The 144,179-nt window shown below is 37.8% G+C and overlaps 1 protein-coding gene across 1 annotated transcript; it reads left to right on the top strand.

Moving 5' to 3' along the window:
• The first annotated feature begins 38,900 nt into the window (after positions 1-38,900).
• Positions 38,901-99,133, top strand: UBE2V2 (ubiquitin conjugating enzyme E2 V2). The gene is made up of 4 exons (XM_080801047.1): positions 38,901-38,983; positions 82,684-82,832; positions 87,471-87,596; positions 95,615-99,133. Exons 1-4 carry the CDS (start codon positions 38,968-38,970, stop codon positions 95,759-95,761), a joined length of 438 nt encoding a protein of 145 aa, XP_080657173.1. The 5' UTR covers positions 38,901-38,967; the 3' UTR covers positions 95,762-99,133.
• Positions 99,134-144,179: the final 45,046 nt, after the last annotated feature.

Below are 144,179 nucleotides of genomic sequence, written 5' to 3'. Positions count from 1 at the left end.
GCATAAGGAATATAAATAAATCTATTGTTAAAAGGTGATTTATTTTTATTTTTATTTTTTTATTACCATATAATATATTATTAGCCCCAGGGGTACAGGTCTGTGAATCGCCAGGTTTACACACTTCACAGCACATACCTTCCCCAATGTCCATAATCCCACCACCCTCTCCCGACCCCCCTCTCCCTGGCAACCCTCAGTTTGTTTTGTGAGATTAAGAGTCTCTTATGGTTTGTCTCCCTCCCAATCCCATCTTCTTTCATTTATTCTTTTCCTACCCCTCAAACCCCCCATGTTGCCTTTCAACTACCTCATATCAGGGAGATCATATGATAATTGTCTTTCTCTGATTGACTTATTTGGCTAAGCATAATATCCTCTAGTTCCATCCACATCATCGCAAATGGCAAGATTTCATTTCTTTTGATGGCTCCATAGTATTCCATTGTATATATATACCACCTCTTCTTTATCCATTCATCTGTTGATGGACATCTAGGTTCATTCCATAGTTTGGCTATTGTGGACATTGCTGCTATAAACATTCAGGTGCATGTGCCCCTTCAGATCAATACATTTGTATCTTTAGGGTAAATACCCAGTAGTGCAATTGCTGGGCTGTAGGGTAGCTCTATTTTCAACTTTTTGAGGAATCTCCATGCTGTTTTCCAGAGTTGTTGCACCAGCTTGCCTTCCCACCAACACTGTAGGAGGGTTCCCCTTTATCCACATCCTCACCAGCATCTGTCATTTCCTGACTTGTTAATTTTAGCTGTTCTGACTGGTGTGAGGTGGTATCTCATTGTGCTTTTGATTTGTATTTCCCAGATGCCAAGTGATGTGCAGCACTTTTTCATGTGTCTGTTGGCCATCTGGATGTCTTCTTTGCATAAATGTCTTTTCATGTCTTCTGCCCATTTCTTGATTGGATTATTTGTTCTTTGGGTGTTGAGTTTGATAAGTTCTTTATAGATTTTGGATACTAGCCCTTTATCTGATATGTCATTTGCAAATATCTTCTCCCATTCTGTCATTTGTAAAAGGTGATTTTTAAAAAAAGAATATGATTGACGGGGCGCCTGGGTGGCTCAGTGGGTTAAAGCCTCTGCTTCGGCTCAGGTCATGATCCCAAGGTCCTGGGATCGAGCCCCGCATCAGGCTCTCTGCTCGGCGGGGAGCCTGCTTCCTCCTCTCTCTTTCTCTCTGCCTGCCTCTCTGCCTACTTGTGATCTCTATCTGTCAAATAAATAAAAATTTAAAAATTAAAAATAAATAAATAAATAAAATATTTAAAAAAAGAATATGATTGAGAAATTGAGACAGATAAAAAAGAACACATGTTAAGGATTTTAATTCATAAATTAATTAGGGAATCAGAAAGAAATTAGAACTGGTTCAAATGAAAAATTATAGAAGTACTGGCATTAATTTACAAATTGAAGTTAAATGAGACTACACACAGGGAATAATCAATTACAATGCACTGGACACAATTTGTATTTCTATGGACAAGAATCATTGGTACTCCTATCAGCTTTCTACACTTATAGAGTTGTAAAATAGCTCAAAGACAACAAAAGAAGGAGAGAACCTACAGGATCAGGTAACTCAGACAACACCTAATTTTCCATTATACATGTCCAGTATGATTCTTAGTCCATTTCAAAGTCCTTTACATTTTTTCCTGTACTGTTTCAAGCTTGAAACCAACAGCATTAAAAATTTTTGAGTTTATTATAAATGGTAACAGCAGGGAGAATCAATTGGAACACCTATTTTAACCATCAAAGGACACATTTACTTCCATAAATAGTGTGTAAAACAAATATTCTGCGGCATCTGGGCGCTCAGTCAGTTAAACATCTGACTCTTGATTTAGGCTCAGGTCATGATCTTGGGATTGTGAGATGGAACCCTATGCTAGGCTCCAGAGTTAGTGGGAAGTCTGCTTGAGATTCTCTTCCTCTGCTCCTCCCCTTGCTCACTCTCTCTCTCAAATAAATAAATATGTAAAAATAAACAAATATTCTACTTTAGATCAAGGTGAAAAAAAAAACAGAAACTGAACTCATTGTATGTACAAACATATATAAAATAATTAGATTGGGGTGCCTGGGTGGCTCAGTCGTTGAACGGCTGACTTCAGCTCAGGTCATGACCCCAGGGTCCTGGGATGGAGCACCACACTGGGCTCCCTGCTTGGCAAGAAGCCTGCTTCTCACTCTCCCACTCCCCCTGCTTGTGTTCCTGTTCCTGCTGTCTTTCTCTCTGTCAAATAAAATCTTTTTAAAAAATAAAATAAGTAGATTGATATGCATATAAACTGGTACTATCAAAATCACTTATGAGTTTGGAAATAATTTAGAATATATGAGAAACAGACTGAGGATTTTGGAGGGGAGGTGAGTGGGGAGTGGTGTGAGTCTATTGATGGGTATTAAGGAGGGCACATATTGCATGGGCGTGGTGCAAAAACAACGAATTTTGGGACACTGAAAAAATAAAAAAAAATTAGAGTATACTTCATAAATCCTGATGACATTGCTTCAAGCATAACATTATGTTTGAATGGGAACAAAGGAGTTCTGTGTAAACCATTTAGTGAGTTTCCATATCTGTATACATTGAATTTCTTAAGTACACAACAGATAGAATATGAAATTTATGTTAAGAGTTAGAACATAATCTTACTTGAAGCATTCACAATCTCCTGATTTGTCAACAAAATAGATTCTTTATTCCTTCTTGAGTTATAAATATTCTGTATCTGTGGTAGTTTTGTTAAACTTGGTTAAGCTGGAACTATGTTTTGTGGAATTCCTTTCCCTGCATAGTCATGGTTGGGATGACAACAGGAGAGATTTGTAAGAGATAAGAAATGTGCAGGAAAAAAACCCAACCATTCTGTCTGCATTTTGTGTTCCTTCCCAGGTCAGCAAGAGGAAAACCCCTCCTTCAGGAGCAGGTGTCAGCACAGCCCTATGATAAAGAGCATCAGCTTCTCTTCAGTCCTCAAGAAGACAACACAGCTTCCTGTCTGTCCTGACTTCCCCTTGCCTCACAAGCAACTCTCCTGCCTGCTGACCTGCAGCAATTTCAGTAGTACATTCATCTTAACAATGAACATGGGGTGTCTTTCTACTTTTTGGACATCTTTAATTTCTTTCAGCAATGTTTTACGTTTTTCAGTATACAAGACTTTTTCCCAAGTGGTTTTATATGGTATGGTAAATAAAATAGTTTTCTTAATTTCCTTTACAGATTATTCACTGTTAGTGTATAGAAATGCAACTGACTTTCATGTATTGACTTTGTATCCTGCTACCTTGCTGAATTAGTTTCCTAGTTCCAAAAGTTTATTTTTTGGAATCTTTAGGGTTTTCTACATCATGTCATCTGTGAACATAGATAATTTTACTTCCTCCTTTCCAACTTGGATGACCTTTATTCCTTTTTTCTTGCTTAATTGTTCTGTCTAAAATGTCCAGTACTGTATTGAATAGAAATGGCAAAATGAACATCCTTATTTTGTTGCTGATCTTACAGCAAAAGCTTCCAGGCTTTCACCACTGAGAATGATGTCAGCTGGGCATTTTTCATGTAGAGACTTGATCATCATTAGGAAGTTTCATTCAATTCCCAGTTTGTTGAGTGTTTTTATCATGTAAGGACATCATTTTGTCGAATGCTTTTTCTGCATGAATTGAGATAACCATTTGCGTTTTTCCCCCCTCATTCTATTAATGTGGTATATTATATTGACTGATTTTTCTATGTTGAACAAACTTTGAATTTCTGGAGTAAATGTCACTTAATCATAGTGTATAATGCTTCTAATATGCTGCTGGTTTTAGTTTGCTATTTTGTTCAGACTTTTTACATTAATATTCATAAGGATTATTGGTCTATAGTTTTCCCTTCATGTAATACCTTTGTGTGGATTTGGTATCAGGGTAATGTCGACTTCATAGAAAGAATTAGTAGGTGTTCCTTTCCCTTCAATTTTTGGGAAAATTTTGAAAATGATTGGTACTAATTCTTCTTTAAATGTTTGGTAGGGACACTTGGGTGGCTCAGCTGGTTAAGCGTCTGCCTTCAGCCCAGGTCATGATCCCAGGGTCCTGGAATTGAGTCCCACATTGGGCTTCTTGCTCAGCTGGGAGTTTGCTTCTCCCTCTGTCTGCTGCTCCCCCTGCTTGTGTTTTCTCTCTCTCTCTGACAAATAAGTAAAATCTTTAAAAAGTAAAAAATAAAAATAAATAAATGTTTGATGGAATTTACCAGTGAAGCAATCTGGCCCATGGTCTTTCTCAGGAGATTTTTTGTTACTGAATAATTGTTAGTGATATGAGTATTCACATTTTTATTTCTTCGTGGTTCAGTTTCAGTAGATTGTGTGTTTTTAGGAATTTGTCCATTTCATCAGTTAGTACACCATTGTTCATAGCATTCTCTTATATCCTTTTTATTTCTGTGAGATCATTAGTAATATCCCCATTTTCACTTCTGATCTTAGTAATTTGAGTCTTCTTCTTTTTTCATAGTCAATTTAGCTAAATGTTTGGCAATTTTGTTCCTTCTTCAAGAACCAACTTTTGATTTCATTGATTTTCTTTACTGTTTTTCTATTCTCAGTTTTATTCTTTTTCCATTCTAATCTTTATTTTTTTTTTGTTTTGCTTCTACACACTCTAAGTTTAGTTTGTTTTTTATCCTCATTCATTAAGCTGTAAAGTTAGGTTATTAATTTGGGTTCTTTCTCCTTTTAATGCATGTGTATACAGCTATAAATTTCCCTCTTTACACTACTTTCACTGCATCCCATAGGTTTTTATGTTTTTTTTTCATTTTTCTTACAGTAGAAGTTTTCTTTTTTCTTTTTAAAGATTTTATTTATTTATTTGACAGACAAGAGATCACAAGTAGGCAGAGAAGCAGGCAGAGAGAGAGAGGGAGAAGCAGGCCTCCTGCTGAGCAGAGAGCCCAATGCAGGGCTTGATCCTGGGACCCCGGGATCAGACCTGAGCTGAAGGCAGAGGCTTTAACCCACTGACCCACCCAAGCGCCCCTACAGTGGAAGTTTTCTAATTTTTCTTGTGATTTCTCTTTTGACAGATTGGTCATTTAGGAGTGTGTTGTTTAATTTCTACACATTTATGAATTTTCCAGTTTTTCCTTCTGTTAATAATTTCACATTTCATTTCATTGTGATCAGAAAAAATGCTTTGTATGATTCTAGTCTTTTAAAATTACCTTAAGAATTATTTTGGGGTCTAACAAATGGTCTATTCTGGAGATTGTTCCATCTGAACTTACAAAAAATGTGCATCATATTGTTGCTGAGTGGAGTGTTCTATGTTTGTTAAGTCTGATTCATATACAGTATTGTTCAAGCTATCTATTTCATTACTGATCTGCCTTATTGATCACTTTCAAAAGTGGAAGATTGAAGGCTTCAATCATTACTGTAGAACCATCTATAGGTATACCTTGCTTCAATGTGCTTTGCCTTGCAGATATTGTGTTTTTTATGAATTGAAGTTTTGCATCAGCCTGTGTTGAACAAGTCTATCAGCATCATTTTTACAATGGCATTTGCTCACTTCGATGTGACTCTGTGTCACATTCTAGTAATTCTTGCAATATTTCAAACTTTTTTATTATTACTGTACTTTCAGAGTAATTTGTGATCAGTGATTTTTTAACGATTTTATTTATTTGAGAGAGAGAGTACAAGCTGGGGAGAGAGGCAGAGGGAGAGGGAGAAGCAGACTCCCCACTGAGCAGAGAGGCTAATGCAGGGCTCAGTCCCAGGACTCTGGGATCATGATCTGAGCCAAAGGCAGATGCTCAGCTGACTGAGAAACCCAGGCACCCCAGTGATCATTTTTTTAAATTTGATTTTTATAGTAACCTATATGTTCAACATAGAGCTCAAAATCATGACCCCCAGATCAAGAATCACATGCTCTTCTGACTGAGCCAGCCAAGTACCCCATAATCAGTGATCTCTTGATGTAACTATTATAATTGTTTTGGGCACCATGAACTGCTCCCATATAAGATGGTGAACTTAATCAATAAAAGTGTATATTCTGACTGCTCTACCAAGCAGAGCTGTTCCTCTACTCTTTCCTTCTTCTCAGGCCTCCCTATTCCCAGAGGCACAAAAATATTAAAATTAGGCCAATTAATAACCCTATAGTGACTTCTAAGTGTCCCAGTGAAAGAAAGAATCATACATCTCTCACTTTAAATTAAAAGTAGAAATGACTGGGGTGCCTGGGTGGCTCAGTTGGTTAAGCCTTCAATTAGATTTTGGCTCAGGTCGATCTCAGGGTCATGAGATCAAGCCCTGCATTGGGCTCCTCACTCAGCAGGGAGTCTGGCGGAACTTCTTTCTCTCCCTTTCCCACTGCCCCTCCCCTCCAATTTCTCTCTTTCTCTCTCTTAAATCAATCAATCCATCCATCAATCAATCTTTTAAAAAATCAGTTTTGTCTGATATTAGTATAACTATCCCAGTTCTTTAGTTACTATTTGCATAGAATTTCTATCGTTTTGCTTTACATGTCTCTTTTTCTTTCTTTCTTTCTTCCTAAGATTTTATTTTTAAGTAATCTCTACACTAAATACGGGGGTTGAAACTCATAACCTGAGACCAAATTCACATGCTCTACTGACTGAGAGCCAACCAGACACCCCTAAAATAATCCTTCATGAGGAAAAACGTACTTCTGCCATTTGCTGTGTTTTTTTAAATGTCTTTTCATTTTCACCTCTCATTTCCTCTATTACTTCCTTCTTTTGAATTTAGTTTATTTTGTTGTTGTTGTTCTCATTTTCTTTTGTATATATTGTATAGATGCTTTTTTCTGGTTATAATGGGACCACATATACCATCCTAAAATTATAACAATCTACCTTAAATCAATCCCAACTTAACTTTGTTCACATCCAGAAGCTCTACTCCTACACATCTCTATTCCCTTCACTCTGTTATCAATGTCACAAATTCTATTTTTGTACACTGTGTGCCCAATAACATAGGTTTATAATTATTTGTATGCATTTCTCTTTAAAATCCTGTAGAAAATAAAAAGTGGAGCTACAAGCCAAAATTTCAATATTACTGGCTTTTATACTTGCCTATGAAAGTACCTTTACCAGAGGTCTTTATGTCTTCATTCAACTTCTAATTTCTATTTAGCAGCTGCTCATTTCAACCTAAAAGATTTCCTCTAGCACTTTTCTTTCATTCTTTCTTCCTTCCTTCCTTTCTTTAGAAAGAGAAAGAGAGAGAGGAAATGAACATGTGGGCAGGGGGAGGGGCATAGAGAGAGGAAGAGAGAATCTTAAGCAGGTTCCACATCAGCTTGGAACTTGATGCTGGACTTGATCTCATGACCCTGAGATCATGACCTGAGCTGAAATCCAAAGTCAGATACTTAACTGACTGCACCAACCAGACAGTGTCTGCCTTTAGCATTTCTTATATGGCAGGTCTAGTAGTAATAATCTCTCAGCTCTTGTGTATTTGAAAGTGTCTTGGGATGCCTTGGTGGCTCGGTCAGTTAAGTGTCTGCCTTCAGCTCAGGTCATGATCCCAGGACCCTAGGATTGAGTCCCACATGGGGCTCCTTGCTCAGAAGGGAGGCTGCTTCTCCCTCTGCCTGCTGCTCTCTCTGTTTGTGCTCTCTCTCATATTCTTTCTCTCTCTGGCAAATAAATAAAATCTTAAAAAAATAAATAAAATGTCTCAACTTCTCCCTCATTTTTCAAGGATAGCTCACCACCAATACACACAGGCACTACTGTTCATATGTTGAAGCCCTAACCCAGAAGGTGGCTGTATTTGGTATCAGAAATAATTAAGGTTAAATGAAATCATAAGGGTGCAGTGATGATCTGATAGGATTAATGGTCTTATGAGGAGGGGTGCCTGGGTGGCTCAGTGGGCTGAGGCCTCTGCCTTCGGCTTGGGTCATGATCTCAGGGTCGTGATCTCAGAGAGCCCCGCATCGGGCTCTCTGCTCAGTGGGGAGCCTGCTTCTCCCTCTCTCTCTGCCTGCCTCTCTGCCTACTTGTGATCTCTGTCTGTCAAATAAATAAATAAAATCTTTAAAAAAATGGTTTAAAACAAATGATCTTATGAGGAGAGACAACAGAGAGCTTGCCCTGTCCTGTGTCCATGCTCATGTACCAAGGAAAGGCAATACAAGGGCTTAGCAAGAAGGTGCCATTCTGTAAGCGAGGAAGAGAGCTCTCACCAAAAACTGACTCTGCTGAACCTTGATCTGGGACTTCTAGCCTCCAAAACGTTAAGAAGATATATTTCTCTTGTTTAAGCTACCCAGTCTATGGTATTTTTCTATAACAGCTAAAGTTGACTAAAACAAACACCATCAAACATATACATTATGGGACTCCTAGAAGCAGAAGAGAGTGAAAAGGGGGAGCAAAAACTATTTTAAAATATAACAGGCAAAAAACTTTCCAAATTTGATGAAAAGTGTGAATATACAAATCCAAAAAGTTTAATGAACTCCAAATAGGATGAACTCCAGGAAAACAACATCAACACATAAACAGTTTTTGACAGTTTTGATAAACTGTCAGAAGACAGAGAAATAATCTTGAAAGCAACCTGTCATATAAAAGGATGCTCAGTTAGGGGCACCTGGGTGGCTCAGTGGGTTAAGCCTCTGCCTTCAGCTCAGGTCATGATCTCGGGGTCCTGGGATCAAGCTCTGCATTGGGCTCTCTGCTTGGCAGGGAGCCTGCTTCTCCCTCTCTCTCTGCCTGCCTCTCTGCCTACTTGTGATCTCTGTCAAATAAGTAAAATCTTAAAAAAATCATTTAAAAAATGGATGCTCAATTAGAATATCAGCTAATTTCTCCTCAGAAACCTTGGAAATCAGAAGATGTGAGACAATATATTTGAAGGGCTGAAAGAAAAAAAAAATAGAGCTCTATCCATCACGATTTCTATATCCAGTAAAGTTATCCTTCATTTGTTTTGTGTCTTAAATTCCACAGTGAGTAAAATCATATGGTATTTGTCTTTCCCTGACTGACTTATTTCATTTAACATTATACTGTCTGAATCCATCCATGCTGTTGGAAATGACAAGATTTCATTCTTTTTTATGGCTGAGTAACATTCATATATAATCATATAATGAGATACACACACACACACACACACACATATCTTTACCCATCCATCTATCAATGGACACCTGGGCTGCTTCCATAATTTGGCTATTGTAAATAGTGCTACAATAAACATAGGGGTGCATATAGCTTTTCATATTCTTTGGGTAAACATCCAGTAATGAAATTATTGGTTCATATGATAATTCTATCTTTAATTTTTTGAGGAACCTCCATACTGTTTTCCATAATGACTTCACCAGTTTGCATTCCTACCAACAGTGCATGAGTATTCATTTTTCTCCATATCCTTGTCAATACTTGTTTATTGTTTTTTATTTTAGCCATTCTGACGGGCGAAGATATCTCATTGTAGTTTTAATTTGTGTTTCCTTGATAATTAGTGATGTTAGACATCTTTACATGTGACTGTCGATCATCTGTTTGTCTTCTTTGGAGAAATGTCTGTTCATGTCTTCTGCCCATTTTTTTTTTTTTAAAGATTTTATTTATTTGACAGAGAGAGATTACAAGTAGGCAGAGAGGCAGGCGGAGAGAGAGGAGGAAGCAGGCTTCCTGCTGAGCAGAGAGCCCGACGTGGGGCTCGATCCCAGGACCCTGGGATCATGACCTGAGCCGAAGGCAGAGGCTTTAACCCACTGAGCCACCCAGGAGCCCCTTCTGCCCATTTTTTAATTGGATTATTTGTTTTTTGGCTGTTGAGTTGTATCAGTTCTTTATATATTTTGGATACTAAGTGTCATTGGATATATTTGCAAATATCTTCTCGCATTTATAGGTTATCTTTTTGTTTTGTTGATTGTTTCCTTTGCTGTGCAGAGCTTTTAATTTTGGTGTAGTTCTAATAGTTTATTTTTGCTTTTTTTTTTATTCTTAGGAGACATATCTAGAGAAATGTTGCTATGGCTGATGTCAAAGAAGTGACTGCCTGTGTGCTCTTCTAGGATTTTGATGGTTTCTGGTGTCACACTTGGGCCTTTTTTCCATTCTGAATTTATTTTATTTTATTTTATTTTTTATCTTATTTTATTTGAATTCAATTAATTAACATATAATGTATTATTAATTTCAGACGTAGAGTTTGGTTATTTATCAGTTGCATATAACACCCAGTGCTCATTATATCTCATGCCTTCCTTAATACCCCATCCCCCCGTCTCGTCCCCTCCAGCATCCCTCAGTTTGTTTCCCATAGTTAAGAATCTTGTATGGTTTGTCTCCTTCTCTGATTTCATCTTATTTTATTTTTCCCTCCCTATTCCTACAGCCCCGTTTTGTTTCTTAAATTCCACATGAGTGAGATCATATGCTAATTTTTTTCTGATTGACTTATTTCACTTAGCGTAATACCTTCTGGTCCATCTGGGCTCTTTCCATAGTTTGGATATTGTGGATATTGCTTCTATAAACATTGGGGTGCATGTGCCCCTTCAAATCACTATGTTTGTGTTCTTTGGGTAAATACCTAGTAGTGAAACTACTGGGTTGTAGGTAGCCCTATTTTCAACTCTTTCAGGAACGGCTATACTGTTTTCCAGTGGCTGCACCAGCTTACATTCCTACCAACAGTATGAGAGAGTTCCCTTTTCTCCACATCCTCACCAACATTTGCAGTTTGCTGATTTGTTAATTTTAGGCATTCTGACTGGTGTGAGGTGATATCTCATTGTGGTTTTGATTTGTATTTCCCTGATGCTGAGCATTTTTTCATGTGTCTGTTGGCCATTTGGATGTCTGCCTTGGAGAAATGTCTGTTCCTCTTCTCTGCCCATTTCTTCACTGGAGTTTTTGTTTTTTGTGGTGTTGAGTTTGATAAGTTCTTTATAGATTTTGGATTTAGCGATTTATCTGCTAAGACATTTACAAATATCTTCTCCCATTCTGTCAGTTGTCTTTTGGTTTTGTTGACTGTTTCCTTTACTATGCAAAAGCTTTTTATCTTGATGAAATCCAAATAGTTCATATTTGCCTTTGTTTCCCTTGCCTTTGTAGATATGTCTAGCAATAATCAGTTGCTGTGGCCAGGGTCACAGGGGTTGCTGCCTGTGTTCTCCTCTAGATTTTGGTGGATTCCTGTCTCATATTTAGGTCTTTCATCCATTTTGAATCTATTTTTGTGGTATGGAGCAAGTAAGTGGTCAAGTTTCATTCTTCTGCATGTGGCTGTCCAGTTTTCCCAACAGCATTTGTTGAAGGTATTGTCTTTTTTTCCATTAGATATTCTTTCCTGCTTTGTTGAAGATTAGTTGACCATAGAGTTATGGGTCCATTCCTGGGTTCTCTATTCTGTTCCATTGATCTATGTGTCTGTTTTTGTGCCAGTACCATACTATCTTAATTATTGCAGCTTTGTAATATAGTTTGAAGTCCAGAAATCTAGTGTCATCGAGTTTGGTTTTCTTTTTGAACATTCTTCTGGCAATTCAGGGTCTTTTCTGGTTCCATACAAATTTTAGGATTATATGTTCAAGCTCTGTGAAGAATGTCAATGGTATTGAATGTGTAGATTGCTCTGGGTAGCATAGATATTTTAACATATTTGTTCTTCCAATTTTTGATCATTGAACATTTTTCCATTTCTTTGTGTCTTCCTCAATTTCTTTAATAAGTGTTCTATAGTTTTCAGAGTACAGATCTTTCACAACCTTGGTTAAGTTTATTTCTAGATATTTTATTATTTTTGGTGCAATTGAATTTTTCTTTTCTTAAGACATAAATAGTAGCTATGTTAGGGTTCTCTCTCTCTCTCTCTCACCATATATGCATATATAATAAGGAATTTGCCATATGATGATAGAGGTTGGGTAATTCAAAATCTTCATTGTGGTCTGGCAACCTGGAAACACAGGAAATCTATGCTGCAGATGAAGTCTAAAGCCTACCTTCTGGAGAATTTCCTTCTGGTTAGTGAGGCCAATTATATTTCTATTTGGACCTTCAGCTAATTGGATGAGCCCCACCCACAATATAGGAACAATCTGCTTTATCCAGATCTGTTTTATCCTACCTTCCAAGTTGGCATATAAAATTAACTGTCACAATAGCATACTATATACTCTACTGTGCTTTGCTTTTTGAAAAGTTGGGGTAAGGGGCACCTGGGCAGCTCAGTCATTAAGTGGTTGCCTTCAGCTTAGGTCATGACCCTGGGGTTCTGATATCAAGCCCTGCATTGGGCTCCTTGCTCGGCCGGGAGCCTGCTTCTCCTTCTCCCTCTGCCTGCCTGCCTACTGCTTCCCCTGCTTGTGCTCTCTCTCTCTCACTATCTCTCTGTGTGTCAAATAAATAAATAACATCATTTCAAAAAAAAGTAAATACACATTTTAGCCATTTTTAAGTATGCATTTCAATGGCATTAAGTGCATTCATATTGCTGTGCAACCATCACCACCATTCATCTCTGAAAGTCTTTTCATCTTACATAACTGAAACTCTGTACCCTTTAATCAATAACTCCCCTCTTCTTATATGTCAATTCCTATAATCACCATTCTACTTTCTGTCTCTATGAATTTGATATTCTAGGTATCTCATGTAAGTGGAGTTATAAATATTTGTCCATTTGAGATGGGCTTATTTCATTTAAAATAATGCCCTTATTTTAAGGTTCCTAGACCCAATTCCAACATGTAGGTGATGGTTTCACCACACATAAAACATGAAGCAATTCTTAGACACCAGTAGGATGTTCAAGAATTCAACTCGGTTCTGACATTATCGACCCAGAGATAGTATTAGATTCCACAGATTAAGGGCTCAGTCCTTAAGACTGCCCCCATTCTCAACTTCAGATGTCAGTTTGAAATCCTAGGTGTTACCTGTGCTTTTGACCAACTGGCTACAGATCGAAGGTTCTAATGACCTCCTCCTTAGTTTTTTTTAAATTTGCTAGAATAGCTCACAGAATTTAGGGAAGTAATTATGTTTACCAGATTATTAAAGGGTATGATAAAGGATATAAATCAACAGCCAGATGAAAAGATACATAAGGTGAGGTATGGGGAAAGGGCACAGAGCTTGCATGCCTTCACCAGGTACCACTGTTCCCAATCTCCACATGCATATATTCACATTGTTGTGAATTTTTATGGAAGGTTGAATTGTTATGGAGGTTTCATTGCAAAGTCATGATTGACCAAACCATTAGTCATTTACTTGTTTAATTAGGTCTGTTTTTTTCCCCCCTCTGTATTTATTCCCCTCTGTATTTTGTCCATTTAATCAATTGCAGGGCCACAAATTAACCCAAGAGGAGAGAGGAAAGTTTTTCCTTTCCTGTAATTTTGTACTGATACAAGCAATGCCAAAGTAACACCACAGATTTACTCCACCTCTTTCTCTTCTATTCATTCTTTCCTTTTAATGAGGCAATCTTTTAAAAAAAAGATTTATTTATTTATTTGAGAAAGAGAGACACAGCATGCATGTGCATGTGTGGGGGAAGAGGGCAGGGGGAGAAAATCTTCAAGCAGACTCTCTGCTGAGTGCACAGCCTAGCATGGGGCTTGATCTCATGACCATGAGATCATGACCTGAGCTGAAACCAAGAGTCAGACACCTAGCCAACTAAACCACCTAGGTGTCCCTTAATGAGGCACTTTTATTTTTTATTTTATTTTTTATTTTTTAAAGATTTTATTTATTAGAGAGAGAGAGAGAGAGCACAGGCAGACAGAGTGGCAGGCAGAGGCAGAGGGCGAAGCAGGCTCCCTGCCGAGCAAGGGGCCCGATGTGGGACTCAATCCCAGGACGCTGGGATCATGACCTGAGCCGAAGGCAGCCGTTTAACCAACTGATCCACCCAGGCGTCCCTAATGAGGCACTTTTAACTAGAAAAATTAAAACAGGAAAATGGAAGTTAGGACTTAATTGTTTCTTCAGTGAACCAAAAAGCAGATGTTAAAGAAGCAGTTGGTTACAATCTCTCCAGCCTTCTTACAAATTATATGCAGAGAAAGTAAAGGAAAAAATAGTTCTATGCAGTTTTTAAATTCTTCCTCCACCTAAACCAAACCACTATTTGTAGACATCATATGCAGAGGTTTAAAACTTAAGCCTTAGAATCAGATAACCTATGTTTATTCTCTGGTTGCCACTACTATGTGACCTTGGGCAAATTATTTAACTTCTCTGAGTTTTATATTTAGAAAAGTGGTAATAATTATGTCAATGTATATAGTTGTTGTAAGGACTAAATGAAAAAAACACATGTACATAATTAAGTAAATATGCCTGACACAGACGAAGTGCTTGATTTGGGGGTAGCAATTATCATTTATATTAAAAATGTATACCGTTTCCTTCTCAGCCTTTAAGCCTCATAAAAGCAATGGGTTAGAGGTCAGAGGGCTTGGATTCATGTTCCAGCTGGAATACTTAATTTCACCAAACTTCAGTGGTCTCCTCATTTGTCAAACTGGGAGAAGGATACTTGTTCCAACTACATAACAAGGTGGTTAGAAGGTGCACATATATATTGAAAGGATTTTGTAACTTAGTGTATTGTGGGTATGGTAGAGTAAAATAGGGGGAAAAAGTCCCATTTTTTCACTCTTCCCACACGCAATTAGTGGAGACATTTGGCATGAACAGAATCATCTTAGCTGTTAAACTGAAACATTTATAGCTAGGGTAGCTTTTGTGATTTAAATCAGACCCAGGAAAAGAAGAAAATGCTCTTTCACAAAGTGCCTTAAGAATTTCTGTTTGGAAAATTGCCTGGTCAATGACATGTCAACAGAATGAATGTCCTTTTTTAATAAGAGATTAGATTATGTTGTGCCAGAAAAACCCATAGTTTGCTTTGATAAGGGGTGTTTTCTTTCTGAGTGCCCAAACACATCTTTCTCTGAAGGATCTCAAACAGTTTTCTCCAAAGGAAAGACAGAGTTGGAATCAAGCACCCCTGATCCTCATCATTCTTGGGTAGACTAGTTCAGAGTGGCTCCACTGGTACTTGGCAGGACCAAGCAAGGGCTCAAAGACTGGAGCCCCAGAGGAAGAGATGCAGTTTCCAGAGCAGTGGGAAGTGTAGGGGTTTATGTAAAGAGAAGCAGAAATAATGTCAGAAAGACCTGTTCTTGGAGGGGACCAGTGAGTAATTGTTAGTTTCAACCACTGCTCCCCCTTTCTTTAATTCATTGAGGTGAAATTCCCAAAAGATAAAATTAACTATTTTAAAGTAAGCAATTTAGTACCATTTAGTACATTCACAATGTTGTGCAATCACTACCTTTGTCCAGTTTCAAAACATTTTTATTGCCCCCAAAAGAAGTCTCATGCCCATTAAGCAGCCACATCCTATTCCCCCACCTCTAACACCTGGAAACCACTAATCTGCTTTCTGTCCCTATAAATTCCTGTCTCTATGTATATTTTATATAAATGGAGTCATCTAATATATGACCTTTTGTGTCAGTCTTCTTTCATTTAGCATAATGTTTTCAAGGTTTTTCCACTTGTACGTATCAGTACTTTATCCCTTTTTATGGACAAATAATATGTCCTTCCTCTTTTTCTTGCTTTTTTGAGACTTACCTGGTTACTTTTTCCTTTTTTATTATTATTTTTATTAACATATAATATATTATTTGTTTCAGGGGTACAGGTATATGATTCATCAGTCTTACACAACTCACAGTACTCACCACAATACACATACTCCCCAATGTCCATCACCCAGCCACCCCATTCCTCCCATCCAGCAACCCTCAGTTTGTTTCCTGAGATTAAGAGTCTCTTATAGAGGTTTATCTCCCTCTCTAGTTTCATCTTGTTTTATTTTTCCCTCCCTTCCCCTGTGATCCTTTCTTTTGTTTCTCAAATTCCTTGTATCAGCGAGATCATACGATAATTCTTTCTCTGATTGACTTACTTCACTTAGCATAGTAGCCTGTAGTTCCATCAGCATCATTGCAAATGGCAAGATTTCAATTTTTGATGGCTGTGTAATATTCCATTATCTCTCTCTATATATATATATATCTTTATCCATTCATCTGTTGATGGACATCTAGGCTTTTTCCATTGTTTGATTATTGTGAACATTGCTGCTATAAACATTGGGGTGCTCATGCCCCTTTACATCACTACATTTGTATCTTTGGGGTTAATACCCAGTAGTGCAATTGTTGAGTTGTAGGGTAGCTCTTTACCTGGTAATTTAAAAAGTTATCGCATTGACTTCCATTGTGTCCTTGTCTGCATTTGATTACAGAAGGATTAGTGAGACAATAGGTAATTGGTCCAAAGAAGACAAATAACAGGAAAGAACTCTCCCAGTGTGAACAAGGATCAGAAAGGATTCTCTAATAAAACCCTGTCAGGGAGGAAAAACTTTTCCTCTACCTCTTAAGTTTTTGAGCAGGGGACTATGAATTCAACTAACAAAAGACAGATAAACAAGAGCAATGGCACATATGTTTAACATTTATGCCCCTAGAAGGCATAGGAAAAAAAAAACAAAACCTCAAATAAGTGGTTAGACACAGGACTTATATACCATTTTTAATTAAGGAAAGAGGGTTTTGGCTTACAAAAGATGGTAAATTGTGGGGTGGCTAGGAAATATGTGGGGGAGACTAATGGAAAATGGGGGTTATTTTAATAATGTTTGTTTATATAAACTTATGTCAGGGTTGACTCTCTCCAGTGACAAGCATTCTTTTTCAAGTTCAGAGGAGGGAAACACCTACACAAAGTGAAATTTCTACCCTGCTTTCAGGCAGGTCAGGAGAGGGCGGAGAACTCTTCCTGTGTATGTTCATTCCCAAATGCCTTCAACTCAAAATAATTCTTCTGCCCAAATATCATGCTTTGGGATGACATAGTCTGATGCCCTTCATCCCTTCCCCCATCACATCTAGTTTTCATATGCACATGAAATTATTTTTATAAGAAGTGTTGACTTCTGCTGCTCCTTTCAGTCATCTAGTTGTAAGTTTTCTTGGAAGCCCCTGTATTTTGTCAGAGGAGTATGGTGAATAGCTCCATGATAAACTGAGTAATGATTGAGAGTGACTTCCAGTTACCTCAAGGAAAGGGTTCATCCACTCACTATTGCTCTTTCTTCACTGGGCTTCAAGACAATCCACTTCAATTTCATTATTAAGTAGAGTTCCATTCTTCCCTCCTTTGGTGCTGGTAAAACCTAGAAAACACTCTCTATATTATAAAACTTCTGTTTAATTTAATGAAGTATGTAGTGTTCTAGTTTTGATCATTTATCTAGAAAGTGTTCTTGTACTACTGCATTTTTAGTGGGAAGAAGTATTCTCATCGATTGATTTGCTCTGGGACAATGTGTCTAAATAGGTCACCTGTACAGAACAAGTGAGAAAATCTGCTCATTTATACCCATTTAAATTGCCTTTTTAGAGAGCAATAAGACTTATTTGTATTTTATGAACAGAGACACTGGTAGGTATGCTTTTTTGTAATATAGTCTACTGCTTTAAACATTGGCCTTCAGGCAGACAGGCCCAGGTTCAAGTCTGGCTTTATTACCTTAAAGCTTTGTGACATTGGGCACATTACTTTACCCCTCCATGCCCCAGTTGCTTCATGTGTTGAATAGAGGTAATGCTACTATATTAGTTAGTTGGAAAAGGAAAAAAACCTAGCATAAATTGGCTTAAGAAAAAAAGAAAATATATAATTTGCTTAACTAGAATGTTTATGGGCATATGGATTTCAGTCTTGGCCAGGTGTAGAGGCCTACCGATGTGGCTGACTTCTGTCTCCATTGCTCAGCCCTCCTTTCTGTGGTCCCTTCTGCTCAGGTAGATTCTCTGGGGGTGGGGCTGGGTGGCTACTGCAGAGCTCACCAACCTAAAAGACAGACTTCCTTCTGCAGTAAGAACCTTCTGCATCCATGCATTGTTGGTGGATGGAATATGTAGCTGCCCCAGTTTCAGTCCCTTGTCCACCTAGGTCTTGATGGAGTGGGCACTGTTCTTGCCTATAAATCAGACTGAGTGGGGCAGAGGGTTTTCTCCAAAGGAAAAGCAGGGTGCTGTGACCAGAAGGGAGATGGATGCTTGAAGGAGAAAAAATATCCACTGCCATTACCCACCTAGCCCATGGGCAGATCAGAAAATTTATCTGAGATGATGTATAAAAGTATTGGTACAGAGTAAGAGCATAATAAGTAATCACTCTTCACTACCATCACTTCAAGAAGAGGATCACCCAAATACACTTATTTTCACATAATAAAAATTATACATCTTAAAATTAAAAACTAAAATGTACAGTATGATTTCCTATTTGTAGAAACTGCACATACACGCAGAGAAAAATACAGAAAGGATAAACCTAAAAATGATAAAATGGTGGTCTTTGGATGGCAGAATTATAGGTAATTTTACTTTTCCTCTTTATTCAGATCACCTTTTAAAAATATTTAAACATTATTTTTGAAGAGGGAAATGTGTGTACATAGTGCAACGCACTAAGGATATAAAATGATGCCAATGGAAACTGTTTCTCCTACTCTTGTCCTTCCAGCTCCCTCCCTAGTTGCTGAGCAATGTTACCATATTTTTATGCATCCTTCCTGATATATTTTTTATATGATTTTACTTGTTTTTATTCTTTGTAAAATTAACTTCTTACTTTTGTGTTAAGAAAAAGGTCTGAAAGGATGATTGGGTGGCTCATTCAGTTAAGCGTTCAACTCAGCTCAGGTCACCATCTCAGGGCCCTGAGATGGATCAAGCCCTGTGTTGGGCTCCACACCCAGTGGGGAGTCTGCTTGAGATTATCTCTCTCCCTTTGCCCCTTCCCCTGCTCATGCTCTCTCTCTCTCTCCAAAATAAATAAAATAAACCTTTTTTTAAAAGAAAGATACAAAAATGTTATAAAATAATGAATACATGCCACTGTGGGTTGATTTGTGTCCCTTAAAAGGGTATGTCCAAGTTCTAACCTCTGGTATTGGTGCATGTGACCTTATTTGGGATAGTTTTTGGAGAGGTAATCTAATATGCAGTTATATTGGGCTAGAATGGGTCCTTAATCAAGCATTAGTGCTCTTATAAGAAGAAAGAAAGTTGGACACAGAGATACAAAGAGAGAATACCATTAGATGACAGAGGCAGAAATTGAAGTGATGTGTCTGTATGCCAAGAACTTCTAGTGACCATAAGGTAAGAGAGAGGTATAGGACAGATTCTCTCTCAGAACCTTAAAAAGGAATCCACCTTGCAGGCACCTTGATTTTGGACTTCTAGAATCCAGAACAGGAATGGAGGTGGGGGAATAAATTTCTGTTGTTAAGCCACCAAGTTTGTGGTGATTTGTTATGGCAGCTCTAGGAAATTAATATATATCTATACTATATAAAATTTGTATGATATGGTAAAGAAAAAAGAGATAAAAAATTACTCAAGTTATACTAATAAAAAATAACCCCCTTGAAAAAACATTTGAGGATGCTTGGCTGGCTCAGTCAGTAGAGCATGCCACTCTTGATCTCAGGGTCATGATTCAAGCCCTACATTGGGAGTGGAGCCTACTCAAAAACAAACAAGCAAACAAACAAACAAAAACCCCAAAATAAAAAACAAAAACAAAACCACTTTTAAATGTATTTCTGCATTTCCTTAAGGTATGTTTGAATGTTTTAAAATATTTATGTTCACACTATGTACTGAAATTCTGTAATTTGCTTTTTAAAAAAATTTTTATTGTGTTATGTAATTTGCCTTTTAAGTTAACATCAAAACTTTTCCCTTTTACATAGCTACTTTTGAAATAAAAAAAACTTGGGGGCCAAAAGGGAGGATTCAGAAAGGATTTTTTATACATAACTGAATAACAAATAAGCATCATGTATATACATGATAAATAGTGGAAAGAAGTTTGGAAGAGACCATGGGTGATTTAAAAAAAAGGTTTTTAAAGCAATTTTATTTGCCAATTAAAATTATTTTGGGGGATGCCTGGGTGGCTCAGTTGGTTAAGTGTCTGCCTTTGGTCAGGTCATGATCCCAGGGCCCTGGGATTGAGCCCTACATTAGACTCCTTGCTCAAAGAGAGGCTGCTTCTCCCTCTGCCTGTCTCTCCACCTGCTTGGATGGTGTTTCTCTTTTCTTTCTCTCTCTCTGATAAATAAATAAAATCTTTAAAAACATTATTTTTTTTTAAAAGAACAAGCTAATGTCTGGCTTAAAATTTCAAACAATACCAAAGAATATATAGCCAAACACATTACTTTTCCACACTTGCTCCCGATTGTTCTTCCTACAAGCAAACAGTTTAACAGAATGTTTGAAAATAGAGAAGAAATAAAATTTTGTGGAAAAGAGCATTTGAAAAGAATAGAATGGAGAAGGGGCAAGATGACAGAGAAGTAGGAGACCCTGTTTCAACCCTTAAAGTGAGCTAATTATCTACCAGAACACTCTGAACAGCCATGAAATCAGCCTGAGATGTAAGATTATACACTTCTGGATCTCTATGGGGGCAGAAGACATCAGTGGAGAGGTAAAGCATACTGGGAACAATTGGACTGATATCAGAGGATAAACAGAAGGGGGAGGGAGCCACCAGAAATGACCCATTGGAAAATAATACCCCAATATGAAAGTGTCCTGTGATTGGGGACCAGCATTAACTTGGAGTCTGGTTAAAAGCATTCAAAAAGAGCAAAAGATCTTAAGAAACAACTGGTGGAATCGGGTGGTCACAGTCATGGGCCCAAGCCATGGACCCAGGATGGCCATGGCCAGCGACCACCTGTGCCAGAGAGAGTGTGGGAGAACACCCTGGGGTTGTGCAGCTTGCATCACGGCTTGGTTGGGCATATCCCCGCCCCCACATGAGGGAGTCTGGTGACAGCACCAGTCTGTGGTCCCTAGAGCTTTTGCGCACTGGGTGATTGGGGTCTGACCCAGTCCCCACAAACTCCATGAGGGTGCTATTCGGTGGTCTCTAGGATCAGTCGAGGGTCTGGACTCTCCCAGCTGCTGCCCAAAGGAACTCAGTTGATCTCTTGTGGTGGCAACCAGAGATCTGGACCCCAGATAGCATTCTCCGCAAGGGCAGCCACCAGAAGCAAGCTCCCTGGACCAGTATCACTCACAGTTTTAGTAGCACAGGGGTGTAAAGACAAGCGGGCACTTTGGCCAACCCCTGAGACAGTGGATTGGGATGTGCTTGGCCTGTGGGAGGTCACACGGCTCAGCAGAGTTTGCAGAAGGGGAGTCTGTGTATTCTGGACCACCCAGAGGGAAGCAGACTGAGGCTTCTCTCTGAGGCAGAGGTCTGGGGGCAGCTTGCTTTCCACTAAACCTCCAAAAAGCCACAAAAAGCTGCCAAAGGAAAAAAAAACCTCCAGGTAACAAAAGCCTGAAAAACCGGTTTCCACAGAGTCCAGCCCCTTGATAGGGAGCAGGAGGACTCAACCCAAGCAAGACTGACTGAAAAACAACAAGGCAGGCCCCTACCCCAGAAAGCCAGCCAAAAGAATGAGAGGACAACCACCACAGTGTCCCCATAAAACTGTAAAACCCCAATATCAGGGGAAAACAATATATTAAGCTCCCAGTATTGCCCTAAAACCTGTATATTTTATAGATACAACTTTTACTTTTAATTCATTCTCACTATTCTTGTTCTTTTTAATTTTTTAAACCTACTTACCATTACAACTAGAGGTTTAAACAACATATTCCATAATAACCTTTTAACTTGAACTTTTTTCATACATACACCTGTGTTTTTCTTCTTCTTTTCTATTTTTTTGTATACATATAGATATAAGTTTCAAAGTAATCCTCTTTCCCTAATCAATACTACCCCTATATATATAAACCAGTTTTACTCTCCCTTTATCTCTGGAAATTTGAGTCCTTTAACAAAGATATCAAGGTAAACCCAGGAAGAATCAAAATAACCTTCTTCACCGACATCGAGGATTTATAACCACCCTCCCATCTTTTTCTTCTGTCAGTGTTTCTGTGTATTTGTTTTTGTTCTGGTATTATATAAATCTTATGCTTGGGGTTCATTTTGGCTGGGTTCTTTTTTTTTTTTTCTTGCCATTTACTTTTGTTGGCCTTTTTGTTTGTCCTTTTTTGGTTGTATACATTATAAATCTGACCTTTGGGGCCCATTCTGGCTGGGTCTTCTCTTTTTTCTCTTTCTCTTTCTTTCTCTCCTTTTTTCTTTTCTCCTTCTTTTTGGTGGTGACTTCTGATTGCTCAGGAGTGTTCCAGGGTGCACCTTGCCTGGATTGTTGTTGATATATTCAGCTACACATCCCCTCACAAAATGACTAGGAGGAGAAACACCCAACAGAGGAAAAATTCAGAGACTCTGCCCTCTTCATCAGAACTATTAGATATGGACATAAACAGTATGTCAGGAAGGCAATTCTGGATAACAATTATCCAGACAATGGCTAGGTTGGAGAAAACCATTAGTGACAACATGTAATCAATTAGGGCAGAAATGAAAATTGCCCAGGAAGAAGTTTAAAATGCTATCAATGAGATCCAATCTAACCTAAATACTCTAACAGCAAAGGCAACCATAGCAGAAGATAGAACTAGTGATCTAGAGGACAAACTGATAGAGAAAAAGGATCAGGAGGAGGCCTGGAAGAAACAGCTTAGAAGCCATGAAAACAGGATTAGGGAAATAAATGACGCATGAAATGTTCCAACATCAGAATTATTGGGATCCTTGAGGGGGAGGAGAAAGAAAGAAGACTAGAGGATATAGTTGAACAAATTCTCCATGAAAATTTTCCCAGTCTGGGGAATGGAACCAGCGTTCATGTCCTAGAGGTAGAAGGAACACCCCCCAAGATCAAGGAATCTAGAAAGACCCTGAGGCACTTTGTAAGACTGATGAATCATAATTTTAGACAAGAGCTTTTGAGAGCAGCTAGGGGGAAGAGATTCCTTATGTACAAAGGAAGGTCCATCAAAATAATGTCAGACCTGTCCACAGAAACCTGGCAAGCCAGAAAGGGCTGGCAAGACATATTCAGGGCACTAAATGAGAAGAACATGCAGCCAAGAATACTTTATCCAGCAAAGTCGACATTCAAAATGCATGGAGAGATAAAGAGCTTCCAAGACTCACAAGGTTTAAAAGAGTATGTGACCACCAAGCCGGCAGTATAAGAAATATTAAGGGGTGTTCTATAAGAGAAGAAAGAACCCAAGAGTGTCATAGAACAGAAATTTATAGAGACAATCTATAGAAACAAGGACCTAACAGGCAACATGATATCAATAAAAACATATCTTTCAATAATCACTCTCAACGTGAATGGCCTAAATGCTCCCATAAAATGGCACAGGGTTGCAGATTGAATTAAATGACAGGACCCATCCATATGTGGTCTACAAGAGACCCTTTCAAACCTAAAGATACATCCAGACTGAAAGTGAAAGGATGGAGAACAATCTTTTTAAAAAATTATTTATTTATTTATTTGTCAGAGAGAGAGAGAGAGTGAGAACACAAGCAGGTGGAGTGGCAGAGGGGGAGCCTGATGCAGGACTGGATACGGGGTGAAGGCAGATGCTTAACCGACTGAGCCACCCAGGTGTCCCAATGGAGAACAAGCTTTCATGGAGCCACCCAGGTGTCCCAATGGAGAACAAGCTTTCAAGCCTCAAAAGAAAGCTGGGGTAACAATTCTCATATCAGATAAGTTAGATTTTTAAGCTAAAGACTGTAGTCAGAGATACAGAAGGACACTACATCATTCTTAAAGGGCCTATCCACCAAGAAGATCTAACAATTGTAAATATTGTAAATATTTATGCTCCTGCTACAGGAGCAGCCAACTTCATAAGGCAACTATTAGTCAAGATAAAGAGTCATATTGATATGAATAAATAGTAGGGGATCTTAACACTTCACTCTCAGTAATGGACAGATCATCCAAGCAAAAAAATCAATAAAGAAACAAGAGCGTTGAATGACATATTGGACCAGATAGACCTCATGGATAGATACAGAACATTCCACCCTAAAACAATAGAATACTCATTCTTCTTGAGCACACATGGAACTTTCCCCATAATGGACCACATACTGGGTCACAAATCAGGGCTCAACCAATACCAAAAGATTAAGATTATTCCCTGCATATTCTCAGACCACAATGCTTTGAAACTGGAACTCAACCAGAAGGAAAAGTTTAGATGGAATTCAAACACTTGGAAGCTAATGACCACCCTGCTTAAGAATGTTTGGATCAACCAGAAAATCAAAGAAGAACTTAAAAAATTCATGGAAACCAATGAGAATGAAGACGCTTCTATCCAAAACCTGTCAGATGGCAAAGGCGATCCTAAGGGGGGAATCCTTAGCCATTCAAGCCTCCCTCAAAAAAATTGAAAAATCAAGAATATACCAGCTCTCTTTACACCTTAAAGAATGGGAGAATCAACAACAAATTAAGCCAACCCCACACACAAGAAGGGAAATAATCAAGATTAGAGCAGAGATCAATGAGATAGAAACTAGAGATACAGTAGAACACATAAATGAAACTAGAAGCTAGTTTCTTGAAAGAATCAATAAGATTGATAAACCATTGGCCAAACTAATCCAAAAGAAAAGAGAGAGGACCCAAATTAATAAAATTATGAATGAAAGGGGAGCGATTACAACTAACACCAAAGAAATAGAAAGAACCATCAGAAATTATTATCAACAGTTATATGCCAATAAGTTAAGCAACCTAGACAAAATGGATGCATTCCTGGAAATCTATAAACTTCCAAAACTGAATCAGGAAGAAATTGACAACCTGAATAGACCAATGTCTACTAACGAGATTGAAGCAGTGATAAAAAAAAACAAGAGCCCAGGAACTGACATATTCCTTGGAGAATTCTACCAAACATTCAAAGAGGAAATAATGCCTATTCTCCTGAAGCTGTTTCAAACAAATAAACAGAAGGAAAACTTCCACACTCTTTCTATGAAGCCAGCATTACGCTGATCCCCAAACCAGGCAAAGACCCCACCAAAAAGGAGAATTTCAGACCAATATCCCTGATGAATATGGATGCCAAGATTCTCACCAAGATCCTAGCTAATAGGATCCAACAGTACATTAAAAAGATTATCCACTATGACCAGGCGGGATTTATCCATGGGATGCAAGTGTGGTTCAACATTCACAAATCAATCAACGTGATAGAACAAATCAATAAGAGAAGAGAGAAGAACAACATGGTCCTGTCAATTGATGCAAAAAGCATTTGACAAGATACAGCATCCGTTCCTGATTAAAACTCTTCAAAGTATAGGGATAGAGGGAACATTCCTCAACTTCATAAAATCTATCTATGAAAAAAACCACAGAATATCATGCTCAATGAGGAAAAGCTGACAGCCTTCCCTTTGAGATCAGGCACACGACAGGGATGCCCACTCTCGCCACTGTTGTTCAACACAGTACTAGAAGTCCTAGCAACAGCAATCAGACAACAAAATGAAATAAAAGGTATTCAAATTGGCAAAGAAGAAATCAAACTCTCTCTCTTCGCAGATGTCATGATACTTTATATGGAAAACCCAGAAGACTCCACCTCCAAATTTCTAGAACTCATACAGCAATTCAGTAATGTGGCAGGATACAAAATCAATGTACAGAAGTCAGTTACTTTCTTATACACTAACAATGAAAATATAGAAATGGACATTAGAGAATCAATTCCATTTTTTTATAGCACCAAGAATCATAAGCTACCTGGGAATAAACCTAACCAAAGAGGTAAAGGATATGTACTAGAGGAACTAGAGAATACTCATGAAAGAAATTGAAGAAGACACAAAAAGATGGAAAAGCATTCCATGCTCATGGATCAAAGAATAAACATTTTAAAAATGTATATACTTTGCAGAGCAATCTATACTTTCAATGCCATCCTGATCATAATTTCCATCAGCATTACGCAAAGAGCTGGAACAAACAATCCTAAAATTTGTATGGAACCAGAAGAGAACTCAAGTTGCTAAGGAAATGTTGAACAAGAAAAACAAAGCTGGGGACATCCCATTCCCTGATTTCAAGTTTTACTACAAAGCTGTGATCACCAAGACAGCATGGTACTGGCACAAAAACAGACACATAGACCAGTGGAACAGAATAGAAAGCCCAGATATGTACCTTCAACCCTATGGTCAAATAATCTTCAACAAAGCAGGAATAAATACACAGTGGAAAAAATACAGTCCCTTCAATAAATGGTGCTGGGAAAACAGGATACCTATGTGTAGAAGAATGAAACTCGACCTTTCCCTTACACCATACACAACGATAAACTCGAAATGGATAAAAGACCTCAATGTGAGGCAGGAATCTATCAAAATCCTAGAGGAGAACCTAGGTAGTGACCTTTTCGACAATGGCCACAGCAACTTCTTTCAAGATATGTCTCCAAAGGGAAAGGAAACAAAAGTGAAAATGAACTTTTGGGACTTCATCAAGATCAAAAGCTTCTGCACAGCAAAGGAAGCAGTCAACAAAACAAGGAGTCTACGACAGAATGGGAGAAGATATTCGCAATTGACACTACAGACAAAAGGCTGATATCCAAGATCTATAAAGAACTCCTCAAACTCAACACACACAAAACAGATAATCACCTCAAAAAATGGGCAGAAGTAGTGAACAGACACTTCCCCAATGAAGACATACAAATGGCTAACAGACACATGAAAAAATGTTCATCATCATTAGCCATCAGGAAGATTCAAATCAAAACCACATTGAGATACCACCTTACACCAGTTATAATGGCCAAAATTAACAGGACAGGAAACAACAAGTGTTGGAGAGGCTGTGGAGAAAGGGGAACCCTCTTATACCGTTGGTGGGAATGCAAGTCAGTGCAGCTACTTTGGAAAACATTGTGAAGATTCCTTAAGAAAGTAAAAATAGAGCTACCCATGACCCTGCAATTGCACTCCTGGGTATTTACCCCAAAGATACAGATGTAGTGAAGAGAAGGGCCATCTGTACCCCAATTTTCATAACAGCAATGGCCACTATTGGCAAACTGTGGAAAGAACCAAGATGTCCTTCAATGGACGAATGGATAAAGAAGATATGGTCCATATATACAATGGAGTATTATGCCTCCATCAGAAAAGATGAATACCCAACTGTTGTGTCAATATGGACATGATTGGACAAGATTATGCTGAGTGAAATAAGTCAAGCAGAGAGAGTCAATTATCATATGGTTTCACTTACTTGTGGAGCATAAGGAATAACACAGAGGACATTGGTAGCAGTGAGTTGGGGGAAATCGGAGGTGGAGACTGTGGACTCTGAGAAACAAACTGAGGGTTTTGGAGGGGAGGGGCATGGGTTGTTGGGTGAGCCTTGTGGTGGGTATAATGGAGTGCATGTATTGCATGGAGCACTGGGTGTGGTGCGTAAACAATGAATTTTGGAACACTGAAAGATAATAAAATTTTTAAAATTGTGCAAAACGGAACAAAACAAAACAAAAAAATAAAGAAAAGAATAGAATGCAAACTTTGGAACAGGAAGCTATTGCCAAGATTTCTTGCCTAATTAGGTTCTGAAAACCTAATCCTTGCATCACTCGACTTGATGAGGCTTCCAGGCTTGACTGGGAAGGATTTCTGAGTAATGGGAGACAAATGGAAAAAGTCTTGCATACCAGCAGGCTCAGACATTGGAATCAAGAGGTAGTGCTTGGGCTCTAGCACTGCTGGACAATCTGAGAAGACACCTTAACTTCTCAGAATCTCACTTTCTCCCTCCTTAAAATTTTTACTACCTGCTTGTTCTGGGATCTGAAGCAAATAGTAGTTGTCAAGAATTGTTATATCTAATTTGCTATAATGTATCACTGTGAATGTTTGCACAAAACAATTCTCAGTCTAAATACTTTCAGACATGTGAAATGATTTATATATAAGGTTATTGTGTGTTGCTTATAATTCTACAAAATAGAAACAATCCAAATACACATTAATAGGAAATTATTAAATAAATTATATATATCCATACAAGGGAATACTATAAAAAATGAGATAGCCTCTCAATGTACTTATAAGGAAAGATCTCTAAGAAATACTGCTAAGAAGAAAAAGCCAGGTCTAAAGTAGCATATTTAGTTATCCTTCTTGTGTATAAAAAACATCAGGGAAGAGTAAAATCCATATTCTAATTCTCCAGAATGCATAAAAAAACTCTGGAAGAAAATATAAAAACCTAATAAAAGCAGTTATTTGGGGAGTTGATGGGGCAGATGGTACATAGATGGAAGTAACACTTTTTCCTATAGTTTCTTATAGTTCATTTATGAACACTGGGATTGTATTACCCATTCAAAAACAAAGGAAATAATTTAACTGGATATACACTCTGATATACACTAAGCTTTTCTTTGGTGATGTAGCTAGTCTTGCCATTACAGAGTCACTTTATTAATACTTAAGTTGACTTTTAAATGCAACCAAACTTACAAAAAGGCTGCAAGGGTCTAGATATATTGATGGTGACAAATACCTATGTGAAATTTTGGAATATCATTTCTTGTACTTCTGACACACCAAAAGATCTTTCTTACAGTACTATCTTTGCAACACCATATTGCAAAGTAATGTCATGTTGCAGTGTTCTTAGTATATGGTTATTATGCTGTTGGAGATGACTCCAACTTCCATCGAAGATCACTAAAGATCTACCAGAGAGCTGAAAACACCAAGGCATGAGCAACACTAACATGCTTTGTCTTTTGACAAGTGGCTATGGCTATATAAAAAGCATTGTTACCTTTTTTTTAAAACAAAAAAACATATTTATTTATTTATTTATTTAAGAGAGAGTGAGAGAGGAGGGGCCCAAGGAGATGGAGAGAGAATTCTCAAGCAGACTCCCCACTGTGCATGGAACACAAGGCAGGATTTGATCCCAGGACCTTGAGATCATGACCTGAGCTGAAATTAAGAGTCACTTTACTGAGTGAGCCACCCAGGTGCCCCAAGTATTATTACATTTTTTACATAGTCGATGAGTGTTCAAACACCAACTCTGACACCAACTGGGTGTCAGATTCCAACACTAACTACCCAGAGTTAATACAGACCTCACAAGTTTAAGGACAAAATCTTGAACAAAACAACTTCCATTCTAATATCCTGGAATTTTTTTTTTATATTTTATTTATTTATTTGAGAGAGAGTATAAGCGAGGAGAAGGTCAGAGAGAGAAGCAGACTCCCCATGGAGCTGGGAGCCTGATGCAGGACTCGATCCTGGGACTCCAGGATCATGACCTGAGCTGAAGGCAGTCACTTAACCAACTGAGCCACCCAGGCACCCTGGAATTTTATTTTAAATTTTCTTACTCTTTCATTTTCCTTTACACAATATTCTATGTTGAAAAAAACAGTAAGAACTCAATAAATTCTTACAGAGAAAATGTTAAATAAATGCTAATAAATTTCATGTTTTATTAATAGTGCAATGGTCTCTCTAGTATAGACCTAGACTAATTTATTCATAAGTAGCTTGGATTAACAGTTGTCTAATTATTTTTTTAAAGTAAACTCTATGCCCAGCATGGGGCTTGAACTCATGACCCTGAGAGCAAGACCTGCATGCTCTACTAATGGAGCCAGCTGGGTGCTCCAACACTCGTCTAATTAAAAGGCAAGTTAATCTTATGTCACAAGTCACTAGAAGTCCATTTAAAAAAAATATGTCATTGGGGGCGCCTGTGTGGCTCAGTGGGTTAAACCACCGCCTTCAGCTCAGGTCATGATCTCAGGGTCCTGGGATGGAGTCCCACATCAGGCTCTCTGTTCAGCAGGGAGTCTACTTCCCTCTCTCTCTCTCTCTCTGCCTGTATCTCTGCCTACTTGTGATCTCTGTCAAATAAATAAATAAAATCTTTAAAAAAATATGTCATTGGAAAATCATTTACAATAATAAGATCATTTATGTTTCCAGACACACTACTAAGCATTCTCTAAGTGTTCATGTGCACCTGAAATGATATCACTTAGATACTGTATAAGAAGTGTTACTACAGTCATCTGCAATGTGGTATGCTTTATTTTAAAATTCTAGGGAGGTTTTCTTTGTGAAACAGTCAACCAATCCTCTGATTTCCCTGATCACAATCTGGCAATTCATTCAGCTAGGTAGAAATGGAAGGAGTGCCCATGTTTGTGGTGATAAGAAGTCAATAAATGTACTGTGTTCTCAGGATATACTGTGGCAACAAGAATTTTCTGAAAGGGTCCAATATGTGAAATCTTGTTGTCAGGTCTAGATTTCAAGCATATTCTGCTGGTTAAGAATAAATAATTTTTTAAAAAAGATTTTATTTATTTATTTGAGAGACAGAGACCACGAGTAAGCAGAGAGGCAGGCAGAGAGAGAGGAGGAAGCAGGCTCCCTGCCAAGCAGAGAGCCCGATGCGGGGCTCGATCCGAGGACCCCGGGACCATGACCTGAGCTGAAGGCAGAGGCTCCAACCCACTGAGCCACCCAGGCGCCCCAAGAATAAATAATTTTAAAGGAGAAAATAAAAACCTCACGTAATGCAGAGAGATTAAAAAGTTCAATAGAAATGACTGAGTCGGGGCACCTGGGTGGCTCAGCGGGTTGGAGCCTCTGCCTTTAGCTCAGGTCATGGTCCTGGGGTCCTGGGATCGAGCCCCGCATCGGGCTCTCTGCTTGGCAGGGAGCCTGCTTCCTCCTCTCTCTCTGCCTGCCTCTCTGCTTACTCGTGGTCTCTGTCTCTCAAATAAATAAATAAATTCTTAAAAAAAAAAAAAAAAGAAATGACTGAGTCATCTTCAGTCAGTCAAGTTACATTCCAAATCAAGGTCTCCACCTATAGATTCCTTCAGCTTAATTCATTAAGTAATTTTTTAAAAAAGATTTTGTTTACTTGTCAGAGAGAGAGAACGTGAGCACAAGCAGGGGGAGCAGCAGGCAGAGGGAGAAGCAGGCTCCCTGCTAAGCAAGAAGCCCGATGTGGGACTTGAACCCAGGACGCTGGGATCTTTACCTGAGCTGAAGGCAGACGCTTAACCAACTGAACCTTCCAGTTGTCCCTACTCATATCAATCTTATACAGAGTTTGTCAGATTTATACCTAATAATTTAATTTTTAGGATGCTTATATAAATAATATTATGTTTTAAATTTCAGATTCCACTTGTCCATTGCAGATATTTAGGAAAGTGATTGACTTCCATACATTAACCTTTTATCCTGCAACCTTGCTAGTGTCAGATTTTTTTTGTTAATTTTTTTTTCAGATTTTCTACATAGGTAATCATGTCATTGGCAAACAGTTTCTTTCTTTCTTCTCTAGTAAAATGTTGAAGAGAAGTGATGAAGAAGAGATCTTTGTCCTGTTCTTGATCTTAGTGGAAAATCTTATAGTTGGTTACCATTAAGTATCAACTTTTTTTTTAATAGATATTCTTTATCAGATTAAGGAATTTCCTTTCTATTCCTATTTTATTTAGGGTTTTAATCATGAATGGTTGTTGAATTTTATTAAATTTTTTTTGCATCTATTGGTATGATCATGTGCTTTTCTTTTTAATCTGTTTGTGTGATTGATTACATTAATTAATTTTTGAATGTTGAAATAGCTTTGTGTCCCTGGACTAAATCCCACGTAGTTACTGTGTAATTATACACACATACATACATACAGTTGGATTCTATTTGCCAATATTTTGTTGAGGATTTTTGCACTCATGTTAAAGATACATTGGTTTATAGTTTTCTTCTTTTGTAATGTCTTTGTCTGGTTTTGTTACTTGGGTGATGTTGAACATAATGAAGTAAACAGTATTCCTTCTGCTATACCTTCTGAAAGAGATTATAGAGAATTGGTGTAATTTCTTTTTTAAATGTTTGATAGAACTTTCTATTGAACCCATCTGGGCCTGGTGCTTTCTGTTTTCGAATATAGATATAGACCTATTTATACCATTTCTTCTTCTGTGAGTTTTGGTAGATTGTGTCTTTCAAGGAATTGGTCCATTTTATCTAGGTTGTTGAATTTGTAGCATAGAGTAACTCATAGTGTTTTTTGTTTTGTTTTGTTTTGTTTTGAGAGGGAGAGAGAGAGAAAAAAAAAATCTTTTTTTTTTTTTTTTTGAGAAGGTAGACTTTTAATAACTGCTTTTATCACCAGGTTAAGTCATGCAGTTACAAAGTAGTTAGAAATATCTGAAAGAATATTGTTGTTTAGACAAACCATAAGAGACTCTTTTTTTTTTTAAGATTTTATTTATTTATTTGACAGACAGAGATCACAAGTAGGCAGAGAAGCAGGCAGAGAGAGAGGGGGAGGCAGGCTCCCTGCTGAGCAGAGAGCCCGATGTGGGGCTCAGTCCCAGGACCCTGGGATCATGACCTGAGCTGAAGGCAGAGGCTTAACCCACTGAGCCACCCAGGTGCCCCCCATAAGAGACTATTAATCTCACAAAACAAACTGAGGGTTGCCGGGGGCAGGGGCGTGGGAAGGGGGTGGTGGGGTTATGGACATTGGGGAAGGTATGTGCTATGGTGAGTGCTGTGAGATGTGTAAACCTGGCGATTCACAGACCTGTACCCCTGGGGCTAATAATACATTATATGTTAATAAAAAAAATAAAAAGTTAAAAAAAAGAATATTTTTGTTTTAAAAAAAAAGCAAAAAAAAAAAAAATCTCATTCTTACATAAATAAGAGAAAGAATCTTAAGCAGGTTCCACATCCAGAGTCTCATGACTCTGAGATCATGACCTGAACTGAAATCAAGAGTCAGATGCTTAACTGACTGAGCCACCCAGATGCCCCATAGTATGTATATGTGTGTGTGTGTGTGTATATATATATCCAGAATATATATTTGACAGACAGAGATCACAAGTAGGCAGAGAGGCAGGCAGAGAGAGAGGGCGAAGCAGGCTCCCGCTGAGCAGAGAGCCTGATGTGGGGCTTGATCCCAGGACCCTGAGATCATGACCTGAGCTAAAGGCAGAGGTTTTAACCCACTGAGCCACCCAGGCGCCCCTCCTTCTGCTTTCTTTGGATTTAATTTGCTCTTCTTTTTCTAGCTTCCTAAGATGGAACTTAGAGGGCTGACTTTAGTTCTTTTCCTCCTTTCTAATACATGTATTCAATGCTGTACATTTCTCCCTAAGCACTGCTTTTACTGTATCCCAGAAATTTTGATACATTGTGTTTTCATGTTCATTTATTTAAAAATAGAAATTTGAGATTATTTCTTTGACCTGTGTTATTTGGAAGTGTGTTATTCAATTTCCACATATTTTGGGAATCAGTGGAGACTTTTGAGCAGAGGAATATTTTAATCTGATTTGTGCTTTAAAATGATCACTCTGGCTACCATGGTAAGAATGAGCTATTTGTCAGATATATTTGGAAGGTAGGGCCAGCAGAACTTCCAGGTGGATTGAATACATGATGTGAGAGAAGGAGAAATGAAGGACCATTTTTGGAGGCAATGTGTATAGGCACCATGAGTCTAGATGTGGTCACTAAGTGACTATGGAGAGAGAAAAAACTTCCAAGGACTGAGAGCTAGCCCTCAGTGTTCTGATTCTTAGAGAAAAGGAGAAATCAGAAAAGGAGCCTCGGAAGGAATGGCCAGTGATGTAGGAAGAAGACAAGAAGCATTAACCATGTATTTTTATTTTCTGTTTTGTCATGCTTTGATATCCTTTGGCCTTCCTGGCCCTTGAGGGATGGCCCTCTTCAAGGTTGCTTAATTCCTAAAAATGGTAAATAACTCTCCTGGGATTGTGCCTTTCAAAAGCAAACCAAACAATAGAGTTTACACCCCCATCACTTCCTTTATTAGATTTTTTACATTCTGGGTACTATTCCCTGTCTTAATCACTCCAGAGTAAGACATCAAACTAAGGACATCCCCTATGTTCCACAACCCACTGAAATTACTTAAATTTGTCAGTTCTAAGCCTACTTATCCTGTTTTGTCCATTCTCTCCTGTGGAATCCACAATAAAGATTCTTGCCTACATTTCTTTGTCACCCCCTCTGTCTCCTGACTGATTGGTGCTTCCCCATATGGTCCAACATGATATACCATGCCTATTTTTGTTTTTTAACTTTTTATTTAAGTTCAATTTAATTAACATATACTATATTATTAGTTTCAGGGATAGGATTCAGTGTTTCATCAGTTGCCTACAACACCCAGTGCTCATCACTTCAAGTGCCCTCCTTAATGTCCATCACCCAGTTACCTCATCCCCCCCACCCCTCTTCCAGAAACCTCTGTTTGTTTCCTATAGTTATGAGTCTCCTACGGTTTGTCTCTCTGTTTTTTTTTTTTTTTTAAGATTTTATTTATTTGAGAGAGAGAGAGCAAGAGCAAGGAGGAAAGGCAGAGGGAGAGGGAGAAGAAGTCTCCTCACTGAGCAGAGAGTCCAATGTGTGACTTAATGAATAAATTTTTTTGAAATTTAATGAATAAATAAAATCTTTTTTTTAATTTAATCTTTAAAAAATTCCACATAGGAGTGAAATCATATAGTATTTGACTTTCTCTGACTTACATATTTCTTTTTTTAAAAAAAGATTTTATTTCTTTAAGACAGAGAGACAGAGAGAGAGAGGACATGAACAGTGGGAATGGGCAGAAGCAGGCTTCCTGCCAAGCAGGGAGCCCAATGCAGGGCTCAATCCCAGGATCCTGGGATCATGACTTGAGCCGAAGGCAGATACTTAACTGATGGAGCCATCCAGGTGCCTCCCTGACTTATTTCACTTAGCATAATAACTTCTAGTTCCATCCAGGTTGTTACAAATCATGAGATTTGATGACTGAGTACTATTCCATTATATACCATATCTTCTTTATCCATTCATCTGTCGATGGACTTCTGGGCCCTTTACATAGTTTGGCTATTGTGGACATTGCTGTTATATGCAGTGGGGTGTATGTGCCCTTTTAAATCACTATGTTTGTAACTTTTGGATAAATGCCTTAAGCGCAATTGCTGGGTTATAGGGCAGCTCTATTTTTTTAACTTTTTGAGGAACCTCCAAACCGTTTTCCAGAGTGGCTGCACCAGTTTGCATTCCCACCAATAGTGTAAGAGGGTTTCCCTTTGTCCACATCCTTGCCAACATCTTTTGTTTCCTGCGTTGTTAATTTTAGCCATTCTGACCAGTGTGAGGTGGTATCTCATTGTGGTTTTGATTTGTGTTTTCCTGATGCCAAGTGATGTGGACCAATTTTTTTCATGTGTCTATTGGTCATTCATATGTCTTCTTTGGAGAAATGTCTGTTCATGTCTTCTGCCCATTTCTTGACTGAAAATGGGGAAAAACTGAGAACCTTTCCCCTAAGGTCAGGAACACAACAGAGATGTTCATGCCTACTTTTTCTAGGGAACTGTGAGTATAACAAATTTCTTTCTTCATGATAGTCATTCCTCTATGTGTCTTACCATAACTGATTAAAATGAACCCCAGTTACCCTTAAAATACCAGGAAAGTGTGGTGAGTTTGAAGCCAAGTGAAGAAACTGTTCTCAGATAACATAATGGTCCATTATGCTACCATCTGCTTGCAGGTTAAGTATGATGAGCACTGGGAATTAACCATCAGATTCCATTATTGGACAGCATTTCAATATTGGAAGACTTTTAAGCAGGGAAAATATAACAATAGTGGAGAAAGGTAAACTTTGGAGCAAAGACTTTAAATGATTGAAATTGTTCCAAACAAGAGAAAAAAAGCACCCAGCTACATAAAAGGGCAACACAGAAGAGGCAGCATGACAATTCTGAGAAGACCATGCCTGCGTGGCTCAGTTGGTTAAGCATCTGCCTTCAGCTCAGGTCATGATCCCGGGGTCCTGGGATGGAGCCCCACGTTGGGTTCCCTGATCAGCAGGAAGCCTGCTTCTCCATCTGCCTCTGCCTGCTGCTCCCCCCGCTTGTGCTCTCTCTCTCTGTCAAATGAATAAATAAAATCTTTAAAAATAAAAAATAAAAATAAATAAAATAAAATTGAGAAGACAGAAATATTCCCAGAATGAATAATGAGATTTTGTAAGTGTATATGTACATAAGAGTGTTTCAATTACAGGTACTGAGCTTCCCATTTGTGATGAAATCTATGACTGCATTGATTTTTGAGGCTTTACAACTTCCTGAGTCAACAAATTAACTGGCTTCAGATGGATCTGATTTTTATATTGTGGACAGAACATGTCTGCAATTATCACCATCTTGGTAGCTTAAACAACTCCCATTTATGTTTTGACAACATCTGTGAGTCAGGAGTCTGGGGCATGGGTCAACTGGGTCCTCTGCAGGGCTTTAATCTATATGTCAGTTCAGGATCTGTGGTCTCCTTTTAAGGCTTGACTGGGGAGGGAGCTGGTTCTAGGCTCACGTGTTTATTAGAAGCATTAAGAGTCAAGCATTTCTTGAGAAAATGTTTACAATTGGTAAAGTAGAACTGAATTTCGTCAATGTTTTACTAGTTAATTTTGATTCTGTTGTGGGGAGGATAGGATTTAATCTATTAAATGCCATTATCCATCAGTCTGCCCTAATACAATGGTAGGTATATGTCAGCAGAAGTTCATCAACATCCAAATATAAGTGGACATTTGTGAAAAATGTATGATAATGGTTACTCAAACAATGTTTGCAAGAATAGTTAGCACAGAATAACAGTAAGCAGGGAGAATGTATTAGTTTCTTATTGCTTCATAACAAATTATCCCCAAACTTAGTGGCTTAAAACAGCCAACATATTATTATCTTATTTATTTTATTTTCTGTGGGTCAGGAATCCGGGCATGCCTTAGCTGGGTCTTAGCAGCGTGGCAATTAGGTGTTGGCCAGAACTGCAGTGTCAACTTTAGACTTAACTAGGGCAGGGTATGCTTTCAAGCTCAAACAGAAGTGTTTGTTGACAGGATTCAGTTCTTCATGGCTGTTGAACTGAGGGCCTTACTTCCATGGCTGTTGGCCAGAAGCGGATATCAGTTCTTTGCCACCTGGGCTTCACTCTGGGGTAGCTCTCCATGGCAGCTAGTGATCCTTGGGGGAAGCAAGAGAGCAAGAGAGAGTGTTGTAGATGGAATCTAATCTTTCTAAAACATAATCTTGAAAGTGATATCCCAGCATTTTACTTTATTCACACTGAAAGCTAGTTAGTAAACTCAGCCCCCATAAAAGGCAAGGGAATTATAAAAACAAGGGCATGGACACCAGGAGGGTATCACTGTGAGCCATCTTAGAGGTTTACCTACTACAGAGAGTGAAACAAATACTAAAAGAATGCTGAGTAGCATCACTTGATGTTATGAGACAGAGCTGGGACTGACGAGGAAGAAAAAGCAACTGGTGCTGCATATTCAGAAATTAAGAATAGAGCCTTTCTTTTCCCAAAACTTCAGACACAGGTTAAGAGATGGGGTAGGGGTGCCTTGGTGGCTTAATCAGTTAAACGGCTGCCTTCTGCTGGGGTCATGATATCAGTGTCCTGGGGTTGAGCCCCACATGAGGTTCCTTGCTCACTGCTGCTTCTTCCTCTCCCTCTGCCACTCCCCCTCCTTGTGCTCTCTCATTCTCTGTCAAATAACTCTTAAAAAAAAAAAAAAAAGAAAGACTTCAGACTCTGAGTACAACTACAGCAGCAGCAGCATTTACTATCAGGACCAGCATTGTAAGGGCAACCGGAAATGAAATGAGAATTGACTTGGGAATCAGAATTTTATCTGAACACCAGCTCTGTTGCAACTACAGGTAGATCCACACTCTTAGTAAAGTAATTTAAGCTCTTTGGGGTTTAGTGTCATTTCTTATAAAATGGGGATGGAAGTATCAAATATCACTAATTGTATTTGCGAAGATAGTATTGAGAGCCATGATAGTTACATAATACTAATGGCAACGTTTCTACTGTGTTGCTATAGTGAAAAATAAGGATGTAAAATCTTTGCTTTTTGAACATACTTCCTAATTACTTACAAATTTTATATTAGACATTTCTGAAAGAGCTTTCCGACTTAGACATAGATTTTAGTGTTTCACTATCATGCATACCTCAAAAGCAAAATATGAATGCAATAAATTCATTTAATTCTAAAGAGGTTCTCTACATTTTCTAACTTCTCTGAATCATTTTTCAACACAAAATTGTCAATGCCCTATTTTGCTATGACTTTTAACAATATACTTCTCTTAATTCAATATATAAAAATATTTCCATATTTAATCAATATAAAACATTCTTAATGAGATGTTCTTTACGTGTATTGTTGAACAGATTAAGGTTTTGCAAACCTGCGCTTTCTCCCTTACAGCACATCCTCAGGCACGAGCTCGTAATACACGAGATTGCCCTACTAGGAATCGCAACCGTACTGCACACGCCTCCTTAAAAAAAAAAAAAAAAAAAAAAAAAATTAAAAGAAATTTCCCCTCCCTTCCATTGCACATGCATTTTAAAAATATTTCTCTTTGTCTTTTTGCTCTACATTATAATAACTGACTCAACAAGGTGTCCCAATAAACTTTTTCTTTAATTTTTACTTTGAATCAGGAGTGGAATCTTAAGAAGCCACCCACACAACCATGAGCTCCTGCATACCCTTGGGCTAGGTGACCTGAGAGAAGGCCTCCGGGGGCGGAGCCCACTTGACGCACTCCGGGAAGCGGCGGACGAGGGGCGGGGCAGCGCGCTCCCGGAAGTGGCACTGACGTCGCTGTGCGTGCAGGCGGCTGCGTCGGGCTGCAGGAGAAGATGGCGGTCTCCACAGGTCGGTTCCCCGGTTGGGCTGCCTGCATTCCCACTCCAGCCCGGCTTTGCCCCTCTGTCTGCTTCTGGCGGCCGAGCCCTGACTGTATGGGAGAATCCGGAGTGCGCCTTCTCGGACACCTGGCTCCCCGTGGAGCGAAGCCCGGGAGCGGGGAGGGTCTGGGCGGGCAGGGCGCCGGCGCTGAGGGCCCGGGGCGGCCGTCGGGGGTGGTGGGTCGTGCTTGCGCGTCGGCCGCGCGCCCGCGGGCCGGGGGCGGGGTGGCTCCGGCGCGGGCGCACTAGCTGGGTCTGGCGGGTGCGGGTCCGAAAGCGGAGCGGAAGAAGGTGTGGGAGGGAGGAGAGGAGGCCCACGGTGGGCGGTGTCAACCTCAGGCACGGAAGGGTTTCGGGTAAGGGGCGTCTTGGATAGAGTGGGGTTTACGTTCTCTTGGACTTGCCTTTATATGGGTGGAGGAGAAGAGCACTAAGAAGAGGACTGTTGCTCTTTGTAATAGCGGAGAAATGATGACTATTCTTACCTGACTGAATACGTGTTGTCTTTTTATTCATTTAAATACAAAACTAGTGCAAGTAAAAAGCATGGAGCAAGGAAAAGCTAATTGAAGAAGTGGTGTTTTAGATAGGCTGTTCAGCTGTTCTCTTGTACGGTGTACAATGTTTGGTTTCCAATGAGCACAAACTTTGAAATTAAATATTAACGCTGAAATTTTCGAAGCATGACCATTTTAAAAAAATGTTAAAATGAAAATGTTACGTTTGACTACTTAAACATACGGTTTTGCTCTTTCATTTTTCTTAGTCATTATTGAAACCAGGTTATAGAACAGTGTGATTTAATTTTTCACGCCCTCATTGCATAATAGAACGAATTTTTAAACCTATATTGTGCTAAAAAATGGTTGCATTGTATGTTACTGTAACTTGTAATACCTCAGAATACATTCAACATACATTTTAATGAATGTGTCTTTTAAGGCTCATCTTTATTTCCAGATGTCATAGGTGATGAGATCCTTAACAGTTTCAGCGTTCGGAAATATACTTGAGGTCAGAGCGAACTAGTAAAGGATTATTTAAAAAATGAGATTTTACTGTTACAACTGTTTGAAATCCAGTGCGCTTGTGAATGGGTCATATCTTTTTAAGAATTGTACTTAGTACCTATGGGTTCTTGAAAATTTAATAATAAAATGGTGCATTTTAATTTGATAGTTTTCATTTTGCGGATTGCATTGTTTAGTTAAACATGATTTTTCCCCCCTAACATTATACCTACAAGAAAGTGTGGAGATATTTTGGAAAGACCAAATATTAGATGATATTAATGGCAGATATTTTTTGTTAACCACTTTTAGTTTTTTTTAAGTCACTTTTAGACATTTTATAATATAAATTATAAAGATGTTGCTGATTATTGGCACATTTCCTTATACATCGAATGCCTATATTTTCTAGTTTATACTTCAGCATCACAATGTTACATTTTCACTGTTCTTAGATTTATGAAATTTGAAGACTTTGCATAATTAATAAGGATGTAATTTAGGCATTTGGGCTTTCTTAAACCACTGAAATTCATTTTGAAACTATTGCTAAAAACTTGCCCTGGTAAATTTCACTATTATTCTGTTCATTTTATGTGCCTTACATTATTGACAGTATTATTGACTTGAGAGGGATAAGAGTGCGGAAGCAGCTTTGGGCTTTTTTTTTTTTTTTTTTAAGATTTTATTTATTTACTTGACAGATCACAAGTAGGCAGAGAGGCAGGCAGAGAGAGAGAAAGGAGGAAGCAGGCTCCCCGCTGAGCAAAGAGCCCAATGTGGGGCTCAGTCCCAAGACGCTGAGATCATGACCTGAGCTGAAGGCAGAGGCTTTAACCCACTGAGCCACCCAGGCGCCCCTGGGCTTTTTAAATTATACTTTCTGTTAGCTATATTTTTGTATTTGCTTCTTGGTGGCATGGAAGGGAAACAGTCTGTGTATATTTGTGAAATAAATGTGATGTAACTTGAAATTTAAAGTGAGATGAGCTAGATGGATGTAATAATGTACATGTTTTGGGGTGCCTGGCTGGCTCAGTCTGAGCATAGAACTCTTGATTTCGCAGTCTTGGGTTCAAGCCCCATTTTGGGTGTAGAGATTACTAAAAAAAAAAAGAAATAAATAAACTTTGAAAAGAGAGACTCATTTAGAAATGTACATAGACAAAATAATCTTGGATAAAAATAGTTATTTGGTAGGCCAAAAAGAAGAGACACCTGACAAATATTTTTTGATCTTTTCTAAGGCAGTATATTTTAATGTGTGTTATCTAAGTCATATACTTTTACCCTTCCTCTTATTAGAAGAGAATTGGGGAGAAAAAATTCTGATTAGAATGGGAACTATTGGTTCTCTTACTTTGCAGATGAGAAGACCGAGGCCTAAAGAAATACAAGATTATACACAGTGATAGATTCAAGATTATAATTCGGGGTTTTTTGTTCTCAGTCTAATGTTCTTTCCGTTATGAGGAACTGTGAATTTGGAATATTCCTCAAATCATGAATCTTAATTCCCTTTTGTGCTTAAGAGTGACTTTCACACTTTTCATTCTAGCAGAATCTGTGTTTCAGACTGTTAAGATTCTTCTTATGAATGGAAATGGGGCTATGGTGGAGACCCACTGCCTGGGTTCCCCTTTTCCAAGAGGCATAGTCACCTCTGGGGTTCAAGAGGATTTCATAGAAATCCTTAAGAAAAACTACTTCAAGGAATAGAAATTTATTAGTACATTTAGTATCTTTGATTAAAAAACTTAATTATATCCCAGCACTAAGAAAAGACATAGATAAAAAAGTATGTGTAGTACTTCAAAAAAATTTTTTTTTTGGGCACCTGGGTGACTCATTTGGTTAAGCAACTGTCTTTGGCTCAGGTCATGATCCTGGAGTCCCAGGATCTAGTCCCGCATGGGGTTCTCTGTTCAGCAGGGAATCTGCTTTTCCCTCTGACCCTCCCCCCCCACCGTGTTCTCTTTTCTCTCTTATTCTTTCAAATAAATAAAATCTTAAATTTTTTTTTTAAATTTTAGAATAGTTCTAGTTTTTTTTTTTTTTTTTAAGATTTTATTTATTTATTTGACAGAGAGATCACAAGTAGGCGAACGGGGGTGGGGGGGGAGCAAGCTCCCTCCTGAGCAGAGAGCCCAATGTGGGGCTTTATCCCAGGACCCAGAGATAATGACCTGAGCCAAAGGCAGAGGCTTAAAGCACTGAGCCACCCAGGTGCCCTAGAATAGTTTTAGTTTTACAGGGAAGTTGTGAAGGTAGTACACAGAAGATTGTACATTAGAGTAACTAATGTACATTTTCTGTCTCAGGATCCCATCTGGGATACATTGTAATATGAAACATTTTAAAATTTCTTATCACTTAAGTTACAGTAGTGTTACACAGTTCTAGTCTCTGAATGCTGATAATTGTAAAATATCTTTAATGAGAGGTTCAGGAAAAAATGGAGTCTTTTTTTCTTTGATAGTGGGTCTGTGTAAGCCATATGGTTGAAAAACAAAACCAAAATAAAACTTAACTAATTACCCTCTTCAGAAGTCGGCAGCATTGTGTGTACGGGAACGAGAACTAGATTAGCATTGTTTTAATTCCCCTGCTACCCCTGATAGATTACTGAGGCATGATAGGCATGCCACTGAGTCTCTTAAGCCTTGCTTTCCCCATCCTTTCTATGAAAAGGTTGGACAACATGATTTTCCCCATCTTTAAGATGAAGACAAATGGGCAGAATTTGGGGATTGGAACAGAAGAGATCTGCATATGTAAATTACAACCTACAATCTGGGAACTAAACAATAGAACCAAATTGCAGTAGTCTATTAAGTACATTTTCCTCTTGAGACTTTACTAACTGGCCTGATAGATTTTTCTTTGTCCATTAGGAAACTGCATACTCTTGATACATGTTTGCTCTTGACAATATGATTAAATGATACAACCTTATTATACAGGCAGCCATCCCTTTGCACAGTACTACAGAGTGGTAAAAATGACCATTCAAACTGAAACTGTTTAAAGCACTTTTTTTTTTTTTTAAGATTTTGTTTATTTTTTTGAGAGACTGAGAGAGCATGAGTTGGCAGGGGGCATAGGGAGAGGAAGAGGGACAAGCAGACTCCCTGCTGAGCACAGAACCTCATGAGGCTTGATCCCAATACCTTGAGATCATGACCTCAGCCAAAGTAAGATGCTTAACTGACCGAGCCAGCCAGGTGCCCCCCAAATAATTAATATTAAGTAAGAAAAATTATTATTCTGTGACCTTTGAATATGTTTGTTCAGACATTAAAAACTCTTCCTGTGGTTACAAGTATTTAGGAAAATGAAAAAAAATTGCAAAATTAATATTTGTTTAGTGCTCCAAACATGAGACATTAAGAATTAGAGTGTTTTATTTTTTAAAAAATACTTGTTAGGAGTAGTTTGAACAGTGCTTCTGTTTTCTAATATAATGTGGGGCAAGCATCTTTTCAGTGCTTTGATGAATTGTCCTACTTCTAAGGTGGAATCATTTCCAGTATTTTCTTCTTTGTGCTTTCCATGTTAGGAAGTAATCTGAGACTTTTTTGATTGTGAAGTGTTTTACTTCCTCTGGAACATTGTCATCCTTTTCTTAAATTACTTCTCTCATATACATCCATAATCTCTCATTCACAAAGTTTATATGGCTGTTCATCTGCAGTCTGTCTACAGTCTACACTTTATGGTCGAGTATTTCTTCTTAACTGTTTTTCATCTGATTCACATTTCACTTCAGTGTTACCAGTTTTTGTTCTTGCTGCACTTTCAGTTTTCATTTCTTTGCTGTACTTTGATCTTTGTTGGCTAATTTCCTTTTTTGGCTATTTTTATAGAGTGTCTCATGGGTTTGGGTGCCTGGGTGGCTCAGTGGGTTGTGTCTGTCTTCTGCTCAGGTCATGATCTCAGGTCCTAGGATTGAGCCCTGCATCTGGTTCCCTGCTTGGTGGGGAGTCTGCTTCTCTCCTGGTGCCCCCCCCCCCCCGCCCCCACGTGTGCTGTCTCTTCTCATACTGTCTCTCTCTCAAGTAAATAAATAAAGTCTTAACAAAAATGAGAATGTCATATGAGTTTACCACTGGCAGACAGGGAGGCAACACTATTATAAGTATACACTATTATAAGCATTGCTGTTTATATGTAATTAACAGATGTGCAGTCTGTGCACCAACAGATTTTGAAAGATGTGAAGTGATTGGCCTCTGGTTAGGATGCTCATCTATTGTTTACATAGTGATTTGTGGACTAGGGAGCTAGCAGCAAAGTTTGTACTTAATGCAGTTACCCACAGGAGATTGCTAACTGAAGCTTCACCCATGTCTTTGGGGAACTGTGTGTTAAGTAAGTGTGTTACTTAAATGATGCTAACTGAAGGTCATGCAAATGGAAACTATGGAAAGCAAAGATTGTCCTTAGTGGAGATATCTACTTGACAATTATATAGGGAGCTGCTTGACACAAAATTTTGAAGTGGATACATGAGGCTTGTAGACTAGAATAAATGGAATAAAATTCAGTGTTCAAAAGACAGTTTCAAATATAGTTGACTTTTTTAAAGAGTAAGTCTTTGAGGTAACATTATTACCTTCAAATAATATTTGGTAATTATAAATATATATGAAAATTTATAATAAAACATAATATATTTTGTATATAGTATATAAAATATATAAAAAATAAAAATTTGAAGGAACTTCAGGACTGGTGTTTGTGAGTGACTTAACTCTTATTTACAAAGTCTCACTGATTTGTGTAAGAGCAGATGTTATATTTAGTTTAAGATAGAACTCAGCACAGTTTCAGACCACAGGATAGAAATCCTTAAGGCCTACTTTACATATGTTTTTTTGAAATAGTAGTTCTAATGGAAAGCATGTTATGGATTTTCTAGACTCTGGGCCAAGTTCATTTTACAGATGAGCAATGTTAATCTAGGTATGAAATGACTTTTACAAAATTATTTAGCTAGATGTTGAGTCCAGAGCTAGTTTCTTGCTTTCAAGTTCTTTGATACTACTACTTTATTACACTGTATTCTATAAACTTTTTGTTTGCTTTTATTTTGTAGAAACTTAACTGTGATTTCCTAAATAAATGCCATTAAGGATCAAGACAAGACACTTCAATGAGTGTAATAGCGTTATAAGTAATTAAAACTAAGGTGTAAATGATTATGTTGAAAGAATAACAAAAAAAATTAAGACAGTTGATATTAATAGCTAAATCTTGTTAACATTTACACATTTTGTGTGTGTGTGTGTGTGCGCGCACGAATTTGGTATTGCAGGCAAATACACATAGTAATTGTTTTCCTTGATGATTCTTATAATACCTGGCATTTTTCTTTTGAGCTTATTTTGGGGATGGGATGGGAGGGGAGGTTATTGGGAATGCTAGGAGGTTTATAGATACTCATCTCTATCAGAATTAGAAAGCATAACCTGATGATTTGTCTTAAACATTTCCATATTGCTCATAAGGTGGCCCTTCAGGAGGTTTAATACTGACTCTCCCTTCTCCCATTCTTCTCTTATCTACTCCAATAGGGTGCCTCTGCACAGGACTGTGTATGTTCACTGGGTAGGAAGAACCTGGTTGCAAGCTGTGGGACTGGGAAGACTGGCAACAGCTATGTAACCTGGCTCCTTATTCTCCCGTGGGGTTTTGAAATGGTTTCTAAAATCCAGCGTCCTGGGGTGCCTGTGTGGCTCAGTTGGTTAAATGGCTGCCTTTGGCTCAGTTCATGATCTGGGATCCTGGGGTTGAGCCCTGCATCATGCTCCTGCTCATCGGGGTGTCTGCTTCCCCCTCTTCCTCTGCCCCTCCCCCTATTCGTGTACTTTCTCTGTTTCTCTAAAATAATCTTTAAACAAAATAATAAAATCCAGGCTCCTTTGGAAAAAGGCCAGTCTTCTCCATGAGGTCCTTCAGTACACCTTTGAGTTATGGGTCACTGAGAAAGCTGAAGCTTCTGGGAGATGGAATCGTAAGTGAATACTGAGTTTAGTTTCAGGGGGTTCTTTTCTACTTTTTTTTTCCCCCCAAAAACCTTTGTTGAGATAGAATTCGTGCACCATACAATTGACCTATATGTACAATTTATTGTTTTCTGGTATGTTTGCAGATGTGTGCAACCATTAACAACAATCACCTTAGAAAATTTTTATTGCCTCAGAAACCCTGTATCCTTTAATCCTCATCATCCTATCCCTTTGTTGTCTCCTTCTAGCCCCTGCAACCACTAATTTATGTTCTGTCTCTGTAGATTTGCCCGTTCTGGGACTTTATATGAATAGAATCATAGAATATGTGGTCTTTTGTGTCTGGCTTCTTTCAATTAGTATAATGTTTTCAGGGTTCATTAATGTAGCATTTATCAGTTCTTATGCATTCCTTTTAATGGCTGAATAATCTGTTGTTTATATACCACATTTGATATATTATTCATTGTTGATTTAGATTGTTTCCACTTTCTGGCTGTTGTGAATAATACTGCTATAAACATTTGTGAGCCAGTTTCTGTGTGCATGTATGTTTTCATTTCGTCTGGGAAATATCTAGGAGTATAATTGCTGGATCTTATGGTAATTTTATTTTTACTTATTTTTAATTATATTTTAATTTTTATTATTGACATATATTATTTCAGGGGTATAGGTCTGTGATTCATGTCTTACACAGTTCACAGCGCTCACCATAGCAATGCCCTTCCCAGTGTCCCATCTCCCAGCTACCCTGTCTCTCGCACCCACCTCTGCTCCAGCAAGCCTCAGTTTGTTTCCTGAGATTAAGAGTCTTCTATGGTTTGTTTCCCTCTCTGGTTTCTTCTTGTTTCATTTTTCCATCCCTTCTCTTATGATCCTGTTTTGTTTCTCAAATTCCTTATATCAGTGAGATGATATGATAATTGTCTTTCTCTGATTGACTTATTTCACTTAATATAATACCTTCTAGTTCTATCCACATCAATGCAAATGGAAATATTTCGTTTTTGATGACTGCATTATAGTCCATTGTATGTATATATGTATATATGTACACCACATCTTCTTTGTCCATTCATCTGTTGATGGACATCTAGGCTCTTTCTATAGTTTGGCTATTGTGGACATTGCTGCTATAAACATTCAGGTGCACGTGCCCTTCAGATCACTACATTTTTATCTTTAGGGTGAATACCCAGTAGTGCAATTGCTGGGTTGTAGGGTAGCTCTATTTTCAACTTTTTGAGGAACCTCCATGCTTTTTCCCAGAGTGGCTGCACCAGCTTGCATTCCCACCAACAGTGTAAGAGGGTTCCCCTTTCTTCACATCCTCACCAACATTTGTTGTTTCCTGACTTGTTAATTTTAGCCATTCTCACTGGTGTGAAGTGGTATTTCACTGTGGTTTTGATTTGTTTTCCCTGATGCCGAGCGATGTTGGGCACTTTTTCATGTGTCAGCCATTTGGATGTCTTCTCTGCAGAGGTGTCTGGTTATGCCTTCTGCTCATTTCTTGGTTGGATTCTTCATTCTTTGGGTGTTGAGTTGGATAAATTCTTTATAGATTTTGGATACTAACCCTTTGTCTGATAGGTCATTTGCAAATATCTTCTCCTGTTCTGTCTGTTGTCTTTTGGTTTTGTTGACTCTTTTTCCTTTGCTGTGCAGAAGCTTTTTATCTTGATGAAGTCCCAGTAGTTCATTTTTGCCCTTGCTTCCCTTGCCTTTGGCAGTGTTTCTAGGAAGAAGTTGCTGTGGCCCAGGTTGAAGATGTTGCTGCCTGTGTTCCCCTCTAGGATTTTGATGGATTTCTGTCCCAAATTTAGATCTTTCATCCATTTGGAGTCTATTTTTGTGTGTGGTATAAGGAAATGGTCCAGTTTCATTTTTCTGCATGTGACGATCCAATTTTCCCAACAGCATTTGTTGAAGGTATTGTCTTCTTTCCACTAGATGTTCTTTCCTGCTTTGTTGAAGTTCAGTTGACCATGGAGTTGAGGGTTTGTTCTGTTCCATTGATCTGTGTGTCTGTTTTTGTACCGGTACCATATTGTCTTGATGATTACAGCTTTGTAATAGAGCTTGAAGTCCAGAATTGTGATGCCACAAACTTTGGTTTTCTTTTTCAGCATTCCTCTGGCTACTCAGGGTCTTTTCTGGTTCCATACAAATTTTAGGATTTTTTGGTTCCATTTCATTGAAAAGAGTTGATGGTATTTCGATGGGGATTGCATTAAATATGTAGGTTGCTCTAGGTCGCACAGACATTTTCACAGTATTTGTTCTTCCAATCCATGAGCATGAATGCTTTTCCATTTCTTTGTCTTATTCAGTTTCTTTCTTGAGTATTCTATAGTTTTTTGAGTACAGATTCTTCATCTCTCTGGTTAGATTTATTGCTAGGTATTTTATGGTTTTGGGTGCAGTTGTAAATGGGATTGACTCCTTAATTTCTCTGTCTTGTTGTTGGTGTATAGAAATACAGCTGATTTTTGTGCATTGATTTTTTTTTGTATCCTGACACTTTACTGAGTTCCTGTATGAGTTCTGGCAGTTTTTGGGTGGAGTCCTTTGGGTTTCCTCATAAAGTATCATATCATCTGCCAAGAATGAGTTTGACTTCTTTTATGCTGATTTGGATGCCCTTTGATTCTTTTTGTTGTCTGATTGTTGAGGCTAGGACTTCCATTGCTATGTTGAATAGCATGATGATAGTGGACAGCCCTGCTGTGTTCCAGACCTTAGGGGAAAGCTCTGTTTTTCCCTATTGAGAATGATAATTTGCTGTGGGTTTTTCTTATATGGCTTTTAACATATTGAGATATGCCCTACACTGTGAAGAATTTTAAGGATGCTGCTTTTGAAATGCTTTTGAAATGCTTTTACTACATTTGTTGAGGGTATCATATGGCTTTTGTTCTTTCCTTTTTTTTTTTTTAAATTATTTGACAGAGTGAGAGATCATAAGTAGGCAGAGAGGCAGGCAGAGAGAGAGGGGGAAGCACGCTCCCTGCTGAGCAGAGAACCCCATGTGGGGCTGATGTGGGGCTCGATCCCAGGACCCTGGGATCATGACCTGAGCCAAAGGCAGAGGCTTTAACCCGCTGAACCACCCAGGTGCCCCTTGTTTTTTCTTTTATTAACATGTATAACATTGATTGATTTGCGGATGTTGAACCAACCTTGCAGCCCAGGAATAAATCCCACTTGGTGGTGGTGAATAATCCTTTTAATGTACTGTTGGATCCTATTGGCTAGTAATTTGGTGAGAATTTCTGCATCCATGTTCATCAAGGCATCTTGTTCTGTAATTCTCCTTTTTGATGGGGTCTTTGGTTTTGGGATCAAGGTGATGCTGGCCTCATAAAATGAGTTTGGAAGTTTTCCTTCCATTTCTGTTTTTTTGGAACAATTTCGGGAGAATAAGTATTCTTTAAATCTTTGGTAGAAGTCCCCTGGGAAGCCATCTGGTCTTGGGCTCTTGCTTGTTGGGAGATTTTTGATGACTCCTTCAATTTCCTTACTGGTTATGGGTCTTTTCAGGTTTTCTATTTCTTCATTTTTCAGTTTTGGTAGTTTATATGTCTCTAGAAACGCATCCGTTTCTTCCAGATTGTTTAATTTGCTGGCATATAGTTACTTATAATATCTTCTTATAATTGTTTGTATTTCTTTGGTGTTGGTTGTGATCTCTCCGCTTTCATTTGTGATTTTATTTATTTGGGTCCTTCCTCTTTCCTTTTTTGATACATCTGGCCAGGGTTTTTTCATTCTTATTGATTCTTTCAAAGAACCAGCTCCTAGTTTTGTGGGTCTATTCTCCTGTTCTTTTGCTTACTATTTCATTGATTTCTGCTCTAATCTTTATTGTAATTTCTCTTTTCCTGCTGGGTTTAGGTTTTGTTTGCTGTTCTTTCTCCAGCTCCTTTAGGTGTAGGGTTAGGTTGTGTATTTGAGACCTTTTTGAGAAAGGCTTGTATTGCTACATGTCTTTCCTCTCAGGACCACCTTTGTTGCATCCCAAAGATTTTGAACTATTGTGCTTTTATTTTCATTTGTTTCCATGAATTTTTAAAAATTCTTCTTTAATTTCATGGTTGGCCCGTTCATTCTTTAGTAGGATGCTCTTTACCGTCCATGGATTTGAGTTCTTTCCAACTTTCCTCTTGTGATTGAGTTCTAGTTTCAAAGCATTGTGGTCTGAAAATATGCAGGGAATGATCCCAGTCTTTTGGTACTTGGTTGAGACCTGATTTGTGACCCAGGATATGTTCTATTCTGGAAAATGTTCCATGTGCACTAGAGAAGAGTGCGTATTCTGTTGGTTTGGGATGGAGTGTTCTGAATATATCTGTGATTCCATCTGGCCCAGTGTATCATTTAAAGCCTTTATTTCCTTGTTGTACTTTTGCTTAGATGATCTGTTCATGTGCACTAGAGAAGAATATGTAGTTTGTTGCTTTGGGTTGGAATGTTCTGAATATATCTGTGAAGTCCATCTCGCCCAGTGCATCATTTAAAGCCTTTATTTCCTTGTTGATCTTTTGCTTGGATGATCTGTCCATTTAAGTGAAGGAGTGTTAAAGTCCCCTACTACTATTGTATTATTATCTATGTGTTTGATTTTGTTATTAATTGGCTTATATAATTGGTTGCATATATATAATATATAATTATATATAATATATATTATATATATATAATATAATATATATATATATATATAGAAAATACTAGCATAGAAAATACTAGAAAATCCCTTTCTGGAGAAAATAATATAATTAATATAATATAAATATAAATATATATAATATATATTAATATATTAATATATTAATATATATATTAATAATATTAATATATTAATAATATATTAATATTAATATATTAATAATATATTAATATTAATATATTAATAATATTAATATATATAAATATATATAATATATATATAATATATATTTATAATATAAATATAAATATAAATAAATATAAAATAATATAATAAAATAATTATATAATTATATATAATTATATAATTATATATAATTATATAATTGGTTGCATAGATATTATGTTAGTAGCATAGATATTTAAAATTGTTAGATCTTCTTGTTGGATAGACCCTTTACGTATGATACAGTTTCCTTCTTCATCTCTTATTATTGTCTTTGGCTTAAAATCTAATTTGTCTGGTGTAAGGATTGCCACCCCAGCTTTCTTTTGATGTCCATTAGCGTGGTAAATGGTTTTCCACCTCCTCACTTTAAATTTGTAGGTGTCTTTGGGTCTAAAATGAGTCTCTTGGCAGACAGCATATCGATGGGTCTTGGTTTTTTTAATCCAATCTGATACCCTTTTGATTGGAGCATTTAGCCCATTAACATTCAGGGTAACTGTTGAAAGATGTGAATTTAGTTTCATTGTATTGCTTGTAAGGTGACTGTTACTGTATATTTCCTGTGTTCCTTTCTGGTCTGTGTTACTTTTAGGCTCTCTCTTTGTTTAGAGGACCTTTTCAATATTTCCTGTATGGCTGGTTTTTTTTTTTTTTTTTTTTTTTTTTTAATTATTTAATTTTTTATTTGACAGAGAGAGAAATCACAAGTAGGCAGAGAGGCAGGCAGATAGGAAGGGAGAAGCAGGCTCCCTGCTGAGCAGAGAGCCCGATGTGGGGCTCGATCCCAGGACCCTGGGATCATGACCTGAGCCGAAGGCAGAGGCTTAACCCACTGAGCCACCCAGGTGCCCCCTGGCTGGTTTGGTGTTTACAAATTCTTTTAGTTTTTGTTCGTGGAAGCTTTTTCTTTCTTCCTTTTTCAGTGGCAGCCTATCTGGATATACTATTCTGGGATGCATATTTTTCCCACTGAGAGCTCTGTATACATCATGCCAGCCCTTTCTGGCCTGCCAGGTCTCTCTGGATAGGTCTGCTGCCAGTCTAATGTTTCTACAGTTGTATGTTATGGACCTCTTGTCCTGTGCTGCTTTCAGGATTTTCTCTTTGTGTCTGAGACTTGTAAGTTTTACTATTAGATGATGGGGTGTTGACCCATTTTTATTGATTTTGAGGGGGGTTCTGTACTCCCTGGATTTAATGCCTGTTTCCTTCCCCAAATTAGGGAAGTCCTTTGCTATAATTTGCTCTGGTATACCTTCTGTACCTTACTTTCTTTTTCTTCTGGGATTCCAATTCTAATATTGTTTTATCTTATGGTATCACTTATCTCTCAAAGTCTCCTCTCGCAATCCAGTAGTTTTTTATCTCTGTTTTGGTCAGCTTTTTTATTCTCCATCATTTGGTCTTTTATATCACTGATTCTCATTTCTTCCTCATTTATTCTAGCAGTTAGAGCCTCCACTTTTATTGCACCTGATTTGACTTGCGCCTGATTTCGACTTGTTAGATTTTAGTTCTTCTTTTTCTCCAGAAAGGGATTTTCTAGTATTTTCTATGCTAGTATTTTCTATTCTCTAGTATCTTCTATGCTTTGTTCCAAGCCCCTGTCTTTATAATCATCATTCTAAACTCTAGTTCCAACATCTTACTGTGTATTGTAGGTCCCTGGCAGTTGGTACTGCCTCTTGTTCCTTTTTTTTTTTGAGGTGAGTTTTTCCATTTTGTCCAGAGAAGAATAAATGAATGAGAGAACAAAATGCTAAAAGGTAACAAGGACCTCAGAAAAATATACTTTAAACAAATCAGAACAGACCTGAAACCTTGGGGGAAAAGGAAGGGAAAAAAAAAAAGAATATGATCAGAGTGATGAATAGAACATAGCCACACATTAGATTTTGGGTGTATTTTTGGTCTGTTAGATGAAATTGCTTTCCAAAATTTTAAGGAAAGGAAAACATATATGTAAAAATAAGGGCAAGTAAGATGGAATATGGCTGTAAAGACGAAAATTTTAAAAAACATTTTAAAAAGGGAATTCGTAAGATAAGTTGGTTAAGAAAATAAAGAAAGAAATAACGGAAACAAAAACAACAACAACAACGACAAAAAACAGAAAAAAGAGAATGTGACTATGCTGGAGACTAAAACAAAGCCATACTGTAGATTTGGGGTATGTTTTGGTCTGTTAGAAGTAACTGCATCCCCAATTTTAAAGAAAGAAAAACTTATACAAAAATATAAGGCTAAATATAACAAAGGGATAGATTGTGACTGTAAAATGAAATTGAAGATTTTTTCAAAAAAGTAATTGATAAGATGTTGCTTGAAAAGGAGAGAAGAATATTTCAAAATAAGGAAAATTAAAAAATTAAAAAAATTAACTTTGAAAGACTAAGGAATCATGGGGAAGAAGCTATGAATTCTGTGTGCTGTATTCTCCCAGCCCTGGTATGCTGTGGTTCTCATTGATCAGTAAACTTGGTCTTAGTTGCTTGTGCTTGCTGATCTTCTGGGGGAAGGGCCTGTTGCAGTGATTCTCAATTGTCCTTGCCCGAGGTGGAATTGCACTGCCCTTGCCAGGGTTTGCTCTCAGTAGCTTTTGTTTCCTGAAAGTTTTCTGTATAGCTTTGGTGGTTGAGAATGAACATGGTGGACTCCCAATCTCCAGCCCCAGAGGAGCTGAGAACTCAGGGCCCCACTCCTCGGTGTACCCTCACAGAAAAACAGTCAATCACTCTTGTCTCCCTGGTCTCTGGCTGCACTCTTTGCTTACCTGGCCTGTGACTGAGCATTTCTGTCTCTGGCACATGACCAGTTTGGGGTTTACGAACCCAGCAGATTCCTCTGTTGTGCTCAGGTGCTGTTCTTCCCTGGGGGAGGAACTGTTCTTCCCTGGGGGAGGAACGGAGTCTCTCTGATCTGCTGCTTGTTGGATCCCTTCTTGAGGAGTAGTGGTCCAGCTGTGCCGCAGATCAGTGTTTATGACAACCCCTAGCTGAGAGCCCCTTCCTTGACTCAGTCTTTGTAGCTGGCTTCCCTGCTCTGATACCTGGGAGCTCTGCCACACTCAGGCACCCCCAGTCTTTCTGTGATCCCGAGGGTCCTGCGGCCACACTGTCCCAGTGAGGGTTTCACCCCCTGCTTAGCCACAGGAGTGACATCCCTAAGCAGAACAGACTTCTAAAAGTGATTTTGTGCTTGGTTTCTCTATCACTTGCCTGTAGCCGGTGATGGAGGGACCTTCTTCTGCCACATTCTGTTTTCCCAAATACCACCTTGGTTTCACTTCTCCGCATGTCCTACTTTCCAGAAAGTGGTCGCTTTTCTGTTCATAGAATTGCTGCTATTTTCTTTGATTTCCTGTTGAGTTTGTAGGTGTTCAGAATAGTTTGGTAATTAGCTGAATTCCTGGTACCACACGAAATTTAGGTATCTTATTCCGTCATCTTGCTCCTCCCCCGGTAATTCTATTTTTAGTTACTTGAGAAACTGTCAGACTGTTTTCCAATGGGAGACCATTTTATATTCTCACCAGTAGTTTATAAGAGTCCTGATTTCTTCACATGTCACATAAACTGCATGACTTTTTGACTGTAGCCATTCTGGCATGTGTAACGTGATACTTCATTGTGGTTTTGGTTTGCATTTCCCTGGTGACTAATGATGTTGAGCATCTTTTTACGTGCATATTGGTCATTTGTATATTGTCTTTGGGGAAATGTCTATTCAGATTTTTATTTTCAAATTAGGCTATCTTTTTCTTGTTGAGGTCTAAGAGTTCTTTGTATAGTGATACAAGTTCTTTATATATATAGTTTGTAAGTATTTTCTACCATTTCGTAGGTTATCTGTTTTACTTTTTTGATGGTATCCTTTAAAACCCAAAGTTTTAAATTTTGATTAAGTCCAATTATCCTTTCCATGTTATTAAGATGCAAAGTATGGCTTTTGGTATGTATTTCATTGTCAGGCTGATTCTTTGTTTTAAAAATGTCAGGGTGACATACATAAACTCTACAGTTGATTTTAGCCAAAAGGGGGAGAAATGGTGACATAATGTAACTTCTAATTGCTGATTTGGCTATGATTATTTTATATCTTTATCATATGGCAGATGGCTGTAGGAGTCCAAGCTCCCTCTTGCCAGGTATAAGGTTTAACCTTCCCATTAAAAAAGCTGAATAGCCAGATAATACTCTCAGCAGATTGAGATTTGTAATACTGTAATTATGATGCAGATTTTTAAGTTAAGTATTGTGATATAAACAATATAAACAAATTGTTTATATTCTTGAAGAACATAAACAGTGCATAAGTTGGCTTACTCTTTGTTATCTATGCTAGTATCACCTGTTACCTAATTTATCAGTTGTGGCTTACTAAAGTATATTGATGTAAGTGGTTATTTTCTGAGAAGTAACACTTAAGTTGTAAAGTTTTTAATTTTCTCAAGTGCTTACCTTATAAGTAGCAATTTGGAGGGATATTTCCTTATTTTGCTTAATATGGTTTTCTGATTGCAAGCTAATTGGGCTCATAGGAGAACAGTTATATTCATTTAAATGGTCTCTGTCAGAAGACCTCATATCTTCCAGAGTGTATGCCATTCTTAATTTAACTTAGAAATTCATCCTAGAAAGGAACCACAGTATATTGCAGCTTACCTAACTTTCCTCCACTTCTTAGTTTATTCTAAGGGACTTCCTCAGGTCTTTTTCTAGTTCTGGAATAAACATTGTTAGCTGTTTTCCTGGAGAATAGTAACTTTTGTATTCTTCTTTTGTTTGCCTATCACACTGAGATGTTTATAGTGTATCTGAGCAGTCTTCAACAGCTTACTGTGTTGTGTTCGAATGTTGACTGTATCTGCTTATGCGGTTGTCTTCACTGACATCTGAGTGTAAAACCTTGGGGAAAGGATTCTGTGTTGGTATTCAGAATTAGCAGCACCTGCTACAGGACTGGTTTGTAAGTGTTGAGAGTAAGATTGAAGGTAAGCACCTGCCATAAATATACCAAGTGTGTGTTGCCATCATTTTTTTACAGTACTTTGTATTTAAGTGATTTAATAATGAGAAAATAAATGGTTTAAGTAAAATCTAGTTTTCCTTCTTTATAAATTATGTTTTACTCATAAATTGCTTTTTAGTTCACTTTTCTGAAGTAAAATAGTACTAAAAATTTTATGTTCAGGTGCATTCATTAAATAAACACATTATTTTCTCCTTACCTGGCTGAGTTAGTATACAGCACATAACTGTATTCATATAGTTGCAGAATTTTTTGGGAGTGTCTAGGGGCAGAGTGGTTTTGGTTGTAACCTTGAGTTCCAGTAGCATAATTCATATTCTGTGCATAATGCATCTCCTAAAACACAGAATTGAGATACTTTACAAAACCTGTATTCCAGAGGCTTTTCCTTCAGATGAACAATATTTGATTTGAATTTTTTTTTCAGATGTTTTTATTTACCATGTTTTATCAGTTCTTTTTTTTTTTAAGATTTTATTTGAGGGAGTGCATTTGTGCACAACAGATCATGAGCAGAGTGGAGGGGCAGAGAGAGAGGGAAAAGCAGACTCTCAGCTGAGGAGGGAGCCCGACATGGGGCTTGATTCCAGGACCCCAAGATCACAACCTGAGCTGAAGGCAGATACCCAACTGACTGAGCCACTCAGGCACCCCATATTTCATCAGTTCTAAGACACATTTGAATGTCTGAAATGGGTGTATGTTGTATAGTTCAATTGGTAGTGTTTAATTTTTTTAAAAAAATTTTTAAAAATTTCTTAATAATAGTCCCTCATAGGAACACCTGGGTGGCTCAGTCAGTTAAGCATCTGTCTTTGGCTCAAGTCATGATCCCAGGGTCCTGGGATCAAGTCACACATTGGACTCCTTTGTTGGTGAGGAGCCTGCTTCTCCCTCTGCCCGCTGCTCCTACTGATGGTGTGCTTGTGTGTGCCCATGTGCTTTGTCTCTCTCACAAATACATAAAATCTTAAAAAAAAAATAGTCCATCATAGTTTATGCTATCTTAGGTTTAGATGAAAGAAAATATTTGAAATCTATTACAGAGCATTTCAGGGAGCTGAATACATATCAGATTTTATTTGTTTATAATTTATTTATACAGAGAGAGCACAAGCAGGGGGAGCAACAGAGCCACCAGGCAACCCACATACCAGATTTTAAGTTACAGGGTTCTACAAGCATGTTAACATGTGTTATCTTTTCTTAATTGAATATTAAGCAGTTATTATAAACTTAAGTATACTTTAGCGGTGCCTGGGTGGCTCAGTCAGTTGAGTGTCTGTCTGCCTTAGCCTTCAGCTCAGGTCATGATCCCAGGTACTGGGATCGAACCCCATGTTGGGCTCCCTGCTCAGTGGAGAGGGCCTGCTTCTCCGTCTCCCTTTGCTGTTCCCCCATGCTCGCTCTCTCTGTGTCAAATAAATAAAGTAAAAAAAAAAAAAACTTAAAAAAATTGAAATAATTTTTAATCTTACACAATTTCTTAAAATGCTTACTTTAGAGAGAAAAGTTAAAATTGCTGTACATTTCATTTCATTTTCATTTCAGCAAAAGAATATTCTGATGTTTTTCTGTGACTTATATAAATATAACTTTCAATATTAAGTCAGAGTTTGTATTACCAGTTCATACTCTCTGATGGACATAATTCCATTCTAAAGGTTTTGTAATGTAAGTCATATTCCTTGATGTCAGTAATCCTGTATTCTTAACATTTTTGACATTTTTGATGATAGTGTTTATAGTGGGAGTGTAATTGCTGGTTTTGAAAAAGATAGTGGGATTATAGGCTCAGTTAAAATTGTGGAATGGGGTTTTTTTCTGAGTGAAGAACTCTGAATTCAGTCAGATTTATTCCTTTGAAGAACGAGTGGTCAGCTAATAGGATGATAGACCTACTCAGTTAGGAATTCCACTGATGGTGTGTGGAAGAGAGTAAGTGCAAATAATCCAAAATAGAGGGCAGTAAAGTGGTGACACAAAATGACTTCATTTACTTTCCTAAAATATTCTGCTATTAACATGTAAGGTAAAAAGGCCTAGTGAATTTAAAGCATCATTTGTGGGTTATCTTTGGGTCTGTACTGATGAACATTTGAAAGCTTCTGATAAATAAAACCGTAGTGTATGTGTTGTTTATTAGGCTTGTTTTTTCATTTATACACTGTCAGTGTAATTCATGTACTTTATTATTTTTTAAGTTTTGATTTTAATTCCAGTTAGTAAACTTGTAGTGTTGTATTAGTTTCATGTGTACAGTATAGTGATTCAACACTTCATACATCCCTGGTGCTGATCAAAGTGCACTGCTTAAACCTCATTACTTATTTAACCTGTCCTCCTAACCACTCCCCTTTGGGAACCATCAGTTCTCTCTAAGACTCTATAAGTTCTTGATTCTATTTCTTTTATTTCCCTTTTGCTTGTTTGTTTCTTGTTACATAGAGATGTGAAGTCATGGTATTTGTCTTTCTCTGATTGACTTATTTTGCTTAGCATTATACTCTCTAGGACCATCCATGTCATTGCAAATGGCAAGATTTCCTTCCTTTTTTTATGGCTAAATAACATTTATTCTCTCTCTCTCTCTCTCTCTCACACACACACACACACCATTTCTTTAGCCATTCATCAATTTAGGGACACTTGAGGTGCTTCCATATTGCAGCTACTACAAATAGAGATACTGTAAATATAGAGGTGCATGTATCCCTTTGGATTAGTGTTTCTGTATTATTTGGGTAAATAACCAGGAGTGTGATTGCTGGATCATAGAGGAGTTCTGTTTTTCAGTTTTTGGGGAACCTTCATACTGTTTTCCACAGTGGGTGCACCAGTTTTCATTCTCACCAGGAGTGCAAAAGGGCCCCCCCCCCCCCAATGCTCATCAACACCTGTTGTTTCTTTTGTTGATTTTAGCTATTCTGACAGGTGCAAGGTGATACCTCATTGTACTTCAGATTTGCATTTCCCTGATGGGAAGTAATGTTGAGCATCTTTGTTGGCCATCTGTATGTCTGTGTGTTCATGTCTTCTGCCTAATTCGATTATTTGTTTTTTGGGTGTTCTTTATATATTTTGGATGCTAATCTTTTATCAGATACGTTATTTGGATATATCTTCTCCCATTCCATAGGTTACCTTTTAGTTTTGTTGATTGTTTCCTTCATATGCAGAAACTTTTTATTTTGATTTAGTCTCAGTAGTTTGTTTTTGCTTTTATTTCCTTTGCCTCAGGAGACATATTTAGAAAAAAGTTCATATGGCTGATGTGAAAGAAGTTACTGCTTTGTTCTCTTAGCATTTTTATGTTTGCAGTTTACACATTTAGCTCTTTAATCCATTTTGAATTTTTTGTAGGATCTGAGAAAGTGGTCCAGTTTCTTTCTTTCGCGTGTTACTGTCTAGTTTTCCCAGTACTGTTTGTTGAGGAGACTATTTCTCACTGGATACTCTTTCCTACTTTGTCAAAGATGAATTAACCATATAGTTGTAGGTTTATTTCTGGGGTTTTCCTTCTGTTTCGTTAATCTGTTTCTTTTTGTTCCAGTACCGTACTGTTTTGATCCCTACAGCTTTGTAATATAACTTGAAGCCTGTAATTGTGATACCTCCAGTTTTATTTTTCTCTTTCAAGATTCCTTTGGTTATTTGGGATCTTTTATTGTTCCATACAAATTTTAGAATTGTTTGTTCTAATTCTGTGGAAATTGCTGTTGGTATTTTAATAGGGATTGCATTAAATGTGTAGATTGCTTTGGGTATTACAGACAAATTAACTGTATTTGTTCTTCCAGTCCATGAGCATGGAATGTTTTTCCATTTCTTAGTGTCATCTTGAATTTCTTTCATCAGTTTTCAGAGTATGGGTCTTTGACCTCTTTGGTTAGGTTTATCCTTAGACATCTTACTGTTTTGGGTACAGTTGGAAATGAGATTGTTTTCTTAATTTCTCTTTCTTCTTCATTACTGGTGTGTAGAGATGCAACAGATTTCTGTACATTGCTTTTGTATCCTGTGACTTTACTGAATTTGTTTATCAGTTCTAGCAGTGTTTTGGTAGACTTGTTTCCAGGTTTTCTATATAGAGTATCATGTCATCCGCAAATAGTGAAAGTTTACTTCTTCCTTACATACACCTCCCTTACCTATACCTATACCTTACTGCAAATAATGAAAGTTTTACTTCTTCCTTACCTATACCCTCTTTAACTTCCTTATCTGGTTGCCTTTTATTTCTTTTTGTAGTCTGTTTGCTGTGGCTAGAACTTCCAGTACTATGTTAAATAACAGCGGTGAGAGTGGACATTCTTGCCTTGATCCTGACCTTAGGGGAAAAGCTCTCAGTTTTTCCCCATTAAGGATGATGTTAGCTGTTGGATACAATCTTGTATTTAATTTAATTTGATTTAATTTAATTTAATTTTTCTTCTTTAAAGAGGTGGGGAAAGGGGAGGGGAATGCAGGCCAGGATGTCATGACCCTGAGATCATGACCTGACCCAAAATCAAGAGTCAGATGCTTAACTGACTGAGCCACCCAGGTTCCCCTAATTCACATATTTAAAAATTTTTTCATTTAATTTTTTAAAAAAATATTTTAAAAAATATTTTATTTATTTACTTTAGAGAGAGAGAATGAACAGGGAGGAGGGGCAGAGGGAGAGAGAAGCAGACTCCCCACCAAGCAGGGGCCTGACGCAGGGCCTGATCGCAGGACCTGGAGATCATGACCTGAGCCACTTCAGCCAGCCAGGTGCCCCTAATGTTTTAAATATATGACATACTTACCTGAATGTATGGCAGTTGTCCTTTAAGTTTTTGTACTGCTAAACATTTTTCTCCAGAGTACATTTTCACCTGCTTTTCTCACCTTTACCTATCTCTGGCTATATAGCGAATCACTTTTTTTTTTTTTTAAGACTTTATTTATTTGACATAGGGAGGGAGAGAGTAAGCACAAGCAGGGGGAGTGGCAGGCAAGGGAGAAGCGGGCTCCCCCCTGAGCAAGGAGCCCCATGTGGGACTCAGTCCCAGGTCCCTGGGATCGTGGCCTGAGCCGAAGGCAGCCCCTTAACTGATTGAGGCACCCAGGTGCCCCTAATCACTGCAAAACTCAATGGCTTTGGGGCGCCTGGGTGGCTCAGTGGGTTAAAGCCTCTGCCTTTGGCTCAGGTCATGATCCCAGGCTCCTGGGCTCGAGCCCCTCATCGGGCTCTCTGCTCAGCGGGGAGCCTGCTTCCTCCTCTCTCTCTGCCTGCCTCTCTGCCTACTTGTGATCTTTGTCTGTCAAATAAATAAATAAAATCTTAAAAAAACAAACAAAAAAACCTCAATGGCTTCAAACTGATTCATTCATTGTCATGATTTCTCATTAATTTGGTGGTTCTGCTGGTCTCATGTGATGATGGGCTGGGCCTCTTGCCCAGGTACCTTGATTCAGTTAGGATTGGCCATTCTCTGGCCTGTGTGACTTCTTTACATCCTGGTAGTGTCTTAATTGGTGGTTGACTTCCAAGAGAGCTAAAAAGAAGAGAAGCCATCAGGCCTCTGAGAATGCTGTTCCCACAGCTGTACCAACATACTATACCATATATCAAAATAAGTGGCAAAGCCATCCCGGATTCAAGTGGAGAGGAAGTGGCCTCCATCCCTTGTTGAGGGGTGGGGGTTGTGTCCTGAGGGAGAAGAATTGTTCATAGCTAGCTTTGGAGGCAGTCTGTGGACTACTCCTTGTGTTTTGTTCTGAGGGCAAATTTCATATAGAATTTTAAGTCAAAGGATATGAATAAAAATTATTATATTTTGTCAAGTTACCTTTTAAGCAAGGTGGAATTGATTTCTAGTGGTGTGTAATTATGTATAAATATACTTTTCCCACAGTTATACCAGCATTGTGTTTAGCATATTTTAAATTTTATTTTTTGATGGATGTACAATTTCATCATTCTTTAGTTTGCCTTTTTAAAAAATTTTTTTTGTTTACTTTCTTGTTTTATCATTTGTATTTCATATCTGTGAAATATATGTTACCCATTTATTGTTATAAACGTGTGTGGCCATTTACTTTTTGTTCAAGGAACTGGTTATTGATATTAGGAGGCTTTAAAATTTAAAAGTATTGAAATCAACTTGAAAATTTTATAGCTTATATTTAGTACTTCTTCCTTTTTGCCTTTTTTTTTTTCTTTTTAACTTAGGATAGAGTCATGTATGATATTCTGAAACAGTGCTCTAGATGAAATAAAGGAAGGTTAAATGGGGAGGAAAATTAGACTGCAACTCTCAGTGGGGCAAATAGCAAAGAATTTCTGGCTACCTTTAATGTGCTACAAAGTATAGTGATTCTCAACTATTTTGATTGCAAAGTTAATAGATAAACATGAATTTTTAGAAAGCAAAACGATATAAATTGCATAACACTGAAACTGCATTTGATCTTTGATTTAAAGGTGTTTCAGGAATCATATAGGTAGGTTGTTTTGTTTTAAAATTGGTCTCTGATAGCTTGGTTTCATGGAGTTTAAGAATCCCAAATTTGGAAATAATGTGAGTCAGCAAGGATTCTGAACCAGAGAATGGAGATGAGGGCAGAGAAAAGGCAAGAAGTTTTCTTCTTCATGTTGCCTCTTCTTTCTTCCCTGTTTGGTGAATTCCTTCCTGTAGTAAGCTTTTACATGTTGCTCACTGAGATTTGTTGGGATGGACAAAAAGTTGTACATCACTGATGTAGTTTAGTTCCATATTTCACACTGAAATAATGCAAAGTGTGAAAGAAAACACTATTTTCTCAGAGTCATTTGGCTAGATCCTGGTAGAGCAAAATGTTAATGAAAATTTTGTGGTGTTCCTTCTTGTCTTAAAGGACTTCTCATAATCTGATTTCTGTGTCTTGCTGTTAAACTGTAAGCTACGAGAGATCTGGGACTATGACTGTCACTGCTAGATCCCATTGGCCTCACGTAGTTCTTAGCTTGTAGTTGATTTTTGATTTTGGTTAATTGGAAGTAAATAAAATTACAGAATTATAATAAAATGAACCCAGTTTTCTTAGTTGAGGCACTTCACATTTCTTGGTCTTCCATCATCAGTGTTGCTGTTTTCCTCCTCTTTTTAATCTATGGTGTTCATGCTTATTTCCCAGCCTTGCACCTGCCCGCACCCCTTGCTGCAGGTAAAGTCTGAGTTTGCAAGTGTACCTGTCCCTTCTGTGTTGAACCCTGCCTTCCAGGCCATATCTGGCTCTTTGCTCATTCATTCTCAACTACTGTCCCCAAACATTGCCTACCATTCTCTCTTTCTACTTTATTTTTTTTATCTTTCATTTTTTGTGTGTGATGTTCCTCCTTTTAAAAAGAAAAATTTTAAACAGCAGAAAAATGTGTGAATACACATATATCCACTCACAGCTCTCTCAAATTCTAGTAAATTATTCTTGCTTCAGGTTGATTGAAGAAATAAAATTTGTCAGTACCCTTCCAAGTACCTAGGCCTCTTCTTCTTTGCCCAGAGATTACTGCTATCCTGATTTTGGAGTGTATTGCACAAATGTCTTTATATTTTTGCTACCATATATATGTATTCAGGAACAGTATAAAGATCCATTTATATACGGCTTTTGAGGGATTTCTTTTTAATTGTGGCAAAATATGTACAGTGTAACAATTATCATCTTAACCATACAGTTCAGTAAGGTTAAGTATATTCATGTTTGCAACAATCTCCAGAACTTTTCAACTGGCAAAACTGGAACTACTCATTAAATAGTGTGCTTTAAAAATTTTGGCATGGATTGATACTTGTAGCTCTAATTTTTTTATTCTAATTGCAACAGTCTTGTTGTTGTTGTATCTAAGAAGATAAAATCAACAGTGTTGTTGATTGTATCTTCTTAGTTTTAGGTTGTTTCTAAGTTCTGCTTTGGTTTTTTTTTAATGATTTTATTTATTTATTTGACAGAGAAATCACAAGTAGGCAGAGAGGTAAGCAGAGAGAGAGGGGGAAGCAGGCTGTCTGCTGAGCAGAGAGCCCGATGTGGGGCTCAATCCCGGGACACTGGGATCATGACCCGAGCCGAAGGCAGAGGCTTAACCCACTGAGCCACCCAGGCACCCCTGTTTCTAAGTTTTTACTGTTAGGGATATTGTTTAGTGAGCATTCTTATTGCTGTCTTCCTCTGAGCACTCACCTGAGTTTTTTCAGTCCTATGCTTTGATCTTTCTAAATATTACCAGTTTGGCCACCAAAATAGTTGTACTAGTTTATTCTCATGTCAACAGTGAATGAGCTCTTCTCTACATCTTCCTCAAATCTAGTATTGTTCTGTGGAGTTTCTATTTTTAATTGTCTTTTCCTTGTCTCTGTATTTTAGATGCTAACATTTTACCAGTTACTTGAATCTTCTTTCAGTCTGTGGCTCATCTTTTGTCTTTCTCTGAACTTTGGTTTTTTTTTTGTTTTTTTTTTTTTTGGTCAAGTTTATCAGTCCTTTGGTTTTGCTTTCTTTGTTTTGTTTTAAGAAATCCTTTCTTAGGTGCCTGGGTGGCTCAGTGAGTTAAACCTTCACCTTCGGCTCAGGTCATGATCTCGGGGTCCTGGGATGGAGGCCGTATTGGGCTCTCTGCTCAGCGGGGAGCCTGCTTCCCCCTCTCTCTGCCTGCTTCTCTGCCTACTTGTGACATGGCTCTCTGTCAAATAAATAAACAAAATCTTAAAAAAAAAAAAAAGAAATCCTTTCTTATATTTCAAGGTCTTAAGGATATCTTATGTTTTCTTAAAGTTAATATTTTGCTCTTCATAGTTAGCATTTAATTGCCTAGCATTGATTTTTATATATCTGTGAGATAGGGGTTTAATTAATTATAGATAAAATATCCTAACGCCATTAACTGGAAAGTACATTGTTTTCTAGTTTTTTCTTTTGGATTAATTTCAGATTTACAGATATGTTACAGAAACAGTACAAACAATTCCTATATACCTTCACCTAGATTCATCACATGTTAATATTTTAATGTTTTTATGTGCGCTCTTTCCCCTTCTCTTCCCACAGACACAATTTTTTTCCTGAACTGTTTGAAAATAAGTGACGGACATAGTCCTCTTCACTCATAAATACGTTGCTTTGTGTTTACTGAAAACCAGGCATCCTCTTACATTACAACAATGTAATTTTCAAGATCAGGGAATGAGCATTGATATAGAACTTCTAAGATATAGGCCTATTCATGTTCTGCCAAATTTCCCACTAATGTGTTTTATTTGTTTTGTTTTTACATTTTTTAATTTAAACTCAATTTAGTTAACATGTACTGTATTATTAGTTTTAGGGGTAGAATTTAAAATTCATCAGTTGCATAAAACATCCAGTCCTCATTACTTCAAGTGCCCTCCTTAATGCCCATCACCTGGTAACCCTATCCTTCCACTCTTTCCACTCTGGCAAACCTCAGTTTGTTCCCTATAGTTAAGCGTCTCTTATGATTTGCTTGTCTATTTTTGTTTTATTTTTCCTTCCCTTCCTTGATATTCCTGTTTTGTTTCTTAAATACCATACATGAAATCATTTAATTAATTGTCTTTCTCTGACTGATTTCACTTAGCATAATACCCTCTGGTTCCTTCTAGTTATTACAAATTGCACAATTCCATTCTTTTTGATGGCTATTATCCCATTGTGTATATATCTATATATACACCACATTTTCTTTATGCATTCATCTGTTAATGGATATCTGGGCCTTTTCCATAGTTCGGCTTTTGTGGGCATTCCTGCTATACACAGTAGGGTGCATGTGCCCCTTTGAATCACTGTGTTTGTATCCTTTGGATAGATGAATACCTAGTAATTAAACTGCTGGGTCTTACGGTAGTTCCATTTTTAAATTTTTGAGGAACCTCCATGCTGTTCTCCAGTGGGTGCACCAGCTCGCATTCCCACCAACAGTATAAGAGGGTTCCACTTTCTTTGCATCCTTGCCAACATTTGTTGTTTCATGAGTTGTTCATTTTAGCCATTCTGACAGGTGTGAGGTGACGGTTCATTGTGGTTTTGATTTGTATTTCCCTAATGATGAATGATGTTGAACATCTTTTCATGTTGGCCATTTGTGTGTCTTCTTTGGAAATGTCTGTTGTCTTCTGTCCATGTATTGATTGGATTATTTGTTCTTTGGGTGCTAAGTTAATATTTTATAATATTGGGCGCTGAGATAAATTTTTTATAGATTTTGGATACTAGCGCTTTATCTGATAAGGCATTTGCAGATACCTTCTTCCATTCCATTCATAGGATGCCTTTTAGTTTTGTCAACTGTTCCCTTTGTTGTGCAAAAGTTTTTTATCTTCATGAAGTCCCGATAGTTCCTTTTTGCTTTTGTTTCTTTTGCCTTTGGAGTCGTGTCTAGCAATAAGTTGCTGTGGCCAAGGTCACAGAGGTTTCTGCCTGTGTTCTCTTCTAGGATTTGGGTGGATGCCTGTCTCACATTTAGGTCTTTCATCGAATTTGAGTTTATTTTTGTGTATGGTTTAAGAAAGTGGTCAAGGGGTGCCTGGGTGGCTCAGTGGGTTAAAGCCTCTGCCTTCGGCTCGGGTCATGATCCCAGGGTCCTGGGATTGAGCCCCACATCGGGCTCTCTGCTTGGCAGGGAGCCTGCCTCCCCCTCTGTGCCTACCTCTCTGCCTACTTGTGATTTCTGTCTGTGAAATAAATAAATAAATAAACCTTTAAAAATTAAAAAAAAAAAAAAAAAGAAAGAAAGTGGTCAAATCTCATTCTTCTGCATGTGGCTATCCAGTGTTCCCAACACCATTTATTAAAGAGACTGTTCTTTTTCCATTGGATATTCATTCCTGCTTTGTTGAAGGGTAGTTGACGATAGAATTAAGGTGTCCATTTCTGGGTTCTTTATTCTGTTCCATTGAGCTGTGTGATTTTTTTTGTTTTTGTTTTTTTTTTTTTTGTGAGTTCCATACTGTTTTGATGATTATAGTTTTGTAATACAGTTTGAAGTCTGTGAATTGTTCTGCCTTCATCTTTGATTTTCAACAGTTCTTTGTCTATTTGATGACTTTTCTGGTTCCGTACAAATTTTAGGATTGATTGTGTTTGTGAAAAATGCTGATGGTATTTTTTTAGAGATTTCATTGAATATGTAGATTGCTTTGGGTAGAATAGACTTTTTAACAATGTTCTTTCAGTCCATGCGCATGAATGTTTTTGGATTTCTTTGTGTCTTTCTCAGTTTCTTTTGTAAGTGTTGTGTAGTTCTTAGAGTACCTCTTTGGTTAGGTTTATTCCTAGGTATCTGTTCCTTCTTAGTGCAGTTGTAAACAGGATTGATTTGTTGATTTCTCTTTCTGCTGCTTCTTTGCTAGTGCATAGAAATGCAACTGACTTCTTATGTTGATTTTATATCCTGTGACTTTGATGAATTCCTGTTTCAGTCTAGCAATTTCTTGGTGGAGTTTTTTGGTTTTTTTATGTAGAGTCTCTATGAAGAGTGAAAGTTTGACTTCCTTTTTGCCGATTTGGATGCCTTTTATTTCTTTCGTTGTCTGATTGCTGAGGCTAGGACTTCTAGTACTGTTTTGAACAACAGTGATGAGAGTCGATGTTCCATGTCATGTTCCTGACCTTAGGGGGAAAGCTCTCAGTTTTTCCCTATTGAGTATGATAGTCTCTGTGGATCTTTTGTATGGCCTTTGTGATGTTTAGGTATGTTCCCTCTATTCCTACATTGTGGAGTGTTTTTTTTTTTGTGTTTTTTTTTTTTGTATCAAGAAAGGATGCTTTAGGGACACCTGGGTGGCTCAGTCGGTTAAGTGGTTACCTTTGGCTCAGATCATGATGCCAGGTTCCAGTCCCCCATCAGGCTCCTTGCTCAGCAGGATGCCTGCTTTGCTCTCTGCCTGCCCCTCCCCCTGCTTGTGCCATCTCTCTGACAAATAGATAAATAAAATCTTAAAAAAAAATGGTATATTTTGTCAAATGCTTTTTCTGCATCAATTGAGAGGATTATATGGTTTTTATCTTTTCTCTTATAATGTAGTGTATCACATTGATTTGCAGATGTTGAACCACCCCTGCGGCCCAGGAATAAATCCTGCTCCTGGTGGTGGTGGTGAATAATCCTTTTGGTGTACTGTTGGATCCTATTCGCTAGTATCTTTTTTTTTTTCTTTAAGTGACTCTTCTTTTTTCTTTTTTTTTTTTTTTAAGATTTTATTTATTTATTTGATAGACAGAGATCACAAGTAGGCAGAGAGGCAGGTAGAGGGAGAGAGAGGAGGAAGCAGGCACCCTGCTGAGCAGAGAGCCCCGTGCAGGGCTCAATTCTAGGACCCTGAGATCATGACCTGAGCCAAAGGCAGAGGTTTAACACACTGAGCCACCCAGGCGCCCCCTATTCGCTAGTATCTTGGTGAGAATTTTTACATCCATGTTCATCAGGGTATTGGTCTGTAATTCTCCTTTATAGTGGGGTCTTTGTCTGGTTTTAGGATCAAGGTAGTGATGACTTCATACAACGAGTTTGTAAGTTTTCCTCACATTTCAAATTATTTGGACAGTTTTGGAAAAATAGTTATTAGGTCTTCTTTAAATGCTTGGTAGGATTCCCTGGGAAGCGATCTGGGCTGGACTCTGGTTTGTTGGGAGATTTTGGATTATTGCTTCAATTTCTTTGCTGGTTATGTGTCTGTCCAGGTTTTCTATTCCTTCCTGTTTCAGTTTTGTTAGTTTATATGTTTCTAGGGATGTATTCATTTCTTCCAAATTACCTAATTTGTTGGCATACAGTTGCTCGTGATGTTTTTACAATTTTATTTATTTGGTGTTGGTTGTGATCTCTCTTTCATTTATGATTTTACTGATTTGGGTCCTTTTTCTTTTTTTCGTTTACTTTTAAAAATTTTATTATTAATATACATTATTTGTTTCAGGGGTACTTTCTCATTTTGGTAGGTCTGGCTGGGGTTTATCAATCTTAATTTTTTTCAAAGAAACACCTTCTAGTTTTGTTGATTTGTTTTACTGTGTGTTTTTTTAAAATTTCTATATCATTGATTTCTGTTCTAATCTTTATTATTTCTCTTCTCCTGCTGGATTTAGGCTTTATTTGATGTTTTTTTCCAAGCTTTTATCTGTTTTGGGGCACCTTCCACCGTTACTTTCAGATTACCTTCGTCACATTCACATTCTTTGGTTGATGAGGAAATCTTAATATCTAGGAGAAACTATTTCCTCTCTTTTCTTTTTCTTTAAAAATTTTCTCCAGAGTCTTGCCTTTCAGATTTGCTAGAAGAATGTTAGAACTGTTTTGTGAGGTTCCAAGGACAACGCTGTTGAAATTTCAGCTTAAATTGGAAGACTCTGTAGATTAATTTGAGAACTTAATCTTTGGAATAAGTTTGTCATGTAGCACATTGCTTTTTTTTTTTTTCAGTTTTTTGATTTTTTTGCTTATGTTTTATAATTGTTTCTGCTGACATCTTACATATTTTCACCCACTCTTCACCCTGGATGGTTTCTGTTCTTCTTTATGGTGCATCTGGAGAGTTATTCCTTTAGGAGACTTTCCTTGTCCCTCCTTTTGGGGTAAGTTATCCTTTCTAAATGCTCCCAGACAGTTTTTCACATTGTATTATGCTGTCTCTTTGTCTCTCATAGACTGTAAAGTTCTTGAGAGCAGGGTTTTAGTCCTCCTAGTCTCAACTTCCTAGCCTATGTAGTAATTGAATCTAGTAGTACTCAAATGATTATTGAATGTAGGTGTGAATTAATACAGTAGCCTCTCTTATGTGTATCCCTCTACGTTATTTTTTCGTGATGTTATTTGTTCCATTAAGGAAGATAATAATGTTAAAATCAAATATTTGTCTTAAGTTACTGAAAAATTACAGAATATTATCAGAAAAGTTTTATGAATCCTTTTAATAATATATGATTTTAAGCACCATAAACCAGAAATTCTTGGACTTCAATTTTAATGCTTTCTTTACAGTATTTTTTCACATGACAAATTACAGAAATTCCTTACCGTATTTGTTTATATGACAAACTACAACAGTGAGTGGTTTTTAGAAAATACGTATTATAAGTTATATACATTCTGTAATCTCCCTACTTTTTTATTTTATTAAAATTTTATTTTACCTTTTTTGTGTGTGTGCCAAGATTCGTTTTTTATGCACCACACCCAGTGCTCCATGCAATACATGTCCTCCTTAATACCCACCACCAGGCTCGCCTAACCAGCCCACTCCCATCCCCTATAAAAGCTTCAGTTTGTTTCTCAGAGTCTACAGTCTCTCATGGTTCATCTCTTTTTTTGATTTCCCCCAACTTACTTCTCCTTTCCATCTCCCAATGTCCTCTGTGTTATTCCTTATGCTTCACAAGTAAGTGAAACTATATGACAATTGACTCTCTGCTTGACTTAATTCACTCAGCACAATCTTCTCCAGTCATGTCCATGTTGCTACAAAATTTGGGTATTCATCCTTTCTGATGGAGGCATAATATTCCATTGTATATATGGACCATATCTTCTTTATCCATTCGTTCATTGAAGGGAATCTTGACTCTTTCCACAGTTGGCAATTGTGGCCATTGCTGCTATGAACATTGGGATCCTATGGCCCTTCTTTTCACTGCATCTGTATCTTTGGGGTGAATACCCGGTAGTGCAATTGCAGGGTTATAGGGTAGCTCTGTTTTTAATTTCTTAAGGAATCTCCATACTGTTTTCCAAAGTGGCTGTACCAACTTGCATTCTCACCAACAGTGTAAAAGGATTCCCCTTTCTCCACATCCTCTCCAACACATGTTGTTTACTGTCTTGCTCGTTTTGGCCATTCTAACTGGTGTAAGGTGGTATCTCAGTGTGGTTTTGATTTGAATCTCCCTGATGGCTAATGATGATGAACGTTTTTTCCTGTGTCTGTTAGTCATTTGTATGTCTTCTTTGGAGAAGTGTCTGTTCATGTCTTCTGCCCATTTTTTGATGTGATTATCTGTATTGTGTGTTGAGTTTGAGGAGTTCTTTATAGATCTTGGGTATCAGCCCTCTGTAGTGTTATTTGCGAATATCTTCTCCCATTCTGTGGGTTGCCTCTTTCTTTGTTGACTGCTTCCTTTGTTGACTGCTTCCTTTGCTGTGCACAAGTTTTTGATCTTGATGAAGTCCCAAAAGTTCTTTTTTGCTTTTGTTTCCTTTGCCTTTGGAGACTTATCTTAGAAGGAGTTGCTGTGGCCGATGTCAAAGAGGTTACGGTCTATTTCTCCTCTAGCATTTTGATAGATTCCTGCATCACGTTGAGGTCTTTTATCCATTTCACGTTTATCTTTGTGTATGGTGTAAGAGAATGGTTGAGTTTCATTCTTCTACACATAGTTGTTCTCTTTTCCCAGCACCATTTATTGAAGGGACTGTTTTCCACTGGATATTTTATTCCTGCTTTGTTGAAGATTATTTGACCATAGAGTTGAGGGTACATATCTGGGCTCTGTACTTGGTTCCATTGTTCTATGTGTCTTTTTTGTCCCAGTACCATGCTGTCTTGGTGATCACAGCTTTGTAGTAAAGCTTGAAATCAGGCAGTGTGGTGCCCCCATTTTGTTTTTCTTTTTCAGCATTTCCTTAGCGATTTGTGGTCTCTTCTGGTTCCATACAAATTTTAGGATTGTTTGTTCCAGCTCTTTGCGTAATGCTGATGGAAATTATGATCAGGATGGCATTGGAAGTATAGATTGCTCTGCACAGTAAAGACATTTTAACAATGTTTGTTCTTTGATCCATGAGCATGGAATGCTTTTCCATCTTTTTGTGTCTTCAGTTTCTTTCACGAGTATTCTGTAGTTCCTTGAGTACACATCCTTTAAACTCTTTGGTTAGGTTTATTCCCAGGTAGCTTATGGTTCTTTGTGCTATAGTAAATGGAATTGATTCTCTGATTTCCCTTTCTATATTTTCATTGTTAGTGTATAAGAAAGCAGCCAGTTTCTGTACACTGATATTGTATCCTGCCACATTACTGAATTGCTATATGAGTTCTAGTAGTTTGGGGGTGGAGTTTTTTGGGTTTTTCATATAAAGTATGTTATCTGTGAAGAGAGAGAGTTTGACTTCTTTGCCAATTTGAATACATTTTATTTCTTTTGTTTACTGATTGCTGTTGCTAGGACTTCTAGTACTATGTTGAACAACAGTGGTGAGTGAAGGCATCCTTGTCATGTTCTTGATATCAGTGGGAAGGCTGTCAGTTTTATGTCATTGAAAATGATAACTTCTGTGGGTTTTTCATAGATAGATTTTATGAAGTTGAGGAATGTTCCCTCTATCCTTATACTTTGAATTGTTTTAATCAGGAATGGATGTTGTATTTTGTCAGCTGCTTTTTCTGCATTAATTGAGAGGACCATGTGGTTCTTTTATTGATTTGTTCTATCACATTGATTGATTTGTGGATGTTGAACCACCTTTGCATCTCAGGGAAAGCAACTACCTGGTCATGGTGGGTAATCTTTTTAATGTACTTTTGGGTCCTGTTAGCTAGGATCTTGGTGAGAATCTTGGCATCCTATATTCATCAGGGATATTGGTCTGAAATTCTCCTTTTTGGTGGGGTCTTTGCCTGGTTTGGGGATCAGGGTAATGCTGGCTTCATAGAAAGAGTCTGGAAGTTTTCCTTCTCTATATTTTGGAACAGTTTCAGGAGAGTAGGTATTATTTCCTCTTTGAATGTTTGGTAGAATTTTCCAGGGAATTTGTCAGGTCCTGGACTCTTGTTTTTTTGGGAGGTTTTTGATCACTGCTTCAATCTCGTTAGTAGATACTGGTCTGTTCAGGTTGTCGATTTCTTCCTGATTCAGTTTTGGAAGTTTATAGGTTTCCAGGAATGCATCCATTTCATCTAGGTTGCTTAACTTATTGGCATATAACTGTTGATAGTAATTTCTGATGATTGTTTCTATTTCCTTGGTGTTAGTCGTGATCGCTCCCTTTTCATTCATAATTTTAGTAATTTGGGTCCTCTCTCTTTTCTTTTGGATTAGCTTGGCCAGTGGTTTATTAATCTCATTGATTCTTTCAAAGAATCTGCTTCTAGTTTTTTTGATGTGTTCTGCTGTATCTTTAGGTTCTCATTGATCTCTGCTTTGATCTTGGTTATTTCCCTTCTTGTGTGTGGGGTTGGCTTAATTTGTTTTTGATTCTCCAGTTCTTTAGGGTGTAAAGAGAGCCGATGTATTTGGGATTTTTCAATTTTTTTGAGGGAGGCTTGGATGGCTATGGATTTCCTCCTTAGGACCACGTTTGCTGTATCCCATAGGCTTTGGACTGATGTGTCTTCATTCTCCTTGGTTTACATGAATTGTTTAAGTTGTTCTTTGATTTCCTGGTTGATCCAAACATTCTTGAGCAGGATGGTCTTTAGCTTCCAAGTGTTTGAATTCCTTCCAAACTTTTTCTTGTGGTTCAGTTCCAGGTTCAAAGCATTGTGGTCTGAGAATATGCAGGGAATAATCTCAGTCTTTCAGTATCTGTTGATCCCTGCTTTGTGATCCAGTATGTTTTGTTCTGGGGAAAGTGAGCTCAAGAAGAATGAGTATTCTGGTTTTTTTAGGGTGGAATGTTCTTTATATATCTAAGAGGTCCATCTGGTCCAATATGTCATTCAGTGCTTTTGTTTCTTCATTGACTTTCTGCTTGATATGTTACTGAGAGTGCTATGTTAAGATCCCCTACAGTTAATGTATTCATATCAATATGACTCTTTATTTTTTAATAAGGCTTTATTTATTTGACAGATCACAAGTAGGCTAAGAAGCAGGCAGAGAGAGAGAGGAGGAAGCAGGCTCCCTGCTGAGCAGAGAGCCCGATGCAGGGCTCGATCCCAGGACCCTGGGATCATGACCTGAGCCCAAGGCAGAGGCTTTAACCCATGAGCCACCCAGGCACCCCATGACTCTTTATTTTAATTAACAGTTGGCTTATATAGTTGTCTGCTCCTGTATTGGGGGCATAAATATTTACAATTGTTAGATCTTCTTGGTGGATAGACCCTTTAAGAATGATGTAGTATCCTGCTGTATCTCTGACTACAGTCTTTAGCTTAAAATCTAATTTATCTGATATGAGAATTGCTACCCCAGCTTTCTTTTGAGGCCCATTGGCATGAAAGATGGTTCTCCATCCCTCCACTTTCAGTTTGGTTGTATATTTAGGTTCCAGGTGTGTCTCTTGTGGACAGCATATGGCTGGGTCCTATCGTTTTAACTAGTCTGCAACCCTGTGCTGTTTTATGGGAGCATTTAGGCCATTCACATTGAGAGTAATTATTGAAAGATAAGTTTTTATTGACATCATGTTGCCTGTGTAATCCTTGTTTCTATGATTGTCTCTGTAAATTTTTGTTCTGTGACACTTGGGATCTTTCTCATTTCTTGTAGTGCCAGCTGTGTGGTCACATACCTTTTTAAACCTTGCGAGTCTTGGAAACTCTTTATCTCTCCATTCGTTTTGAATGTCAGCCTTGCTCGATAAAGTATTCTTGGCTGCATGTTCTTCTCACTTGGTGCCCTGAATATGTCTTGCCAGCCCTTTCTGGCTTGTCAGATTTCTTTGGAAGATCTGACGTTATTCTGTTGGTCCTTCCTCTGTATGTAAGGAATCTCTTCCCCCTAGCTGTCCTTAAGACCTCCTGTCTGAAATTATGATTCGTGAATTTCACAATTAAGTGTCTGGATGTCTTTCTAGATTCATTGATCTTGGCGGGGTATCCTTTCTGCCTCTAGGTCACGAAACTTGTTCCATTCCCCAGATTGGGGAAATTTTCATCCAGAATTTGTTCAGCTGTATCTTCTACTCTTCTCTCTTTCTCCACCCCCTCAGGGATCCCAAAAATTCTGACGTTGGAAGGTTTCATGGCATCATTTATTTCCCTAATTCTGTTTTCATGGCTTCTAAGCTGTTTGTTTCAGGACTCCTTCTGATCTTTCTTTTCTATCAGCTTGTCTTCTGGATCACTGATTCTGTCTTCTGCCTCAGTTACCCTAGCTGTTAGAGTATTTAGTTTAGATTGGATCTCATTGATAGCATTTTTAACTTCTGCCATGTTGGCTCTCACTTCCACCCTTAGAGATTCTGTGTTGTCACTAATGGTCTTCTCCAACCTAGCTATTGCCTGGATAATTGTTATCTTGAATTCCCTTTCCAACATACTGTTTATGTCCATATCCAGTAGTTCTAATGGGGAGGGCACAGTCTCTGATTTTTTCCTCTGTTGGGTGTTCCTCCTCCTAGTCATTTTGGTGAGAAGTTGTTGAGGGAATGTATAGCTGAATAGATCAGCCACAATCGAGGCAAGGTGCACCCTGGAATGTTTTGGAGCAATCGGAAGTCCCCACCAGAAAAAAAGAGAGAGAGAAAAAAAATGAAAACCCAGCCAGAAAGAGCCCCCAAGGTAAGATGTATAAGGTACATAAACAAGAACAAACAAGACCAACAAAGTAGAGGACAAGAAAAAAAAGAAAATCCCAACCAAAATGAACCCCAAGAATAAGATTAATATGACCCAGAACAGAAACAAATACACAGAAACACTGACAGAGGAATAAAATGGGAGTGTGGTTATAAATCTTGATGTGGGCGAGGAAGGTTATTTTGTTTTTCGTGAGTGTATCTTGTTATCTTTGTTAAAGGACTCAACTTTCCGAGATAAAGGGAGATTGAAACTGGTTTATATATATGGGTAGCATCGAATAGGGAAGAGGATTATTTTGACGCTTATATCTATGTATATATTAAAGAAAAAAAAAGACAAAAAGAAATATAGTTATATGTATGAAAAAAGTTCAAGTTAGGGGCACCTGGGTGGCTCAGTGGGTTAAGGCTCTGCCTTCAGCTCAGGTCATGGTCCCAGGGTCCTGGGATCAAGCCCCACATCTGGCTTTCTGCTCGGCGGGGATCCCGCCCTTCCCCCCCTGCTCTCTGCCTGCTTGGGATGTTTGTTTGTCAAATAAATAAATAAAATCTTAAAAAAAAATTCAAGTTAAAAAGATGTTATGGAATATGTTGTATTAAACCTCTAGTTGTAATGTTAAGTAAGTTAAAAAAAAGAACAAGAATCGTGAGAACGAGTTGAAAGTTTTATATATGAAATATACAGGTTTGGGGGCAATACTGGGAGGTTAATATATTGTTTTCCCCTCATGTTGGGGTTTTACAGTTTTATGGGGACCCTTTGGTGGTTGTCCTCTTGTTCTTTTGGCTTGTCTTCTCGGGGCGGGGTTGGGGGGGGGGGGTTGGTCTCCCGTGTTGTTTTCCAGTCAGTCTTGCTTGGGTTGAGTCTCAAGGAGCTGGGTTCTATGGAAACTGGATTTTCAGGCTTTCGTTTTCTGGGGGTTTTTGTTCTTTGGTAGGTTTTTTGTGTCTTTTCAGAGGGTCAGAGCAAAGAATCTCTCTGCTCCCAGACCTCCGCCTCAGAGAGAAGCCTCAGACTGTTGCCCTCTGGGTGGTCCAGAACACACAGACTCCCTTTGCAATCTCCACTGAAAACCACAACCTCCCACAGGCGGTATGCACCCCCAGCCACCGTGCCAGTGGTCACCCAAGGCCCCTGCTTGTCTCTGCACCCCTGTGCCACTAAAACCGCAAGTGATACTGGTCCGTGGGTGCCTTTGCTGGAACTGCTGTCTGGAGTCAAGGCTCATGCTGGGTGTGCTCAGACTGCGCTGCCTCAGAGGTTGCGGAAGGCTGTGGGCAGAAGAACCCCAACTGGAGTTTGCACTGTGTTCTCTCAGGCGCCGGCGGATGTATGCCCAGCCCCTCTGGTGGTGCAAGCAGCTGAAAGTCGCGGGCTCAGGGATCATGGACTGGGGGGCCCTGCTGAATTCTGTCTGGCATGGGTGGTCTCCTGCGGTGACTGTCCTGGGACCGTGGATTAGGCCCGTGCCCATGACCGCCTGATTCCACCAGTTGCCCCTTAAGGTCTTTTGCTCTTTTTGAGTGCTTTGAGTGCTTTTAACTAGACTCCAAGTTAATGCTCGTCCCCAATCACAGGGCACTTTCATATTGGTGTATTACTTTACAGGGGGTCTCTTCTGGTGGTTCCCTCCCCTTCTGTTTATGCTCTGATAGCAGTTGAAGCATTCCCACTCCACTTTACCTCTCCACTGATGTCTTTTGCCCTTGTAGAGATCCAGAAGTGTATAATCTTACATCTCAGGCTGATTTCATGGGTGTTCAGAGTGTTCTGGTGGATACTTAGCTCACTTTAGGGGACCAGTTGAAACAGGGTCTCCTACTTCTCGGCCATCTTGCCCTTCAAATCTATAATCTCCCTACTCTTTTTGTTTTTTTAAGATTTTATTTATTTATTTAACAGAGAGAGATCACAAGTAGGCAGAGAGGCAGGCAGAGAGAGGGGGGGAAGCAGGCTCCCCGCTGAGCAGAGAGCCAGACTTGATCCCAGGACCCTGAGATCATGACCTGAACCGAAGGCAGAGGCTTAACCCACTGAGCCACCCAGGCGCCCCTATAATCTTCCTACTTTTTAAAAAATTTTTGAATTTTGGGATGCCTGGATGGCTCAGTTGGTGGAGCATGTGATTCTTGATATTGGGGTGATGAGTTCAAGCCCCACATTGGGCATAGAGCTTACTTAAAAAAGTAAAAATGAATAAAATTTTCTGGATTTTGAGATACAGTATATAGTGATAGAGTGTTGTAACCATATTGGGAAATTTGCATATTAGTTTTGACTCAGTTGTTAGTTTACCATGGTCTTAAATAAGTTACTTAATGTTTTGGTCTTTGTAAATGTGGATATAGCTGTCCATTTAGCTCAAAAGAATTCTTTTATATACAAATAAATGGCTGTATGAGAAAGTGATTTGAAAAATATAAAATGCTATGTTATTTTCTTGGATAGGAGTGTTTTGAGTATACCCAGTGTGTGACATATAGAAAGATTCCTTTTAAGGGAATTGAGAATTGTACGTATTTTGTCAGAGTTTCTTCCACAGTTGGTCAAGATGTGTCTCTCATCCCCATCAAATTTGCAGGGACTTTGGACAAGTTAGTAGTGGCTAGGGAAAAGAGTTCCATCTGGTACTAGTGGGTTCCATGAGGTGGCATTGGAGAATAATGGCTAAGAGCTTCAACCCCGACTCAGTCACTCTCCATGTAATTAGATTGAATTTTATGAGATTACTCTTTCTGTTGGTTAAAAAGATGCCTAAATAGCAGCACTTTCATTTTATAAGATTCAACTTAATAATTTAAGCTCTAATTTTCTTATCTAGTGGAATGGTGGTATTACATCTGTTTACAAGGTGAGATTTAGTGAAGTAATTCCTCCTGTAAAGTTTTTAGCAAATATTTGTCTCATAGGAGGTGCTCAATAAGTATGTTATTTTTAATCAGATCAGCTTGTTGGGGTTTGAGGAGAACTCAGAACTCCCACAATGAGGCAGAACCAGAGAGCTAACGTCACAGGTGGGGACTCTTCATGAATTCCATCTTAACAGTGTGTCTGCTCAGGATTGTTGCAACCCACATGTAAGAACTCTGCAGGGGGACAGGTAAACAACCTGGTTGCTTCCCACAGCACACATGCCCCAGCTACTCTCTTCCTTAACCTCATACACCGATACTTTGGGTAGTGTGATAAGGGGAGGGACACACATGCCCCAAATACTCTCTTCCTTAACCTCTGGGTACTCTGGGTAGTGGGGTCAGGGGAGGGGACTCATTGCTGACTTGGGTGTTCTTGAGGATCAGCTAAAGGATGGTTGAAAAGCACATAACACAGAAAATATTTATTCCATTCCTACAGGTGTTCTCCTTTAATTTTTGAGTAGGTGGTCATTACTCTGGTCCAGTCTCCCAACCCCTGCCCCTCAAGCAAGCATTTTAAAATGGCATTTGATAATGTCTGTCATAGAAAGATGTTCATAAGTAGGGGGAAAAGGAAGTTACAGAACTATGAGTCATGATCTCATTTTGGCAAAAAACATGAAAACCATCATATTTTGTATATGGAGAATAATCTTAAGAGAAGTACATTAAAATACTAACCATAATTATTCCTTGAGTTTTGGGGACTTTTGTACATCTTAGACTGTTTACCATCAGCTGCTGGAACTGGAATCCACACTGCCGTCTCTAAAACTGTAATACCGCTTATCTTTTTTTAGTGTTACTTTAGAACTTCCTTAATTTAGATGATTAATTGCAAACTGATAGATTTGCTTTGTTACCATTTCTCATATGTTTGTGTGGACATATTGATAGATTTATTACTATTCAAGGTCTTATACTATTTTCGCTGTAATTTGAAAAAGGTAAAAATTTACGCTTTTACTTTTGGTATCATGGGAATTAAAGGCAAATGATTTGGGATTTGATATCCTTCAGATTTAAAGCTGGAAGCATGTTTCCTAGGTTGTTTGCATTGTGAATGTAGTTTTTTGGTGTTACGGCCTAGAAGTGCAGGTTCATTGTGATGAAGAAGAGACCAGATTGATTAGTGGAGGAAGCCTGGAGATGGGTTTTGGACTTGGTTTGTCAACAAACACATAGTTAAGTGACTTTAGGATAATCACCTAACATTTCTGGTGATAATTTTCTTTCCTCTAAAGTGTTAGGTTTTGGACTAGATGATCTCTGGTGTTCTCCTGGCCCAAATATTGACAGCATTTTAAAAGTTTCAGCTAGAAAGGGATAGATTTATGGGTTATTTATTTATTTGTAACTGAACCTAGACTAAGGTAAAATATTTAAAACTGTTAACAAAACAACACACACAGATATACAGGAAAAAGACAAATAGAACTGTAGAAAAAGACTCATAGATGGCAAGAGATCTAGAAGGTAGCTGTGTAATACTTCAGTTTTCATGGAGCAACATCCCCATCTTGTGGCTTTTTTTCCCTTTACAGACGTTGGTGGCTGGGTGAAATAAAGCCAGTGCTCTAATCCTGAATTTGAAAATATGGCTCAGTGTTTTTTGGTTTTTGTTTGTCTTACACTTTAAAAGTAAAATAGTCTAAGCTGCTACAACTTTTTAAATGTTAGTATTGTCAGTAATAGATCTATCAGTTTTAGAACTATTTTCCCAAAAAGCTATATAAAGAAAGGGTGAAAAGTTTAGCAGTAACTAGGTTTATCATTTTTATGGCACTTATGTAAAGAGAAACATTAATTTTACATTGTTTGCTTTGTTGTTTTGGATGCTCATCAAGGTCGCTTGATTGAATTGTTTATAACTAGGAGGAAACATTTATAATAATTTATAATCAAATTTATAATAATACTTGGGGAATGACTTCATAAGGGCAAGGGTAATCAGGTTCATTTAGGATTACTTTAAAAACTCCGTAGCGGGGCACCTGGGTGGCTCAGTGGGTTAAAGCCTCTGCCATCGGCTCGGGTCATGATCTCAGGGTCCTGGGATCGAGCCCCACGTCGGGCTCTCTGCTCAGCGGGGAGCCTGCCTCCTCCCCTCTCTCTGCCTGCTTCTGCCTACTTGTGATCTCTGTCTGTCAAATAAATAAATAAAATCTTTAAAAAAAAAACAAAAACAAAAAACTCAGTAGCAATATATTGTGGAGGTAATGACTCTACAGTTACAGGAAAGTAGCAATGGTAGGTGAATAGAAACTTACAGCTTAGGATAGTATTTCTAGGGTCCACCCCACAGGGTTGTACAAAGAGCTTTTCTTCTCACATAGCTTAGATGGAGGTTAATAGAAGTTTTATGTAATTCTGTCTAAAAACAGATGCTGAAATGACCATCATAGTCAACATTGAGTTTAAGATGGATTCCCTTGTTTAGTTTTTACAGTGATTCTGTGGGTAGGAACTACTGTTACCTCACTTTTATAGACAAGAAAATAGGGCTGGGGTCACATATCAAGTGGTTAGCAGAACTGGACTTGGGCAGTCTGATACTTATATCTGTGCCAGGATATGCTGCCTGTGTAGTTTGTACTGCTGTGCAGGTTGGTGGTTAAAAGTGACTTTGGTCTAGAAATTGAGGATCTGTCTCTTATAGCTTGTGTGACTTTGGGTAGGTCCCATAACTTCTTTATATCCCAGTTCCTACAATGGTAAAATGGGTACTTTTAGGATTAAATGGGGTAATTTGCTTAAAGTAGCATACAGTGTATGCTAAACAAGTGGTTATTGATAATCATAATAGTTGTAATAATGACTATTCTTGTTTCTTGTGATTTATGACAGCTCCATATTTTTGTGGCCCAAGATTTTCAAGCATTTTTTTTATAAAGCACAGTATGTAAAATGGCTAGTGTTCTCTTAAGTTACGATATTTATTGCTTTTTCATTGTATGTCCGGAAGGATTAGTATGAATTAATAAGTGAAAGATGTTTTGGTTTTACCAAGAGAGAGGTTACACAAATTGACAGTTGCTTTAGAAGACATGTCTCTAAAAAAAAAATAAGAGATGTCACTTCTTTCTACTTCATCATTGTGTGTGTGCATGCATGAGAGAGAGTACACAAGAATATATGTGCAAGCTCCAGAACCAGAGAGAACGGCTTCTGGGGACATTTACCTAATTTTTTCAAGACTTACGTGGTGGGACTGGGGGATGTTTCAAGCTTGATGTTGTTGAGAACATGCGAGACCACGAGATGTGTTCTTTGGAGAGGCCAGGCCAATAATTTTAGGAAAGGTTGTGGTCAGTTAGAAGAATCATGGTTGGATTCTAGGGATTGGAGTTCACAGTGGTGGCAAAGACCAGGTTTACTGAGAATGAAAGAGAAAACTTGAAATGCTAGGGAATTCTAGGCAGAGGGGAAGACATCTGTGTTAAGATTTTAAAAATAGAGTAGGGGTGATGAGGTCTAAAGAATGGGAGGTGTGAGAAGGACTAGTGGATCGTAAATAATTTGCTGGGTTGGGCCCAGAGGTGAAGGGTGTGTCCTAGGAAACTTACATTCATGAGGAGAGTTGTTCTCAAATGGAGAAACTCTCCAAGTGATGATTAAGTAGCATTCTGACATGGGCGAGAATAGTAAAGGAGACTGACTGGGGACTGTGGGTGGTGCTGCTTCAGCATTCTAAAAAAAAAAAATAGTACTTTCTAGTGCCTTTTTTAAAGTTGGAACATAATTCCGTTCTTTAAAAAGCATTAGAGAGTGTATGTTAATGAATTTGAGCTTTTATGAACGTTCTGGTCTTTGCCCATTTATTTGATGCAGTGTTCTAGGCTTGGGACAGAAATCTCAGTTATGGGAAAATACTCATTTTATAGTGATTTCCTTAGGATTGATTTATATTAGGATAACATTAATTAGGAATTTATATACATGGGGGTGGCTCAGTGGGTTAAAGCCTCTGCTTTCGGCTCAGGTCATGATCTCAGGGTCCTGGGATCGAGCCCCGCATTGGGCTCTCTCTCTGCCTGCCTCTCTGCCTACTTGTGATCTCTGTCTGTCAAATAAATAAAATCTTAAGGAAAAAAAAAAGGAATTTATATACATGATCTGTATTGCAGTTAACATTTGGTACAGTGCTTTCTCTTTAGTGCTTTCATTTTGACTGGTTTTTAAATTGAGCATTTTCTGAATGCTTAAAGGGAATTTGGTCTTAAAGGTTAATTTGGAAAAAGTTGAATTTGAATATATGCAGCCGTTTTAATTATGGGCTTTTTACATTTACATTGACATTCTTTTGTATAGGAGTTAAAGTTCCTCGTAATTTTCGCTTGTTGGAAGAACTTGAAGAAGGACAAAAAGGAGTAGGCGATGGTACGGTTAGCTGGGGCCTTGAAGATGATGAAGATATGACACTTACAAGGTGGACAGGCATGATTATTGGGCCACCAAGGGTCAGTGCTATAAATTATATATTTTTTCTATTACTTACTGTCATTTTAGAGTAAGAATTTTATTTTATATTGATATTAAAATAATTATGACTTCTAACTGAAACAATTCCTCCCTTTTAATTTAATTTGTATACATTATTGATGCTTCCTGTGTATAGGATATAATGCTTGATTTTATGGAGGACTGGGGGGGGAAAGATTGATATGGTCATTGCCCTCAAGGTGTTTGCAGTTTAGTGGAGGAGAAAAAATAAATACAAATGACAGATTCTAACTATGGCAGAGAAAGTTCACTACGGGACTTCAGAATATGTTTCTTCTAGCTGGAATAATTGAGGAAGGCTGAACAGTGGAGGAAGTTGCCTTTGGAATGAGCCTTAAAGGACTGACTGGTAGGATTTCAGAAGGTGGTGATGGGGATGGAGAACATTCCAGATAGAGAGGAGAAAAGGTGAGGAAATGGAGGGGTATTTGGGAAGAGCAAACAGTGTATTTTGACGTAATATGTTACTAATCTGCTGTGTGTGTAACCAAGGGTTTCTAAATTGGTTTGTATTGAGTGCACACTGCTGTTTGCCCTTTTGACATTTGACTTGCCTTGTTAATGCTATAGGTATCAATTTCTTCATTAATAAAGCATATAGAAAAGTCTCTGATTTTTGTATATTTTCTTTTGTTGGCAACAGGCCCATTGTGTTTTATTCTTAGATCTTTCTCAAGGTTTTAAAGTTTTATTTTTACTCAAAATCTTTTCCAGACTGGGAAACATTTTGTACATTGCATTCCTTACTCAAAGGTCCCATTTACTACACTCTTGGCAGTGAGTCTTTGAAATATGTAATATGTATTGTGTAATGTTTTGACTTGCTGGAAAGAACACTAATTTGAAGGGTTTTTTGTTTTTTGTTTTTTGTTTTAGTCTTCGGTTTTATATACTAATGGCTACCTTATGGGAGCATTTCAACTGTTTTGCTGTTGGGTAGGGTTTAGATTTCCTCTTGATTATAAAAAAGAAAAATGGATCCAGGTAATCAACAGTGTTAACTTTAGTGAGTGAATTAATGTATGTTTTATATTTTCTGGTATTCCTTTGCAAAATTTGAGCACAGTACTAACCTAACAAACTCTGACTTCCTTCCACTGCTTTGATTTTTCCATGAGATATTTGAGGAAGGAAATGTAGTACTGATGATGGTTAAGGTTCTTGATTTATTTTATAACTTGGTATTTGTAATGAAAACCATGATTTTCACTGCCTATGAACATGATTACCATGTTTGGTTAAAAAAAAGTGATTTAATTTATCAACATTCTTAATGAATAGTTTGAAGATTTGACAGTCTGAACTTGGTAGAATATAAATTTGAAATTATTTAGATTTAGTTTTTCTCCAGGCACTATCTCCAGTGGACTTTAAACGTTAGGAATGTTTTGGAGCTTGTATATGAGTTCCTCAGTGATTCTGTGGGCTCTCCCATAGCTTAAGCAAATATAAAAGAGCAACTCCCACTTGATCTCACACTTTTGGGGTCACCAGCAGGACTCCCTAGACTAGGTGTCTTTCCTGGTGTCACTAAACTGCAGGAAGCTCCTGTGTCCAGGCTGTGCCAGTGCATAGTGAAGGCTGCTCTGCTTGGGGGAGGAGATCTGGTTTGCTTGAAAAGGTCATGTAGACACAGTGCTGCCAGTGGCCATGCTAGGCTTCTGTTCATTGGGCTTTCCCCTTTCTGGGGGTGGGGGTCTTGGAGCCTTTTCTCACTTCCAGGCAAGAGGGGGGCGCCTCATAAAGGCACAGCATCTTTCTAGCCAGCCAGTGAGTTCTGTCCTCCATCACCCACCCTCCCTCCACTTAACCTCTCTCACTGAGGCATGTGGGACCTGGTGGGGTGAGTGCTTGTACAGTTGTTCAGTTGCCTTTTAATAAAATCTGCAGGGGTTGGTGTCTCAGTTTAGTTGTTTTCTCTTTAGAAGGTGCCATGTTTAGAGCAGTTTGTGCCCAGCTTTAGGTATCTACATCCAACCAGGATAATGGGAAAATTTTTACCTTACCATACTGTTACTTGGCTAGTGGTTTTTAAATTGTTTTATGCATTATTTAAGATGCCTTTTTTAATGTTATTCTAGTATTCGTTTGGATTTATATGATTAGCAATTTTGTTTTGCCATATATGTTTGAGTTTTACATTTTTTGAAGCAGTGCTTTTTAGAGGTTTAGAGGTTTAGAGCCATTAGAGGTTTAGTAACTTTTCCAAGTTTTCTTATGTGTAAATGGAGATGCTATACCCATCTTTATATATATATGGAGGGGTGCCTGGATGGCTCAGTTTAAGCGTCTCACTCCTGATTTCGGCTCAGGTCATGATCTCAGGGTCATGGGATTGAACTCTGTGTCCAGCTTAGCGTGAAGTCTTTTTGAGATTCTCTCTTTTCCTCTACCCCTCCCCTTGCTCACGCATGCGTAAGCACTCTTTCTCTCTCTCTCAAAATCTTAAAGAAATATGGAGAATTAAATGACTTAATTAGACAACAGGAAGGTGTCTGACTATAGTATATATTTAGTAAATATTAGTTCCTTTTTTCCTTTTTTATTTTACTATTTTATTAGATAACAGAAGGGTAGGGCTGTTTTTTAAAATTTAGAGGTTGTAAAATTAGCCCATGGTGTCCAAAGCTAAGACAATGTTTACTCTAAGCATTGAATTAGACCAAAAGGCTAACTTAGTTTTTTTTAACTTACCAAAAAAAAAAAAAAAGTTGAGGTATAATTTACATATAAGGAAATGCACAAATCTTACCATGAATTTCCAAAAATAGACCTGTTGCCTATACTCCAGATACAGAACATTTCAATTACCTCTGTCTCTTCCCACCTCCACCCCAGACACTACTTCCTGCACCTTGGAGCAGTTTTGCAGGTTGTAGAACTTTGTGTAAGTGGAATCATGTGGTGTTTGTATTTACTGGTCTGCTGCTTTTGACCTAGTATCTTAGAGATTCACCTGTTTGTTCCATATAGTAGGAGTGTGTTTCTTTTTATTACTTTGTAGTATTTTACCGTATGGATATATGCCACAGTGTGTTTATCAGTTGTGTTCATGGTATTTGGATTTTATCTACTTTGTGCTTATTAGAAATAAAACTGCTATGAGCATTCTTTTAAAAGTCTTTTGTGAACATGTTTGTTTCCATTTTTGTGGGGGGGTAAAATGCTTAGGAATGGAATTGCTACATCATAGGGTATGTGTACACTTATTTCTCTCCATAAGAAAATGCCAGATTGTTTCCAAAATGGTTATACCATTCTCTACTCCCAGCAGAGTGTGAGAGTCTGGTTGTTTCACATACAGTGAGTATTTCTAACATTGTAGAATTTCTTGGGGGCTATTATTTTTTAATGCAAGTTTTATAGAGAGGCTAATGTATATCCAGATTGGAGAACCACAGACTGGATGATTTCCTTGAGGTTCTCCCTGATTTTAGTCCTTTCTATACATATTCAAAGCGCTGGGCATGTTGTTAATGGATGTGTGCTGTTAAACTGGGATGACTTTTATATAGGTGTTTCTTTCTAAAGTGTCAAAATATTTAATAATCATATGTACAAGATTGTTGCATACATTTTAAATTACAGTAGTTTAATATCCCAGATCTGACCTCCACTTGGGAATAGCTCTTACTTAAGGGAAAGGAAGCTGTGGATCAGTTTGGGTAAGTGAAATCTGTAGATGGTTAGCTTAATTTTTTTTTCCCAGGTTTATGCAGGAACCAACAGGTATTAAATTTGTCACTTTCATTTATTTTTTACTTTACTATTATTGATTGTACATTAATATGTTAACCAAGTGAACAAAAGCCATAAGGATAAAGAGTTAATTATAGAATGAAAATAAGCCTAAATAATCTGCAAGTATTTTATTTTGGTAGCTTTAAAATAGTTGTTTAATAATATGGTGACGTTCAACTTCTTGATTAAGAAACTATTTTAAAATGATATGGAGACATAAAGTTTGCTGTTGTATCTCTGAAAATGGAATTTAATGAATCACAAAGTTAATGAAGTAATAGAAATATAATAAGAGGCATGAAATAATTATATTTTATTACAGTAAGATGATATAATATGCTGTTTTCCTTTTGGCTAGAAGTTTCTGATTGCTGTATAAGTGGAGTAACTGTGTAAATTATTGTCCAGCCAGTCCCTTTTGAGAGTGAATAAGTATTGGTAATAATTAATACTGGGACAGTAGGATTAGATAGAATTGTTCTGGACAAATGGGAACCTGTATCTATGTGTGACACAAGTCAGTAGTCCCTCCCCGCACAATATAAACTTTTTTTATTAAAGTCTGAATTTGTTTTGGTTTTTTCATTTAAATTTGTTAGAGGCATTGTTTGTGCCACAAAAAGCAAGTTCTGTCTCTTGATATTACTTTATAGAATAATTTTAATATTATAAAATCTTGATTTTTAAGTATGCTTGCTCCATTTTTTTCTGACCATATAAGTCAAATAAATTTGACTGTAGGAAAGTACATTCTTGATCATAAAGTAATGTCAGATATATTCATATTGTACTTTTCTTCTTTAATTAGTAATTGAATATTATTATTATTATTATTATTATTTTTTGCCTTCCAGACAAATTATGAAAACAGAATATATAGCCTGAAAGTAGAATGTGGACCTAAATACCCAGAAGCTCCTCCATCAGTTAGATTTGTAACCAAAATTAATATGAATGGAATTAATAATTCCAGTGGAATGGTAAGTTAAAATAGTCATTTTATTCCTATATAATGAATAATATATAGTCAGGAGAAAGTTAAAATTTAAAAAGGACTTTGTTTAGCTGGAAGTCTAAAAGAAATTAATCTTTTATGTTGTTTTTCTCGTATAAGTCATCCTATCCTTAAAAAACTTGTGTGTACCAGCCTAGATAGATGTTGACAACAGTTTTCTTAGGGTTTTATTAATTGCTTCAGTAGTCATATTTTAGTTGAATCCTTATTTGGTGAAAAGATAACCATTATTTCTCTTTGAATGTTGTTTTTCTTTAAGGTTAAGGTGCATTTGGTGAGTTTAAAAGGATGAATATTCTTAAAGAGGAGGCTTTTCTTTGAGGGAAAGTATGTCTGTATTAGAACGAACAGGTTGAACATTGTTGTATGTTGAAAGCAAATAAACCAAAATGACTTGCTTGAGCAGATTCACACAGGGAAGGCTGAATTTCAGTATGAGTAAGTTATTAAGGTTCATATTAAGACTTTTTAAAAAAAAATTTATTTATTTGACTGAGCGCAAGCGAGCACAAGCAGGAGGAGGGGCAGAGGGAGAGGGAAAAACAAATTCCCCCCTGAGCAGGAAGCCCCTATGGGGACTCAATCCCAGGACTCCGGGATCATGACCTGAGCTGAAGGCAGACTCTTAACTGACTGAGCCACTTAAGTGCCCCTCATGTTAAGACTTAAATCCAGGCTCTTGAGATACCATGTTGAGGGTACACTCACATGCAAAATACATGTTAGGTAGTGTAACAACAACAACAACAACATAATAGTAAAACGAACATTATCCATCTTAGGAAATAGAATGTTACCAACATCCTTAATTTCTTGTGTGCTCCTCCTCATCCCATCCCTGTATTCCTTTTCCTCACCAATGGTAATTAACATCTTAAATATTTTCTTTTATACTCTTATTTTTTTTTAATTTTACCCAGTGTATCACATGTGTCTACCTATCCTTCCTCCTTCTTTTCTTCCTATCTACCTATATGCATACCTTAATATATCATCTGTTAAAAACTGAGTTTATGGGACACTTGGGTAGTTCAGTCAGGGATCGAGTCTCATATCAGGCTTCTTGCTCAGTAGTGGGGAATCTGTTTCTCCCTCTTCCTCTGCCTCCTCCCCACTGCTCACAGGCACATGTACTCTCTCTCTCTGACAAATAAATGAAACAACAACAACAACAACAAAAAAAAAACCCCGAAAAAGCCATAAGTTTATACCAGTACCTTCAATTCTATTTCAGCACAGTAGGGTATATTCCATATTTCATCTTCTCCACATTTGTAATTCCCTCTGGCTACAAATTAAGCCCTGGACATAGAGCTAGCTATCTAGCCTCTATCCTCAGTCAAATATGCAGGCCCACAGCTAGGACCCAGAATGACTGGTGCCTCCCTGCTGGGTGTATTGGATGAAAGCATGACCCTGATAGGAAGAAGGTAGATGGGTCATTGGAAATCTCAGCTGTGGGCCTGCTGGGTTACTTCTTTTTTTTTTTTTTTTTTTGCTGGGTTACTTCTAAACCTCCCTATCTGGTACATTCCAATTAGAAGCTGGGTTCTGAGAGTCCTTCCTGTCAGTCTGTCAATCTTTGCAATTTACTGGGAACATGTAGTTTATTTAATATACAATATATTAATACATTTGGTTTAATAAGTTATCTTATTTTGTGGTTTCTGATTTCCTGTGTGGTTTTTGTTTCTTGTCTACTTTTGAAATGGTTCTCAACTTTTTAAATTCTGTTTCTGTTCTTTCAGTGGTTATTCTGGAAATTATAATGTGCATACTTAACTATTTCTATGTCAGGTGATAAGAGATATTTATAGAAGTAGGATTATAAGACATTTTGAATTTACAGAAAGAATACTGTTTAGGGAATTTCTTTTCTGACACACAGCATTACCCTTATGAGGAAGAAATTTAACAAAAATATTTCTGTTTTTGTTAGAGAAAAATTTCTCTACCAGGAGTAGCTGTTCTTCTCAACTGTTGGTTTGTTTTCATATTATAGACTCTGTAAATTAAGTAATTAATGGTGGGCTCTGCATTGTTGTAGGAACTAGGAAGTTCAGGATTAAATTTCAGGCACACCTCTAACGAGTTTATCTGATCTCATGGGTGTCTTATCTACTTTTTGACATTTTTGTCTCTTTCTCTGTTTTTCTTCCCTTTCCTGTCTACCGTTATGTCCTTATAAGTCTTTGTTGAAAATGTAACTTTGAGTCAGGTCTTATTTTTCTGTTTACATTGCCACCAAATGAACGTTGACCATCATCTCGTGTCTTGCAACAATCTCTCTGATTTTGCTTTCTTACTTCTCCAGTCTTTCCAAAGCAAGGAGCCAGAGGATCTTTCTAAAATACAAATTGTGTCATGTCACTTCTGTGCTTTAATAGCCTTGAATGATTTCAGCCACATTGTGCATGCCTTTTGCTATAGCTCATTGGGACTCACAGGTACACACTGCCCGACACACCTTTCATTTTGCCTTAGGACTGTTGCACTGTCTGTTCTTCCAGTCTGGACATCTCCACTCTGGCGAATCCTTACAGATGCTTCATTTCTCAGTGTAAATGTCACTCTCTTAGACAAGTCCTTCCTGATTCTCCAGTCTGAATTCTGTCCCTTTTTTTACTCTGATAATCTTTTCTCTGATAATCTTTTATTCTGACAATAGCAGTTACTATAAATTTATTACCACTTTTCTCTTGGTTTTCATTTTTGGTGTCTTTTTAAAAAAGATTATTTATTTATTTATTTATTTGAGAGACAGAGAGGGCATGCACAACCAACGGGGAGGGGCAGAGTCAGGAGAAGCAGACTCCCTGCCAAGTAGGGAGCCCAGTGCTGGGACTCCATCCTAGGAACCCAGGATTATGACCTGAGCAGAAGGCAAACGCTTAACCGACTAAGCCATCCAGGCATCCTCATTTTTGGCGTTTTTTAAAAAGAAATACTTTTAACATATAGACAAGTTTTAGAAAATGATATAATCAACAACTTCCATTTTCCCTTGTCAGATTTTAGCATGTTGGTCTTATCTGTAATAGCTCTTTTTTTTTTTTTTTTAAAGAGAGACTATATTACAAATAGTTAACTCTGTGTTCCTTTCCCAAGGTTCCCCTTCCACTTTCCTCAGAGGTAGTCTTATCTTGAATTTCATGTTTATCATTTCTGAACATGATTGTTTTGTTTTTACTATGCATATGTGTGTATACTTCTGTTTTGTATCACTTTTGTCAGTGATTTTTGAGCTTCATTCATGTTGAGTCATTTAAATTAGATTGTTCCTTTTAATACTCTATTTGTCACCTGCTGGGCATTTAGGCTGGGCATTTAGCAAAAGATTGCTACTGTGGACGTTCTTGTACATGTATTCTTTTACCCTGGGGCAGTGTTTCTCAAGACTTGGTTGTTGGTTCCTTGGTTTGTTGGTTCCAGTATGTTATAGATCAGTACTTTCGTAAGATACAATAAAAATTACTAAGAAAATAAAAATTAAAAAGATAAAATACAAGCTTGGATTTTTTAAATAAAAATTTCTCTGTCAAATTATCATAGAACTCTTGAAACACTTACTCTCAATTTCTGTGTTTATCTTGTGGTACACCAGCAAAAAATTAGTTCAAGGCCTGGCGTCATTCCTTGAAACATGCTTAGAGTAGCACTGTACCAGGACATACACCCAGAAGTGGAATGTCTGCTGAGGTGTGGGGCTTGCCTTCAACTTGATACAATACTGCCATCTTACTCTCCATAGGACTATACCCATGTCTGTCCTCCTAGCTGTGTGTAACAGTACCCTGTGATCGTACATCTCACCAACACTTCGTATCGGCAGTCTGGAAACAGAAAAAGAAATACTGATTTTAATTATTAGAGTACAGATGAGGGTAGAGGTAGGGTGAATACACTGGACATCAGTTTTTCTCTTGAATTTAAGAATTTAAAGTATTACTTTCATAACTAGTAAATAAATAGCCATAATCTCACATTGACTATTGGTGATATGCTGGGATAATTTTATATTATATATTTTGAGGTTATTTAAGTACCTGGTGGATTATGTGTGTTGCTTTAGTAATTTTGGTGTGTATCTATTTAATACAACAAGGCAGAATTATTCCTTGGGGTGTTTAGCACTATAAAGCATAAATTATAGTTCTTTATGCTATGAGGTCTCAAGTTTTAGAGGTTATTGTATATTATAGAATGATAAAATGCAGATTTGTTCTGACATGATATTTATTTTCCCATGCTCTTTTCTCCCTCCTCTCTCTTCTTCATCCCCTACCACCCCCTTTTTTTTTGGTGTATTCTGTTGGTATTTTACAGGATTTGCAGTCTCTTTTTTATTTAACTGTCATGTAAGTGTTTGTTTTTGCTTTGGAAAGAGCTTGGTATTTTCTCCACTTGTAAACTCCTGTTCGCTAATGGAGTCTACTTAAAATAGGCTAAGGGGCTTGCTACTCAGTAAGTTAAAACATTAGAGTAATCACTTTAAATACATCTTAACATTGGGGTGCCTGGGTGGCTCAGTGGGTTAAAGCCTCTGCCTGGGATTGAGCCCTGCCTCCGGCTCTCTGCTCAGCGGGGAGCCTGCTTCCCCCTCTCTCTGCCTGCCCCTCTGCCTACTTGTGATCTCTGTCTGTCAAATAAATAAAATCTTTAAAAAGTAAAAAAATAAAAAAAATACATCTTAATATTATAATATTCTTATTGTTTCAGTTACTTGCAAGAGAATTATTTAAAAATTATCTTTTTTCTGTTTTAAGCAGTTTAATGTGACATAATTTGCATACCATACAATTCATTCAGTGCATATAATTCAGTGTTTCTTAGTATTCACAGGGTTGTGGACCCATTACCACAATCCAGTTTTTAGAACATTTTTGTTCCTCTCAGAGGAGACCCCATGTCCATTAGTTTAGTTGTCACTTTCTGTCCTGCCTTCCCATACCCTAAACAACGTTTAATCTTTCTGTTTTTATAGATTTGCCTATTCTGGACTTTTCATATAAATGGAATAATATTTTTTTGTGACTAGCTTCTTTAACTGAACATAATATTTTTTTTTTTTAAAGACTTTGTTTATTTATTTGACAGACAGAGATCACAAGTAGGCAGAGAGGCAGGCAGAGAGAGAGAGGAGGAAGCAGGCTTCCCGTGGAGCAGAGAGCCCGATGCGGGGCTTGATCCCAGGACCCTGGGATCACGATCTGAGCCAAAGGCAGAGACTTTAACCCACTGAGCCACCCAGGCGCCCCCTAAACACAATATTTTCAAAGTTCATCTGTGTTGTAGCATATATCAGTACTTTATTGCTTTTTATTGTTGAATAATAATAATTCCATTATATGGATATATCACATTTTATTTATCCATTCATCACCTGACAGATGTTTGGGTTTTTCTGCTTTTGGCTATCATGAACATTGCTACTGTGAATTTGTGTACGAGGTTGAATGGGTAAATCTTTTCATTTCTCTTGGGTATATACGTAGGAATAGAATTGCTGGGTCATATGATGACTGACTATATGTTTAACTTCTTGAGGTACAGCCAGACTGTTTTTCAAAGTGACCATTACATTTTGCATTCTTTCCAGCTGTGTATATTGAGAGATACTTGGCTTTTTATTAATTGAGTTGTAAGAGTTATTTACATATAGAACAGGAGCCCATTATCAAGTATATGATTTGCAAGTATTTTTTTTTCCCATTCTTTGAGTTGCCTCTGCTTTCTTGAGGGTGTGGTTTGCAATGAAAAATTTTAAGTTTTGATGTAGCCAGTTTATCTACTTGTATGCCTCTTAGGCATTAGATACTTAGGAAACCATTGCCAAATGCCATGTCATGAAGATTTACTCCTGTTTTCTTAAAGTTTTCTTTTTTTTTAATAGCTTAAGCTCTTAATTTAGATCTATGATCCATTTGGAGTTAATCTTCATGTATGATGTGAGTTAACGGTTCAACTTCATTCCTTTGCTTGTGGATATCCAGTTATCCCAATACCATTTATTAAAGAGACTATTCTTTGTGTATGTTTTTCTGACACCTTTGTCAAAAGGTTAGTTGTCCATATATGCATGGATTTACTTTTCTGCTCTCATTTGTAGTCCAGTGTCATTCCTTATGTAAGAACCATCCTTCTTGATTACTGTACCTTTGTAGTAAGTTTTAAAATTGGAAAAGCTTTGTTATTTATTTTTTTTTACAATGTTTTGGCTATTCTGGGTTCCTTGTTTCCATATGAATTTTAGGATAACCTTGTTCGTTTCTACAAAAACGTAAAAAGTGCCAGGAAGTTGAAATTTTGATAGGGGCTTTATTAAATTTGTAGACCACTTTGAGGGAGTATTGACATCCTAGTAGTGTTAGGTCTTCTGATCCATGTATAAGGGGAAGTCTTTCCATTTATTTAGGTCTAAGTTTTCAACAGTATTTTATAGTTTTCTTTATAGCAGTCCTACACCTCTTTTGTTAAATTTATATCTGTGCATTTTATTCTTTCCCAGTTGTAAATGGCATTGTTTTCTTAATTTTATTTTCAGATTGCTTATTGCAAGTATATAGACATGGTTTTTATAAATCGATTCTATATCCTGCAACTTTACTCTATTTGTTTATTAGCTCTGCTAGTTTCTTTAATGGATACCTTAGGATTTTCTATATACAAGATCATTTCACCTGCAAATAGAGATTGATCTATTCATTCTTTGTAGTCTGATGCCTCTTATTTCATTTTCTTGCCTGATTGCCTGGCTGGAACCTCTAGTACCATGTTGAGTGGCAGTGATAATTAAGTATGATGTTAGCTGTAGGTTTTTATAGATTCCCCCTTTTCAGGCTGAGGAAGTTCCTTCTGTTCCTGGTTTCTTAAGTGTTTTTTTTTTTTAATCATGAAAAGTTAGATTTTTATCAGATACCTTTTTTTGTTAATTGAAATAATTATGGTTTTTGTTCTCTGTTAATACGGTATATTATATTGACTGGCTTTTAAAATCCTGAGCCAAACTTGCAGTTCTGGGATAAATCCCACTTGGTTGGAATCTTTTTTATGCGTTACTGAAGATCAGCCACAGGTGGGTATTTATCAAGTCTTTTGTAAGCCTGTGAACAGCCCTGTACACATGTGGTCTTAAAGATTCCCAGGGATATGTTGGAACTTTTCAAAGCCCCTATGGACATCTCATTTCCCAGTTTTTCCTCTGAAATATTTTGATCACCTTCCTGTTTGTATTGTTTCTCCAGGCAACAAAGATGTTAAAACAATTGACACTGATTATTTTTGACAAATGCCTGGGGTAGGTGTGGATGTGGGTGGGGAGAGGAATAGGTGGTACTCAGTGGGTGAATTCTGAGGTCAGAAAAAGAAAAACCCTGTGGGTGGGATTTTTCTGGGAACTGCCAGACAGGTCAAGTGGTGTCAGTTATCTGGGAATAAGGCTTTGAAGGAGCTGTAGTCCGTTCTGTCAGTCTTTTACAATGGAAGGTTAGTTTAGTATTGTGCAAAGAGAACACTGGTAAGAAAAATCCAAAAGCAGAAATTAGGTTCTCAGCTTTTTCCTAAATCCTATTTAAGATAATTGCCCAGGTTCTGGGAGATAGAGAGGAACCTTCAGATCTTATCTCATCAAGAAGCAACTGGCAAATATGTTTACATATTTTACATATATTACATATATGGCAAATATGTAGTTATTTAATGTAATGTTTGCTTATTTCTGATGTCCAAAGTTCACTACATGTTTATTGTAAGATACAGAAAAGCACACACACAGAACACACATTTTTAGGAAATAGCTGTTACAGAAGCACTATTGTTCCTAAGTATGATATGAACCTGTAGTTTCATAATGTTCTCTTTTGTGAAAGTAGAGCCAGGCTATGAATTTTAAAATCACTTCTTTTCATTAAGGTATGTTTAATAAATTGGTGTCATAGTACTTTAAACTTTGTAATTAATTTTGCTCTTTTCTCCCCATTTTAGGTGGATGCACGGAGCATACCAGTGTTAGCAAAATGGCAAAATTCATATAGCATTAAAGTTGTACTTCAAGAGCTAAGACGTCTAATGATGTCCAAAGAAAATATGAAGCTTCCACAGCCACCAGAAGGACAAACATACAACAATTAATTTTAGTGGATCTAAAACTTGTCTTAAATCAACAACCTTCTACTCATGTTAATGTCTTGATTAAATATCACAATGCAAAATACCCACACATTAAGTAAAAGAATTCCAGCTGGTAAACATGACCTGGACATTTGTAAGAATATATTTAATATATGTACACCATTATGTTTTCAGGTTACAGGAGGAAAAATGCAGCACAATTTTTTTTTCTCTTGTTAAGGCACTATCATTTAAGCATAAACCTGGAGTACTCAAAATAGAATTCAGGTTTACAAGATGAAAGCATGGAGAGAAGAATCAGACGCTGTGGAAGTATGTGTGTTTCTGAAAAGTAAAAACAAATTTCAAGAGGAAAAACAAATGGCATGCTTTGTCCATCTTACTTAGTGAAAGAGCTTCAGTTGAAATTGTCTAAAGTAGCAGGTACAATGAATATTGTCACAAATTGTGTTAATTTTTGAAGCGGTGTGGGTGCTGACTACTAGTAGTATCAAAAAAATGTTCAGGATTGTTTTGATACCTGTATTTATAATAAAAAATGTTGTGGGGGAGGTCGATGAATTTCTGTTAAAAGCCGTTCCTGTGTGTTACATGTAACAGACATGGTAAATATTTGTTTACAGTCTTTGTTTGACAAACCATGCATTTAAGTGAAATCAACAAAAAGGAAATAGGTGTATGGGTATGTGATTTTGAGATTAAAGTTAGTCTTAAAATGTAAATAAAATGTGGAACATGTCCTCAGAAACCGTGCCATTTCTATTATATTGATGTGGTATATGTATAGTACCTTGCTGAGGTAGCAAAAATTGGAATTATTGTAGCTGTTCACCTATAAACACTTTTATTATCCTATTTTGTATACTTCTTGTGAATTAGAATTTGCAGAGTATTTGAAAGAACAAATTACCTAATTAGTTTAATTTGATTTTTGGAGAAAGAGGAATCGTAGGTATTATATTTTAAATTTTAGTTGGCCAGAAGTACTATTTTAAAATGTTTCGATTCTAGCGGTTCTTACAGAATTATAAATTGCAAATTATCCGAATACACATTCCATTCTCTTTGTAACCTCTTTTTTCTATAATTTTCTGTGACATTTCTTCCCCCAATGCTTCTAATTGGGATTAATTTTATCCAATTTCTCTTAACCTCCACTTTGACAAATAGAAATTCTTAATTGAAAGCTCGTTTGTGTTCTCCCTTTACCAAAATGACCCAAGGCTTTAAGTTACTGTTTTTCGTTTCAAAGCACTGGGTATGCTACTTTGTTAAAAATGTTTCTTTCTTACAAATTCCCTGAAGAAAATAGAAGGGTGGTCAGGTATCAAGGACAAATTTCTTAAAGATTCCCTGACATGTTTTTATCAAGTCATTCACAGTTAAAGCTCTGAGCTACTTTTTCTTGGTTAATAATACATGAAAGTTAGTGACAGTTTGTCTAAACTTACTAATTTCAACATGGCTATTTTTAATTATCAAAGATGTCTAAAATGCTTTCAGATGACACATAGAAATGATATACCCACAAATTAGTGCATGTGTAATTTATTAAAGTAGGTTTGAAATGAATTATTATCTTGGCATACTTTCTTAAAAATTTTGAATTGTTGAACTTGATTTACAGTGACTTCATATGTAAAACCATTACTGGTAGTCTAAATTAGTCTAACAGCTTTTTTTCCACTTTGGAAATGTGTCTTGTCATACAGTATAGCTAATAACCATTTGAATGTTAAATTATATTGGTAGGCTGAGAATCTGGGTACCTTGATCACTTATTCTCTTTCCTTTTCCCATATCCACTATTGTGAAGGGTTCTCCCCCCAAGTATATGTTGTCAGAGTTGGCTGAGGGTGTTTCTTTCCTCTGTTTTGTTTTTGGGACTGTGGATCTCTGCAGAAATCTGCATGCTAATTAGTTTCCAAAGCAGAATCCATTTTGCATGTAACAATCAAGATACACATGGCAATCTAAAACACACTGGTTGATTATAGAAGGAGCTAATATAGAGCTGCTCTTAATTATAGTAACATTTCTAAGACCGCATTTTGGAGCAATCTTTCCTTTGTTTTCTAAAGTGGCTAGGGTTATAGGAGTGTATGGTATTAAATGAACTGTAAAATTGCCTTTGAAATTTGTTTAAAAGACTAGCAGTTGCGACCCTAGGGGATGATCAGCAAATTTAATAAAGATTACAAAAATGAAATTCTTGTCCTATTAGGTCAATGTTATGCTTTAATGGTTTTAGTTACTAGTTTTCAGAATTGCTGGTTTTAACATGTTTTTTCTAATATTTTAAAGTGATGGCATTTGTTTATGGGTTAAGTGTTAATTTTCAGAATTATAGAACATAAACATTTGCAAGGGTAGTGCTGTCGAAGAAATTTATTATTTCAAATTATCCTTTTAAAAGAATTTATCACACTTCAATTTGAGTAAGTGCTTGGAGAATACATTAGTTTTACTTACAGCTGGTTTATTAATCTGGATTACTTAATGCCAATTCATTGATTTAAATATTTCCCACTATGTATATTTTTATTGATAAATACACGTGAAATTAATATTGTTTTGAAAATTTAGAGGATACAGCTGGAAAATATTAGTACATGATCCCTAATAGATTTGGTGTGTATGGCTTTGGATAGTTTTGGTAGGTGCATCATGGAATTACAGTCTGGTCAAAACTATGTTAACCCTTTTAATGAGCACATTACTGTGTTCTTACATACAGTTTAAGGAATGTAAGTACATATGATAAAGTCTAGTATAATGAATAATGGGATTTGGTAGGTGTTTAAGGAATTTTTCCCTGATTTCATTTTAGAAGTATTTTTTTTAGACCTATGTGTAGAATCATAGTATTGTTTATTGCTGGGAAGGATCTAAAAGGCGCTGAGTTTACCTCTCTGCTAAGTATCAGTGTAATTTTCCAGTATCAGCTTGATTTGTTTTTGGTTATTTTCACAAAAAGATTCCAATTCTCACAATTTTGGAAGGTATATGTATTTTGTATATAAAATAAGAACATCATAAAAAGGAATGGATGCAGTGTATTACAGAATTGATATGAGCATTGGCAGTTAATTCCCTCCAGTACTGTGTTTACTAAAAAGTGGGAAATGTATGGAAATAAAATATCTTTTATGCCTTGTAGAAGTTATATTATGAGTGGATGGAAATCTTAACCATAGTTCACACTGAAAATTTTATTTTAAAATATAATGGGACATTGAAAATAAAAGATACGCCATATGCATTTCCTGAGAGAAAAAATTGAGGGTATTTGGTGATATAGAAAATGACGTCAAAACGATCATTTCGTGGAATAAGGGAGTTTGGGGAACTCATGGAGTGAGTGCATGATTTAAAAAAAAAAAAAAAAAGGTAGAAATGAGGAGGTTGCCATGGTGTTTACATCCTTAGTTGGCTATTCTCACCAAAAAAAGTTCCTAAGGGTTGGCTTCATCTCATTTCCCATGTAGTCTTTAAGAGTTTTTTGGCAGATTCATTAGGAAATCAACAGTCAAAGCCAGATAGATCTCATTTTCTTAACTTAAAAGGTTCTAGGAATCATTCATCCTAAAATGAATAACTGACCAAATACCATGTAAGATTTGTACAGTGATCCATTGGCTACTCAATGTAGACTTGTGTGAATTCTTTTATCTTGTCCTTATTCAGTTATGAGCAGCTGTTTATCTGGAAGTTTTTGCAGCCAAGAAATTACACAAAAATGAAGTTAGTATTTTACCCCCAAAGGAAGACTAATAGTTGGCACTAAGAATCCAATAGTAAATGAGAAACCTGTGGTCAGTAAAGAAGCAAATACTTAGAGTTGAAAGTAAAGACTTTAGTTTGTCTGGTGCAGTAATTGGTTAATTTTTAAAAAATTTTGTTCAAAGATTATAAAGAAGTGCTGTTAACAATTGATTTTATATTCTTCATATAGTATAATTGCTTTTTAAAAAACAGATAACAAAGTCACCTGGAAAATTTGCAATATAATGTGAGATTTTAACAGGATAATCTCATATTAAAATGTAGTAAAACTTGTTTTGATAATTAATATCATTTTGGGGGGTCTGAAGATGACTCCTTTTCCAATCAACAAGCATGGTAATTGTAAATGCTTTATTATTATAATGGTGAGATGAATTATAGTTTAGCAGCCTTTGACAGAGGGAAAAAAGTAGATTTTCTTCACAGTTGATAACTGACAAAGAAATGTAATATTGTTTTATTCCTTTTCAAGCCACATTGGCCAAGTAATGATTGTCAGATGTCCAGCTTATTATCATAAATTATCTTTCTATTGCTATAATTTTTTAAACTCCAGATAAATTGAGACAAATTTAAAGTGGATGATAAATTTTTCTTCAATAATTGCAATAATACTCAAGAGAAAATAATTGAGTACACAAGAAAAGTAATATATCTAAATGCCTAGATTTCTTAATCTTGAGTAATGTATGGACTTTAAGGAGAAAAATAGTACTTGTGAATTATTTTTTGTTTTGAATTTTTGAATTATTTTTGTTAAAACATTGTTTAATGCATAAAACTGTACTAATGCAAATGTATAAACTTCTGCTCTTGGGCCTTTATAAAGTACATTCAACTGTAGAGTAATTAAAATGTAAAATAATTTAGAATTGAGGATGTTTTATTTAATCTGCTTATAAATATTGGTGTTGTCTCTTTTTGGCTCCCCCCTCCCCTTTTTTTGCCATGTCTAGACTGGTGTGCTGCTGGATCTCAGATTTTCTTACCTTTTTTTCTCTTGCCATACTGCTACAGAAATGTCTTTGTTATGTTATCTGATCTTTGTTTGTTGTAAATACAATTCTTTATTAATTCCACTACTGTTCTTTTCTATTAACCAGAGACCATTCTTGCAAAGAACTCCTCTGAGTCTTTTTTTTTTTTTAAAGATTTTTTTTATTTATTTGACAGAAAGAGACACGGAGAGAGGGAACAGAAGCAGGGGGAGTTGGAGAGGGAGAAGCAGGCTTCCTGCAGAGCAGGGAGCCCGATGCGGGTCTCCATGCCAGGATCCTGGGATCATGACCTGAGCAGAGGCTTAATGACAGCCACCCACGCGCCCCAACTCCCGAGTCTTTGGTTCTACTTAGAGACCACAATTGCCTTAAACCCTTGACTATGAAGAATTAACAGTGATACCCACTTTACTGTCATTCTGGTCCTGTATAGGAGTAAAAATTATTTACAATTGGTGATGAATGGTAACTTGGTATACTGATAACATTTTAATTTAGGGTAACATTTTTTCCCTTTTTAAAATTTACTTAAACTCAGGTTAGTTAACATATTGTATAATACTAGTTTCTAGGATAACACATTTTAATCGATGTCTTTAAGCTAAATGGTATGATCCCTAAGCTCAGTGGTAATGGGTGCTGAATACACTCATTGTTTTAGAATATAAACTGCAGTGCTCGCTTCGGCAGCACATATACTAAAATTGGAAAGAATATAAATTGCAGTTAAAAATTCCCCTCCCTCTTTGTTTCGACTATTGTGCCATCATTCTCTTGTAAATCTGCCTTTCCGTCAGCCCATGGTCACCTCTGTTCTTCTTGTGACCAGTTCTCTTCTGTCCTTTTGAGTGGATTTTTCCTTGTGACTCCTTTAGGCATGTTCAGTTTTCTTCTTCCCATCATCCCGGATCTGATCCCTTCCATCTTCTTCCTTTGACATCAGCACTGACCATGAATTTGAAGAATACTCTTGGGAGATTATTTCACCAGCTTGAATCAGTTGGTATGCTCTGACTCCTTCCTACCACGTGTCCTTTGTTAATCACCTCTATTAATGTTTGTAATCCTGTTCCTTCCTAACTTCTTTACACTCTCATTGTAGATCTTTTTCTCAACCTATCTCTGTTGTCTTGCTTGGACTCATGTTGATGTTTTTTATTTTTAACTTCTGAGAGTTGATGTCCAAACAGTCAACTGTGGTGGTCATGATCATCATCATAAGGTTGTAAAGTTATTTATAAATGTATCTTAATAATTGTATTATTTGAATTTTAAATAACATACTTCCAAAGTATATTTTTTGAAACTAAAAATAAAAAATTGGATGTTTTTTTATTTGAGATACTTAAGATTATTAAGATTTTGAAAACAAATGTATTTGGCTACAAAGAAATGTTAAAATTTATTTGTTGGAATCATGACTACCAGAAATGAGGTAACTTTTTTTAAGATTTTATTTATTTATTTGACAGACAGAGATCACAAGTAGGCAGAGAGGCAGGCAGAGAGAGAGGAGAAAGCAGGCTCCCTGTGGAGCAGAGAGCCCGATGCGGGACTCGATCCCAGGACTCTGGGAGCATGACCTGAGCCGAAGGCAGAGGCTTTAACCCACTGAGCCACCCAGGTGCCCCTGAGGTAACTTTTTATGTCATGAAAACTTTGCTGAGTTCTCTTTACTAAACACATTGGGATACTTGTATTCAAGACCTCCCTGTGTTAAATCCTTGTGAAGTGCCACTTATTAGTACATGAATATAGATAGTAATATGGGGTTTATACATAAATATAAATTATGGTCACCTCTTGGTTATTGAACGGATGGTCATGATGGCAGGAGGAGGGGCACTCCTTACTGATAGAGCCCAAGTGCCTGTTAGCAATAAGGTTCTAAGGCGAACAGGATAGTAATATTGATAAATGAAAAAGAGCAGTAGAGAGGAAGCTAGTGCAAATCCTGGGGTGAGTACTATTTTGGTATATGTCCTATGACTTTGGGCCAGTTAGCTTCTGTAATCTTCACTTTTCTTCTGTAAAGTCGATGTTTACCCAGAGTTGTGGTTTCATAAAGTAATATGCATGTTTTAATTACAGTCTGATACAGAGTGATCAGTAAGTGGTAGCATTTAAAAATGTTACTAATCTAAGCATTAAATCTTACGTTATGTTAAAATATGCACTTGCATTAAGTCTCTTGTGGAAAGTGTGGGCTGATTTTTCAAGAAGTGTTACGAGGTTTAGTAGGGTTTATTAAGCTACTTGTGCATTCTGGATAATTTGAATTTCTGGTCATGGTTGAAGGTAAACAGATGGGCTTCTGGATGTTAGTCCTGTCGTGCCTGGCACCCCCAGCATTGGTCAGAAGATCCCTTCCCCCTGTCCTGCTCCTGGGTATGGTGGGCCAAGTGGATTGACTTCTGGATGGGCGCGATTGTTTTGGCATCAGCAGCAGGTTTTTACAATGAATTCCATTGGAAAGAGGTAACTTACTAACAGTGCAAAAGAAAGCTTGTGTAACGGGCTGAAGGCCCCACTACATTCCAATAGAAAATTTCATTTATGCAATCTACATAAAGTGACATTTCAAGTTTGCCTCTTCCACTAATAATCTTCACTCTTGAATATAATCACATCGAAGTCACCTGAGTTGTTGAGCCCGCAAAAAAGTCTGCTTGTAGTAAATGTCAATATGTGGTGCCTCCAAGGAAATCTCAAGAGTAGAGCTTTCTCCTTGCATGTCCTTGCCTTCCTGGAGTTGTATATAACATAATTCCTGGATAGGTTAAGACCTCAGTAAATGTTTGTTTTTTACCTAGTCGAAGTTAAAATGTGGATTAAGTTAGTAATACTTGTCCCTAATTTCCCTGCCAGATGTTAAAAGACTGGCTTTTAATACTGTCCTTACCCCTAAGAGTTGGCTGATTTTGGTTAACTGATTTTATTTGGTTATACTAACTCATTAATTCAACAAAAGTGTATTACGTTTGTGCAGTCCACCAGGTGTGTATAAACATTGGTGAGTGTCACAGGGTGGTGTCACACAGCATCTCATGGTTACAATCTACTGGGGCTTAGAGATGAGCAAATAGGCAATTCATTTAGTGACAAATGCCAAGAGAGATGGAGTGTTGGCCTTTGGGAGACATTCATAAGGAACATCTATCTTCTTGGGACTGAATTTCTAAGGTTCTTGAACAGTTACACATACTACGATTGATAGCATATCTTTTAAAGAGAATATAAACCACACCTACGTACTGATTTGCTCATCCTGGTATTTGGTAACCTGTGAATTATTAAAGGGTTATATTATCATAAAAGAATAACTTAGACTTTAGATAGTCCACATATTCTCTGGAGTAATTTCCTGACCCACGAAAAGGACATTGGAGTAGACAAGTTCTGAAATGCCTTAAGTGCCAAGTTCGTTGATTTTTTTCTGTCATTTACAGTGTGTGCTCTAAGCAGCATTGAATACTCTACCGTGTGTTGAGCCTTGCTGGTCCTGTCGGGGCACACAGAATCAGTTTTATTTGCATATAGTGTGCAGTCTGGAAGGATTTAATTTGATGGTATAGACCAGTGCTGCTCAGATTTTAATGGCATTTGAGTGGGGGGTGGTTAAAATGAATATTTAAATTTAGTACATCTGGGATAGGCCCTACGGTGCAGTATTTATTAAATTCCCAGTGATGTCCCCTGGTTGGTGGACCACACTTTCACTACCAAAGGGTCTAATAAACAGTGTTTTGGGGGAAGGTAATGAAAGAGTATCTAACATATATCAGACACTATTGAGTAAGTCATGTTTTGGGTAAGTAAGCTCATTCTCTTACTCTATACTGAGGAGGAGCAGGGGAATTTGCACTGAGGAGCCCTTGTGTGTGCTAATTGTCTTTCCAAATTCTTCCTTGCTCACCTTTCTGGCTCTCTGTTGATAATTCCTCTGGTGTTCTTCACCAGCATCATACTTGAGATCTGACTGTCAGATCATGTGTGTTTCTGTGTGTGTGTAGGGATGTAGGGGTGATTCTACCCTAGGTATCTAAATTTGATATTGCTATATTATGAAGGTTAATTCTCTTTCCAAATGTTCCTATCTAGGCTGTATATAAATTAGTTTTACTGTGACTGCTGCCCTTGGCATTTCCTATGCAGACAATGATGTTTCTATGCCTCCAGCCCCCATCCCCTCACTGTACCTCTCTGTGGACCCGCCATTGGTATATGCCCACATTGCTCTGGTCTTGAATTTATTTGCAAAGCTACTCCTTTCTGTTGCTGGATGGGCACTTCTGAACGCTGCCTCACAGAATCCAAACCTTCATCCGCTGTTAATACTAGTTCATTTACCAAGCCTGGGAAGCTCCTGACCCCTGTTCCAGACACATGGCCATTCACTTTTGCAAAAACGGATTTCTTTCAAGTATCCTGTTATGGCCAAGTTCAAATCTTACCTCAGTTAAGATGTTCATCTTATACTACTTCTCCCGAACTATACGTATGTAAAGGAATACCTTACAGGTGGAGGCATTATTTTCCTGGAATGAGCAACAGAGTGGCTTACTATGATGTAAAGGCAGTCCTCACTAGCATAGAGTGTGTGCTGCCCACCAGCATGGCCAGGCTCACCTGTTTGGTGTTGGCATAACCATTGAGTGAAAAGGTCAGGATAGTAAGAAGCAAACTGCTGCATGAGGTCACAGAAATGGCAGCTTGCAGTGGAAGAGGAAAATAAGTGAAAAGAGGAGTCTCTTCAGTTACTACTAGAACTGTTGAGGGTTTTTAAAACTTTTTTTATTTTAAAATTTTTTTAATTTTATTTTTTCAGTTTTCCAAGGTTCATTGTTGTTTTTTAAACTCTTATTTCTCAAGCATTTTTAATTGACCAGGGCAAATTGATGCATAATAGTTACAAATAATTATGTAATAGATATTTATTGGTTTAGTAGTTTATTATGTGATTTTAGGTTTATCTGCAGTGTTGTCTATTGGATGATATTTATCTTAATTCCTTTCTAGTTCTGAACTTCACATAATGTGAAGCTAGCTAGGATGGCTCTTAAAACATTCTAAGCACTACAGACATTTCTCTTTCTAAGGTTGTATTGCTATTTTATCTATAGCCTCCCTGTTAGCAGCTGTGGGTGAATATGACTATTCTCTAATTTTGAGACCATTTCTTTTGGGAAACATTACCCATCTAATAATGATGGCTCTAAATATCATTACCACTGAGTTTAGATGTATTCCCTGGACGAGAGAAAAGTCAGCTACTTAAGAGTCAGCAATGTTGAAGGTGCATCTTGCTAGAAGCAAAGATGGGGAGCAGTAGTGACATCATGAGCCATTTTCATGTTAAAAAATATTTTCATCACTAAAAATTTTGTGTGTTGTTACCGATATACTAGTTTTTTGAATTGTTGTCTTTAAGCAAAGAGTAAAAGTGCAAATAAAAACCCCATGATGGCTTCCAGAAATTTGTCATCAGCTTACTTTCTAAATTTTTATGTTGTAGCCTGGATGAAAGTTAACGAACTATGTATAATTTGAAACAAATTTTGAAAGGCAGGGTGGTAGACGATGATTGTACACCTCTTTCCTTTCATCTGAGGAGTGGACACTGTTCATTTTCCCTCTGGGGGAAGATGTGTGTGGGATGAGGGAGAGGAGGTAGTGTGCCATTCTCACTGTGAGAGTGAAGCCAGTCAGAGGACAGGTTGGCCTTCAGAGACAGACAAGAGATGGACAGATAGGATGGTGTGGTATTCGTTTCTGGTTCCTGTTGCTTCTGATACCCAGCTCCACTTCTACCCTTTCCACCTGCTCTCAGGTAATGTGACCATTAACTGATATTTATGATGGTTTGCCTTCTTCTTATGCCATAAATTAGAAATTGAATGGTATTGTTGGTGTAGTTTTTTTGATGTATTCATCCAACACAGGTATTGGCACACACTTCACTGGCCCACCTAAAATACAGACATTTGACCTGGATCTCAAAGTAACTATGTAGAGGTTGGACCAACATTGGACATGTAGAGATTGGACTTACTAATAAAGCCAGTCTACCCTTGAGATAACATGGTATGGAACACTGCCCAATGGTGCTCTCTATTAGAGTGTGCTGACTGACAACCTGGTCACATCCTCTCTCCTAAACATGATTGGTTCATGCACCCAATGAGGGTGCTCCCTGGAGTTGAAAGCTATGTTGCACTATGCTGCAGTGTTCTTCTACTACTTCACTAGGCCCACTCCATTCCAGCTCTGACGGTGCTAGGCCTGAGGGCAGGATAGCTGGGAGTGATGTCTTATCTACATTTCCTGAGCTTTTCATTTCTATTTCTTTTTAAAATTGAGATCTAAATTACATACCATATAATTTGCCATTTAGCATTGTATAATTCAGTGTTTTTAAATGTATCCTCAAGATTGTGCAACTATCACCACTATCTAATTCTGGTACATTTCCAGAATGATGGACATTTGAGCTATTTCCATTTTTTGTCTCATGGTTTTTTAAACATTTGTATATAAGTTTTTGCATGGACAAATGTTTTCATTTCTCTTGGGTAGATACCTAGGAGTAGAATTGTCAAGTCATGGTAGCTCTTTAATCATTTTGAGGAACTGCCTGGATATTTTCTAAAGTGGCTGTGTCATTTTACAACCCTACCAGCAGTATATGGGGGGAGTTCTAATTTCTCCACATCCTTGCCAGTGCTTATTTGTTTTTGATTCAGGCAATCCTAATGGATATAAAGTGGTAATTCAGTGTGATTTTTATTAATCACTAATGATGTTGAACATTTTTTTTTTACAGGATGTGTAAATTTTCTTTAGAGAAATGTCTATTCAAGTCTAGTGCCCCTTGTTAGAATTGGGTTCTTTGTTGTTTTATTGTTAAGTTGTAAGAGTTCTTGTTTATTTTGGATACTAGATCCTTATCAGACGGTTTGCAACCCATTCTTTGTATTGTCTTTTCACTCTATTGACACTGCTCTTTGGTGCACAAAAATTTTAATTTTTATGCAGTCCAGTTTTTCCTTTTTTTTCCCCCTTTGGCTGCTTGTATTTTGATGCATCTAAGAAATCATTGCCTAGTCCAAAGTCATTATGATGGTTAGTTTTATGTGTCAACTTGGCTAAGCTATAGTAACCAGTTATTTAATCAGTCACTGATCTGGATCTTCCTTTTTTTTTTTTTTAATAATATATATATATATATATTTTAAAGATTTTATTTATTTGACAGAGATCACAAGTAGGCAGAGAGGCAGGCCGAGAGAGGAAGGGAAGTAGGCTCCCTGCTGAGCAGAGAACCTGAGCGGGCTCAGCAGGGAGCATATGTGGGGCTCAATCCCAGGACCCTGAGACCATGACCTGAGCCGAAGGCAGAGGCTTTAACCCACGGAGCCACCCAGGCGCCCCTGGATCTTCCTCTTAAGATACTTTATAGATGTAGACACAGATCAGATACAGGCAACATCTACAATCAGCTAAGTAAAGGGAACCACCCTCGCTAACGGGAGTAGACCTCTCCTAGTCAGTTGAAGGCTGTAAGAGAAACAACTGAGGTTTCCGGGAGGAGAATAAATTCTGCATCAAGTCCTGCCTGTATTGTCAGCCTGCCAGTCTACCTTATGCATTTCAGACTGGCCAGCCCCCACAGTCATTTGAACCAGTTCCTTAACAATAAATCTATCTCTATCTGCCTGTGTCTATTGATCAATCAATCTATCTAGTCATTTATCATTTATTGTTCCTGATACAGTAACAAATAATTACATCTATGTTTTCTTCTACAAATTTTATATTTTTAGCTTTCACATTTAGGTCTTTGATTGGTTTGAGTTTGTTTTTTAATATAGTGTGAGGGAGGGATCCACATTCATTCTTAGGCATGGTGATATCCAGTTATCTTGGCACCATTTGTTGAATGGTCTTAGAACCCTTGTCAAAAATCAGTTTACCATGTATGTATGGGTTTATTTCTGGACTTCCAATTCTATTCCATCAATCTGTAAGTCTAGCCTTAATGTCAATACCTCACTGTCTTGATTACTGTAACTTTGCAGTAGGTTTGAAATCAAGGATTGTGAGTCCTCCAGTTTTGTTCTGTTCAAGATTGGGCTATTCTGAGTCTTTGCAGTTCCATATGACTTTTAACACCAGCTTGTTCATTATTGTGGGAAACAAGGAAAGTTGAAATTTTGATAGAGAATGTATTGAATCTGTAGATTGCCTTGGGAAGTATTTCCATTTTAACAATATTAAATCTTCCAACCCATGAACATGGGATGACTTTATTTATTTACATCTTCTTTGATTTCTTTCAACAGTGTTTCATAGTTGTCTTTCTTTGTAGTATACAAGTCTTGCACTTCTTATTTTAAGTTTATACCTATGTATGTTGCTATTTTTGATGCTACTGAAATGGAATTGTTCTCTTAATTTCATTTTCAGATTAATTGCTACAACTGATTTTTGTATATTGATCATGTGTTTGCAATATTTTTTCCTCTGCTCTAGGGTCCCTGAAGAGAAATTATAGTTTTCCCAAGTAATGACCAGCACTGTCAGCCACAGCAGGCTTATCAAGTCATATAATGAAATGAGTTAGAATTAACCGAAGTTTAATTCCTCTCTCCCAAACATTGATCTTTGCTTCCTTATTTGTTAGATATGTGCTTAGAACAAAGGATGTTTATTATTGTACAAAGGAAGTGATTCTGGTGTAGGGTATGAAAATGAAGCGCTTGGAATAAAGACAACAGTATGGAAATCAACATTCCATGTTGCCTGAGTTGTGATTATTCTGGAATACTTTGTTGCAATTTCAGATCTTCAATGCCTGTCCTTAGTGATTCTGAATATTGATAAAACAAACCTAAAAGTTTCTCTAAAATTATATTAGGGGATCACATTAGGGGATATTTTACTTTAAGGTAGAGAAATTTTTATTTAGCATTTTGTGTATGTGGGAAGGGGTGCTTATAGGGAGGTCTCTTGAGATTAAAGCTTCTGTGTCCATGCATCTTTTTGTCCAGTTAAATATAATTCTTGGTACTGGAGCATGATTTTTGAAACTGGGACCGTTTATATTGAAATACTTTAAAGATTTACATTTTTTCTGATGATTAAGTGATATTGAGCATCTTTTCATATGTCTGTTGGCCATCTGTATGTCTTTGAAAAATTTCTATTCAGATCCTCTGCTCATTTTTAACTGGATGTTTTTATTATTATTTTTGGTGTTGAATTGTATGAGTTGTTTATGTATTTAGGATGTTAACCCCTTACCAGATACATGTTTGCAAATATTTTCTCCTATTCCATAGGTTGCTTTTTCATTTTGTTGATGAGTTCCTTTCCTGTACAGAAGCTTTTTTGTAGTCTTACTTGTTTATTTTTGCTTTTGTTGTCTTTTGGAGCAAAATACAAAAACTGATTGCCAACACTAATGTTGAAGAGGTTACCACCTATGTTTTCTTCTAGGGATTTTGTGATGTCAAATAATATAGTCAAATCTTTAATCCATTAAAGTAAATTTATAGGGGCACCTGGGTGGCTCAGTGGGTTAAAGCCTCTGCCTTCGGCTCAGGTAATGATCTTGGGGTCCTGGGATCGAGCCCCGCATTGAGCTCTCTGCTCAGCAGAAGCCTGCTTCCCCCTCTCTCTCTGCCTGCCTCTCTGCCTACTTGTAATCTCTGTCTGTCAAATAAATAAAATCTTTAAAAAAATTATATTTCAATTAATTTTAAGTATAGCTGACATACAATATTATATTAGTTTCAGGTGTATGATAGAGTAACAAAATGCTCACCACAGTAAGTTTAGTTACCGTCAGTTACCATGCAAAGTTATTATAATATTGCCTATATTCCCTATACTGTACTTTTCATCTACAGAACTTATTTGTAACTGGATGTTTGTACCTCTTAATCCCCTTCATCTGTATCACCCAGCCCTCCCACTCTTTTTACTTTCTGGCAACTACTAGTTTGTTCTCTGTATTTGTGTGTCTGTTCCTGTTGTTTGTTTTGGTTTTTAGATTCCACATAACATGAAATCATGTATTTGTCTTTTTCTGTATGACTTATTTCACTTAGCATTAATACCCTCGAAGTCCATCTTTGTGAATAGCAAGATTTCATTCTTTTTTTTTAATGGCTGAGTAATACTCCATTGTGTATATATGCCGTGTCTTCTTTAATTCATTCATCTATCAGTGGACACTTAGGGTGCTTCCATATGTTGATAATTGTAAATAATGTTGCAATAAGCATAGATGTGGATATATCTTTTTTTAAAATTTGAATATAGCTGACACACATGCATATGTCTGCTTGCATTCAGTGTTTTTTTTTCTTTGAGTAAATACCCAGTAGAGTGATTACTGAATCATAGGGTGGTTTTTTTTTTTTTTTTGTCCTAAGAGAATGCAAGGGTGCAAGCTTGGGAGGAGGGACAGAGAGAGAGGAAAAGAGAGACTCTTAAGCAGGCTCCATGCTGTACAGAGCCCAGTGCAGGCCTTGATCTCACAACCTTGAGATCCTGACCTGAGCGGAAATCAAGAATCAGACACTTAACCGATTGAGCCACCCAGGTGCCCCAGGTTGTTCTATTTTTAATTTTTTGAGGAACCGCCATACTGTTTTCCATAGTGGTTGCTGCACCAATTTACCTTCTCACCAACAGTGCACAAGGGTTGCCTTTTCTCCATGTTCTTACCACTTCTCTCTTCTTAATGATAGTCTTTTTAACAGGTGTGAAGTGATGTCTTATTGTGGTTTTGATTTCTATTTCCCTGATGTTGAGCTCCTTTTCATGTGTCTGTTGGCCATCTTATGTCTTTGCAAAAATCTCTATTCAGAACCTTTGCCCATTTTTTTTTTTTTAAAGATTTTATTTATTTATTTGACAGACAGAGATCACAAGTAGGCAGAGAGGCAGGCAGAGAGAGAGGAGGAAGCAGGCTCCCTGCTGAGCAGAGAGCCTGATGCGGGGCTAGATCCCAGGACCCTGGGATCATGACCTGAGCCGAAGGCAGAGGCTTTAACCCACTGAGCCACCCAGGCGCCCCAACCTTTGCCCATTTTTAATTGGATTATTTATTTTGGGGGGTTGAGTTGTAGGAGTTACTTATATATTTTGAATAGTAAACCCTTATTGGATATATCATTTGCAAATATCTTTTCCTATTCAGTAGGTTGCCTTTTCGTTTTCTTGATAGTTTCCTTTGCTGTGCAAAAACTTTTTATAGTCTCAGTTGTTTTAGCTTTGATTGCCTTTGCCTGAGACAGATTTAAAAAATGTTGCTAAGACCAGTGTTCAAGAGTTTACTGCCTGTTTTCTTTTAGGGAGTTTTATGGTTTCGAGTCTTACATTTAGGTCTTTAATCCATTTTGAATTTATTTTCATGTGTAATGTAAGAAAGTATTTCAGTTTGATTCTTTTGAATGTAGCTCTCCAGTTTTCAAAGCACCATTTATTGAAGAGACTGCCCCTTCTCCATTGCATATGCTTACCTCCTTTGTTGTAGATTAATTGACTATATAAGCACGAGTTTATTTCTGAGGTCTCTATTCTGTTTTGTTGATCTATCTGCTTCTAGGCCAGTACCATACTGATTTGATTATTATTTTAGTTGTGTAGTATAGTTTGAAATCTGGGACTGTGAAACCTCCAGCTTTGTTTTTTTTTTCTCAAGATTGCTTTGGTTATTTGGAGTTTCTTTGTTGTTGTTGTTGTTTTGTTCTGTTGTGGTTCTATACAAATTTTAGGATTATTTGTTTTAATTCTGTGAAAAATACCTTTGGTATTTTGATAGGGATTACATTAAATCTCTAGATTGCTTTGATCAATATGGACATTTTAAATAATTCTTTCTATCTACAAGCATAGGATAGCTTTCCATTGATTTATGTTGTCTTTAGTTTCTTTCATGAATGTCTTACAGTTTTCAGTATACAAGTCTTTCACCTCCTTGGCTAAATTTATTCCTAGTTTTTTTTTTTTTTTGTAATGCAATTGTAAATGGGGTTGTTTCTGAATTTCCCTTGCTGCTGTTAGTTTATTATTGTACAGAAAAGCAACAGATTTCTGTATATTAATTTTGTATCCTGAAATTTTACTAAATCATTGATGAGTCCTAATAGTGTTTTGGTGGAGTTTTTAAAGTTTTCTATACATAGTATCATATCATCTGCAGATAGTGACAGTTTTATTTTTTCCTTACTAATCTGAATACCTTTTATTTCTTTTTGTTGTCTGATTGCTGTGGCTAGGACTTCCAGTAATATGTTGAACAAAGCTGGTAAAAGTGGACATCTTTGACTTGTTCCTAATCTTAGAGGAAAATCTTTCAGCTTTTCACCATTTAGTATCTTGTTAGCTGTGGGTGTATCACGTATGGCTTTTATTATGTTGAGATATTCCCTCTGTATCCACTTTGTTGAGAGTCTTGTGTCTTCAATCTTGAACTTATTTAGGGTTTATTTATTTATTTATATGTTTATTTTATTTATGTTTATTTATTTTATGTTTATTTACTTATTTATATGTTTATTTATATGTTTATTATTTAGGGTTTTCTCTACATAAAATCATGCCTTATGCAAATAGAGATAATTTTACTCTTTTCCAGTGTGGATGTCTTTCATTTCTTTTTCTTGCCTAATTGCTCTTCCATTATGTTTTGCAGTCAGGATGCAGAAATACTATGTATATAAATACTATGTATATAAATACTACCAGTATTTCGAGAGTAGTTTTCCAGCTAGAGCTGCTTATCAGGTTGCTGTGTTTCCCAGAGGGCATGATGTTGAGATTGAAGTAGTATCTAACCAAGGACCTCTCACAACAGCATAACTATAAGTAAGCCCGGTGTTACTCAGTCTGGAATTTTCATAATCTTGTAAAATTTTTACAGTTGATGTTGGAAAATATAATTTTGGCTAAGATATCTGAAGTTATTATGGAAATACTGTAAAAAAGGAGAATTGAATGTGAATTGAAGATTAGATGATGAGCCTAGTTACTGTCACCAAATTACACTTATGCATACTGATATTACTGAATGTGGGTAATGAGTCGCTCATTACAGAGTTACTCCAATAAAAGTAAAGAGAGATGTAGGAACTAATCTACAGGAATCTAATCTCAGGAAGAGTTACTCCATAATAAAGAGCACCCCATATTCAGTATAGCTCTATTAATTAATAAAACAAGATTAGGCTCTGAAAGATATTGTAGACACTTTTACATGACACAGTATATTATAGTGGTTATGGGCATGACCCTAGAACCAGACCACCTGAGTTTAAGTCCTGTCCCACCATTTATTAGCTTTGCAGGCTTGGGCTCTCTGTCCTGTTTCCTCTGTAAAATATTTCCTCTTTTATCTGTAAAATGGGGATATTACTAGCACTTACAAGGTTTTTGAAAGGGTTAACATGTGCAAGGCACTTAGAATAATGCTTGGCATACAGCAATGGTAATGATGATGGAGGAGGGGGAGGAAGAGATAGATGCTTTTTCAGTAGTGGAAGAAATGAGATATCAAGCCATAAAAAGACATGGAGGAACCTTAAGTATACGTTGTTAATTCAAGGAAGTCAGTTTGAAAAGGCTACATACCTTACGATCCCAACTATATGACATCTGGAAAAGGCTAACAGTAAAGAGATTAGTGGTTGCCAGGAGTTTGGGGAGTAGTAGGAAGGTAATGGGGGATGGAGCACAGGACATTTTTAGGGCAGTATGATAATATAATGATGAATACATGCATTATACATTTGTCAAAACCCATAGAATATGCAATACAAAGAGTGAACCCTAATGTAAACTAAAGACTTTAGTTAATGTGTCAGTATTGGTTCATCAGATGTTCCACACTAATGCAAGATGCTAGTAAGGGAAAGTGTGTGCAGTGGGGAGAAGGGAGTACATGGGTATTCTCTCTACCTAAAAATGCCCTACATTTTTTTTTTTTTAAAGATTGGAGGGGAAAAAAATCAAATATTTATCATAGTAGGATATAAATACAAAACCCAATAATTTTAAGACAGCATCTGCCTGGATTTTTGTAATATAAGTACGATTGATGACTGGTATGGGCTGGAGATTTGCAGGTAAGTTAAGCAATGATAGAGACATGATCTTTTTTGTGTTTATTTTAATTTTTATATGAATGGAGTGAATTTTCTAAGTCACAGAGTGGGGCATATCTGCATTTTTGTCCATCCTGTTAATTCCTAGGCAATGAGCCAGTCAAGTTGGCACAATCTGAGGCAGTTGTCAGGGATAAGAGATCTCACTTCTCAAGTCCATGTCACCAACTGGTCCAAGTCAGAAGCCCCAAATAAGAACTGATCTTTTTGGTTGGCAGGATGCAGAGAAAAAGTATGAGGTTATTGCTTAACCTGGAGCTGATTGGATTCTGGAATTGGGAAGTGGCAAGCTAAAAATTAAGCTAAATAAAGAAAATATGAATAAGGTAGTGCTTTATAATATTCCATTATTTATGGTTAACAACCTGGGCAATTCCAAGAAAAAGACTACTACTCTGAGTGAAGAATGACTTGGCAGTGCTGAGGATAAAAAAATAACTTACAAAAATCCTCTTTCTGTTTCTTCTGTTGGCAAAAATAATGGCTGAAAATGACTAGACCGACTTGAGAATAAGCAGGCTCAGCAGGACAGCCATTTGGGAAAATGCACAGGGCTGATGGCTCAGGGAGAAAGGAGCTTGACATAACCCATTTTCATGTATTACTTTCCAGAAGAGCTTTCTCAGCTATTTAATAGGCACTCGTGTTATCTTGACCCCCTGGGAACAAAAATTTATATATTTGACCAGAAGAGTTTTGCTAGTAGGCAGTTTCCTAAGAGAAATAGGACATTTGTTTATTTGTTTTTCTTTTGGCTTAGCTAAATAAAAGCTGAAATTTTGCAAAGACCAGACCAGAATTGTTTAGTGTCAGGCACTTTGTAGATGTAAAAATGTGTGGATGTGTTTTATTGCAATTATCTGTCATTACATAACAGTAGAAATGAGGGCAGCCTCAGGGTTGAGTGCTGCATCCAGAGAAGGGAGTCTAGATTGGATGAAGTAAATATGTGCAAAAGAAAACAAAATGTCCTGCATTTTAGAAGCCAAATTCATGTCCTCAGATCATTTAGATGTTTTTCCTTTTTGACTCTTCTGATTTACTTTTTATAGCATGCTGGAAACACATAAGTAAAACCTAGATACTTCTGAAGCCCTTTCTTTTCCTCTCTGGCTCTAAACAACATAGGTTACTATGACTCGCTTCCTGTCTCCTTTGAGTTTACAGGCAGAAGATCTGAGGTGATGGAGCCAGCCCAGCTGTGGGAATTGGGGAAAAGGTGCTCAGAAATCTAAGATGGAGCCTCATCCCTTTTAGTGAAATACTGCTAATGTGTGTGGCAACTGTGTTCTGAAGAAACTATTGATGGTATTTTATCAATTGATCCTGGCAGTTTTAAAAATAAGACCCACTATAAGTGGACACTGATCTCTTGATGAACGAAGAATGTACTAAAGAGTTCTGGCGGGAAACAAAAACTGTTTGTTATTGTTAGATATTGATTGAGAAAATTAAATGCCACTAGGGCTCTTATCTACTCTCTGACTGAACTTCTAGTATTTCTAGAATTGAATTTGAACCATTATTTTCTCTAGGGCCCCAAATTATTATTTTATCCCTTTTGGCACATTACTTAATTATGTTTCAATATGGACTTGTCTATGGTCCTTATATATACAGGATTTTTAAAAATATACAAAAATCATTTAATCAAGTGTGATAAAAAGAAAATTACAGTAAATCTAACTGCTGGACACCTCATTCATTTGATAAGGTGAATAGAGATACAGATTAATATGAAGTTTATAAATATGGCATTTGGGGGCACCTGGATGGCTCAATGGGTTAAAGCCTCTGCCTTCGGCTCAGGTCATGATCCCAGGGTCCTGGGATCGAGTCCCGCATCTGGCTCTCTGCTCAGTGGGGAGCCTGCTTCCTCCTCCTCTCTCTCTGCCTGTCTCTCTGCCTACTAGTTATCTCTGTCTGTCAAATAAATAAATAAAATCTTAAAAAGAAAAAAATATATAAATATGGCATCTGTAGAAATTTAAGGAAGACATGTTAGAGTCATCCTCTTGTTTCAGAGGCTTATATGACTCCAAGGGCTTGTTTTTATTTTTGATAATTCCTGGCTTTGGGGGCAGGAAAAAAATACCTCTGAGAGAAGAAAAAACAAGAGAAGGGAGAAAAAGAGGGCGTAGTAGCTAAATTTCTATTTCTCCTTGACCAATCAGAATTGGCAGTGTTGTATTACAGATCAATATTTAAATTTCCTCAGGATTCACTGAAGACATTGCTAGACAACATATAACCAACTGCAGAAATTATATTATAGCTTTAATCTGGTTTATTAAACTCTTCTCTAGACAATTCATTTTTCTGAATCAGAAGGCCAATATTCTTATACTTGCAATCATGTTCAGGCTATTGTTTATTTAGAAATTTCACACAGGGTATATTTTATTGTATGAATTTATTTAATGCAAATTATATTGCACACTGTGGCTACAAATGTGACTCTTTGATTTTATTGTATCTGCCAGTTCAACAATATTCTGCTTATTCTCTCTTGAAATCCCGATTTTCTAATTCAGAAGCCCAGGTACTAGGTGAACTGTCAAGGCTGCAAACACTGGATCCCTTTTTGGAAACTCAGAAATCAGAATTAACAGTGTTGGCATTAAGAACCTAATGCTAGATTGTGCCCATTAGTCCTGGATTGGATCAGCAATGGACAGTGTACAGAAGAGGGCAATCAATACATTTTGGCTTAGGCTGGTCTTTTTGTCTCTAGCCTTGTCCTCTACTGCAAGCATGTTCCCTGGGATGTACACTCAGATGGAGACTTTTGTGCAGGAAGTTTATTGAGAACTATTGTTGGAACCAATACCTATGGGACTAAAGCAGTCTTGGCAGAGGGAGAATGTAACTGTTATGCAGTCACAACAAAGGCCTCAGCCACTTCAGTGGGGGTGCTCTGGACCTGGGATGGCTGTTCAGAGTTGTCCTAATTTGGGGCAAGAGGAGTGGGCCTTTATATCCCTGTACTGACAGTCATGGTCCAGGCTGCCCCCCGGGATCAGAGCATGAGACTCTGTGGCAGGAAAGGTGAACCCATCCCCAGAATATGTCTATTAAAGGCAAGATTAAATCATCCTTCTCCAGGATTGAAAGAGTACAATAGACTCAACTTCACCCAAACTGGTTGATTGTCTCAGGATAGTGTTGTATTGGGCTGTCATTGGCATGTTGGACACTCAGCAGTAACAGTTGACGGACTGGTCTTGGTTACCTCCACCCCTGCCATCATTGATATTCTCTTCATTGTGTCATTGTGTCAGCCCTGAGTTGGTGGGGAGAGACCAGATGATGCCAGTTGGCTAAGTCATTCTGTCCACTTGGGTGTTTGCTATCTCTTTTGTTCTCTGGTGGACATTAACCTCTGATCCAGTGATCTTCACACTTTGTACCCACTCCACACATGCATCCACATGCCTCTTACTTCCCAGTTGTTTTCCTACCATACTCTTCCTCAGCCAGCTGAGCATTTTGTCACCTCCCATGAGTCCATGTGTGTTCTGACTTTAGGCTTCCTCCTGCCTCACAAAGTAGAGAGTGAGATGTGGTGCCCAAGGATGTCATAAGGAGGATGTCACTCACTGCTGCTTTTCAGGACTGCCATAAGTAGAACTGTGGTGTGGCAGCAGTCCCTTTTTGGCTTTGTACTGATACACAAAACTGACCAACATGGAAACTAGGCTTGTCTTTATTTCTCCTTTGTAAGCTGGTCTAAAATATCCCCTTGGCCCCAATGTAGCTACAGGTATAAGCTGAAGAAGAGGCATTGATGCAACAATGATGACATGATGTTCAGGTCACTTGCACGTGAAGCTCACAAGTTCCCTGTGGCCATACTTATGCCTGATCCCTTTGTACCATTTCCTTTTACAGTGGATTGCTGATGGACTCGCCTGGCTTCATGAGTTGGTGGGTCTGACAGAGCCAGATCATCAAAGGCAGTTTTGGCTGCATGGACATCTGTTTGGCTGTGATCAGGCACTCTGTCTCTCAGGGCCAGTAGTGCACCAACAGCTGTTTTTCAAAAGACATAGTGTCTGCCATAGAAGGTGGGGCTTTGCTTTAGAACCTTAGCTGTACAATGTGATTCTCCTGTAAGGACTTATTGCAAATACCACAGGTATTTTTTTTCCCCACAAATACTTCTAATAGCATAGAGTTTCTTGAGTTGTCTAGCCTAACTGGCAGGGCCACTGCACCACAATGTTAAGCTGAGAGTCACAGCAAAAGCCCCAGCCAATCCCATGGGAACAGGGTGAGGGGACTAGGTCCTTAGATTCTTGCATCAACCAACCATTTCTTGTGGACTGCCTCCAGAAAGGGGCACAATATCAACTAAGGTGATTCTCATTACCCAGAGTGAGCCTCATCTGAGAGCTGCCAGCTGCATATTGTATTCTCCCTTCCTTAAATAATCCAAAAGAAGGTGAGAAGGAAGGGAAAATGAATATAGAATAGGTAACACAGGAACTTGATAAGATGGTAGATCCAGACATAAATATATCTGTAATTATGTTAAATGTAAATGGTAGGATATTCTAATAAAGACAAATATTGTCAGATTGGAAACAGAAACTACCTAAGTACATGATAGCTAACATGATGTACAGCTAAAACATAAGGATACACATTCCTATTTATAAAAACATGGAAAAAAAGGGACCATATTTACTCTCCCTCCTTAAAAAAACAAAAACAAAAATTCAACAAAATATATAAAGCCTGTGAAGCACTGAACATCAGGTAATGAAGAAAGGAAACAAATGGAGTCCTCTAATTCCCTAGTTAGCCACCTGGAGAAAGTTTCCTAAGATACAGGGGGTGGGTGGGGAAAGCCACGTAGAACCGAGCAGTCTCCCTGATCTGAGGAGACAGAGCTGGGAACTTGGGGAACCTGAGGTGGCTAGATTTTGCAGATCAGAGTACTGGATAGAAGGGAGCAAAACAAAGATTTACAGAGGGTTTCCATTTGTTATTTAGCTCAGTACAGATCAGCCTGTGTGTGAGAGAAAAGCACCTGAGGCCAAGGAAAGAGAACTATCTGAAAGGATTAGAGGGAACAATTGGGGGACTTGGAACAGTGGCTGTTCCCATAAGCAAAGCGGAATACTTCATATTTCACAAGATACTAGGTAGAATACTCAGGATGGGTTTGCCTCAGTGAGGGTAAATTAACCCAGACTAAATGCTGCGGTGGTCCTAACAAGGAAATTTAAAAGCAAGATCTAAAGGGATCAAATTGTTTCTAAGAAATTAAACTGTGTGGTGCACCTGGGTGGCTCAGTTGTTACTCATCTGCCTTCCGCTCAGGTCATGATCCGGGAGTCCTGGGATCAAGTCCTGCATCAGTCTTCCTGCTCAGTGAGCCTGCTTCTCCTTCTCCCTCACCTGCTGCTCCTTCTGCTTGTGCTCACTCTCTCTGTCAAATAAATAAAATCTAAAAAAAATTTTTTTTTAACTGTGTCCTGTAACAAAGCACAAATTATAGGAATACAAAAATTCCTAGCACTCAACAATCACATTGTCTGGCATCTGGTCGAAAGTTACCCAGTGCTCAAAGTAGAAAAATAAGACCCACAATGAAGAGAAAAAAAAAAAAATCCATCAATTAATCAAAACTGACCCCCAAATAACAAACAGATGATAAAATGAACAAAGAATATTAAACTAGTTATGATTGTATTTGATATTTTTAAGAACGTAGAGGAAAGACTGAACATGAAAGATATAAAAGCCTCAAACTGAATTTTTAGAAATAAAGACTATAATGTCTGAGGTGAAAAATAAGATTGACAGGATTAGTAACTAATAGGAATTAATCCTAACCAAGTAGGATAAATAACAGATTACAGAATAAGAGAGTAGTGAATTTAAAGACAATAGAAAGCATTCAAAAAGAAACCAAGGAGAAAAAAGACTGGAGGGGAAAGAAGGGACTCTCTGAAGAGTCAGGGTGTGGGAAGAAATAATGACTGAATATTTTCCAAATTTGATGACTACTGTAAACCCACAAATTCAAAAATATAAATAAGCTTCAAGCACAAGAAACATGAATAAACAACCTGAAGTCTAATCAATTGCTTAAAACCAGTGATATAGATACCTTAAAATCAGCAGGAAAAAGGTGCATCATTATAAAAGAACGATGGTAAGGATGACAGAGTATTTCTTAGTTCTTGTACTGTAGTTATGCAAGCTACAACAGAGCAGAGGAACAGCTTCAAAGTACTGGAATGGGAAACAAACCTAGAATTCTTTGCCCATTGAAAATATCTTTAGAAAACATACGTGATAAAAGAACATTTTCAAACATATTGAAGTTGAAAGAATTAACCACCAGAAGACCTGCAGTATAAGAATTATAAAAGGAAATTGTTAAAGCAGATGGAAGATTATACCAGAAGAAATATGGATCTATACAAAGGAATGAAGAACACTAAAAATTATATATACACATATACATTTCTTATTTAAATCTTAAAAAGGCTGTATGAAGCAATAATAATGTTGATGTCTTCTTGTAGGGTTAGTAATATATGTAAAAGTAAAATGTATGATAATAGCACAAAGTCTTGGAGGGGAGAAATAAGATTATACCGTTATAATGTTCTTATATGAAAAGTGATGTAGTATCACTTGAAGGTAGATTGTGATAAATTAAATATGTATACTAGTTATCTTAAGGCAACTACTAAGCCAAAAGGTATAAAATGGAATAAAAAAATCACCAAATCCAAAAAATGGCAGAAAAGAGGAAAAGGGGGAAAGAGAAAAAAATCGAACAAATAAAATAAAATGCAAAGAGTAAGATCTTAGATTTATATTCATGATACTAATTATTTCACCCATATCAATTAAATGTAAATGCTCTACACACCTCAATTAAAAGGCAGAAGTTAGATTAGATTAAAAAATGAGACCCAAACATATGCTGACTATAAGAATTCTAATTTTAATAAAAAGACCCAAATAGGTTAAAAGAAAAAGAAAGAAAAAAATACACTATGCAAACTCTAATGGAAAGAAATCTGGAGTAGCTATATTATCAGGCAAAATTGATTTCACAGGAAAGATATTATGAAGAATAAAGAGTCATTTAATAATGATAAATTATCAATTCATCATAGGGACATAATGACTTTGATCATTTCTTTACCAAATAAAATAATTTCAAAAGTGAAGCAAAACCTGATAGAATTTCAGGGTGCCTGAGTGGCTCAGTCGGTTAAGCATCTGACTCTTGGTTTTGGCTCAGGTCATGATTTAAGGGTCCTGAGATTGAGTCCCACATGGGGCTTTGTGCTCAGTGGCTCAGTGTGGAGTCTGCTTGTCCCTCTCCATCTATTGCTCCCCCTACTCTCTCTCTCTTTCATAAATAAATAAAATCTTAAAAAGAACTTATAGATTCAAGGGGAAATAGACAAATCCACAAATATAGTCAGCAATTTCAGCAACTCTCTCAATAATTGGATAGGATAAGAAGACAGAAAATAAGGATGGAAAGGTCTCAAACAATACTATCAATCAACTTGACCTAATTGACATTTATAGAATACTCCACCCAATACAGAAGATACATTTTGCACATGGAACATTGATTAAGCTAAGCTATATTTTGGGTCACAAAACAACAAATTTAATATGATTCAAGTCCTGCCTGCATCCATTCTTGATAAAAACCCTCAGCAAAGTAGGGATAAAGGAAACAGACCTCAACATCATAAAGGCCACATACGAAAGGCCCACAGCTAATATCCTCGATGGCGAAAAACTGAGAACCTTCCCTTATGGTCAGAAACAAGAGAAGGATGTTCACCATTGCTATTTAACATTGTACAGAAGTCCTAGCCTCAGCAATCAGACAACAAAAAGAAATAAAAAACATCCACATCATCAAGAAAAGAGTCAAACTTTCACATTTACAGATGTTCTATGTTGATGTTGATGTTCTATGTAGAAAACCCAAAAGACTCCACCACATTTTGCTTTAACTAATACATAGATTCAGCAAAGTCATAGGATATAAAGTCAACATACAGAAATCTGTTGCATTTCTATACACCAATAATGAAACAGCAGAAAAAGAAATCAAGGAATTAGTCTCATTTGCAATTGCACCAAGAACAATAAGATACCTAGGAATAAAACCTAACCAAAGAGGTAAAAGATATGAACTCTGAAAACTATGAAACACTGATGAAAGAAATTGAAGAGGACACAAAGGAATAGAAAAACATTCCATGCTCATGCATAGGAAGGACCAACATTGTTAAAATGTCTATGCTACCCAAAGCAATCTCCACATTTAATGCAAACCTTATCAAAATACCACAAGCATTTTTCACAGAGCCAGAACAAACAATCCTAAAATTTGTGTGGAACCACAAAAGAGCCTGAATAGCCAAAGCAATCTTGAAAAAGAAATGCCAAGCTAGAGGCATCTTAATTCTGGACTTAAAGCTATAATTCAAAGTGGTAGTCATCAAGACAGTATGTTAGTGCACAAAAACACATAGAACAATGGAACAGAATAGAAAACCCAGAAATGAACCCTCAACTCTATGAAATCAACCAATCTTTGACAAGGCAGGAAAGAATATCCAATGGGGGGAAAAAAAAGTCTCTTCAACAAATGGCGTTGGGAAAGCTGGACAGCAAAATGCAGAAAAAAATGAAATTAGACCACTTTCCTACTCTAAACACGAAAATAAATTCAAAACAGGTGAAAGACCTATATGTGAGACAAGAAACCATGAAAATCCGAGAGGAGAACACAGGCAGCAACTTCTAATCTTGGCTGCAGCAAGGTCTTATTTAGACACATCTCTGGAGGCAAGGCAAACAAAAGCAAAAGTGAATTACTGGGACTTCATCAAGATAAAAATCTTCTGCATAGTGAAGGAAACAATCAACAGAACTAAAAGGCAGCCTATGAAATGGGAGAAAAAAAATGACATATCTGATAAGGGGTTAGTCTCCAAAATCTATAAAGAACTTAACAAAGTGAACACCCCAAAAAACAAATAATCCAGTTAAGAAGTGGGCCGAAGACACGAATACACACTTTTCCAAAGAAGACATTCAGATTTTTTTTTTTTTTAAGATTTTATTTATTTGACAGAGATCACAAGTAGGCAGAGAGGCAGGGAGGCAGGCAGAGAGAGAGAGGAGGAAGCAGTCTCCCTGCGGAGCAGAGAGCCTGATGTGGGGCTCGATGCCAGGACCCTGGGATCATGACCTGAGCAGAAGGCAGAGACTTTAATCCATGGAGCCACCCAGGCACCCGACATTCAGATTGTTAACAGATACATGAAAAGATGCTCAGCAACACTCATCAGGGAAATAGAAATAAAAACCACTATGAGGTTCTAGGGAAGGAGGAAATGTGGTGGAAGACTAGGGGACCTTGTTTCATCTGGTTCCTGAATTTAGCTAGTTAACTGTCAAATCACTCTGAACACCTATGAATTCAACCTGAGATGTAAGAAAATAATTGCTGGAATTCTACAAGACGAAAAGAGACCACTTTTTGCAAGGTAGGAGGTGCGAAGTGAATCTGAGGGGATATATTGGGAAGGGAGGCTCCATAAGCCTACTATGGGAGAGTGATATAACCCCAGGGTGCAAAATCCAAACCTTTTCAAATATGCTCCAGTGAGAGTCATCCCTGCCTGAAAGGTGCTCTGGTGGTGAAGTGGGGCAGAATCCTAGGTGGGACAATGTGGTCTCAGGATCCCCAGAGTCACAGAAAGAATGAGGGTGCCTGAGTTGGTAGAATTCCCAAGCATTAGGGTACAGAAACTGTTAGGGTCAGCAGGCCCAACAGGGGGCTCTCAGCTCATTTTGCCATAAATGATAAACCACAGCTGGGTCCAGTGACAGCTCTCTGTTGGGGGGGCCCTACAAAGGACAGAAAAAGTGGCAACTCTATGTCTTTTCCTGGGAGGATTGGTGCTGGCACGCACCACAGGAGACTGCAGAGTTTGGCACACGAAGTGAAGACTGCTTATCCCTGAGAGTTTACTGGAGAGGGGACCCTGATTTTTCAGCTCTGGGGCTGGAAATCGGGTTGTGGCCATTTTAATTCTCTAAAGAGGCCCAAAGAAGCCTCCAGGGAACAAAAGCCACATATAGCAACCAGAAGCAGTTTACACTGATTTCGCCCCCCCCCCCCCCCGCAGCTCTGCCCCAGGCAAAGACACCTGAGAATCAGTACAGCAGTCCCCTCCCCTAGAAGATTAGCTGAAAGTACAGGAGAACACCAAGTTTACAAACACACAGAACTGCAGAACTCCAGCACTAGGGGAAAATAGTATATAGAAGTCTAAGTTCTTCCTGATGATTCAATTTTCTTTCAGTTAAAAATTTTCCTTTACTTTTTCCCTTCTTTCCCCTTTTCAACTAGTTCCTCATTTTGATTGGCATGGCATTGAAAGTATAGATTGCTCTAGGCCATATAGACATTTTATTAACTCCTTATTTTTAAGCCTTTGTTTAACTTTCATTTTTCTACCTTTACATTTTATAGGCATATTCTTCATTTTTGGCTTCCTTTCACTGTATTCAACCATATATATATATATATATATATATATATATATATATATATATATATAAATATAAATATATAAAACTTCTGCATTCTTTATAATTTTGGGATTTAGTGTCTTCTAACAAACAGACCAAAATACACCCAGGACCGAGTGGACCATCCTGTCTTGATCACCTGGGAAATTATATTCTCTCTCCTCACCCCTTTTTCCTTTTTCTTTTCGTTTTTGATTTCTGACCTCTTTGGATTTGTCTAGTGTGTATTTCCTTTGGGTCATGGCTGATATTTTTGATTTTGCTCTCGTTCATCCGTTCTTCTCTGGGCAAAATGACTAGAAGGAGGAATTCAAATCAAAAGAAAGAACCAAAGGTAATACTCTCTGCCACAGATCTAATTGATATGGATATAAGTAAAATGTTGGAGCTGGAATTCAGGAATGATTATAAAGTTACGAGCTGGGCTTGAAAAAAGCATCAAAGACAATAGAGAATCTCTAGTGTGCAGAAATAAATTATAATCAGCTTGAAATTAAAAATGCTTTTACTGAGAGGGAGGGGCAAGATGGCAGAGAAGTAGGAGACCCTGTTTTAACCGGTACCCTAAAGTGAGCTAATTATCTACCAGAACACTCTGAACACCCATGAAACAAGCCTGAGATGTAGAATTATACACTTCTGGATTTCCATGGGGGCAGAAGACATCAGTGGAGAGGTATAGCATACTGGGAAAGATCGGACTGATATCGGAGCATAAACAGAAGGGGGAGGGAACCACCAGAAGTAACCCATTGGAAAGTAATACCCCAATATGAAAGTGCCCTGTGATTAGGGACAGCCTTAATTTGGAGTCTAGTTAAAAGCACTCAAAAAGAGCAAAAGATCTTAAAGGGCAACTGGTGGAATTGGGCAATCATGGGCATGGGCCTAACCCCACTGACCCAGGTCAGCCACCACCTGCGACCACCTGTGCCAGAGAGAGTGCAGTGGCAGAGCCTACAGTTCCTGGTCTCGGAGGCCCCAGGCCTGTGTGGCTTGCACGGATGAGGGAACAGGAGGCTGGCTGAGGACAAAGCAAAAGGCTGACACCTTGCAAACCACCCCCCCACTTCTGGGTGGGACATATGTGACATTCTTTAGGAATCTCCCAACTATCTTAATAGCTTGCTAAAAAGGGCAAAATGACTTTGGCAATGGCAAGGTCTCTGGTATCCAGGTATCTTGTAGGTCCTCTTTAGCATATGAAAGTTCTATTGAAACCTCCCTTTTCCTTACTTCCCCCACCCCCATGGTACTTAACCTGCCACTCCTCACAACCTGGGGCAGCAGCTCTTCTTGCCCATGGGTCCTATCCCCATGCTTTAATAAACCACCATTTTGTACCAAAGATGTCTCAAGAATTCTTTCTTGGTCATCGGCTCTGGACCTCACCCCACCAAACCTCACCTATATTCTAAAACGTCATCAGCACCATCGCTCAGCAGGGACGCACTCCCACCCCCGCATGAGGGAGTCTGGTGGGCGCTCTCTAGAACCAGAGCCCTTTGCACTCTGTGCTCACTGTGTGACGGGGTCTGAACTGCGCTCCCCACCTGTGCCCAAGAATGCTCCATCCAGGCACTAGCTGGAGGTCTCTAGGGCTGGCCAAGAGTCTGGACACGCCTGCCCGGACTTGAAGGACCTACCCTAGATAGTAGTCCCGGCAAAGGCAGCCACTGGAAGCAGGCTCCCTGGATCAATATCACTTGCTGTTTTAGTGGCATTGATGAGGGAGCGGGAGGCTGGCTGAGGACAAAGCAAAAGCTGGCACCTTGCACCCCCTCTCCATCCGCTCCCCTCGGTGATGTGTGTGGCATTCCTCAGGTACCCCTGACTGCCAAAACGAGAAACAAATAGTTAACTTGCTGAGATCACAATCCCGCCAGACAGGAGTCTCCCTTGGTTTACAAATGTCCTAGAGATCTACGAACAAAGAAGTTACATTATCAATAGCACAATTTCCAGAGGCAAATAACTCAGTTCCTCAAGCCTTAATGTCACCCTCCCCTCCATAAACAAAACTGAAGGAGGCTGGGGTAGAAGGAAATGTAAGTAAAGTTAAGTTTCTTCTATACCTAAATCTCACTAACAAAGATGCTTGATAGCAGGATTGTGACATCCCACCAGGAATCTCCCAACTATCTTGATTTTAATGGCTTGCCAAAAGACAACATTGGTCAAACCTCCATTTCCCTGCCTTCCCCCAACCTTGTAGACATCCTTTAGCATATGAAAACTCCGTTCAAACCTACGTTTCCCTCACCTTCCCCCAACCGCAGGGTACATAACCTGCCATCCCTCACAACCCCAGGGCAGCTGCATCTCTGCTTGCCCACGGGTCCTGTCCCCGTGCTTTAATAAACCACCTTTTTGCACCAGAGACATCTTAAGAATTCTTTCTTAGCCATGGGCTCCAAACCTCACCCCACCGGACCTGACCTAGGTTCTAGAACTTCATCAGCATGGGGATGCAGAGACAAGCAGGCACTTTGGGCAACCCTTGAGACAGTGGCTGGGGATGTACACTGCCTGTGGGAGGTCACATGGCTCAGCGGAGTTTGCAGAGGGGGAGTCTGTGTGTTCTGGACCAACCAGAGGGAAGCAGACTGAGGCTTCTCTCTGAACCAGAGGTCTGGTGCCTGGTTGCTTTCCACTAAACCTCCAAAAAGCCGCAAAAAGCCGCCAAAGAAAAAAAACTTCCAGGGAACAAAAGCCTGAAAAACCGGTTTCCACAGAGTCCAGCCCCTTGATAGGGAGCAGGAGGACTCAACCCAAGCAAGACTGACTGAAAAACAACAAGGCAGGCCCCTACCCCAGAAAGCCAGCCAAAAGAATGAGAGGACAACCACCACAGTGTCCCCATAAAACTGTAAAACCCCAATATCAGGGGAAAACAATATATTAAGCTCCCAGGATTGCCCTAAAACCTGTATATTTCATAGAAACAACTTTTATTTTTAATTCATTCTCACTATTCTTGTTCTTTTTAATTTTTTAAACCTACTTACCATTACAACTAGAGGTTTAATACAACACATTCTATAATAACCTTTTAACTTGAACTTTTTTCATACATACACCTGTGTTTTTCTTCTTCTTTTCTATTTTTTTGTATACATATAGATATAAGCTTCAAGGTAATCCTCTTTCCCTAATCAATACTACCCCTATATATAAAAACCAGTTTTACTCTCCCTTTATCTCTGGAAATTTGAGTCCTTTAACAAAGATATCAAGGTAAACCCAGGAAGAATCAAAATAACCTTCTTCGCCGACATCGAGGATTTATAACCACCCTCCCATCTTTTTCTTCTGTCAGTGTTTCTGTGTATTTGTTTTTGTTCTGGTATTATATAAATCTTATGCTTGGGGTTCATTTTGGCTGGGTTCTTTTTTTTTTTTTTTCTTGCCATTTACTTTTGTTGGCCTTTTTGTTTGTCCTTTTTTGGTTGTATACACTATAAATCTGACCCTTGGGGCCCATTCTGGCTGGGTCTTCTCTTTTTTCTCTTTCTCTTTCTTTCTCTCCTTTTTTCTTTTCTCCTTCTTTTTGGTGGTGACTTCTGATTGCTCAGGAGTGTTCCAGGGTGCACCTTGCCTGGATTGTTGTTGATATATTCAGCTACACATCCCCTCACACAATGACTAGGAGGAGAAACACCCAACAGAGGAAAAGTTCAGAGACTCTGCCCTCTTCATCAGAACTATTGGATATGGACATAAACAGTATGTCAGGAAGGCAATTCTGGATAACAATTATCCAGACAATGGCTAGGTTGGAGAAAACCATTAGTGACAACATGTAATCAATTAGGGCAGAAATGAAAATTGCCCAGGAAGAAGTTTAAAATGCTATCAATGAGATCCAATCTAATCTAAATACTCTAACAGCAAAGGCAACCATAGCAGAAGATAGAACTAGTGATCTAGAGGACAAACTGATAGAGAAAAAGGATCAGGAGGAGGCCTGGAAGAAACAGCTTAGAAGCCATGAAAACAGGATTAGGGAAATAAATGACGCATGAAATGTTCCAACATCAGAATTATTGGGATCCTTGAGGGGGAGGAGAAAGAAAGAAGACTAGAGGATATAGTTGAACAAATTCTCCATGAAAATTTTCCCAGTCTGGGGAATGGAACCAGCGTTCATGTCCTAGAGGTAGAAGGAACACCCCCCAAGATCAAGGAATCTAGAAAGACCCTGAGGCACTTTGTAAGACTGATGAATCATAATTTTAGACAAGAGCTTTTGAGAGCAGCTAGGGGGAAGAGATTCCTTATGTACAAAGGAAGGTCCATCAAAATAATGTCAGACCTGTCCACAGAAACCTGGCAAGCCAGAAAGGGCTGGCAAGACATATTCAGGGCACTAAATGAGAAGAACATGCAGCCAAGAATACTTTATCCAGCAAAGTCGACATTCAAAATGCATGGAGAGATAAAGAGCTTCCAAGACTCACAAGGTTTAAAAGAGTATGTGACCACCAAGCCGGCAGTATAAGAAATATTAAGGGGTGTTCTATAAGAGAAGAAAGAACCCAAGAGTGTCATAGAACAGAAATTTATAGAGACAATCTATAGAAACAAGGACCTAACAGGCAACATGATGTCAATAAAAACGTATCTTTCAATAATCACTCTCAACGTGAATGGCCTAAATGCTCCCATAAAATGGCACAGGGTTGCAGATTGAATTAAATGACAGGACCCATCCATATGTGGTCTACAAGAGACCCTTTCAAACCTAAAGATACATCCAGACTGAAAGTGAAAGGATGGAGAACAATCTTTTTTTAAAAATTACTTATTTATTTATTTGTCAGAGAGATAGAGTGAGAACACAAGCAGGTGGAGTGGCAGAGGGGGAGCCTGATGCAGGACTGGATACGGGGTGAAGGCAGATGCTTAACCGACTGAGCCACCCAGGTGTCCCAATGGAGAACAAGCTTTCATGTCAATGGGCCTCAAAAGAAAGCTGGGGTAACAATTCTCATATCAGATAAGTTAGATTTTTAAGCTAAAGACTGTAGTCAGAGATACAGAAGGACACTACATCATTCTTAAAGGGCCTATCCACCAAGAAGATCTAACAATTGTAAATATTTATGCCCCCAATACAGGAGCAGCCAACTTCATAAGACAACTGTTAGTCAAGATAAAGAGTCATATTGATATGAATACATTAATTGTATTCATCTTGGATCTTAACATGGCACTCTCAGTAAAAGACAGATTATCCAAGCAGAAAATCAATAAAGAAATAAGACCTTTGAATGACACATTGCACCAGATAGACCTCATAGATATATAAAGAAGATTCTACCCTAAAAGAACAGAATACTCATTCTTCTCAAGTGCACATGGAACTTTCTCCATAATAGACCACATACAGGATCACAAAACAGGATTCAACTGATACCAAAATATTGAGATTATTCCCTGGATATTCTTGCTTTGAAACTGGAACTCAACCACAAGAAAAAGTTTAGACGGAATTCAAACACTTGGAAGCTAATGACCACCCTGCTTAAGAATGTTTGGATCAACCAGAAAATCAAAGAAGAACTTAAAAAATTCATGGAAACCAATGAGAATGAACACCCAATCAGTCCAAAACCTATGGGATACAGCAAAGGCTGTCCTAAGAGGGAAATACGTAGCTACCCAAGCCTCACTGAAAAAAATTGAAAAACCGAGAATACACCAAATCCCTTTACACCTTAAAGAAGTGGAGAATCAAATCGACAACAAATTAAGCCAACCCCACACAGAAGAAGGAAAATAATCAAGATTAGAGCAGAGATCAATGAGATAGAAACTAGAGATACAGTAGGACACATCAATGAAACTAGAAGCTGGTTTTTTGAAAGAATCAATAAGAGTGATAAAATACTGGCCAAACTAATCCAAAAGAAAAGAGAGAGAACCCAAATTAGTAAAATTATGAATGTAAAGGGAGCGATCACAACTAACACCAAGGAAATAGAAACAATCACCAGAAATTACTATCAACAGTTATATGCCAATAAGTTAAGCAACCTAGATGAAATGGATGTATTCCTGGAAACCTATAAACTTCCAAAACTGAATCAGGAAGAAATTGACAACATGAACAGACCAATATCTACTAACGAGATTGAAGCAGTGATCAAAAACCTCCCAAAAAAACAAGAGTCCAGGACCTGATGGATTCCCTGGAGAATTCTACCAATTATTCAACGAAGAAATAATACCTATTCTCCTGAAGCTGTTTCAAACAATAGAAACAGAAGGAAAACTTCCAGACTCTTTCCATGAAGCCAGCATTACCCTGATCCCCAAACCAGGCAAAGACCCCACCAAAAAGGAGAATTTCAGACCAATATCCCTGATGAATATGGATGCCAAGATTCTACCAAGATCCCAGCTAATAGGATCCAACAGTACATTAAAAAGATTATCCACCATGACCATGTGGAATTTATCCATGGGATACAAGGGATACAAGGGTGGTTCAACTTTCACAAATCAATCAATGTGATAGAACAAATCAATAAGAGAAGAGAGAAGAACCACATGGTCCTCTCAATTGATGCAGAAGAAGCATTTGACAAGATACAGCATCCATTCCTGATTAAAACAATTCAAAGTACCCAGGATAGAGAACATTTCTCAACTTCATAGAATCTATCTGTGAAAAACCCATAGTGAATATCACCCTCAATGAGGAAAGGCTGATAGCCTTCCCTTTGAGATCAGAAACACAACAAGGATGCCCACTCTCACCACTCTTGTTCAACATAGTATTAGAAGTCCTAGCAACAGCAATCAGACAACAAAGAGAAGTAAAAGGTATTCAAATTGACAAAGAAGTCAAATTCTCTCTCTTCACAGATGATATAATACTTTATATGGAAAACCCAAAAGACTCCACCCCCAAACTACTAGAACTTATACAGCAATTCAGTAATGTGGCAGGATACAAAATCAATGTAGAGAAATCAGTTGCTTTCTTATACACTGACAATGAAAATACAGAAAGGGAAATTAGAGAATTGATTCCATTCACTATAGCACAAAGAACCATAGGATACCTGGGAATGAACATAACCAAAGAGGTAAAGGACCTGTACTCGAAGAACTACAGAACACTCATGAAAGAAATTGAAGACACAAAAAGATGGAAGAGCAATCCATACTAATGGATTAGAAGAATAAGCATTGTTAAAATCTCTCTACTGCCTAGAGCCATCTATACTTTCAATGCCATCCCGATCATAATTCCACTGGTATTGTTCAAAGAGCTGGAACAAACAATCCTAAAATTTGTATGGAATCAGAAGAGACCCCGAATTGCTAAGGAAATGTTGAAAAAGAAAAACAAAGTGGAACCGAGTAGAGAGCCCAGATATGTACCTCCACTCTATGGTCAAATAATCTTCAACAAAGGAGGAATAAAATATCCAGTGGAAAAAGGACAGTCTCTTCCATAAATGGTGCTGGGAAAATTGGACAGCTATGTGTAGAAGAATGAAACTCAACCATTCTCTTACACCATACACAAAGATAAACTCGAAATGGATAGAAGGGCTCAATGTAAGGCAGGAATCTTTGAAAATCCTAGAAGAGAAATAGGCCATAACCTCTTCGACATCAGCCACAGCAACATCTTTCAAGACATATCTCCAAAGGCAAAGGAAACAAAAGTAAAAATGAACTTTTGGGACTTTATCAAGATCAAAAGCTTCTGCACAGCAAAGGAAACAGTCAACAAAACAAAGAGGAACCCACGGAATGGGAGAAGATATTCACAAATAACACTACAGACAAAGGGCTGATATCCAAGATCTATAAAGAACTCCTCAAACTGAACACATAATACAGATAATCACATCAAAAATGGGCAGAAGACATGAACAGACACTTCTCCAATGAAGATATACAAATGGCTAACATACACATGAAAAAATGTTCACCATCATTAACCATCAGGGAGATTCAAATCAAAACCACATTGAGATACCACCTCGCACCAGTTAGAATGGCCAAGATTAACAGAACAGGAAACAACGGTGTTGGAGAGGATGTGGAGAAAGGGGAACCCTCTTGCACTGTTGGTGGGAATGCAAGTTGGTGCAGCCAATTTGGAGAACAGTGTGGAGATTCCTTAAGAAATTACAAATAGAGCTACCTTATGATCCTGCAACTGCACTCCTGGGTATTTACCCCAAAGATACAGATGTAGTGAAAAGAAGGGCCATACATATCCCAGTGTTCATAGCAGCAATGGCCACGGTCACCAAACTGTGGAAAGAACCAAGATGCCCTTCAACGGACGAATGGATAAGGAAGATGTGGTCCATATACACTATGGAGTTTTATGCCTCCATCAGAAAGGATGAATACCCAACTTGTGTATCAACATGGATGGAAATGGAAGAGATTATACTAAGTGAAATAAGTCAAGCAGAGAGAGTCAATTATCATATGGTTTCACTTACTTGTGGAGCATAAGGAATAACATAGAGGACATGGGGAGATGGAGAGGAGAAGTGAGTTGAGGGAAATCAGAGGGGGAGACAAACCATGAGTGACTGTGGACTGAGAAACAAACAGGGTTTTGGAGAGTGGGGTAGGGTGAGCCTGGTGGTGGGTATTATGGAGGGCATGTATTGCATGGAGCACTTGTTGTGGGGCATAAACAATGAATTTTGGAACACTGAAAGTAAAATAAATAAAATAAAATAAAATGGTTTAACTGAGATACAGTCTAAAGTGTATGCTCTAGCACCTAGGTTAAATGAGGCCAAAGAGGGAATAATGACAGAGAAGACAAATTGATGGGAAGAAGGAGGCTTTAAGAAATTAGTGATAACATAAAGTGAAACAATATTAGAATTATTGGGGTGCCAGAGGAAGAAGAAAGAGAGAGAGGGATAGAAGGTATATTTGATCAAATCATAGCTGAGAACATCCATAATTTGGGGAAGGAAACAGGCATAGAAATCTGAAAGGTAGAGAGGACCCCTGTCAAAATCAATAAAAATAGATCCACACACCGACATATAATAGTGAAGCTTGCAAATTTCAGAGATAAAGAGAAAATAATGAAACCAGCTTGAGACAAGAAGTTTTTTTTCTTTTCTCTTCTTCCCTTTAGCTTTTGTCACACGTTAAGTTTTTTTTAAATTTTTAAAAAATATTTTATCTACTTATTCATGAGAGAGAGAGAGAGAGAGAGAGAAGCAGAGACAGAAAGAGAAGCAGACTCTCTAAGGAGCAGGGAGCCAGATGTGGGACCCAATCCCAGGACCGTGGGATCATGACCTTAGCCAAAGTCAGACGCTTAACCATCTGAGCCACCCAGGCACCTAACTTTTTATTTTTTAAAGTAATAATTTAAGAGAAATAATTTATTGCAGAAATTAGAAAAAATAGTTTATACCTGAGTTTATTCTTTTTTAAACATTTTAAAAATATTCAATGAATTAACATATAATGTATTATTGGTTTCAGATGTACAGGCCTGCATTTCATTCATTGAATATAATATCAAGTGCTCATTACATCACCTGGCCTCCTCAATGCCCATCACCCATTTACCCCATCCTTCCACACTGCTCCCTGGAAGGGAGAAACCCTCAGTTTGTTTCTTATTTACATAAACAATGAATTTTGGAACACTGAAAAAAATAAAATTAAATTAAAAAAAACACAAACTCTTATGGTTTGTCTCCCTCTCTGCTTTTTTCTTGTTTTATTTTTTTCTCTTCCCCTATAGTCCTCTGTTTTGCTTCTTAAATTCCACATATCAGTGAAATAATATAATTGTCTTTCTCTGATTCACTTATTTTGCTTAGTATAATACCCTCTAGTTCCACCCATTTCACTGCAAATGGCAATATTTCCTTTTTTGATGGCTGTGTAATATTCCATTGTATGTATATACCACATCTTCTTTATCCATTTGTCTGTTGATGGACATCTGGTCTCTTTCATAGTTTGACTATTGTGAACATTGCTGCTGTACACATTGGGGTGTATGTGTGCCTTCAGATCACTACATTTGTATCTTTGGGGTAAGATAATAGTGCGATTGCTGAGTCATGGGGTAGTTCTATTTTCAAATTTCTGAGGAACTTCCATACTGTTTTCCAGAATGGCTGTACCAGTTTGCATTCCCACCAACAGTGTAGGAGGGTTCCCCTTTCTCTGCATCTTCACCAACATCTATATCATTTCCTGACTTGTTAATTTTGGCCATTGGTGTGAAGTTGTGTCTGCTTGTAGTTTTGATTTGTATTTCCCTGAAGTCAAGTGATGTGGGGCAGTTTTTCATCTTTTGGCCTTTTGAATGTCTTCTTTGGAGAAATGTCTATTAATGTATTCTGCCCATTTCTTGATTGGATTTTGTGTTCTTTGGGTGTTGATTTGGGTAAGTTCTTTATACATTCTGGATACTAACTCTTTACATAATATGTCATTTGCAAATACCTTCTTCCATTCTGTCAGTTCTCTTTTGGTTTTGTCAACTGTTTTCTTTGCTGTGCAAAAGCTTTTTATCTTGATGAAGTCCTAATAGTTGATTTTTGCCTTTGCTTCCCTTGCCTTTGGAGTTGTGTCTAGCAAAATTTGCTGTGGCCAAGGTCACAGAGGTTGTTGTCTGTATTCTCCTCTAGGTTTTCAATGATTCCTGTCTCACATTTAGGTCTTTCATCCATTTGAGTCTATTTTTGTGTATGGTGTAAAAAAGTGGCCAAGTTTCATTTTTCTGCATGTGGCTGTCTAATTTTTCCAACACCATCTGTTGAAGATACTGTCTTTTTTCCACTGGATAGTCTTTCCTGCTTTGCCAGTTGATTAATTGACCATAGAGTAGTGGGTCTGTTTCTGGGTTCTCTATTCTGTTCCATTAATCTAGGTGTCTGTTTTTGCACCAGTACCATACTGTTTCCATGATGACAGCTTTCAAATATAACTTAAATTCCAGAATTGTGATGCCATCAGCTTCGGTTTTCTATTTCAACATTCCTTTGGCTATTTAGGATCCTTTCTAATTCCATACAGATTTTAAGATCATTTGTTTGAGCTCTGTGGAAAATGCCCATGATATTTTGATAGGGCTTGCACTGAATGTGTAGAATGCTCTGGGTAGCATAGACATTTTAACAATATTTATTCTCCAAAATTCATAAGCATGAGATGTTTTTCCATATCTTTATGTTCCTCAATTTCCTTCATGAGTGTTCTGTAGTCATCTGAGTACAGATCCTTTGCCTCTGGTTGGGTTTATTTCTAAATATGTTCGTTTTGGGTGCAATTGTAAGTGGGATTGACTCCTTGATTTCTCTATCTTTGAGACAAGAGGTTCTTAACCTACAAAGATAGGGACATTAGACTGGCAGCAGACCTATCCACAGGGACCTGGCATGCCAGAAAGGCTGGCATAATATATTCAGGATAGTAAATGAGAAAAGCATGCAGCCAAGAATAATTTATCCAGCAAGGCAGTCATTCAGAATGGAAGTAGAAATAAAGAGCACCAGGAAAAACAGAAACTAAAAGAATATGACCACTAAACCAGGCCTGCAAGAAATATTAAAGGGGATCCCATAAGTGAAGAGAGAATCCAAAAGTAACACAGCCCAGAAAGAAACAGATAATCTACAGAAACTGAGGCCTTACAGGCAATACAGTGGCACTAAATTCATATATTTTAATAGTTACTCTGAATATAAATAGGCTAAATGCTCCAGTCAGAAGACACAGGGTATCAGATTGGATAAAAAAGTAAGACCTATCCATATGCTGTCTACATATGACCCATCCATATGCTGTCTACAAGGGACTCATGTGACCATGAGGTGATCTACAGTCACCTCCAGATTGAAAGTGAGGGGGTGGAGAAAAATTTATCATGCTAATGGACCTCAAAAGAATGCTGGGGTAGCAATCCTAATATTAGACAAATTAGTTGTTAAGTCAAAGACTGCAGTAATGGTTGAAGAGGGACATTGTATCATACTTGAAAGGTCTATGCAACAAGAAGATCTATAATTATAAACATTTATGCTCCTAATGTGGGAGTAGCCAAATATATAAACCAATTAATAACCAAATTAAAGAAGCACATGGATAATAATATGTTACTAGGGGACTTCAACGCCCCACTCACAACAATGGACAGATCATCTAAGCAGAAGATCAACAAGGAAACAAGGGCTTTGAGTGACATACTGGACCAGATATATTTCACAGATATATTTAGAACATTCCATCCTAAAGCAACAGAATACACATTCTTCTTGAGTGCACATGGAATAGTCTCCAGACTAGATCACATACTGAGTCACAAATCAGGTCTCAACTGATACCAAAATATTGGGCTTATTCCCTCCATATTCTCAGACCACAGTGCTTTCAAACTTGAACTCAATCACAAAAGGAAATTTAGGTCAGCTGCTTTAGATGTAAGTATAACTTGCGAATTTGAGACTTTTCTAATTTTTTTGAGAAAGGTTTGTATTGCTATGTACTTCCCTCTTAGGACTGGCTGCCTTTGCTGAATCCCAAAGGTTTTGAATAGCCGTGTTTTCATTTTCATATGTTTCCATAAATTTTTAAAAAATCTTCTCTAATTTCCTGGTTGACCCATTCATTCTTTAGTAGGATGTTCTTTAGCTTCCAAGTATTTGAGTTCCTTCCACATTTCCTTTGCGATTGCTCACTTTTAAAAAATACCTTTTTTTTTTAAACCATGTGTAAATTTGCATTAGTTTTTTTTAATTTTATTTTTTCGGTGTGCCAAGATTCATTTTATGTATCACAACCAGTGCTCCATGCGATACATGCCCTCCTCAATACCCACCACCAGGCTCACCAATCCCCGACCCTTCTCCCCTCCAAAACCCTCAGTTTGTTTCTCAGAGTTTGCAGTCTCTCATGGTTCATCTCCCCCTCCGGTTTCCCCCAATTCACTTTTCCTTTCCTTCTCCTAATGTCCTCCATGTTATTCCTTATGGTCCACAAGTAAGTGAAACCATATGGTAGTTGACTCTCTCTGCTTGACTAATTTTGCACTTCTGGATACAGCAAGAAGGCCTGGAGATCTTTAAGCTGGCTCAGAAGGGCCTTCAGGGATGCTGATAGATCTTGTATTCCAATTTTCTAGTTTCCCAAGGTCTTAAAATAACTTTTGTGTGGGATTATTTGATATATTTATTTTTGTGTAATAATTTTGATATAATTAAAACTTCCAGAAAAATGACAAGAATAAAAAAGGAACTTTTATTATGTACTTTACCCAGATCCACCAATTGTTTATATTTTGCTCCATTTACTTTATCATTCATTCAATAAATATGGGAAATAAATAATAAAAAAATGAGAAAGGGTTTACACAGAGTTGAGGGCTTAGGAATTGGTAACAGTTTTTCTTTTCTTTTTTTTTCTTATTGTTCCCTTAACCTTTGGCTCAGGGTGCCTCCAGTCTCTGAGTGCCAGGATGTAGCAGAGCTCCTGTCACTAATGCAGCTCATATTGGAGTGCTATGGGCAAACTTGGGTGATGGTCCTGCCAAACTGCCTCATAAATGTTAGGGCAACTTGAAGAGAAGTAGTTGCAGACTCCTTACCAATAACATTATGAGATGAACCTACCTTTAATGTAATTTGAGGAAGAAACTTCAACTACCTTAAAGGAAAAAAAAAATGATAGTACTGCTATGTTAAAGATACAAACAATGGGGAAAAACTCCTATAGGAATATGGGCATCATTAAGAGAGAAAAACAGAGCAGAAATAAACTGTTTTAAGGAATTTTTCAAAGCGAGTCCTCTGGGTGGCTCAGTTGGTTGTGATTGCTTTCAGTCAGATCATGATCTCAGGGTCCTGGTATGGAGTCCCACATCGTGCTCCTGCTCAGTGGGTAGACTGCTTCTCTCTCTCCTTCTCCCTTTGTCTCCACCCTCCCACTCATGCTCTCTCTCTTTCTCTCAAATAAATAAAATCTAAAAAATAAAATTTTCCAAGCTTCTACAACTGACCTGAGGCTAACAATTGATTTTCTAGAATTGCAAGGACTTCAAGTATAGACTCTACTGCAAAGGGGGAGATTAAGGAAAGTAGAGGAGTCATTGATTTCAGGGTCACATAGACTGTTTCTAAATTGTTGGCCATGGACAGGTTGGTGTGAGGTCCTAGAGACTTAGGCAGGCACATTTAAGCTCAGCCTTTGCTCTGGTTTTTCTCACTTTGCCACACATGCCTCTCCCTGCTCAGCTAATCCTAGGCTGTAGATTCTGTTGGGCTAATAATACTTGTTCCCTTAAGCCAAGACTATAACCTCTTAGGTTCTTTGGAGGATTCAGTTAGGTCATGTGTGTGCAAAGGCTTAATAGACTGCCAAATTTGACCTGGATATGAAGTATGAAAGTTGCCATATCAGTTAGAATCCAAGGCACACTTGAATGAGGATAATTCAAAGAGAACTGAATGAAGATGCTGATTACCAAGTCTGGGAAGCCTCAGAGCTTGTGTAGAAGTCCAGTCAGGTGCAGGCAGGGCTGGGGCATATGAGAGGGAACCGTTACCAGCTAGAAGGTGGCTGAGAGACCTCAAAAGCACTGCGTTCCTGTCAGGATCCAGAACCTCAGGGTGGAGCCACATTTTGTGCCCTTGGCTCCCCTGCTTGGGCAGGGTTCAGCCTGGCTGAGCCCACCAAAAAGTCTAGAGTGGGGCTGCTCATGTAATGTGTGGTGACAAAGTCCTTGCTGAGGTGGTCCATGCCCACATACTCAAGGCATTCAGCCTCCTAGGGTGGGAAGCAGGATGGAGAGGTTGAGAGGGAACCTGGAGGGACAGCTGGAGAATACTGAGCACAGTCACTAAGGATTTCCTGGTGACTTTGTGTTAAAATACTGTGTGTGTTAGAATACCATGTAGAGAATCATCAGTGAAATAATACAACTTATAAATTTGTTATTTTGTTATTTCAGAGTAATGATAGACCCTGATCTCAGCCAATGGTTTTTGAGTATATCATTAGCTGGGAAACCTAGTAAAAAAATGAGACAACAGTAGCTTGGATCCCACTGGAGTCAAGGGTGGGAGTAGAGCAGCTTGGAGCCCTTCCCTTAGTTCCTTGTGAACACCTTGTTTTCCTGAAGCAATGAGGAACTGGGATCAATTGATTTGAGAACCACTGGTCTAATGCTCTTAAAATCAGATATTTGGGACTTCAGTTTGTGTTTTTGTTTTTGTTTTCCCCAATAGGTGGAGTATATATTTTTTTTTGTTTTTGTTTTTGTTGTTGTTGTTTTTTAAAAAATCTTTAAATTTTTTAAAATTACTTTTCAGTGTACTAGAATTCATTGTTCATGCACCACACCCAGTGCCCCATGCAATACGTGCCCTCCACAATAACTACCAACAGGCTGGCCCAACTTCCCACCCCCTGCCCCTTCAAAACCCTCAGATTGTTTTTCAGAGTCCATAGTCTCTCATGGTTCATCTCCCCCTCCAATTTCCCACAACTCCCTTCTCCTCTCCATCTCCCCATGTTGTCCGTGTTATTTATTATGCTCCACAAATAAGTGAAACCATATGATAATTGACTCTCTCTGCTAGTCCCATCCATGTTGTTACAAAAGTTGGGTATTCATCCTTCTGATGGAGGCATAATACTCCATAGTGTATATGGACCACATCTTCCTTATCCATTCGTCCGTTGAAGGGCATCTTGGTTCTTTCCACAGTTTGGTGACCGTGGCCATTGCTGCTATGAACATTGGGATATGTATGGCCCTTCTTTTCACTACATCTGCATCTTTGGGGTAAATACCCAGGAGTGCAATTGCAGGATCATAAGGTAGCTCTATTTTTAATTTCTTTTTTTTTTTTTAAAGATTTTATTTATTTATTTGACAGATGGAGATCACAAGTAGGCAGAGAGGCAGGCAGAGAGAGAGGAGGAAGCAGGCTCCCTGCTGAGCAGAGAGCCTGATGCGGGGCTCGATCCCAGGACCCTGAGATCATGACCTGAGCTAAAGGCAGAGGATTTAACCCACTGAGCCACCCAGGCGCCCCTCTATTTTTAATTTCTTAAGGAATCTCCACACTGTTCTCCAAATTGGCTGCACCAACTTGCATTCCCACCAACAGTGTAAGAGGGTTCCCCTTTCTCCACATCCTCTCCAACACACGTTGTTTCCTGTTCTGTTAATTTTGGCCATTCTAACTGGTGCGAGGTGGTATCTCAATGTGGTTTTAATTTGAATCTCCCTGATGGCTAGTGATGATGAACATTTTTTCATGTGTCTGATAGCCATTTGTATGTCTTTATTGGAGAAGTGTCTGTTCATGTCTTCTGCCCGTTTTTTGACATGATTATCTGTTTTGTGTGTGTTGAGTTTGAGGAGTTCTTTATAGATCTTGGATATCAGCCCTTTGTCTGTAGTGTCATTTGCAAATATCTTCTCCCATTCCGTGGGTTATCTCTTTGTTTTGTTGACTGTTTCCTTTGCTGTGCAGAAGCTTTTGATCTTGAGGAAGTCCCAAAGGTTCATTTTCACTTTTGTTTCCTTTGCCTTTGGAGACATATCTTGAAAAAAGTTGCTGTGGCTGATATTGTGAAGAGGTTGCTGCCTATGTTCTACTCTATGGTTCTGATGGATTCCTGTCTCATGTTGAGGTCTTTTATCCATTTTGAGTTTATCTTTGTGTATGGTATAAGAGAATGGTTGAGTTTCATTCTTCTACATATAGCTGTCCCATTTTCCCAGCACCATTTATTGAAGAGACTGTCTTTTTTCCACTGGATATTTTTTCCTGCTTTGTCAAAGATTATTTGACCATAGAGTTGAGGGTCTATATCTGGGCTCTCTACTCTGTTCCACTGGTCTATGTGTCTGTTTTTATGCCAGTACCATGCTGTCTTGGTGATCACAGCTTTGTAGTAAAGCTTGAAATCAGGCAACATGATGCCACCAGTTTTGTTTTTCTTTTTCAACATTTCCTTAGCAATTCGGGGTCTCTTCTGATTCCATACAAATTTTAGGATGATTTGCTCCAGCTCTTTGAAAAATACCAGTGGAATTTTGATCAGAATGGCATTAAAAGTATAGATTGCTCTAGGCAGTAGAGATATTTTACCAAGAGCATGGAATGGTCTTCCATCTTTTTGTGTCTTCTTCAATTTCTTTCATGAGTGTTCCATAGTTCTTCGAGTACAGGTCTTTTACCTCTTTGGTTAGGTTCATTCCCAGGTATCTTATGGTTCTTGGTGCTATAGTAAATGGAATCAATTCTCTAATTTCCCTTTCTGTGTTTTCATTGTTAGTGTATAAGAAAGCAACTGATTTCTGTACATTGACTTTGTATCCTGCCACATTACTGAATTGCTGTATGAGTTCTAGTAGTTTGGGGGTGGAGTCTTTTAGGTTTTCCATATAAAGTATCATATCATCTGTGAAGAGAGAGAGTTTGACTTCTTCCTTGCCAATTTGGATACCTTTTATTTCTCTTTGTTGTCTGATTGCTGTTGTAGGACTTCTAATACTATGTTGAACAAGAGTGGTGAGAGTGGGCATCCTTGTCATGTTCCTGATCTCAACAGGAAGGCTGTGAGCTTTTTCTCATTGAGGATGATATTTGCTGTGGGTCTTTCTTAGATAGATTTTATGAAGTTGAAGAATGTTCCCTCTATCCCTGTACTTTGAAGCGTTTTAATCAGGAATGGATGCTGGATTTTGTCAAATGCTTTTTCTGCATCAATTGAGAGGACCATGTGGTTCTTCTCTCTTCTCTTATTGATTTGTTCTATCACATTGATTGATCTGCGAATGTTGAACCACCCTTGCAACCCAGGGATGAATCCCACCTGGTCATGGTGGATAATCTTTTTAATGTGCTGTTGGATCCTATTTGCTAGGATCTTGTTGAGAATCGTAGCATCCATATTCATCAGGGATATTGGCCTGAAATTCTCCATTTTGGTGGGGTCTTTGCCTGGTTTGGGGATCAGGGTAATCCTGGTTTCATAAAAAGAGTCTGTAAGTTTTCCTTCTGCTTCAATTTTTTGAAACAGTTTCAGAAGAATAGGTGTTATTTCTTCTTTGAAAGTTTGGTAGAATTCTCCAGGGAATCCATCAGGTCCTGGGTTCTTGTTTTTTGGGAGGTTTTTGATCACTGCTTCAATCTCGTTACTCGATATCAGTCTATTCAGGTTGTCAGTTTTTCCTGGTTCAATTTTGGAAGTTTATAGTTTTCCTGGAATGCATCCATTTCATCTAGGTTGCTTAACTTATTGGCACATAACTGTTGATAACAATTTCTGATGATTGTTTCTGTTTCCTTGGTGTTAGTTGTGATCTCTCCCTTTTCATTCATAATTTATTAATCTGGGCCTTCTCTCTTTTCTTTTGGATTAGTTTGGCCAATGATTTATTGATCTTATTTATTCTTTCAAAACACCAGCTCTAGTTTCATTGATGCGTTCTACTGTATCTCTTGTTTCTATCTCATTGATCTCTGCCTTAATCTTGATTATTTCCCTTCTTGTGTGTGGTGTTGGCTTAATTTGTTGTTGATTCTCAAGTTCTTTAAGGTGTAGAGACAGCTGGTGTATTCTGGATTTTTTAATTTTTTGAGGGAGGCTTGGATGGCTATGTATTTCCCCCTTAGGACCGCCTTTGCTGCATCCCATAGGTTTTGGACCGAAGTGTTTCATTCTCATTGGTTTCCATGAATTATTTAAGTTCTTTGATCTCCTGGTTGATCCAAGCATTCTTAAGCAAGGTGATCTTTAGCTTCCAGGTGTTTGAATTCCTTCCAAACTTTTCCTTGTGATTGAGTTCCAGTTTCAAAACATTGTGATCTG

This window comes from Martes martes, assembly GCF_963455335.1.
Source record: "Martes martes genome assembly, chromosome: 4".
NCBI classification, from domain to species: Eukaryota; Metazoa; Chordata; class Mammalia; order Carnivora; family Mustelidae; genus Martes; species Martes martes.
Note: the sequence above shows the minus strand (reverse complement) of the source record. Positions and strands in the feature narration are given on the sequence as shown.

Bases quoted from the DNA above. Each gene is read 5' to 3' on its own strand.
- UBE2V2 (XM_080801047.1), top strand. The intron at 82,833-87,470 runs GTCAGTGCTATA...TTTGCCTTCCAG, and splicing joins TGATTATTGGGCCACCAAGG to ACAAATTATGAAAACAGAAT. The intron at 87,597-95,614 runs GTAAGTTAAAAT...TCCCCATTTTAG, and splicing joins TTAATAATTCCAGTGGAATG to GTGGATGCACGGAGCATACC.